Raw genomic sequence first — 133,003 nt, forward strand, 5'->3', positions numbered from 1 at the left:
TTCAAGGATGTCTCTACAAAAGAGAGACAACCAATAATGAGTTTGTCCTACATCGAAAGTGGAATATAAAACATTCAAGGATGCCTCTATAAAAGAGAGACAACCAAGAATGAGTTTCATAAATTCGCAAGCCCATCAAATATATATAGGTTAATACGAATTTGTTGTTTTCATTTATTTGTAAAAATTGTTTTTAAAAATAAAAAACAATTTTTATAAGTAAAAAATATTTTTTAAAAAAATAATTTGAATTTTTTATTATTAAAGAAAAGTTCTTTATTCAATTTTTTAAAAAAATAGTATAAAAATTGAAGAAGCAATTTTACTTGCATGTCACAAAATTAAGTGATAATATTTAAGGTCAAATTATATTTAGAAAATTTGTCAAAAATATATTGTAAATATATTTATAAAAAAATATGAGTATATGATAAATTTATTAAAAATATATACACTTTAAGGTATTGAGGGTATTTTCGTCCAAAAAACTTGAAAATAGTAAAAAGTACCTCAAATGATACTAACTCAAAGTTCACGGACCTGAAATGATATTTTCAAAGTTCACGGACCTAAAATGATACTTTGGCAAGTTCGTGGACCAAAAAAGATATTCCCTCTATATAATAAAGTGGAGAGAGAGTAAAGTAAAAGAGATAATTCGAACTAGAAAACTCTCATCTAATTACATTCGCAAATAATATCTTATTACGCTTTTCAATAATGAATCTATCTATGTAGTTGTTCAAAGTGTGTGCTAAGCATATTACACACCATCCTAGGAAAGTAAAACATGAACTGCTTATCTTTTTGATCGGTTGATGCTTAAACAAATTAATTTCAATCAATTATCCATTAGGGCTTCCTTGAATAAATACATAATACATTCAACAATTACTTTGCATACAAAATTGCACCTTCATAATTCTTATACTCATCCATCAATATAATTATTCGTAAAAAAATTATTATATGCATTTATATTTAACATTGATGGGGTACGAACTAAACCCTAATGGCAAGCCCAATAACAGTGACGGCCCATCAGCCCAGAGCCCAAGAAAGAGTATCTGTTCGGCACCAAAGAGTTCGGCACGACCAAAGAGTTCGGACTCAGCCTACAGCTCGGTAAAAGCCGACCAGTCAAGCTCTCCTCTCAGATCGGCAAGAGCTGATCGGTAAAGTCCAGCAGTTCGGTCTCAGCATTCGACCGAACTAGGAGTTAGTGGACTCATGAAAGGCCTCCACGACCTCCGCTATACCCACGATCTATTTAGTGGTACGAAGCAGTTATTGAGCAGTTATTGCTCACCCACGATCTTGTTAGTGGGGCTGCAAACCACGACCTTAGTTCAATGTATAAATAGAACTTAGATCAGATAGAAAAGGGTTAAGCTCTCTAGAGATAAAATACCATATAGCAAGTCTGTGTTGTAAGCTGTAATCCCAGATCAAGCAATACAATCTTGCCCTCCCTTCTTCCCGTGGACGTAGATTTACTTCAGTAAATCGAACCACGTAAATTCTTTGTGTCGTAGTTTTCATTCTCTACCAGCATTTACTAACATCAGAAATTCGCGGATCCATCACTGGCGCCGTCTGTGGGAACCAGAGAACAAAATTTGTGATAAAGCGAATTTTTGATCCATTTTTTCCACTCAAAAAATGCATACCAGATCGCAGAGTACCCGTATTCCTGCCCGTGAGAACCAGGAGGAAGCCAATCCAGCCCACAGGTCTGGAAAGCAGCCTAGGGATAAATCCACCACTAGTTCTCATGGCGAAGGAACAAGCCGCTCCAAAAATCGTCCCACTGAGTCTTCCCAGCAGCCCGATTTGAATGAGGCTGTCAAGCAGTTTTTGGAGGCGAAGCAGGAGGAATTCTTAACCTTCCTGCGAAGAAGCCAAAAGCAGCCGGAGACGAAAACGACGGATTCTCCTTCCCCCTCCGCACAAGAAAGTCACTACCGCAGTAGTGTCGCATCTCCCAGGAGAAAGAATCCCCGTCCCCCACATGTTCCAGCTCCTCCTCGGTACCGGAATCACAGGAGAACTCAATCTCCTCCATACCGACGAGATATCGGATTCGCCGTGTACGGAGCACTGAAGACTCCGTTCTCGGACGACATCACCCGAACTCCCCTACCACAGAACTACCGAACTCCGTCGATGACTTACGACGGGCTCGTGGACCCTCACGATTTCTTGGGGCGCTATCAATATAACATGGCGAACCAGGGTCTCAACGAGGTCCACATGTGCAAGCTGTTTCCCGAGCTGCTCATCGGGAACGCGAGAAGGTGGTTCGATAGCCTCCCCCAGGGCAGCATCAGATCTTACCGAGATCTAATGGATGCCTTCCACAGGAGGTTCTTTCAGAAAGTGGAAGCCCGAATCACTTCGGCTCAGCTGCTTTCCATTCGTCAAGGTCGCGACGAAAAAATCAGCGACTTTATGACAAGATTCCACAAGGAATGCCTGCAAGTAGACGATCTCAACGATCTGCTTGTCATCTCGGCATTCCAAAATGGAATCCTGCCCGGAGCTCTCTACAGGAAGCTCGTTGAGTGCGGTCCGCAGACAGCTCAGGAAATGTGGGACATTGCGGACCAGTACTCCCGGGCCGATGAGGCAGACCGTCGCAAACGGTCGTTAGACAGCTCATCGTCCCGAGGAGACAGAAGGAAGCCCGATCATAGCGATCAGGGGCATCCTCGCCGGACTCCATTTGAAAGAATTCAAAGGGCTCCGGTGCAAGACAGATTGGGACCTCGTCTCAATCCCGAGAAGTCGCCCGCTCAGTTCGTACCGCTGAACAAGCCGAGAGCGGAAATTTTCGAACTGCACTCTGACCTATTCGAAAAGCCAAAGCGGATGACGAAATCAGCCGCGCGCCGACCACAGGATAGCTACTGCTCCTACCATCAAGACCACGGTCACGACACTGAGGAGTGCAGAAACTTGGCTGCAGGTATCGATGTTCTTGTGAAGGCAGGGACATTGAAAAAATACCGAAGCAAGCAGCCAAAGAAGAATAAAAAGCAGAGTGGTGCGAACTGCGCTCCTCAGGATCCGAAAAGGCAGCCGGATCCCGAAGATGACGACGAGCCGCAATATGATGGAGTAATCCAGACTATTGACGCTCTCCCTGCCGGGAAGACCAAGTCGTCCCTAAAGTCAGAACGCAGAGGCTCCAATCGAGAGGAGCCAACGCATAAAAGGCTGAAGCAGGACGAAGTGATTACGTTCTCGGCTGCTGATCCCGTCCCGGCCATCTCTCCTCACCAAGACGCCATTGTCATCCAAGCCGGAGTGGCAAACAAACTGATCCACAGGGTGTTTGTGGATACAGGAGCGTCGGTTAGCATTCTTTTTAAAGAGTGCTTCGACAAACTAGAAGTGGACCCAGCTCGGCTCAGTCCGGCTCCGCTTCCCCTGAAGAGCTTCACCCAGGAGGACACCCGCCCTGAAGGTATTATCAGCCTTCCGATCACGGTGGGGAAAGCGCCTACTAGCTCCAGTACGATGATTGAGTTTTTCGTGGTGAAAGCTCGGTCCCCGTACAACGTCATCCTGGGAAGAGACTGGCTCAACACAGTTCGGGCCGTTTGCTCCACCTATCACCTCACCATCAAGATCCCTACTAAAGGAGGGATAGCGGTCATCCGAGGTGACCAAAAGAGAGCAAAGGAATGTCTGCAAATTGCGCTTAGAAGTGCCGAGCAGTCAGATCGGCACCACCAAGCATAGCAATCACAGCAGCCGGAGTCAGAGGCGATGACCGAAGTCATACCGGAGCCGAACTCGATGACAGTTCAGCTGTACGAAGACGATCCATCCAGAACGGTTAAGATCGGCTTCGCGGGAACGCCCCTACTTCGGGAAAAAACCATCCAGCTCCTCAAGGAGTATAAAGACGTCTTTGCATGGTCTCCGTTGGACATGACCGGAGTGCCCCCCGAGGTAATCACTCATCGGTTAAATATTGATCCTTCAGTCCGGCCGATAAAACAGAAGCAAAGACTCTTTGCGGCAGAACGAAGTCAAGTCATCCATGACGAAGTCCGTCAATTATTGAAGGCGGATGTGTTATTCGAAGTGAAGTATCCTTCGTGGGTGGCCAATCCTGTCATGATCAAGAAAAAGGAAGGAGGATGGCGGATGTGCATAGATTTCACCGATCTAAATAAGCACTGTCCCAAAGATTGCTATCCCCTTCCGAACATAGATAAAAAAGTAGAAGCTTTGATAGGCTTTGAAATTTTTTGTTTTCTTGATCTGTACAAAGGATACCATCAAGTTTTAATGGATGAGATTGACGCTTCAAAAACGGCCTTCATTACTGATTTCGGCATTTTCGCTTATAAAAAGATGCCATTCGGTTTAAAGAATGCCGGAGCCACTTATCAAAGGATGGTAGACAAGCTTTTTCGGCACCTGATTGGAAAGGAGGTCGAAGTGTATGTTGACGATATAGTCGTCAAAAGCAAAAGCACCTCGGAGTACGAGCACAACCTCAAGTCCACTCTCGACGTGCTCAAGAAAGCCAACCTCAAACTTAATCCCCAAAAGTGTACCTTTTTGGTAGATTCGGGAAAGTTTCTGGGTTGTTGGGTTTCAAAGGACGGACTCAAGGCAAACCCCTCAAAAGTTCAAGTCGTTCAGAACATGGCAATGCCGAAGTCCATACATGACGTGCAAAGGCTAACCGGATGTCTAGCCGCACTGAATCGATTCCTTTCCCAAGCAGCCGAAAAGCAACTGCCGTTCTTCAAGGTGTTGAAAAAGGCACCAAAGTTCGAGTGGGGAGCCGAGCAGAAAAAGGCCTTTGACGAACTCAAAAGTTATCTAGCCGAGCTTCCTATTCTCTCTGCTCCAACCGAAGCCGAAGTAATATTCTTATACTTAGCGGCATCGGATCAAACCATCAGCGCGGTGCTTGTACGAGAAGAAGGCCTAAAGCAGCTTCCCATCTACTTTACAAGCCGAGCATTAAGAGGTCCAGAAACAAGGTATCAACCTCTGGAAAAAATTGCTCTGGCATTAGTAAATGCAGCAAGGAGACTGCGGCCATACTTCTATGCTCACAAGGTATGCGTCTTAACTGATCTGCCACTTCGGCAAGTGTTGACCAAACCAGAAGCATCAGGCAGAATCGCCAAGTGGGCTATAGAGTTGGGAGAGCACACAATTGAATATCTACCTCGGAAAGCCATCAAGGGACAAGCCTTGGCAGATTTTCTTGCAGAAGCAAAGTTCGATCAAGCAATTCCTGTTATTGCCGAACAGAAGAATTCTGCCAATGCCGAACTAGCACAGCCCTTGGAATCCGAAGTAGAGCCGCCGGACTGCTGGAGCGGATTCGTAGATGGAGCTTCAAACAAGATGGGAAGTGGAGCTGGTATTTTACTTGTCGCTCCCGACGGACACGAGGTAACCTACTCACTTCGGTTCCTATTCCCCACTACTAATAATGAAGCCGAGTACGAAGCCCTCCTGGCCGGACTCCAGTTAGCGCAAAGTCTGCTCGTCAAATCTCTCAAAGTCCATTGTGATTCACAAGTCATAGTAAATCACATGTTGGGTACAAGTGAAGCTCGTGACGAGAGAATGAAGAAGTATTTGGACAAAGCACAAAGCATCAGCCGAAGTTTCTCCTATTTTCGGATAATCCGCATTCCCAGAGCGGAAAATAGCCGAGCAGATACCTTAAGTAAGTTGGCCTCAGATCCGAGCTCAAAGGCGGAAGAATTAATGCATCGAAGCATTGATGAAGCCGAGGTACATTCAGTATCTAGCTCGCCGAACTGGATGACGCCGATCTTGCAGTATCTGGATCAAGGACAATTGCCCGAGGATAAGAGAGAAGCTCGGAAGATCACGTGCCGAGCACTTCGGTACGAACTTCATGAAGGAGTCCTCTTTAGAAAGTCTTACCTCCAGCCGTTATTGCGGTGCGTAGGACCAGAAGAGACGGACTACATCCTCAGAGAAGTTCATGAAGGATCGTGCGGTAGCCACATCGGAGCCAGAGCTTTAGCTAAAAAAGTTCTGAGATGGGGATATTATTGGCCAACCATGGTACAAGAGGCAGTGCAGCTCGTCAAGAAGTGTACGAAGTGCCAAATTCATGCAAATGTCCCAAGGATGCCGCAGACCGATCTATACACTATGCAAAGCCCTTGGCCTTTCATGCAATGGGGCATAGACATAGTGGGACCACTTCCTCAAGCTCCTCGGCAAATGAAATTCCTTATCGTTGCCGTGGACTACTTCACGAAGTGGGTGGAGGCTGAACCATTAGCTACGATAACGAGCTCAAAGGCATTGGACTTCGTCTGGAAGAACATAGTGTGCCGATTTGGCATACCCCACATCCTCATCTCGGATAATGGGACTCAGTTCACCGACAAGACGTTCAAGAATTGGTGCCAAGAGCTGAACATTCAACAGCGGTTCACTTCGGTCTCCCATCCCCAAGCAAACGGACAAACGGAAGTAACGAACCGGATTCTGGTGAAAGGGTTAAAGGCTCGGTTAGAACAAGCCAAAGGACAATGGGTAGAAAATCTCCCTCAAGTCCTATGGTCCTACCGAACTACGCCCAAAACCTCCAACGGTGAAACTCCGTATAGTCTGGTGTACGGCACTGAAGCCGTAATTCCGGTGGAGATCGGCGTACCCAGTCCCCGAACTCTAAATTTCTCCTCAGAAGTGAATGACGACGGACTGAGAGCAGAACTAGATCTCACCGAAGAAAGAAGAGAATTGGCGTGCATAAAAGCAGCCAAGTATAAGGAGCAAGTAGCCCGGTATTATAACCAAAGGGTGAAAAAGCTTCAATTTCAAGTGGGAGATCTCGTCTTGAGAAACAACGAAGTAAGCCGAGCAGAAAAGCTGGGCAAACTCGAGCCCACATGGGAGGGTCCGTATCGGGTGTCAGAAGTCCTCGGCAAAGGGTCTTATAAATTGACTCACATGTCAGGAGAACAAGTACCCCGAACATGGCACGTCTCCAACCTCAAGAAGTTCCACTTGTAAGAGACAAGGTCCGGTCAGTCTGTCTTGTGTCTAGTTCGGTCATAGGGGTACATGTTTTTATTTGTTTGTTTTTTACTTGTACCTTTTACTTGTCGTTTTATAAAAGGTTTAAAGTTTTTTTCTTTCATCTTTTTCATTTTTTCTCTATTTGTTTTGTCTCTATGTGCTTGTCGTCTCTTACAAATGGTACCAAGGTATATCGTTCTTTAAAGACTGATCCCCTTTTTAGATCGATTATTAAAGACTATTGTGAGTCCAAGCTTCCAAGGAGGATACAAGACCACAATTCAGCTTAACAAGCAGTCCGTCTGAAACGAACTGCAATAAGCCAACGATTGTGAGTCCAAGCTTCCAAGGAGGATACAAGACCGCAATTCAGCTTAACAAGCACTTCGTCTGAAACGAACTGCAATAAGCCAACGATTGTGAGTCCAAGCTTCTCAGGAAGATACAAGACCACAATTCGGCTGAAGAAATAAGCACTTCGTCTGAAACGAACTGCAATAAGGGAAAGTCCGATCCACGCGATAAACCTCGCCGAATTAGGACGACCAAGTTCGGTCAAAGAAGTTTACCTCATAAGACCGGGGACGACCATGTCTAGTCAAAGAGGTTTACTGCATAAGACCACTTCGGTTAACTGGGAAAGTCCGATCCACGCGATAAAACTCGCCGAATTAGGACAAGGGAAAGTTCGATCCCGGCGACAAAAATCGCCAAATTAGAACACAAACCAAGTCCGGTCAAAGATGTTTATTTCATCAGACCAAAGACGAGTCCGGTCAAAGATGTTTATTTCATCAGACCAAAGACGAGTCCGGTCAAAGATGTTTATTTCATCAGACCAAAGACGAGTTCGGTCAAAGATGTTTATTTCATCAGACCAAAGACGAGTCCGGTCAAAGATGTTTATTTCATCAGACCAAAGACCAAGTCCGGTCAAAGAAGTTTACTTCATAAGACCAAGGACAAGTACGATGAAATTTTTTCGCTAAGCTGTAAATACAGTGTTAGAAGCGAAAACAAAATTTCATTTTTCAAATCTTGTTCGGCATACAACTCCGCTACCCTACAAAATGGCGTTACGCTATTACAAAGGACTATTCTACTGTCCAGGGTTGCTGAAGTTAAGCCACCTATCTGCAAAATCCTCTGGAAGCCGAGTTCGGTTGTTCCGAGCAGATGAAGAATAAGTAGGTCGACGAGATGCTATCCTCGACCCAACGCCTCTTCCCCGAGCCCGAGAAGTCCTAACACCTCGGCGATGAAGAGTCTCTGCAATAAGCATCTGCTGATCTTGCTCGCTCATAGTCACAACTCCTCGGCGAATTTCAGTCCGTCCCTGTCTTGACGATTCCGGTTGCTCCTGAGCCCGTTCTCGTCTTGACGTTTCCGGCTGTTCCGGAGTTCGTTGTTGACTGGGAGTAGGATTTTGAACAAGGGAACCAGAGGTTTGATCTGGAGTGCGAGCATCTGTTGGCACGATATGCCGAAGGAATCTTTCTATGGAGGGGCGCCGAGAAAGAACAATGTTGTACCGAGAAGCCTAGCGCCGCAATGATTTCACAACTTGTTGGCAAGCCGAGCTCTCCAGCGCATTGTTCCTCCGGAGTACATGATATTCCTCCCACAGTTCGTCAACTCGACTCTGAACATCTGATATGGTCACTCCCCCGCGCACACGGATGTAATCCTCGTACGCAGTCCTCTCAGCAATGGTCGTATTCAGCTCGGCCTCCAGATCCTTCTTATCGGACTCTAAGTCCTTATTATCGGCCTCCAGCTTCACTAAACGAGCCAGAAGCTCGTCATTCTTCGTCTGATCGGCTATAGCTCTTTTCTCAGCTTCGTCTAAAGCCGAAGAGTACAGCCGTTTCCAGTGAAGTATCTCCATCTCCTTGAGTACAAAGCAGCTATATTAGTTCGGCAGCTGTACCGAGCAGATAGTAAAATACAACAGGAATAAAGGCGAGTACGAAAAGCTATACGAAGACAAGTGTAGAGAATTTTTCATTCACAAGGAAAATTTTTTACACTAGGAGGGCTTCAAGGCCATTTTACAAGGAAGAAACTAGACTAAGAGAAGGGAGACGAAATCATACTCCACCAGCTTCGTCTCCGGCTCCTTGGTCTGGTTCAGCTTCTTTCTCCTGAGCTACCTCAGCCTCGGCCTCGCATCCTGCCGGCCTCGCCTCCGCCTCCTGATCGGCTTCCTTCTCCGGATGCCCGGCCCGCTCGACTTCGGCCTCCAGCTCCAGCGGCTCGGCCTCACCCTCTCCGTTGTAAGTCGAAGCGGGTGAAACGGGTCCCACGGAGGCAAAGATAGCCTCCAGGTTCTCGTCCCGATCAGCTCGACAACTCCGGACTCGGTCTGCAGAAAGCAGGACCGAGGATGAAGCGAGCTCCTCAAGGAGCGGCAGATTCTGAAGCCGAGCTGCTATCTCTCGGCTGTACAGAGGCAGCACGACGTCGGCCCCCTGCTCGCCCTTATCGGCAATTAGCCTTACCAGACTACCGACAAAGGCCGAGAACTGGCTGCTCAAAAAGAGTTTCTCCGTGTAAACACGGAGAGCCTCCCCTTGGGCAACCACGGCAGCAGCATCCCTCCGTTTCGTCTGCTCCCGCTGGATGACGAGCTGGTTTTTGGCAAACTGAGCTTCATCCTGGGCCGAAATCCTAGCAGCTCTGGCCTTCTCAAAGTTAGCCTCAGCCTGTTCGGCCCGATGACAAGCAGCCGCCAACTTCCTCTGCATCTCAGCATAGTCATTGGACGCTTTGGAGAGTTCGACGGCGACAAGCTTGGAGAGCATATCGTTCCTCTGAAAATGAATAAAGAAAAAAGTCAACAAAGGGGCCACAAAAAATACAAGAAAAAAGCAAGGCCAGAAAATCAAGAAGAGAATTCACCTCGGCGAAGTCCGTGGGCCATAAAAACGGCTCACAGATATGTTCCGAAGGAGGCGCCAAGACCACGTCTTTCTCTGGCGCTCTCGGGGGCTTCTGGGCCTTCCCCTTCCCCTTTGCCGAAGTCGACTCCGGCTTCTTCGGATCCGAAGAGGTTTTTTGCCTTTTCGGAGTCCTCTCGGCATCAGACGCCGAGCTGGTGGTTTTCGGCCTCTCCGGCTCCTTGGACTCCGAAGATTTGCGGCTAGCCTTATTCAGCATGTACACTGCCAAAAAGCAAGAAAGCAAAGTCAGATTTTCTTCGTTAAAGCAGTAGAGCATAAAGATAAAGAGAAATCCTCACCCTCGGCCTCTTCGTCCGAAGACGAGATGTCGAACACGACGTCGCCCTTGACGAGCTCAGACTCCGTGTATTGTTTCCTAACTATGGGAATCTTGTTGAGCTCGCCATCGAGCTCGTCCAACGGTTCAGGCCGAGGATGACGGATAACGGACTCCGGCCCTCTCCAGGGAAAACTAGGAGCCGCGGTCCTATTATAGTAGAAGAAGCGATTTTGCCACTTCGGCCACTTCGTTTTACAAAAGGCCCTAAAGGGCTGTAAGGGGATCAAGTAAAACCAAGACCCCTTCCTCTTAAATTGAAAGAATTTAAGGATCGCCTTCAAAGACAAATCCCTTCCTAACCTACGGAGTTCGGCAGCGAAGGCCGACAAGTGCCTCCAAGAGTTCGGAGTCACCTGGCCTAAAGGAAGCTGAAAAAAATCTAGTAAATCTATAAAGGCAGAAGGGAGGGGGAAACGAAGCCCGCATTCTAAGCAGGCCTCGTACACGGTGGCGTAACCCTCCGGCGGGGAGTCAGCTCTATGATCACCGTCAGGTACCACCGCCCTCCCCCCAGGAAAAAAGTATTTTTCGGGTAGGGATATCACAGTATCCTTACTCAAAATACTATGGAAATACTCTACGGTCTTCTCCCCGGACTCTTTCCGGCTAGAAGACCCCTTGCCCCCTTTCCTACCGCTACCCGACTCCGAAGAGGAAATAGAAGCCATTTTTCTTACTTTTTGAAGGTGAAGAAAGTCTGAAGAAGCTCTTGAAAGCGGAAGAAAATTTCTCGAGAAAGAGAGAGTATAGAAGACGCAACAGCAAAAGTGTTCAAATGAGGAAGAAAGAGCATATTTATCAGATTCGGGAAAGATTTCGAAATCGTTGCGCCGTTTCGAATCCCACCTTTTCAGGATTCAACGGCCGGATTTTACTGTCGCATTTAATGCAGGCACGCGCAAGGCACGTCCCCTGACGTCAGCCTCCCCCTTACCATTATCCAGAATGCCGAAGTGACTCACCTCGCCGAAGTGATTCACTTCGCTTTTCGGGGGGGGTAGTGATGGATCCGCGAATTTCTGATGTTAGTAAATGCTGGTAGAGAATGAAAACTACGACACAAAGAATTTACGTGGTTCGATTTACTGAAGTAAATCTACGTCCACGGGAAGAAGGGAGGGCAAGATTGTATTGCTTGATCTGGGATTACAGCTTACAACACAGACTTGCTATATGGTATTTTATCTCTAGAGAGCTTAACCCTTTTCTATCTGATCTAAGTTCTATTTATACATTGAACTAAGGTCGTGGTTTGCAGCCCCACTAACAAGATCGTGGGTGAGCAATAACTGCTCAATAACTGCTTCGTACCACTAAATAGATCGTGGGTATAGCGGAGGTCGTGGAGGCCTTTCATGAGTCCACTAACTCCTAGTTCGGTCGAATGCTGAGACCGAACTGCTGGACTTTACCGATCAGCTCTTGCCGATCTGAGAGGAGAGCTTGACTGGTCGGCTTTTACCGAGCTGTAGGCTGAGTCCGAACTCTTTGGTCGTGCCGAACTCTTTGGTGCCGAACAGATACTCTTTCTTGGGCTCTGGGCTGATGGGCCGTCACTGTTATTGGGCTTGCCATTAGGGTTTAGTTCGTACCCCATCAAACATCGTTTCTATAATCCATATATTTATTTATTATATATTGCTATAATCAATATATGCATATAAGGTAATGGCATACGCTAATTACTTACATTAATTTATAGATTAAATTATATCAAAATTCTCTACCAAAACACATTAAAAATCTCCAAACACGGAAAACCCTAAAAGTGTCGTCTTTGTCACCAATTCCTCTTTCCTCGTTCCGGCCACCATGGAAACTGTATGCAACAGGTTGCGCAAAGCCCACTTGCAAGGGTGCAGAGTGACTTCACCAATACCGTTGTACATGTATATTAAAGGTCCGATGCAGGGTGGGTATAATTAATTCATAAAAATATTAATTAAATTATAAATTAATACAAAAGAAATCTTTATTATATAGTGTTATTATAATTTATACATATATGGCATATTGGCGATGATGTGATGTGATGTGATCGATTGTTAACTAATTAGCAATATAAAATTAAGACCAATTTTTAACCATTAGATTATGAAATATAGTGGCTGGTATAATGCAAAGTGAATTATATTTTAAATTTAAATAATTATTAAATAAAATTAAAGGGTATTAATGTCAATTCTCTCTTATAAAAATTAATCTAAAATTTTAAATTTACGTAAATATCTCGATTTAAATTATTTTTTTGCAAAAAATATATCAAATTAAAGGTAATTTTATAAGGATTCTAACGAGATTTCAATTGCATATGTTCCGATGACGTTCAAATGATGAAATTTGATGATTTTTATTTAAGCTTTCGTATATAAAAACATTTCAATATAATGCATGTAAAATATCAATAAAATTGGGTTGATATTTTCTATTACTTGTGTTGAGATTCTCATGTCATTATGTTAATATAAAAAAACACGAAAATTATGATATGATAATAGAATGACGATCTTATCTTTTGTTGATATTTTGTATATTATTTGTTGAAATTCGTAAGATTTAATTTTATCCACTTATTTTAAAATCTAAGGGCGTAGATATTAGATTATAATACTATAAACCATATGAGAAGATTCTATTGCCAATGATTAATTTATAGATTCAAGAAATTATATTCCAAAACCCACTAAACTCAATTAATAGAAATTCCCATATTTAAAACTCTTTACAAACGCTAAACCCTAACCGGCCGTCAATCCCTTTCTCTTCATTCCGGCGACCATGGAAATCGTCGAATCGGCACCGGATTTCTCTGAGGATTTCTCCTCCTCCGTACTCTCCCAGTTTGGCAACTCCACCATCGAGCACCACCTCCGCGTCTGCGCGACCATCGGCGCCATGTCGCAGGAGCTCCGGGAGAAGCGCCTCCCCCTCACCCCAATCACTTACTTCGGCGCCACCTGCTCCTCCCTGGACCGCCTCGCGTCGAGCATCGACTCCTCCGGCTCCATTCTCGACGCCCTGCTCACAATTCTGTCTCTCGTCGTCGTCCGATTGCCGCCAGCTGTTTTGAAATCGAAGCATAGTTATCTCTCCGAGCTGCTGATTAAGATTCTCGGAGTGAAATCCGTGGGAGTTGAGGGCGTCGTTCCTGGATTAAAATTCGTCGCGCGATTGGTAATTGTCAGCGAGAAGGAGTCGTGGGAAGACGTGGCGGAGCTTTACGGTGTTTTGATTGGTTTCATGACTGATGATCGCTTCAAGGTCCGGGAGAGTTCTATGTTTTATTGAATGTGTGATTAATTTATTTGTTTTGGTGGTTTGAGTTTTGATATTCTTAATTTGATTACCAGTTATTTACCTTGGTTCCTTCCTTTGTGTAGTGTATGGCACCCTTTTTTGAAGTTAAACTTCAAAATTTGATCTTTTAAAACTTGCCATTTTTCCCTTTATGTCATTTAAATTCCTACTAGCTTTTAGGAGGAAGCATGTAACCTATTTCTCACAATCATAAAATATTGTCTTGCCGGATTTTCTGTATTGATGTGGTATAGAAACATAGTGGTAAAGTATGATGTTAGTTATTTTCTGATTTGGGATGACAAATTGATTATTTATAATTGAAGTTGATATATTTGTTTGGGTGTTTTAAGAATCTGAGTTGCATCTGTCACCTCTTATGTGTAATTTCTTCACCAACATTCTTTCAATTGACTTCTTGGGGCAATGATCGGATGATAAATGCAGGTACGGAGACGGTCACATTTATGTCTACGTGATGTCTTGAAGTATTTCCAGTCAGCACCCACACTTTCTCCGTTGCTAGCATTTGCAAGTGAAGCCATAACTAATGTCTTTGTGAGGTTTCTTCTGCTTGCCGGAGGATCAAATGAAAATGTTTCAGAAGTTTCCGGAACAGCACGGAATGTTCTCAGAATTCTGGATGCTCTAAAAATTTGTCTTCCCTATATGTCATCAAAATCCACAGCAAACATACTGGAGCGCTTCAAGTCTCTCTTGACACTCAAACAGCGTGTTGTCACTACACCTATAACAGATGGTTTAAAAGCCCTCTGTCTCCATCCGGGTTCAGAAATATCTGCTGAAACACTGCTTGATCTGTTATGCTTTCTAGCAAGCTCAGGCTCTCCAGAGGACTCATCTGCTGATACCATGACGTTAACGATTCGCTTGCTAGACATTGGGATGAAAAGAGTTTACTCGCTGAACAGGCAAATATGTGTCATTAAGCTTCCTCTTGTTTTCAATGCACTAAAAGGTTAAACTTTTCCTTGTTCTATTCTCACTCAGTGCCTTACCCTTTTTTTGTTCCTATCTGTGTAAATATTGTCTTGTTTACAAAATTTTCAATATGCTGAAACTTCTATTTGGTACCTTTTGCTCAGATTTTTTGACTTCTGGACATGAGGAGTCTTTGGTAGCCGCTGTGACAACATTGAAGAGCTTAATACATTCATGTATAGATGAGAACATGATCAAACAGGGTGTTGAACAGATTACTGCCAGTGCCAATTCAGTCATCAGGAAATCTGGCCCAACTTTAATAGAAAAAATATGTGCAACAATTGAGAGCCTGCTCGATTATCATTATGAAGCTGTCTGGGATATGTCGTTTCAGATTGTTTCTACCATGTTTGAAAAATTAGGTAGTTACACTTGGGTCATCCTGTTTTAACCACATTAATAGTCTGAACAATTCACATGGACTTTGTTTATGCTGATTTCACAATTATTATGTGGTATACTCTCCTTTTGTGGATCCTTGGGGCGTATAGAGTTGCTACACCCCATGACGCATTAACCACTCAAATCCACCATATGAAATTGAAGTTATCTGTTTTTTTCCTTCTGAAATTTGCCCCTGTAATTTGATTGAAAGAGGATTGGCCTTGCAGGTAAGAATTCTGTTTACTTTATGGAGGGAACACTCAAGAGTTTAGCTGATATGCAAAAATTGCCCGATGGAGACTTTGGTTTCAAGAAAGAGGTAATATAACTCAACAATCTAACCAGAATTTCCTAATCATGTTGGCAGTGTTTGTGATACACTCTTCTACGGGCAGATTTCTGATTGTTCTTTGTATTGTTCAGTCTGTTAGTCACGTTTTGAATCTACATTCCTACATACGCGATTTATTTTCTCCCTTGTATGTGTTTAGTAATGTCTATTGAGGTTCCGCTTGTATTAGTTTATTTATGCTGAAGTTGTTCAACGTAGTCATAGCTCTTTATTTGGCACTGGTTTGCAGTCTTGAATTTCATATAAGATTACCCCTTTTCTTGTTAATAAATTGCGAGTTACCAAATTGATTTTTGCAGTTGCATGAGTGTGTGGGAACTGCTCTTGGCGCTATGGGACCCGAGAACTTTTTGAGTCTTCTGCCTCTTAATTTGGGTGTTCCAGATCTATCTGAGAGCAATCTATGGCTGTTTCCAATCCTGAAACAGTATATTGTTGGTGCTCGTTTGAATTTCTTTACCGATTCAATCTTACCCATGGCTACAGAGATGAAGCGGAAGTCAGCAATGGTATAAACACCTTCCAGATTACTTTATTTGATGTTTTTTTAACTGAAAATGTGTGGAAATAATAAATAACTTGAAAAGTTGTTTTTAGCTCTACATTAGTTGATGAGATAATCTTTGTTTTGTACTAATAGCATAAATCATTTATCTTAAGAGATTGAGGTTGGAATTACCTGTATCCAATTTTGTAACTATGGATATATGTAACGTGTTGTTTCTTTATTGTTTAGTTGAATTTTTATTGTGAGTGCTGAACAAACTGTTGATATTTTTACCCAGCTTGAAAAGGAAGGAAAACTACAGTCAGCTAGGAGTGTGGATGGAATTGTGTACTCCTTGTGGTCACTGCTACCATCCTTTTGCAACTATCCCGTTGACACTGCTGCAAGTTTCAAGAGTCTAGAGAGAGCGTTATGCACAGCTCTCCAAGAAGAACATGAACTTCGTGGTATAATATGCTCCAGCTTGCAAAATCTTATTCAGCAGAATAAGAGAATTCTGGAAGGGAAGGGGAATACGATTGATAGTGAAATAAGTCGTGCAGAACAGCAGGCTGCTGCCTTGTATACTGAAAATATTGCTTCATCTAACTTGAATACATTGAAATCCTCGGATCTGTTGCGTGTTCTTGCTGGAGTCTATTTCAAATGCTCTAAGGATACTGCAGGCATTTTGCAGGTAATTATAGTATTGCTTAACATTTTCCTTTCCATTTTCATGTGTAATTTTTTGCTCTTATAAATATAATGACCCTCTGCATGTTAAATGGTAGTAATAATCGTTGTGGGAATGTTTCACTTTATGATCTTGGAACTCTCTTTCTGCTCATGCCATTCGACCAGAATTGACGTTCCACATAGTGCTTGTGGTATAACAATATTATAGAAGCACCATATATGGTTGTGTCTCCCTCAATGTCCTGAATGATATTCTGTGTTGCATTAGTATTTCGCTTCATCTTAGTTACTTCTTTATAAAATATTGCCTGCACGGTAGTTTTTATGTCTCAACCAATGTTACTTCTACGTATTCAAATCTCAATTGAGTCTCACATATCTGCTCCATATGGAATTTTGTTAGATTAAAGGAAAACACATGTTAGGAAAGATAGCTTCAGTGAAGTAGTTTCTATTTTCTCATTTTTTAAATAAGCGACTAAATCAAAGACTGTGAACCAAAAAATAACATGCTCTCAGTTTGTCGTAGTTGGTTTCTCAGTTTGTGTATTCTTGCAGACTACGATCCGTGAACTTGCTTCAATTTTGGATAAGGAGGTGGTGTCATCATTTTTCAAACAATCCATGAAGAAGCTTGTGAAGGTTACCTTGGAAGCCAACAAATCAAAGAATGAAAAGAATTCCAGTCTCATGCAGATAGATGATTCTGGAAACGATGGCTCACTGTCTGCTGTCAGGTGAGTTGCTTGTGTGTATCTGATGTTTTAACTATATTCATCATGAGTTCTGGATGCTTCCCTGCTTGAGATTAATGTTACATGTTACATGTACAGGGTACAGTTGTTTGATGTTGCTGTTTCCCTTTTACCCGGATTAGGTCCCAAGGAAATTGATATTCTATTTGAGCAAATGAAATATGCATTGAAGGTTCACCTTGTTCTTGTTTTTATTATGTGATGGGAGATAATTCATTCTTTAGATCTAATAGAATACTCAACCAAATACATTTTGTTGGCAGGATGCTGATAGTTTGATCCAAAAGAAGGCCTATAGAGTACTATCTTTGATATTGCAGGTACTTGGTTTTCTAAGTTAATAATATTAGGCTATTCGTACTTTTCTATTATTATTGTTATTATTATTATTATTCTACTTAATGTTATAAAATTTATACTAGTATTTCTAATTTAATTGATCAACGTGTTTTTGTACAGTACTCTGATGACTTTATTTCAAGAAAACTAGAAGAAGTGCTCTCTTTGATGGTTGAAGTGCTTCCCTCTTGCCATTTTGCTGCAAAACGTCACAGACTTGACTGCTTATATTTTGTGATTGTTCACATTTCTAAGGTAATTACAAAATTTATTATATTCCAGCTGCAGTGGCCAACCTAGTACATTATGTAATGGAATATTTCATTTTGTTTTTTTCTTGCTTGCGTATCTCTTCAGGAAAGATATGAGCAGAGGAGGCGTGACATTACTGCTTCTTTCCTTACTGAAATTATACTGGCCCTAAAGGAGGTATGGTGTGTCATTTATCCATTTGACTGTATGTTAGTATTATTCTACAGTCCATACCGACTTTCTGATGTTTGATGCTGCAGTTGATCGTTGTACTTTTGTTGTGAGGTCTCTGTCTGACTAGTTAATATCTTGCTAGACTAACAAGAAAACAAGAAATAGAGCATATGATGTTCTTGTCCAAATTGGTCATGCATGTGAAGATGAGGAGAAATGTGGCAAGGAGACCCTGCAACAATTTTTTGCCATGGTACAGTGCTATTGAATTCAGGAATTTTTCTTATCCAATTCAATCCTATAATTATTACGTTTTCCCTATGCATAGGTTGCTGGAGGTTTGGCAGGGGAGACCCCTCATATGATCAGTGCTGCAATGACTGGCTTAGCCCGTTTGGCTTATGAGTTCTCTGACCTTGTTTCTGCTGCTTATAATGTTCTTCCATCCACATTCCTTCTCCTGCAAAGAAAGAACAAAGAAATCACTAAGGTAAAAACCTCACTTCTTGGAGATGGTACTTCGACATTTTGTCACTACTTGATATCGTTTGACTGAGTCGTTTGTTATAATTTTTGCAGGCTAATTTGGGTTTGCTGAAGGTATTAGTTGCCAAATCACAAGCTGAAGCTCTGCAGGGTCACCTACGCGGCATGGTGGAAGGCATGCTTAACTGGAAAGATAGCAGCAAAAACCATTTCAAAGCTAAAGTGAGTTTCTTGACTGTAATGGTTATGGTGGTAATTTAGGGTTTAGGTGAGAACTTATGTGAAGATTTGAATTATTTCTGTAGGTTAAACAGCTGCTTGAAATGCTTGTGAAGAAATGTGGTATGGATGCTGTCAAGCAAGTCATGCCCGACGAGCATATGAAGTTGCTAACTAATATCAGAAAGGTATTTATCGCTTTTTTCATATGCTAATACACACTTTTTACCTGTCATGTTATTCGTACGCAGCTCAATGAACGGAAAGAGAAGAAACAGACCGACAAATCTTCAGAAGATAGGTCTGTAGTATCGAGGGCAACTACAACCAGGATGAGCCGATGGAATCATACAAAAATCTTTTCTGATTTCGACGATGAAGATACAAGAATGAGTGGTGGTGACTTTAAAAACGAAAAGAGTGTTTCTGGTCAGCAGAGCAAGTACTCCGTAGGGCAGCAATCCAGAGCTACTCTGCTAAGGTCAGATGGTCGATATTTCTTTCAACTGCTTCATAAGTATAATGCAATTATTGTTTTTCGTCTAACTGTAAAATATAACATGACCAGATCGAAGAAAGCACGCAAAGCTGCAAAGCAATTGGAAGAAGACTCGTTCGATCAATTAGACGACGAGCCCCTTGACATGCTGGATGGTCAGAAGATGAGGACCGCACTTCGATCATCAGCGCCAGCAAAGGCAAAGTTTGATTCAGACGATGAACCATCCATAGATGATGAAGGCCGCATGATTATTCATGAGGAAGGCAAGTATAGTAAGTCGGACAGGAAACATAAACGAGAGGCGTCCTCGGATGGTGACGGGGCAGATGGAAGGAGCCGCGCTGGAAGCCACGTATCTGGAAACACGCAGAAAACACAGAAGCGGATGAAGACATCGTCAGAGTCCGGGTGGGCATACACAGGCAAGGAGTATGCAAGTAAGAAGGCTGGTGGTGATGTGAAGAGGAAGGACAAGCTCGAGCCTTACGCGTATTGGCCACTTGACCGGAAAATGGTGAGTAGGAGGCCGGAGCATCGGGCATCTGCCAGAAGTGGTATGGCGAGGGTGGTGAAGCTAACGAAGAAGATGGAAGGGAAAAGCGTATTGCACGCCCTTTCGATTAAGGGAGCAGTGTTGAAGAAGAAGAAGAAAGGTGGTAAGTAGACATGAATGTTATTTTGTAATAACAGATGAGAAATTCACAGTTTTGTAGTATATTGAAAGAGATACATACTTGTAGTGTGCCTTTTTTTTTGGCTCCTTGTACTGAAATTTGTTGTCTTTTTTGAGGTTTACTATTTTTCCTCAAATATTATATTTTTAATTGAAAATTTTTTTATTTGAATCATATCATTGGAAAGAGTGGCCATTGGCCAAGAGTTTTTAATTTGTTTAAGCGGTCAAATTAAAAGTCTTATTATGTTATTAGTTTCTTGGTTATTTGTCAGATAGTGTTATTTTCTGCGTGCTATTTGCAAAGAATGATGAAAATTGGAATTTTTATTTCCAATTAACCCAAAATAGTTGTAACTGACGATTAGTGTATCTTTTCTTCTTGTTAATCATCTCAATTTGTATTAAATTAAAAATGTGCCTTTTATAAATACTACTAAATATTTCAAGATGTAGTCGGTTATCACGCTAGTCTCACACACTAGAGGTCGAACCCGGGCTCAGACATTTATAATTTTTATAACATGTTCATAAACTACTCATTCTATATTGAACTTTATTGAATTTTTTATGCTTCATAACGTGAATCTACATATTATACGATCACATGATGACGTGAATGAGAGGGGGGTTCTACATTGAACTAATGATAATAACTACTCATTTGACTGATTTTTTTTACGTTTGTATCACGTGAATCTACATATCTTCTACGATCACACGATAGCATGAAATAATTTCATCGTATTAACGTAAAGAATCCCATCAAAAAATAATTTCTTATTGTTATTGGAAACATTTTAATAACAATAATTATTATACATTACTAGGCACGTTGTCAATGCTTTTTTTTTTGTTTATTCTTAAAATTACTCGTGTAGAAGTACAACCACTAATTGTGTTGTACCCACCCACAATAATTTATGTGACATAAAGATGAAGATGAAACTACTTAAGTGGCTGTTGTATAAAAGAAATAAAGTGGATGTGTAAATAGATATTAGTAAAGTGTACATTCAGCACTAATGTGATAGAATATGCTCACATTACAATTCAAAATTTATTCCCACTTTATTTCTTCCACACTACCTATCATTTTAGTTCCAACTCACACAAACCAACAATCACAAAATATCAGTTAACTGCAATCACATAAATACTGGCATCAAATTCTAATCAAAACTTAATCATACAAGACTGAAATCTCTGTTTGAGTAGGTCACTGGAAGTAGCTAAATTTGATCAAAATCAAGGGTTAGTAGTTACAGAAGAGATTGTTTTCTGTATCCGGTCAATGCAAAAGATTAACACAGCTTCAATTTGGAGGATCACTAACACTTCTTTCCTTCGTTCGATCATCGTTCAGTACTTATGTAGATAGAACCCATCTACACAAAGAAAACAAATACATCAGATGAGTTTAGAGATTCCTAAACCTATAGAGATCCATACAAGATTAGAATTCCCCGGTTTTGGTAGAAATGGGGTAAGGAGGTGGGGCTGTAGTTTGAACTTTTCGGGTGTCTAGTTATTATTGACAGAAGCTATTCAGAAAAGTTTTCAAGAATTGAAGTGAAAACAATTAAATTCCATACCTCCACCTCCATCATGGTTCGATTTAGAATTAAGCGCCACAAAATCTACTTGAATGGAGCGAACAGAATTGAGGAATTGTGGCCACCAAACCCGAAAGAATTAGACAGAGCAACCTTAACATCAAGTCTTTCTTTTGTTGGTCCAACAAGTACATTTGTGTCCTGGATAAAGAACAGGTAATCAATATAGACGTATAGCTTTAAAAAACAGTAATGGGGCATGAAATGTCTTAATTAGAAACATTATTTGGTCATCTATAAAAGCTAAGCAGATTCATGTCGCCAATAAAGGGCCTGAAATAAAAATATCAAATAATTCTACAAGTGCACTTGTCACTACAGAAATATGCTGAAAATAATTGTAGATGGACTCGAAGTCCAATCATGCATACTATCAACTTATATCTTGAGCATTTAATGTGAATGCTATATATGTCCACATGCTCCTCATCTATGAAATTATAGCTAGCAACAAAAGGTTTCAGCCACAATTCAGCATGTTATATAATGACTACCAAACACATTTATTTGAATCACTCTCAGAGATTAACAAAATCAGAACATGAAAGAAAATTCCTCTATTTGTGAAGATTAAGAGGAAACAACATACCACACTGTCATCTGGATTTTCAAGATTGACATTTGGATGAACCCAGCCAGTTCTTATTGCCTACAAGAAGACAGCATGTACTTAAGAAAGGACGAACTATGCATACCCTTATTCAAACCAAATTACAAAATAATACTAATAGAGTGCACATCCACAGAATGAAGAATCACAAAGCATGAACTTTTAAGAATTGAAAAAACTAACATAATAACAGGGAGTCAGGGACAGGAACTATTATTATGAATCAATTCACTAAAAGAATAAAGTGTAGTAAGGAAAGACTTGTTAATATAAACGTGATTAGAGATAATCAACAAATGAGAACCAACGACTCTAAACTCAAAAGACAAGAAACTGACCAGCCAAGTATGAAAGCCTAAAACTTAAGCATTCCATTATTTTAAAATTCAAAATTATCCTTCATAAAAAAAAGAGTAAATACATCCCCCCCCCCCCCCATGTGCGCATGCCCCTACCCTAATTGGCCCATTACGATAATTATTTTCTGAATGTGCAAACTAATGATATCTACAATACACCTGCACAGTTGCAACAGCCTCCACAGCACCAGCTGCACCAAGTAGATGCCCTATCATAGATTTCGTAGAGTTCACCTTCAACTGAAAAATATCCAAATTAGGAACAAACTGCAGAGGAAACCTTCGGCACTAAAAATATAGTATGAAATGAGAGGAAAAGTGTAGAGTAAACCTCGGGGTTCTGCCCAAAGCAATGTAGAAGAGCTTGATATTCCTTCAGATCACCAGCTGGAGTAGAGGTTGCATGTGCATTTATATAATTGACATCTTCCTTAGAAACTCCTGACTGGGCCAGAGCCTTCTCTATGCAGAGAATTATACCAGTTCCTTTTTTGCATATGATCAAAAGGGACAATTATCAAGGGAATTTAAAATGAATTTTGCAAGAAAGCAACCAAGGGGTTACTGCTCATAATGTTGAAAATGCTAATGCAAACACATGGAAACCTCACAGATCTACCAAAACCCAATTTTATAGAGCATTGAGCAGAACTATTTTTGGCCATAAAACAGATCATAGCTAAACTCATAGTTCACTGGTTATTGTTCCCAAAGTGGTCGGAGTTGAATTAAACCGAGTGCTTAGCCTTTTATATGTCCTATACTTAAAGGGTTCAGTTTAGATTCTTTTGTTTCTTAGATTATAAGTACTTTCTTTCTTTCTTGGAGCATTGGAATCCAGAGGTTTAGAGGACACTAAAGAAATGGAATATAAAATAAAAATAAAAAAACAAAAAATAACACTATTGACAATTTTTCCTACCTTTTGAGATGGCAAATCAACAAAGAATTCCTGTTTTCCCAGAAACTAGATTTTGTTAAGTTTCATAAATTTTACTAGAATGAAGCTAAAAGTCATAAAAGATAACTAGGTTATGTAAGCCGGAAGCAAGATCAGATCAAAGTGCGCCATTCTTGCAGCAAAGAGACTAGCATCATACATACATGTTAATTTAGGTACAAGAAAGATGGATGCACCTTCTGGATGAGGTTCTGTCATGTGATAAGCATCACAAGTGAAGCTTCCACCAAGAAACTCAGCATAGATAGTCGCCCCTCTTTGCTGATGATTCGTAAATAATTTGAAAGATTACAATTTAAGAATAAACCAGGGAAGTCATCAGCATATAAACATAAACTTTGTACTAATTGGATTTTCTTGACACCTTAGCATGCTCAAGTTCTTCAAGAAGTAATACTCCAGCCCCTTCTCCCATAACAAATCCATCACGGCCCTGTTAAAGACCAGAATTAAGTAGCATGGGAAGTGATAGTTGATGTGTGCTATAAATGAATTATGTTACGAACATGTAACTTAAAAACTGGGCTATTTTCATCTTCGCATCAAAGTCCTCATTTGATGGTGTTATTTTATCTATAGCTCTTTCAACTGTCAAGATTATAAATCTAAAATGCCCAGAAATATGAAACTAGAACCAGGATCATAAATAATGAACATAGCACTATCACATATATGTGACAAAAATGCCAATATTTAGATATTGTAAGTACCCACAAGTAAGAATACAATGTTAAGTGGATAATATAGCCGGTTCATTAATAATTATATGAGGTTATGTATAATTCAAGGAATATTTTGACACGTTCACAAGCATACTGTGTTGCCAACTTGCCATCTACTTTTACCTATTAAGCATAGATTTTACACTAGACATTTTAGACAGTTCTTTCATAACAGTGATAACACTGGATCTTGAAAAGATAATAGTAGTATGATTTCAAGCAGGATTAGACTCCTAACAAATAATGATAGCGGTAGGAACATGCAGCATATGGACATTTTCAGTCAGTCAAACATGAAATATGTGGGGGCATCTAAACTTCCTCCAAACATCCAATAAAATTCCTCCAATTAAGGTCGAAAACAATGAAGAGCCTTACATTATCCCAGGGGCGTGAGGCTTTGGCGGGATCAGTGTTCCTCTGTGACAGTGCTCTGCATGCGACAAAGCCTCCCAATCCTGCACCAGAGTCTATGATCAGAAAATGAAGGGAAGACCGTACGAAACCTAAGTAATAAATAAACTAGTACCAATTGGGATGATTGCAGCATCTGATCCCCCACAGAGCATCACATCCTGTAAATTCTCAGCAATAATCAGCATGCAAGATGATGAACAAGATGGAGGTGCATATTTTGATATTTGTTAGTTGATTCTTCTAAGATCATGGAACAAAATGGAAGTAAAATTTGAAACACTAGGTTAACTCTGAAGCTTCAAAGAAGAATGCAACACTTACAGCTTCACCCCTGATGATGTGGTTTGCCGCATTTAATATACAAAAGTTGCTTGTTGCACAAGCAGTAGATATTGAGTAGTTAGGACCCATCCACCCTAGATCCATGGCAAGCATGGCAGAACCCATGTTTGTAGTAGCAAATGGTACACAAAATGGATTCATCTTTCTATATGAGACCCGTAGAGCTTCAATGGCATCATGAAAGACCTGGTCAAAAAAACAAAAAAAAGAGGATTTATATTTATATCCACATAATTTGATGAGAAAGCAGAAAGTACAGACTGACAATTAGAAACTGCTAATCCACTTGTGAACTTCTACAGTTTATAAAGAGTCTGAACTCAAGTAAGAGACTCACTATTATGCAAAGAATCTGATGGCTGAAATGTATAACAATGTAACGTCATAGAGAAAGTGCTAATGATGTCTATCCACCAAGGTTTAGTCATGGTAACATAAGCGAATGGGATAAGTAGCCGAAATGACATACAGTCACATATACTCTACTTCCCCTCAACCCTCTTCTACTAATTCTTATGCAAAGAATAAATTTTCCATACCTTCATGCCACCCATAGCCGAACCAATCAGCACACCACATTTTGCTTTGTTTAACTCATCCATGACATCTTCCGTAATTCCTCCATCAGCCAAAGCCTTCTTGCCTGCTGTCAGCATGTAAAGCATGAACCTATCCATTCGCTTGGAAAGTTTGGGAGCAACCAAGCCATCAGTTGAGAATGACTTTATCTCCCCAGCAATTCTCTAAAATTTAAATTGAGTCAAAATCACTTTAAGTCAGAAACTGAGTACGATAACCTTAAAAAATGATAAGAAAACAACAAGCATAACATACTGTTGGAAACTGGGAACAATCAAAAGCCTCAATCACACTAATGCCACTGGCTCCTTCAAGCAGGTTATAGTAGAAGATGTCTGGATCATGACCAAGTGGTGTCTCCACACCCATACCAGTCACAACCACCCTTCTTTGCTTGGTTGGAGGTTTCGTCTTGGGTGCATCTTCCATGATAGGATGTATAGCTATGGCCATTGCTTCTCCTAAAATTCAATCGGGTAGTTAGAGAAAGCAGCAAAGCACTTTTATGGTCTAGTCCAAATTTCCATTAATCAAAAATCGCAGTAACTGGAAGCAGTCAATAAGGTCATAACAAAATTACCCATTCAAACAAGAAAGACTATGGCCTGAAAAGTATCAGATGGGGTGAGAAAGAAATTAGGAAAAATCAACCATTTAGGGTGTAAATGTCAAATCTACCCAAAACCCAAGCTCATCTACCATCTGTAAACTAATAACCCGTGTATAAACTATTATCCCATTTATGTCTCTGATACGGATGGGCCATACACTAACCATAGAAATGAAATTCAAAGGCACTAACTTGGCCAGATTTTATGTACCAGAATTTTCGGTTTAAGTCCAGGGAAGCTGTTGAATTGCTTCATCCATTAACAAAACAGCAAGCAATCATCAAATAGCAGCTCAAAGAACAAACTAGTGAACATGTATTAAGCCAAATTATTGAGGCTGAGTGAATGAATCTCAATCTAAATTGCATTTGAAGCGTAGTGGTGCATCGAAAATTGACCCAAAACAAGAACATTCAATCAAAATCGGAGTCACAACATAACATATAGACTAAGCACTAGCAATCAGTTTCCCCAGCAAATAAACAATGGCAGAAAATAAGCAGGAAAAAGAGAAAATCACCAGAGCGAACGGCGGAACGGTGCGATTTCCGGCGTGTGCGGTGGGTGGGAGAATCATCCTTGGATCCGAAACCGAAGAAAAATTCGGAAGCAGAGGAGGATTCGCAGAAGCGATCGCAGGGCTCGAAGGCCAAGCAGGAGGTCATTAGATTGCGAATGCCGGAGCTGACGACAGCCTTCCTGCGGCGGAGCACCGCCCACTTGCTGAGGCGCGAGGGGTAAGACGAGAGCATGGAAACAGAGGAGGAGTCGTTTCCACAAGCAACTGACATGCATGCGGCCATCAACCAGGAGCAGACCGCCGATGAAGCCGCCATCCCGCTCCAATTGCGTGGATGGAATGGTGAAGAGTGAGTGAGTGTGAAAATTGGCGCTTCGGAGAAATCTATAGAGCTGAGGTATTAATAATAATAATAATCGCAGAAGAAAAAGAAAGGTCTGTGATTAGCAGAGGCGAAGGCGACTACTGTGGGAGTGGGAGTGGGGCGACCACCAAAATCAGGGTGGTGAAAATCACGAAGAAGAGGGCTCTCTGATTCAATCTCACACACACACACACACACAGAGAAGACAGAATATTTATGTTGCAGAACACAAGTTTTCAATTAATATTCATATATTATAATATTATATTCAAGCGAGAAATATCTGTGTTTTACGTCCAAACAAAATTTTGCAACCAGCTGGACTGTTTTTTTCGCTATTTTATTTTCTTACTATTGCTATTTTTTATTTAAAATTTCACTTTTAACTCATTCTGATTTAATATATTTGATCGACAAAGGAAGGGTAAATTATTTTTGTGGCTACACAACAATATTTTTAATTTTAATACTCCATCCGTCTCCTAATAATTATCCACTTTGGTCCAGCACAGATTTTAAAATTAATAATAAAATTTTAATGAAATGAGTGACCTATTTACTATATATGATAAAAAAAAGTGAAAGTAGACAAATAATTAAAAACAGAAGAAAATGATAAAAATGGACAATTAATGAGGAATGGAGAGTCTTTGCTAAGGTAACCAAAACCATGGAGTATTCTTTTTTTGAGCTGTCCATTTTTAATCATGGATAATTAAACATTATTTTATAAATATGTAAATTATTTATATAGGTAAATCTTACTATATTACATTATTTATTTCTTAAAATTAAAAACTTTAAAAATGACATAAATTTTAATGCAAAATAAGTAAAATAAGAAAAATAAAAAATAAGTGAGTTAGTAAAGTAGCCCATTGTTTCTTAAAAGACTAAAGTCTATTTTTGGTCCCCTACATTTAGTCTAAAAAACTTTTTGGTCCTTTACATTAAGTCCGTGACCTTTTGGTCCCAAACAATATGTTTTGGTCTAAACTTAACTTTTTCCGTTAAAATTAACGGTCAAATGTATTTAACCAAATTAATGACTTAATTATAATATAATTAACTTAACTAACTTATTTAATTTAATATTAAAATTTATAAAATATTTTTTTACTTAAAATAATAATTGATTATTATTAAACGAAAATTTACTTAAATAAAAAATTGACTTAATTATAATCTAATTAACTCAATCAATTATTATCCTAAATTAAAATATAAAAACTACCTCTTACTTAATGAAAAAAACATTTACGGGACTTCACCCAAAAATAACATGGAATATTGATTGATATTTGGGGATGGATCGAAAAAAAGTATGGTCGCGTAAATGTTAATTTTGTACCGAAAATATCATAAAATATTGTTTACTTTTTGAGGATGGGTCGAAAAGAAGTATGGTCCCGTAAATGCTAATTTTATTTTATATAAAGTCCCGTAAATGTTAGTATTTTCATAAAACAAGAGATAGTTTTTATATTTTAATATAGAATAATAATTAATTAAGTTAATTTGGTTACTTAGAAATAAATAAGTCAATTTTTATTTTAAAATTTTTTTTTATTTTAATTCATTTTTATTTTTTAAGTAAAAATTATTTTAATATTAAATTAATTAGGTTGATTAGATTATAATTAAGTCATTAATTTGGTCAAACATGTTTGACAGTTAGTTTTAATGGAAAAGGGTTAGGTTTGGACCAAAACATATTGTTTGGGATCAAAAGGTCACAAACTTAATGTAGAGGATCGAAAAGTTTTTTAGGGTAAATGTAAGGGACCAAAAATGGACTGTAGTCTTCTTAAAATTAAAAACTTTAAAAATGACACAAGTTTTAATGTAAAATAAGAAAAATAAAAAAAATAAAAAAAATAAGTGGAGTTAGTAGAGTAGATTGTGGTCTGTGACTGTCTATTCCATCTTAACATATTAAATCGTCTAATTTTTTTTACCAAAAAAAAATATTTTCTCATAGAAAACTCTTTATTTTCTTACTCCCCTGGGGACTGCATACACGTGTTAATATCTGAAGCACTATATTATCCTTTTTCTTTCAAGTTGAGTGTCTCTATATATTCAGAATGTGAACTTAAAAAATGTAAAAATGTAAATAGTCAATTGCAAACTTTTTATGTGAGATTGAGGTTGAAGTTTATAAACCATGAACATAAAAATTGATCAACGGCTTTTAAAATCTGTTGTCAAAAATGTCATTTTATGCTATGAATTTCATCATTAATCTGATAATAGGCTTTGAAAAATCTCAATTAGTTTTGGATTTCAAAATTGAATCTGAATTGTAATTAACCCAAAATCTAGGTACTAATTTGCAGTTATTCTTGTAATTAAAACATTCCACGTGTGAGCGTATAAAAGTACAAATAGTTTCTTGAAAAATTAATTTCATGGAAGACTTTTTTTCTTTTTAGCATTAATTTTCTTGAAAAGTAGGAGTATATTTATTAAGCTAAACAGCTTGAAAGGACATAGCTAGCCCTCACTTAACTTATTTCAAACATAAACTATATTGATTGGATGAATATTATAATATCAAAATGCTTATGAATTTTTTAAGAGGAAAATAGGACAATTTCATACTACTTTCATCTAGAATATACACCCTCACTCTTTTAATCCATCATACTAGAATATATACTTTATAATTTTAGAAACTATTTTCTCTCTAATGAGGTGTAGCTCATTCTCCACTAACAATACTTAAATTACTTTTTCTCTCTACTTCTCTCTTACTTTACTAATTGTATATTTATACTTGTGCCCAACTAATTGTGCATACTAATACTCTTATGAGACGTGGGGGTTTGGGGGAGGGTATAATAGAAAAAAAGAATAATAATATAGGGCAAATAGCATAATAAAACCACGAAATTTGATCAAGTTATAGTCTATCCTATAACTTTAAAAATGACCGATTAAATCCTAACCTTGAAGATTTTTTGAATTGTTCCATAGATTTGAATTTGGAGGAAAATTGAGCGTGACATGGACGCCTAGAACATGATTTTAGCCCTATCAAATCACAACTTTATCAATCAGGCTTAGTAAAAAAAATTTGTAAAAGACATAAATCTAGAGTGGAATGACGTCATCTAATAATTTATACCACATCATATGTTCTCGGCGTCCATGTCACGCTCAACTTTCCGCAAATTCAAATCCATGGAATAATTTAGAAAATCTTCAATGTTATAATTTAATCAACCATTTTTTAAATTTATGGGATAGACCATAATTTGACTAAATTTTATGATTTTTTTTTCTTTTTGCCATATATTATATTAATTGCAAAAATTTTAATGGTTAATTAATTAATCCGTTTATTTAACGTAGGTTTGGCAAAATTATGCATGATTTACCTTGAGTGATATGTTAAATTTATAAAGTATAGAATTGATTATTTGAAATGTAATATGATCAAATAAAATATAATTAATTAATCCATCAAAATAAATAATAAAGTAAGTCGATTTTTTTTTCAGTCTATCATGTAATGTTATATTAAACGCCATAAATTTTGGGTGACAATGATACATGACCTATTTTTAGTAGAGTTGCAACACTATTACTAACAAATTAATTAATAATTATAACCATGACAAATTCGTATTTAGCAAAAGTGTGTGAATATAGGCATTAAGCTAGAGATAGGTTAAAGTCTAAACCTCATTAATACCTTTGAAAATTGCAATAAATCAAAATTAATTACACGTTAACTAAGAGCTAGAGTTGTCGAAGTTCAAGCTCCTATATATATTTGAAATGTTTACGCGCTTTACAATTATATTCAATAAAAGCTAAAGTATAAAATAACTAAAGAAAAAATATAGTACGAAAATTAGATCTAATATGAGTGCACGTATGGCAAACGGTGTGATACTATAATACTGCATTTTTTAGGAAAATAAAATACAATAATCTATTATTCCCTTTGCCATGACTACTTTAAAACATGCTTATTTTATAATATCAACCAGTTGTACTATCAAAAATTTCATTATTCCCCTATTAAATTTGCTATACAAATACGGAGTAGTGTATTAATTACAGTAACCCTATATATGTTGAGTTCGTGTAGCTATGCCCCTGTGCACGTGCACAATTTAACATGATTTGCCTAAATACATGCCTACCACGTAAAAATGATAATAAAATGGATTTATTTATTTTAGATAAAGGTAAAAATAATTTGTTTATTTTTTGAAATTAAAGGTTATATCTCATAATATAAGTGGGGCAACATTTAAACCCCTAGCTGCTAATTAATATTTAATAGTAGTAGTGTAGTACTTCTTTAATCTCATAAAAACTTGCAGAAATCTTGATTCTTGCATGCGAGTTTAATAATTCTAATAGTGTTCGTATAATTAATAGAAACGTTCGATTTTAGCATTGGTTTTATTGTAAGTGGAGAAAAAAATCCAACATTATAGCCTTATAGGTATTGTGTGACGTGTGTTATAAAAACATGATTGTAAATAAAAGTATTATCGGAACAATTTGTGGTGGTATAACATGCAACGGAAATAGAGAAATCTAAATATGCATAGTATTTTTAGGATGGGTGGAAAAAAGGTGTGTATGTTTCTATGTGATAGTGTATACCTACATCACGAAATTGATAGGAATAACTATACATTCGTCATAATTGTATTACACTAGTGATTAATCTATCATAATTATGAATTAATAAGTCATAACTGAAAGTTAATGAACTTTAATTGAAATAAGAAATAAAGTAATTGTTGGGGTTTGCAGTGGAATAATAAATAAATCATAGTTCTTATCTATTTAACATATTATCTACACTAAATCTACTCACACAATTAACATCTATTCACACAATTAACACACGAAGCATACATGTAATTTGAATTAAACATGCTTATAGATTAAATGAAACCCTAAGCATGCATACTACGGAGAGAATTAATGCCTTATGATTCTAAAAAGAATCGAAAATTGCTGGCTCCTTTTTCACGTGTAAATATTCAATACTAGACCATGGATATCACATATCTTTTGAATTTAATCCAGGCCAAAATAGAATGTTATTACCCGCAGCGCAACTACAACAACATTGACTGTCAATCCCAATCCAAAATTATAAGTAATCCCACACTTGAGATATAAATGTTCATTAATTAATTGAAGTCTGTTATTGACTTAATAAATTAATAAATTAATGCAGTATCTTATTTACTCCAAAGGTGAACTTAACAAGAAATTCTTATTTATTATTTGTGGAATAAAATTCCAACTAGATAGGTTCTGAATAATTAAATTTTATTTTAAGCACATATTGAGGAAATTATCAAACCAGGCTCACTGGAGCGCGATTCAACATAATAGCAATTCTAACACCGCTAGACCCTAATCACCATAACCCAAAATATCAGGATTCTTGGATTACGAAAAAACCTCACCTTTTGATAAATCAAAGTAATACATAATCAATATCATTTGCTCAATGCTAAATATATTGATTAAGAAAGGTTTAATTAACGAGACCTTACGTTTTTCAGTACATAGCATAAAAGACATGTTTCACTATTAGATCATTTCATTGCTATAACACACAAGTGTAGTTTGATTTCGTTAAGGTTTGGAAATATACGGACTGACGATTCAACATTTTACAATAGGTAGTCGCCTATCTAGGTTGTGAAATACTGCTTTTATTTAAAGATATGGATGTAGAATACTTTTATCTTGATTGTGGTCGAAAATATTGATTACTTCCACTAATTAGTTTTATTTGGTAACTATACAAATTTATTTTTAATATTTGGTGTTTATGACTTTATTATATTATTTATTCAATTTATATATACTTCATCGGCCTCATTTGATATATTTATATTTTTGAATGACGTGAGATTTTATAAAGAGTTGTTATGTGAAGTAAAAGAGAAAATTTTAATTAAATATTTTAATAAGAAAAGAGAAGAAAATGGTTAAACATAAAAAGTTGATATTTTACGATAAACTTAGAAAAGGGTTTAGTATAAAAAGTTAATATTTTAGTGAGATAGATGAAGTATTTATTTGTTCATTGTTAAAACGTTGCAATCAATGTCTGCGGTTATTAGGCCACTGCAACGCATCTCGTGGGTGGCTCGTATCTCGTCCCGCCGAGACGAGACGACGGAGAGACGCGTTGCAGCGCCCCGTCTCATCCCGGTTTCGCCGAGAAGCCCGTCTCACCAAGACACCTCGCGGGCTGTCTCGCCATGCGCTTGCGCGACGTGGCGCGCTCCGGCACCATGCGTGACGCCCACTCGCTGGCCCGCGAGTGAGCTTTGTCATGCTGCCGCAATAAATCATTTTTTTAAAATTTGAATTTAATTTTAAAATATAAAAAATCGAAAACGGTAATATTACCATTTTTCGATTGTTTTCCTTTATTTTTTATTTTTTTACTCTATAAATACTCATATTTCATCCCCATTTCACACACAAATACACACCAAATCCTCCAAATCATCTCCATTTCCTCTCCAATTTTCATCTAACCTCTCATCACAAAATGTCCGGCGATGGAAATTCTGGCTGTGGCGGCTCCGGCGGGTTTGACATCAACGCGTTTGGCGACTGGGGGGGCATGTACAACGTGTTGGGTGGTTCCGGTTCCGGTTCGTCTACGCCGGGCACCCAGGGCTCGTCGACGCCGGGGGGGTACCAACGAGCCCATTTTGATGTGGATGCATACACTCGTCCCTCCGCCCCGAGGTATTCGCAGGGATTATTCCAAATTCGGGAGGATTATCCGGATGAACTCCATTCGGAAGGAGGACGAGGCGGTGGAAGCTCCAGGGCATTCGACGTCGTGGAGGAAGAGGCGGAGGCGGCCGAGGAGGATGAGGATGTAGGCCGGCATCCGTACAGCCGCAAGGACACGATGGCGGTGTACAACGCCTGGATCAGCGTCTCGTACGATCCCATTATCGGGAATCAACAATCTCGGAAGTGCTTCTGGGAAAAGGTCACTGAGGCCTACAACGAGATCAAGCCAAGAGGCTCCCGCCGCCGCACATTGAAGATGCTCCGCGCTCACTTTGACCGAGTCGACAGGGAGGTCAAAAAATACTGCGGCATCTACAAGAACGAAGCGGCTCATTACCAAAGCGGAGCCACGGGAGCCGACATTATGAGATCGGCTTTGCGAGTCTACTTTAACGACACCGGTAAAGAATTCAGACATGTCGATGTCTGGGAGGCCGTCAAAGACGAGGAAAGGTGGGCCGGTGGTGTGCGGTCCAGCTCGGGCTCGACCTCGAAGCTCACGAAGCACACGGCGGGTGGCCAATACTCGTCTAGTGGGGGCGGTTCGGGCAGCGCCGCACAAGAGGCTGCCTCGCAGGAGGTTGAGGGCATGACAGACGATGTCGGGGGGTCCTCCCGTGTGCGCCGTCGGCCGCAAGGGACCAAGGCGGCGAATGCGGCTAGAGGGAGGAAGGGCCGAGGCGAATCAAGCCAGGCGGGCTTGGGCTCGAACACCCTATTGTCCATGTACTTGACCGCCACGATGGCGGACACTTCCCGCATGACGCCTCCACAATACCAAGCTCATCTTGCCGAAATTGAGTATATGACAAGACAAATTGGTATTCCGCCTCCAGGTAGCTTGAGTGCACCGCCACCGCCTTCGGGAGATTATTCGCCGACGGAGTAGTTTTTTTAATTTCTATAAAATTGTATTTTAAATTATGTTTTTTTAATTTATTTTGCCACGAATTTAATTATGTATTTTTTTAGGATTTTAAGTTGTATTTTTATTTTATTTAATGAAGTGTGTTTTTTATTATATGAATTTGTTGGAAAAAAGTAAAAAATGAAATTGAATGAATAGTCAGTTAAGAGATGGTTAAGAGACGAATAAGAGATGGAGGGTTGCAGGTTTTGTCTCTTAGTTAAGAGATTGAGTTAAAAGTACAGTGGGGTCCATGAATCGTTAAGGGATGAGACGGTTAAGAGACGGATAAGAGATAGCATTGCGGATGACCCTTGTTTATTGCTTAAATTCTGACCCTCAAATTAACATAACTCAAATCAATCAAATCATTTGAGAAACATTTTTATAGAGGAAACCATACCATATAAAAAAGGAAAAAAAGCTATAAGAGCATAGTATCTCCTAAAAAATACTAGATGATCTTTTTTAAATGGCAAGTAATTTTATATAGTTTTATTTTGTGTGTTAAGGGGTGAGACTAAAGTAAGAAAGATGAAATAAAGTAAAAATAAATGTGTTTTCATTTTAAGTAATGTGTCATCTTGATTGGGACAAATCAAAGTTGGTCATCTTTAGTGGAACAGAGGGAGTACTAGAATATAGTAAATGCAAATAAATATACTCCATTCTTTCTTTTTGGCATGCGATTTCAAAAAAATCAATATTTATTGAATTTAGTTGAGAGAATAAAGTGCTCCCTCCGTCCCAAGAAAGATGACCCTTTCTTGGGACGGCACGAGATTTTATGCATGTTAATTTTAAAGTGTTTGAAAAAGGAGAGAGAAAGTTGTTGGATGTTAAAAGTAGGAGAGATGAATAAAGTAAGAGAGATAAGAGGTTGTTGATGTTTAAAAGTAGGAGAGATGTAAAAAAGTAAGAAAGATAAATATGTGTTGGGTGTTTAAAAGTAGGAGAGATGAATAAAGTAAGAAACAGAAAATATAATTGAATATTTTAAATATTTCCTAAATAAGAAAGGGGTCATCTTGATTGGGACGGATATAAAAGAAAAGTGAGTCATCTTCAGTGGGACAAAAAGAGTAGTAAATAGGAGATAAAGTAGGAGAAATAAAAAGAGGGTAAAGTAAGAGAAGATTATATGTTTTATTTTAGCTAAAAATAAAAATCAATCATTTTAATAGGACAAGTGGACAACCAAAAAAGATTGATTCAAAAAGAAAAATCAATCACTTGGGTTGGGTGAACCCGACGAAGTATTTATAGTAATATATCTATCAAATAAATCACAATTAATTAATGCATTAAAATAAACAATAGATCAACTTAATTTTTTTTTTATCAATCTATCCTATCACACAAATTGAACACCATAAATTATGGGAGACAATGATACATGACCTCATTAATAGCCTTGAAAATAGCAACAAATATTAATTATACGTTAACTATGAGCTAGAGTTATCGATCTTCAAGGCCCTCCTTACTTAAAATGATTAAATGGCTGAAACTATAATTTAACTTGCTGTCTAATAGACATGTCCCCCCCCCCCCAAAAAAAAAGTGCGATAAATTAATGAAAGAAAAAAAAATTAAAATAAGATTATACTTAGATGATAGATATGCAAGTAACCCTATTGTGTAGTGTTTAATTTTTGACTAACCAATACATCCACCGGAAATAGTGAATAAAGCATTTTACATACCTTCACCTTCATATCATTAGCAATTTGGATTTGAGTTAGTATACTATCCACTTCTTTTTTTTACCTATAAACTTCCAATTTATCTAAATTTTTTATTCCCTCCATCCCATATTTATGAAAAGAAGGTAGTAGTATAAATTATTATATAAAAGCCTTTATTATAGTTTGAATCCTTTAAAATGTTAAATACTATATTTTAGACAAGGGATTCAAAAAATTTGTCAACTGTACTCCACCTATGCTCTGATTTGGCTGGAATTGCCCATCGAAGGAAATTAGAAAAACTTAAAGTTTATATAATTAGATTCAAAATATAAAGTTAAAAAAAATTCAAAATTCATGTATTTAGATTCAAAATATAGAGTTTGGGGAAAAAATCAGAAAATGTTGAAAATTTGCGTGTTTACGGACTAATAACTCATTCAAATATTATAAGAAACATCCATTCGCGATTGCATTAAAAATTGAAAATATTTGATTATATGATAAATTAAAATAGTATTCATGTAGGCTCCAAACCTAGCCTTTTATAGATAGATTGAAAAATTTTTAAAAATACTACACGATTTTATTATTTTATAGTTTAAAACAACATTTATGTAATTTTGTTCCAAAACTAGTCATTATTGTTTTGGAATTCAGATATAATTCATTCATAATTGCATTAAAAATTGAAAAAATTTACATAATTATAATATTTTATGAATTATAATAATTTATTCGAAAACTAGCTTTTTATATATATGAAGAATAAATATAGTGAAGATTTTAAAAATCATATCAATGAAAAATATCCTAAAATATAGAAGAGTCAAATTAGTAATGGTGTAAAAAATTAATTATAGAAGGTTAAAAATTGAGAGGTATACAATTACGTATATTTATGTTTTCTCAAAATTTTAATACTATATCATATAGTGGATATTAGTTGCAGTTATATTTGAAGATATGATTATAGTAAAGAGACACGATATCCCTCGTCTTTCTCGTACGAAAAAACAGATTTTGTGAATCTAGGGTTTTTGATCTGTGTTGATTCCGGAATTTGTTGGTTGTATAATTAAATGGAAAAAAGGATATTGACGGCTGGGCCGGAGAGAAAGAGAGCACGAGCGGCGCCGGAGAATGCTGAGGCGGAGGAACCAACACTGGAATCGGACATTCTTTCAAGAGTAAGAAAAGCCCTATCATTTTGATCATTCGTTTCTTAGGTTTTCAGGGTGTTATTATGATTTTTTTTTTTTAAAGATACTCCCTCCGTCCCATTAGAAATGAAACACTTGCTTTTCACCCTATGAAGTAAGAGAGATAAAAAAAAGTAATTGAAGTATTGTTAATGGAGAATGAGCGAAAAGATATTCTAAATTTAGAAAATTCATATTCTTGTTGGATAGAAAAAATGCATATTTTCTGTGAGACAGAGAGAGTTAGTTATTGTATATTGGAGTTAACATGTAGATATAGGTTGTGATTGGTTGCATGAATCTCAATTCTTATCTAGCATCTATCTTTGTTATTAGAGCTTTCAAGCTACTCTTCAACTTCATATGGAGATTCTTTAAGCACTCAAACGTCTCCGATGAAATGCCTCAATTCTGTTGAAGATGATACGAATTCTCTACTTAAATGCATCAATTATGATGATCAAGATGATATGAATTCTCTACTTAAATTGCCATCCCCGGTGAAATGCATCAATTCTGATGAAGATGATATGGATTGTATGTTTAAAACGCCATCCCCGGTGAAATGCACCGATCCTACTACACCTTCGTCTCATCCTATTCGAATATTGCCAAGAAAACTTGTTATAGTACCGAGCAAACGAAAGCCTCTTCCAGTCATTGTACAATCTGTAAGCATAACTGGTCCTGTGAAATTTAAATCTTAGATTTTCCCTTTTTCTTGCTGACTGTTTGTTTGCACAGCAGATTCAAGATTGGCATCCATGGAGATGATGCGCAGGAAACTGCTTGCAGGCCTACAAAACAGGACTTGATTCACAACCTATATATTGCTGATACAAGTAAGTTGCTACTAAAAAACTCAAGGCTAAACATATTTATTACTACTACTGCAACAGACAACAGACAACAGACGAGGTCGAGGTCGAGGAGCAGCTCAAATTGCTGCAAGGACTTGCTTCAGAGTGGATTTATGAGAAGCTTGAGTCGAGTGGGGATTCACTCATAGGGTACATGACTCTCCCAATCTCATAATAGATTGTTGATTTTTGAGTTTTGTCTCAACCTATTCTTTCTCTTGCAGTCTCAACAGGATCTTGAGCCCAGAAGCCATGCATAGGAGGCTGTCCGAGGCGATATGAAACTATGCAGATCTTTGTTGTATTCCACCCTCGTTTCATCTTATCATGCTTAATACAGACTACTTTTCAATATGCATAAATTTATTCAACTTATTTGAGTATTTTTATAGGAGCAAAATATAGCACAACATGATCATATATTATGTATGTTAATGTTGAAATTTGGATATCAATAACATGGCTCAAATTATTGGATGAAATTTTTGTACCAAGTTTGAATAGTTTTTGCTGACAGCAATATGTTATAGTATTTTTCACTTGGAGAGTGGTAGTATTATATTGGCGTTTTTGGTATTGCTGATGTGAATTCTATTTTTAATTGCGACAATGCTTGTCTATGAAATTCTATTTTTGTCTATGAACTTATATATTTGATAATAAATCTATATATGCTTAGTGATTAATTACTAGTACTATTTATTTCGTCTATGATTAGCTCTAGTAACTTGATAAGTGTCTTTTTTTTTCCTGCCGCTTCTTGAATAATAAATATGGCTTAAAGTGATAGTAGTTGCTTAATTTTGTGCCATAAATATATAAGACTTGGTACCAGATCATTTCATTGATTAATTTTATGAGTACTAGCCTAACACATCTACTATGCACAACTCTTTAATTTATTTTAAGTTTATAAAAAACTAAACAATATTTACCGAGCAACAAAAATCACCGAGAATTTTGCGAGCATTTGACGAGCAACATTGGAAGTCAAACATCTAACATGTTTGAACTTTTTAGACTTAAAATACCTTCCATTATTTTAGATTTTTTTTAAACTTTTTAGACTTAAAATACCTTTCATTAAATTTAATTGCAAAACCCAAACCCAAACCCAAACCCAAACCCAAACCCAAACCCGTAGGGGAACCGAGCTTGCAAGCCCAAGTTGTGTGAATTGTGAAAATCCAAACCCCTCTCAAACCTAACTAGGGATGTCAATGCAGCCCGCAATTCGTGGGCTGGCCTGAATAACCCGCCAAATTTATAGGGTTATGGTTGAAAATTTCTAGCTCGATAAAATTACAACTTGATTAGCCCGCACCCGATTAACCAGCAACCCGTTAGGGTCAGACTCGAAAACCCGATAAAATTTCTATTGTTTTATTTGTTTGACTACTAATTGGACAATTTCATTGATTATTTTTATAATATAGATAACTAAAAAAATAACATTCAATTTTATACTAAATATATACATTATATATTAAAATTTTATTAATATAATAGTAAATAAATAAATTAGAAACTTCTAATTCATTAATAAATATTTAAATTTGTAAAACATGTTTTAAAACATGCTTTAAAATATTTAATTTTATGTTTTATTTTACACAAATCTCAAATATTAGTATTTGACCATGTTTGTGTTTGAGTTTAAGTATATGTCTCAAATTTATCATAATTAAATATTTATATTTTATAATATAACTAATTTTCGTCATTATTTATTGGATTAATCGCATGTTAATTTTATCGGTAGCAACCCGATTAACCCGTTGGGCTAGCCCGAAACCCGAGCGTTTAGGGTTAAGGTTGAACTTTCCTAACCCGAAAAATCTGAACCCAATTAGCCCGCACCCGATTGACCCGCAACCCGAATAGGGTTGGCCCGAAACCCGGTGGGCGGGCCCGATTGACATCCCTAAACTAACACAACTCGATCAAAGGAAATCCCCAATTATGGCGTAGAAAATTGATTACAGTTCAAAAAATGGAGCTCGATGCCAAGATTACTGGTAAAAAAGCTCAATCAGAAAGCACGAATTCGTCGGAGGTGTTTGCTTCCTGTTCATTCTCCAATCTCGGCCTCCACCCCGCGCTATGCGACCAGCTCAAAGGTAGAATTCACGTTTCTGCAATTTTTTTTAACTTAACAAATTGCTTAAAACATGTGAATTCTTATGCGCCTGTGCTTTTAATGGTTATTAGAGAGGCTGGGTTTCGATGCGCCGACGCTGGTTCAGGCTCAGGCGATTCCCGTCGTGCTATCCGGCCGACATGTGTAGGTTTTTGAGTTTTTTTTTTCCTTTCTAAATTTGGAAGTTTTTTGATTGATTGGTGTTTATTTGTTGTTAATCAGGCTTGTGAATGCTGCTACCGGCACTGGCAAAACAGTGGCATATCTAGCTCCTATAATTCATATGTTGCAGAGTTATGATGAAAGAATTGAGCGTGCTGATGGCACCTTTGGTATGATTTTATTTTTGTTCAATTTGTGGGAGTTCTAATTCTATTTTAAAGGACTATGTTGTTTTAGGCTTTTAAAGTTTTTAACTTGCCGAAATTAGTACTATAATTTAATCAGTTAAGTGTTAAGCTCTTACTTCCTGGGGTTTGAGCTCTGTGTCTTTGTTTTTTGTGTTTTGCTTGACCTTGTATGGGTGCATGTCAGTCGTGTAGATTCGTTTAGTTCTTATGTCTATTTATAAAAAAGTTGTTCTGACAAATAGCATCTTCAATATCAGCATTGGTCCTTGTACCAACGCGTGAATTATGCATGCAGGTGTATGAGATTTTGCAGAAGTTGCTACACCGTTTTCATTGGATTGTTCCTGGATATATCATGGGTGGGGAAAATCGGGGAAAGGAGAAAGCTAGGTTAAGGAAAGGTATAAACTTCTATATTGTTGCGTTGTTATGTTTGGGAATGTTTTACTTCTATATTGATGCGACTTTGTGCCGATGATTTTCAATCTGATTGGCATTCCGTTGCATATTTGTTGTCAACATAGTAAGTATTTCCTGCATCTGATTCAAGATAAAGATTTCTGCATCAACATGGGCTTTGTTTAAGGCTGAACTCTGTATGTTTTAAAGCACAAAGCTATGCTAAACATTCTGCTTCCCTGATTGATGTTCCTGGAAATCCTTCATATAACTATGAAATCATTTTGTTAGTGTTTATCTGGAGTACTCATGTCCTGTTAAACTTGTCAAGATTATGCAACTATTCCTTACTGCTTTTTTGATTGAGTTGTTTCCAGGTGTAACTATCCTTGTTGCAACCGCTGGACGTCTCTTGGACCACTTGAAGAATACTTCATCTTTTGTGCACAAAAACCTTCGCTGGATAATATTTGATGAAGCTGATAGGTATTGCAGACTCGTCTTGTATTCGCACACTTGCTTTGTATAATTCTTAAATATCTAATGTGCTTTTTACCTGGCAGGATTCTAGAATTAGGGTATGGCAAAGACATTGAAGAGATACTTGGTTGTCTGGGAACAGGGAACCTTAAATCTGGCAGCAAGGATATCTCAGCTGTGAATTCTGGAGTTCAGAAGCAGAATTTGCTTTTATCGGCTACACTGAATGATAAAGTAAATCATCTTGCAAATGTTAGTCTAGAAAATCCAGTGATGATTGGTCTAGATGACAATATGTCAGGAAGTAGAACTCGTAATTTTTCTTTTGAATCAAATGGAGTTGATATAGTAAAAGAATCCAGAAAAACCTTAGATACTTCAAATGAGGAATACAAGCTTCCGACTCAGTTAGTACAGAAGTACATTAAAGGTATGGATGAAATTCTTGGATTCTTGATCAACAACCTTACCATCTACCATCCTTAGATTCTCATAGTCTATCTCTTTACAGTGCCATGTGGTTCTCGGCTTGTGGTGCTCCTTTCTGTATTAAAGCATCTATTTGAGACTGGAGCTTCGCAAAAGGTAAGTCTACCCTCAAGTGTTAAAAATCTTCCAGACGAGTTTAATATGCACTAAACCTTAGCCACATCCTTAAATTGTGCTTTCTGTTTGTAGGTTGTGTTGTTTTTTTCAACTTGTGATGCTGTAGATTTCCATTATTCTCTTCTTGGCGAATTCAAATGGACCGCTTTACAAACAAAGACAGAAGTTAGTCAGAAATTTTTGGGGTGCAAAATGTTGAGGCTGCATGGCAACATGAATCAGGAGGATCGTAAAAAAACATTCCAGTCATTCAAAACAGATAAATCAGCTCTTCTGTTTTCTACAGATGTTTCTGCTAGAGGCCTGGATTTCCCCAAAGTCAGATGCATTATCCAATATGATTCTCCAGGCGAGGCAACTGAGTATGTTCACAGGTAAACCGTTTCTTTCTTCTGCTGTAATTCCGGTTAAGATTTATGCCTACATGCTTCACACATTGACTCGAACTATATATAATAATGATCTTTTGATTGATACTTCCTCCATCACCGTAATGAGCTTACTTGTCTATGCTGTTTTGCCACCGAAATACAGGGTTGGGAGAACTGCCAGGTTGGGTGAGAAAGGAGATTCTTTACTTTTCCTACAACCAACTGAATTAGATTATTTGAAAGATCTCGAAAAACACGGGGTGGTGCTGACAGAGTATCCCCTCCTAAAATTACTGAGTAGCTTTCCTGTGTACAATATGAAGCAGCCAGCCAGCAGGTTTGTTTCAATAGAGATGCACCCGTTGTTGATTGCTTTGCAGAGAGCCTTAGAGTCCTTCGTTGCGACGGAGGTATGATTTTAGTCCTTTTATCTCAAGGTTCAGAGATCTTTTCTCTCATTTGCATGCACAGTGATTGAGCTGATACTAACATGGCTTTCTTGTTATCAGCCGAAGATAAGCAAATTAGCCAAGGATGCATTTTCGTCATGGGTTCGGGCATACACAGCCCATCGTGGTGAGCTGAAGCAGATCTTTATGGTTAAGAAACTTCATCTGGGGCATGTGGCAAAAAGTTTTGCTTTGAAAGATCAGCCTTCGTTGGTCAACAGATCAATCCAGAAGCAGCTGAAGAAAAGGAAGAGGAATGATCAACGGAACGATAAACAGAAAGTGAAATCAAAGAAGAGGGCTATCGTTAAATCTTGACCTCTGGATTCTGGGGTGGGGCATGGTCAACGGAATGACATAACCTTGCTCTTTTTTTTGCTCGGGCAGTGACGGTGCTAGCTCCAGCGGGTGCTTGGCCGGTGCTGGACCACAGCGAAGCGCGGTGGGGTTGGGCGGAGAGGAGCAAAAGTGGAGCTTTTGGGAGTTTCATCCATTTTGTATCGATGGAGAAAAAAAAGAAACAAAGATAACAACTTTAATTTTCTTATTTTAGATTAATTAATTTTGTAAGATTAATTAATTTTGTAGCCAATGATAATGAAAAGTGGCGTGGTTTTTTGTGTAATTGAAGGGGAAATATCTTTCTTACATATATCTTTTCTAGCTTCTTACTTAACATTATTTTCAATTTGAATTTGTATTTTGCTAGCCCAAATATTGTTAAGAAAAATCTACATAGCAACAAATGCACCACGCCTAAAATTAAAATGTGGCCAAGTTATAAGAGCATCCATAGTGGGTCGGATGTCTCGGCGGACATTTCGACGGACTTCTCAAAACCGCCACGTCATAAGGACATCCCACTGCATAATGACGGACATTCCAATAACATCCCGAAGGACATCAACAATAATAAAAATTCACAAATTCACCAAAATTAAACAATTTACGGAATTAAAATTTCGACACGAATACGGACAGAGAAAGTGCAATAATAATTTCATTAAATAAAAAAAATAAAAAAAGTACATTTCAACAAAAAAAATACTAAACAAATTACATTGTAAATATCAACGACGACCCCTCCGCGTCCATAGCTCTGCAATTATATCGTTCTGGAGTCGAATATGAGCTTGTCGTTGGTGCATGTCGGCAAATGCACGGACTCGATCGGCCTCTTCATGGGGTATCCCCATACGTACATTGGTGGTGGCCACTTTGTGGCTTGGACCGGCTGTATCAACATCATCATTGGCTCAATCAGTCAGTGCTGGACCTTCATTTTCGACAGTCATGTTGTGCATGATAATACATGCGTACATGATATCAGCGATACTGTCAATATACCACAGCCGTGATGGACCCTTCACTGCCGCCCATCGAGCCTGGAGCACAACAAATGTCTGCTCCACATCCTTGCGCGCTGCCTGCTGACGACCCGCAAAATAGATCTTCTTTTCGTCTGTTGCGCATCTGATCGTCTTCACAAAGACGGGCCACATAGGGTATATCTCATCCGCCAAATAATAGTCCATATTGTGCTGGTTGCTGTTGGCGACGAAACTGGTGGCCAGACCAACGCCCATGCACTGCTCAATGAAAGGGGCGACAACTGGTTGACGTTGATGTCGTTGTTCGACCTGGCTACTCCAAAATCCACAGTTGGTAGTCAGCTACCGCTTCAAGGATCATCGTGGAATTCTTGCCCTTGAAACCGGTAGTGTACACCCCTTTCCAGGTGGCAGGGCAGTTCTTCCACTCCAAATGCATACGATCTATGCTGCCCAACATTCCCAGAAACCCGTGCTGAGTCCCGTGCATATCCATCAGAGCCTGGCAATCTTCGGGGGTAGGCTTCCGAAGATACCTATCCCCGAATATCTCCCTAACTTCCTCACAAAAATACTGCAGACATTCGCGGGCAGTCGTCTCGCCGATGTGGAGGTGCCCATCGAACATGTCGACCGCACCTCCGTATGCCAGCTGCCTGATTGCGGCAGTAGACTTCTGTATGGGCGTGTGGCCGGGTTTACCAACCGCATCCTCCCTCATCTTGAAATGCTCGTATCGACGCTTTAAAGCACCCACGATACCCAGAAATAGCGGACGATGCATCCTAAAACGTCGCCGGAACATGTTCTCCCCAAACCGCGGCTACGGAGTGAAGTAGTCCTCATACAACTGATAGTGTGCAGCGATGTGGTCCCGGGGTACTATAGCTCGACGATGGGTGGGTCCAGGTACCGCCGGCTGCTGCTGCTGCTGCAAGGCCGCTTGTATCAAGCGATTTATCTCCATGGAAGTAACGGCCCACAACTCTTCTTTAATTCGCCGACGTACGTCATCAGCACCCCCACCACTACCACCCGCACCACTACCACTACCACTAGCAATTTTGGATATACTAAAAGAAATGTAGAGAGAGAGACTCGTTAAAACAAGTGGTGCGAATGAAATGAAGTTCAACAAGATTAAAAATTGGGACGTCCGTCGGTAACCCGCAATGGCGGACGTCACGATGGACGCCCCGACGGACGTCGTCGAAAATCTGCGGAACTCCGATCTCCGCAAGCGACGTCCGCATCCGCCGGTCACTCGCCTAATGGCGGACGTTCGGCACGGCGGTCCGACGTCCGCCGGGACGCCCGCCAATGTGGATGCTTTAAGATCCCTTATTTGGCTATTCAAAGAGCAATTGTTCACTGTGAATGGCCAATAAGGGGAGATCTTGTATGGATTGGAGATACTTTAATATAGTTACTTCTCTTTTAATTAATCAGCAGCATTCGAATAATTATTAATTTATCCATTTAAACGTTACTAAATTTAATTGGATTATTAGCTCAGTTAATAGACAATTTATAGGCCATCAGTACTTGGGGTGTGTAGCCTCGAGCCTCAAAACATGCATGGCCATAAAGTTTTGGTACGTGTTTATTGCCTACCGATAGAATTGATAATGTTTGATTAAAACCGATAGAATTGTTAATGTTTGATTAAAAGTTTCATATTCGAGTCTAATGTGTTAAGACCTTTAATATTTGTTCATTCATCAATCAAAAGAGTGTCTGTTAGCCTTATTTATGTTTGATGCCAAAGGTCTCAGATTTGAGTGCACTGTGACACAACCTCTAGTCAACCATACATTAAGATCAAATCCGATACTAATTTTATAAATTCATTCCACTCACATTTTATAAAATTAATAAAAAATATATAAAATAAGACTAATATTCCATTAATTTTTTTCTCATATTTCTATATTCTACTAAATTTTAATCATGATTGCGCGATTGAGGGATTAGGTCCGTTGTTCTTGGTTTGTGAACTTTGTTATAAGAGCACCCGCAACGCGTGCCGCCGGCGTTCCGCGTGCCGTTCCGCCGGAACGGTTTCGCCGCGGAACGCGTTGCGGCGCTGCATTCCGCTCCCGTCCCGTTCCCATTCCGTGCCGGGTGCCGTCGGCACGTAACGCGGCACGGAACAAGCCGCCACGCGCCTGGGCGACGTGGCCGATCCCCGTGCGTGCGTGCTTCCCACTCGCCGGCCCGCGAGTGGGACACGTCAGCAATGACGCAATAATTATTTTTTTTATATAAAAATCGAATTTTTAAAAAAAAAAAAAAATTTTAAACGGTAACATTACCGTTTTTTTTAACTTTTTCTTAATTTTTTTAATTTTTATTTTTATTTTCTTATTCTATAAATACACCTAATTCATTCATTTTATACACAACTACACATCTATTCTTCCTACATCAACATCAATTTCTCTCCAATTTTCATATTCTATCTCTTCAAAAAATGTCCGGCGACGGCAATTACGGTGGTGGCGGCGCCGGAGGGTGGGATCTCAACGCGTTCGGCGATTGGGAGACCATGTACAACACACTTGGTGGTTCTGGGTCATCGACGCCGGGCACGCAGGGGTCAGCGACGCCGGGTGGGTACCAACCACCCACTTTCGATGTGGATGCCTACGCTCGAGGCTCCCGCTCGCAGCTTTCCCAGGGTTTGTCCCAGATTCGGGAGGATATCCCCGTTGAACCCACAATGGCGGACACTTCCCGCTTCTCGTACGCCCAATACACGGCCTGGTGGAACGGAATTGTGCATATGGCAGGACTACTTGGTCTTCCCCCTCCCCCTAAACCTCGACCGCCTCCGGAGGATGATTCGCCGGCGGAGTAGTTTTTTTATTTTCCCACGTTTAATTGTGTGTTTTTTATTGTGTGTTTTTTATTTTTTTAGGATTTGAATTGTGTGTTTTTTTTAATTTTTTTAAGTTTAAGTTGTAATTTTTTTTAATATTGTGTGTTTTTTAATAAAGTATGTTTGTTTTTTAATAAAGTATGTTTGTTTTTTAATAAAGTGTGTTTATTTAATTTAATTTAGTTGGAAATAAAAATAAAAATTGAAATAGAATGAATAGTAATTTAAGGAACGGTTAAGGAACGGTTAAGGAACGGAGGGTTGCAGGTTCCGTTCCTTAGTTAAGGAATGGAGTAAAAAAGTACAGTGGGGCCCTCAAATAGTGGTTTAAGGAACGGTATAGGAACGGTATAGGAACAGCGTTGTGGATGGCCTAATAAATGATTTGAATTTGGGTTTGATAATATTTGGTTTGTGAAGTTATGACATATACAATTGAATAGGGCGGGGAACTTTCCAATTTCTCCCATTAATTGGGAAAATGAAATGAGTTGATGCATAAATATAAATTAAATTGTCAGCCTGTCAATTGCAATCATGAGAACATATATCTTCATTTGGTGAGAATTATAGGTTTATAGCATTAAACTCAAAGGTCCATACTCTATCAATTAATGCAATAAATCCACCAAGCCAAACATTCGGTTGATCAATGACAGAAATAGCATCTACGCATTGATCTCTTCTACCAAATTATCTAGCAATTAATTTGATGAAAAGAATAGGTCTTATAGAGTTTGTCAAAGCTGAAATTCCTCAAACAAAAACATTGCAAAGATATGTTACATGCAATTAGGGCTGACAATTTTCGACACGACACGATAATGTGACACGAATCCACACGAAATTATTGGGTTGAGTCAAGTCTTATTGGATCCGTGTCCTTATCGGGTTGACCCATTAAGAACCCGACAATTTCGGGTTGGGTTTGGGTCGGATGCGGGTCGGATACGGGTAACCCATTAAGAAATAATATTATTATTTTTATTATTATTTAAAAAAAATATATATTACTTTAATTTTTTGATTTCTTATAAATTAGGTTTAAATAGTATAAAACGAATTTTAATTGTGTAAAATATGTTAAAAATTAAGGTTTAATCGTGTAATATTAGGTTGTAATCGTGTAAAATCAGGTTCGGGTTGTTATCGTGTCGTGTCAACCCATATTATATCGTGTCGATAACAGGTTCGTGTCGGGTGTGGATCGTGTTCGGATTTGAAGGTAGCAGGTCGGGTTCGTATTCGGATTTACAAATTCCTTAACAGGTCGGGTTCAGGTTATGCCTTATTGGGTTGGGTCATTATCAGGTTGACCCGATAACGACCCAATCCGCACGATTTGCCAGCTCTACATGCAATCGACATCTAATTACCCTAAAATAGAAATCAAATGTTAATTTTATTGTTTAGCAATTAATTCCCAACTATACCAGCCCATAATTTTTGAAGCCCATTAATCATCAAAATATGAAATGTCATTCCTTCAAATGAAGCATTACAAATTTACAATCCAACAATCTTGCCTATAAAATGATTTCGTAAAATGCCAAAATGAAATCAAAAGGAGAGTAACATAGTCCTAATTCCTAATTCTCATATTTAATACAACGCGTTGAAAGGGGCTCACTTAATAGTATCGAGGCATAACATTAGCTCAGTTGGTGCAAAGATCGGATACAGTGGTAGTAGATCTAGCCCCTGCAAAGATCGGATACAGTGGTAGTAGATCTAGGTGGGGCGGGGATCGATTGACTATATCGTTGGACCACGAAGGACGGAAAACTCTATTACATTCGGCCTTTGAGTTATAATCGACTAGAGATGCTACCAATTTCAGTTGTAGAACCCACAGTTACGTTTCCAAAGAAAGCGATAACGACAATATATTTGACAGTTTCAGTTCAAGATCAACAATTTTTCGCAGATTTTCACCATTTTCCTACTTTTCACTGTTGTTTTCCTTTACAAAAATATTGGAATTGGAACCTGATTAATAGAAGTGATAATTAGGTTCCGGTAAAACCCATCAAGGCTGACTACTATTCGAAATAAGAATCGTTAGTTAGTTTCAAATCAAATTGGCGGTTCCAATTTAACCATACATCCCTACCACAAACCTACTGTTCTATTTTACACTTTGCAAAATGGAGTTCACTTTCTTTTTTTTTCCTTTCTATTGTCTAGTACTAGAAACAACTGTTGCATCGCTTGTACTTGGCACCGACAACAGCTATCTTTACCACATCCAACCTCGCCGAGTTCCATTTTGTGAATCCGCAGTGACATAAATTGGTCTCACAAAGGGGCCATATGGGAAACTTATGAAAAAGACATAAACTTAAATATTATGAACGTTAATAATTCAAAATCCAAAACACATGGATATCCATAAATAGATAGTGAGGCCATGATTCGTCCACGTCAAGTCAGTATAGCAAAGCCCCGGCCTTGGGTTCAAACATGGGCCCCAAAGCGGATAAGAAAGTGGGCCTACTATCCATTAATACGAAGGCCCATAAGCTCGTGTTTTGGCCCACGTTACGTCCTCCCTCACTAACCTTATCTCTCTCTATTTCTTTCCCTAACTCCTAAAATTCACAATTTTTTATTTAAATGAATATATAATGATGCTTTAGTATTCAATTAGGTCCTTCGGTGAAACCTTCCATGTTATATACAAGTCACTATGTTTAATAATAATTTAAATCCTCGTTAAAATTGTTTTGGGTTCGTTTACTTTATTTTTCCTATTTTTCTATTGACTTGAACATTTTATCTTTTAAAGTTGCATGTTATCTTTGGCTCCGAACATTTTCTCTGTAAAAAAAAGGGAAAATTGGTATATATATCTATAAGATGAAAAAGAGCAAGAATATTTGGGTAGGTAAATAAATACGTAGGCTGTCGGTGCTAATAAATGTAAAATGTGTTGTAAGACATTAAAATGGTGCATGCAACATTTGTTCTTTTGAAAATTGTACTACAATAATATCTACTTTTATAATACCAACTTATATATATTGCACATATTTAGTATTCGACACAAGGGATATGATCCAATGTCGAGAGTTCATGTATCATATGTAGTTTAACAAATAAGGCTCGACCATCATGGGTATGTATTAGTAGTTTGTTTTGTACTATTAATTTTCATTTTGGGTGCATCACAAATTCAACTCTACTTTGAACATGCTATATTAATGTAGGATATAAAAAATGCACTAGTAAAAAATTTCACGAGTTAATAATACAGAAGTAGTCTCACATATTAATAACGGTAAAAAATAATAAAATAAACGTTCTATCTGAGAATAAGTAGTATAGACACAAAAATAAAAGAAAATGAGCAAGTCACATCAAGACGTTATCAGTCAAACTTTATCCAATAAAGAGAGTAGTAGTTTCACAACAGCTCTAAACATAATAAGAAGTTCTTAAAATAAATACTAGTATAAAATAATTTGAACTTTTTTTTTACTAAAAAACATAAAATTCAAGCTTGACTTCAATGAAATTTTACTAAAATTTTTATTGAGCCGAAATTCGAATAGTTAAGCTCACGTGAGTAGATATGCAAATTCATGTAGTCAAAATTAGAGCTGAAATACAAATAGCATGATTAGAAAAAACCGCATGCACTCGATTCCTCTCATTTCTAAAGTGCAATCATTATATTAGCTAGATTTTTACTCTCATATTTTCTGAGATGGGATGCGACTTTTCTCATAGTCAACCATGTGTGTGTGTTTTTCTAAATAGTAGTAACAGTTTTAATTATATATATAATACTACATTTTCAACTAAAATTCTTCAAAATTATGGTAATTTAACTAGTATTTTTTGTATATAAATATCTGAGTCCATATCATGTACATGCACCATATATATAATTATATGTTATTCAAGTCATATACGCTGATAGAGATATAAATACAAGAGAAAAAGATAGACCGGACCACACTAAGAAGACACTAATATCTAAGAAATAATGATCTCATAAAAAAATCATTATCGTAAATAAAACCGTTGTCTATTAGTGCCAAAAAAAAAAGGTTGAGAAAAAACATATTTATGGAATATTGTAAATTTAAAGGGTCCGAGGTCCGAATTATACTCGGTATATAGAATCGGTTCAGAGTATAATCAACAACAAAAATACAATGAAATTAAAATATGGAGTAACATTATATTTCTAATTAAATTTTTTGGGTTTGAGCTATATCCCTGAAAATAAAGACAATTTTAGTTATAACATACCTTTAATTATGGTATAGAGAAAATCTTGATTCCACCACCTCACTTTCTAACAAATGCATTTTCCTGTGTAAAATCAAATCAAGTGAATATTTTACACATTATTGAGTACAATAAAAATTATTTAAAAACCTAAATAAGATCAAACCAAACGAATCTTATATCTCTTGTGTTAACAACTTTAACTTTAATAAAAACCCACTAATGAAAGATGTAAATAATGATTCTTTAGAACCCACGCTTGTGCTTAACGGTGTAATCAAGCTAGTGATTGCCTATTCTTTCCAGCCAATTAGCCTAATAAATAAAACACAAAATCTGAATTAATATCTTCCAACAATTTTTTTGAAGGAAAAAATGTGCTCTAAAGTCCGAAGCTAACAATCAGAATCCACCAACAACTATGACAATACAAGTAATGGAAAAACTAGTAATACAACAACAACAAAAAAAACTAAAAGAACAACAAATGACCTAGAAATAATAAAATTCAATTAGCAAACAACATCACATAGAAGAGTCAGGCGTGCCGGATGCATCGAACATGCAACACACAAGACACAACAAATCCGAAGGACGCCCGCACAGCAACAATACAAACTCTTCAAACCGAGATTTGATGATCACAAATAGCAAAAAAGAGAACCTACTAACGAAAACAAAAATTAAAAAAAATTCTAACTGAGCATCGTCTACCCAAACATAATATGATGGACTAGAAGATTTAGGCACTGCACCCACACAAAAAAGGTCTTAGCCAACTAGGAAATTTAAATCCAAGAGTTGAATGAAATTATGGACATATATGTATCAATTATACATTACCAAACAAACAAAATTAAATCAAATTTATGAAAAAACCAAGAAATTGGTGAAGGGCCATATCCTATTAATCTATATACTCTAGTATATATTAGAACTATATAGGTTATATCTATAGAAGATCAAGTTGAGAAGGTGGGACAGAGTGGGAAGATGATTGATTAAACCCCACCTTATAGTGGTGCAATAAAAATGAAAGTGACCCACAAAACCATCATACAAATCCCCCCTTTTTATAATTTATTTTACTAAAAAAATCTGTTTTTCTCTTGGTGGAAATCACACTGGACTAGGAAGCCTTCAACTTCCCCAGCAGCTAAGAGATATTGTTGAATCACCTGGATGTTGACTCCTTCATTCAATACCTCACACACACATATACACACATTGTACAAAACCATAGAAGAATTTTTTTTGTTTTGGATTATATAGTTAATGCATGGTATTCTCTTAATGACCTAGTAATTCGGCCCGAAATATATCCTCATGTTCATTACAATTTATGATAATATTATTATGAGATATTGATGTGATAATATCTTCCTATTTTAATCCATGTTTTCCATTTTACATAACATGAAATAAAAATTGTGATGACCACTAAAATGTGATAAAAATATGTCCATCTTTTCTATTTCATTCCTATGATAAATTTGAAATTAAATAGAACACATCCTTACATGACTAATGACTAGTTATTGTTTGAATTAATTACCTATTATTTATGTAGAATATATTCTAACTTTGCAAAGTACATATAGAAAAAAGAATAAAAAGCCTTTAAATGTAGGGCCACTAGGTTTTATATCAAATGTGGAGAGTGAAATAGAGAATGTAAAGACTTTTAATCCTTAAACCCACGTCATCATGTCCTCCAATAAAGAACTTAATTATTTAAGGAGTTAACAGGGAAATAATCACATGATTAAGTTGTTAATAATCAATAAAATTCAAAGACGTCAAGTGATTTTTATTCTTTTGGCTGGATTTTTTAATCTTCTTCTTTATTCTAATGCACTTTAATGATCTTATTCATGAGCATGTGCACACCTAATCCGACATCATTTGAGTGGCATGACAAATTGCCCCCACCACCAATATTTTTTTTTTATTTTATTGTCTGATTTGGAGTCATTCTTTCTCAATTTTGAAAAAGCATAATCTCTTTTTATGTAGATTTATATTACGATAAGTATGGAATCTATACGAAATATTATCATCAAATGTCATTCATATCTTTCCATAGTCACTACTTGTCTCTCTATTTTTCATATATTCGACAAAATTTATATCAATTTATCTACTAATACATCGACATGTCAACTCGATAATACGATAATCTTGTATCAATCCATATATAATGATCAAAGAGATTTTTCTTCTTGAAATTTTTATGTGAATGTGTATCAAGCGTACCACCGCATTAGCAAAAGACATAAGACCTACTATTACTATTAACTTGCCATTAAACTAACAGAGGGAGAAGCTAAACATTTCACGTTGGGAGAGCAAGAGCTAGAAGATATTTCACGATTTCTTCAACTATGTTTACTTTGAAATTAAAAGAACACTCAACTTAGAAAATTATAATAAATTGATGAAACTCATATTTTTATCGTAGTTTTTTTGCATTTATCATAAACGCAACATTTGGTTTGGCTTACTGGCTAGTTTTGTGTTTTTTTATATTCCTTTGTTGTTTTTTGTTTTTCCTATTTTTATTCTTTAGGGCTTTTGATATCATATGTTTTTACGTCTTGGATTCAGTATGTAGTTTGTAATTTTGTGGCAGAGCTTTGTCGATTGTCTCGTTGAACTTTTGCTCACAATCTTTGATAATTTAAGCATATTATATCACTTAAAAGACAAAAATAGAGAAATGAATTAATTTGGCATATGATTAAAGTTCCATCGGGGAACAATTAATTCCCACTTCTCAAATTTAACTAATTTCAATTTTTTTAATAATGACTCTATTAATTAACATAACTAAATAATCATCATAGCTAGGAGTATATAGTAAATTACAAAGTTTTACATCAAAAATTAATTTATTTGGATACAAAATCTGTATTTATGAAAAATGGAATGATGTCAGTATTATGCACATGTCGTCGTACGTTAAAAAATAAAAACTTCATGGTATATAATCAAGAATGTAATAATAAGGGTTGGCGTGGGCAGAATGTACATATATTTTGTATATTAAGATGAGAGCACTAGTCATTTATTGTGTCCTTGAGTTGAACTTTATTGTGCTTGAATCTTTGCTTTATGTCAAATATGATGTTGTTAGAATGAAAAGGAAGACCACTGGCTTTAGAGCATCTGCAGTGATTGAAGGACGGCGTCCGTCCGTGCCAGCGGTGCGGCACCGCATGCTCGCCGTTGGCGCGGCGCTGCTCGATGCATCGAGCACGTCCGTGCCAGCGAGCAGCTGACGTGGCGTGTTCTGATTGGCCAACGGCATTTCCATTGGAAATTCTTTTTTAAAAAAAAAATAATAAATAATCCCAAAAAAAAATCAGATTCCAAAAAATATGGCCATTTTAAAAAGTTTTTCTGGAATTTTTTTTATTTTTTTTAAAATTTTTTAATCCCAAAATCATTTATAAATACAAACATTCATCATCCATTTTTCACATCAAATTATCTCTCATTCATATTTTTTCATACAACTTATCTACATCTTCCTCTCTCACTCAAACCCTCTCAAATGGATTTCACTAATCTCATTGCGGAAGCGGAGCGCGAAGAACAAGAATACTATGAACAATATTGTGCCGCCTATGAAGCCTATGTCACCGCGAATACCCCCGCCCCTCCTCCTCGACCAACTAGATCAACTCGCCGCTACATCCATCGTGACCGGGAGGGAGCCAATGAAAGGCTCGTTGCCGACTATTTTTCCGACCCGCCGTGGTTTCCGGAAGATTACTTTCGGCACCGTTTTTGCATGTCAAAACGCTTGTTTATGAGTATTGTCAACACATTATCCGCCCGTATTGAATACTTTCAAAAAAGTACAGACGCAACCGGTCGGCAAAGTCTCTCGGCGTTGCAGAAGTGTACGTGTGTCATCCGACAACTTGCTACTGGGCAAACGGCTGACCTCTTCGACGAGTATTTGTATGTCGGTGAGTCAACTGGAATCCTTTGCCTTAAAATTTTTTGCGACGGCGTTCGTTCAGCTTTCGGTGAGGAATTCCTTCGGACACCCACCACCGATGACTGTCAACGGTTGCTTCGTCTTCACGAAACAGTCCATGGTTTTCCCGGTATGCTTGGCAGCATTGACTGCATGCATTGGAGGTGGAAGAATTGCCCGATTGCTTGGAGGGGGCAACACTTAAGCAGCCACAAAGGCGGCCGCCCAACACTTATCCTTGAAGCGGTCGCCGACTACCACCTATGGATTTGACATGCATATTTTGGTATTGACGGATCCAACAACGACTTGAACATGCTCTATTCTTCACCACTCTTCAATGATGTTTTGAATGGTGTAGCACTGGCGATCGACTTCACCGTCAACGGAAATGCATACCACATGGGTTACTATCTCGCCGATGGTATCTACCTAAGGTACTCGACTTTCATGAAAACGCTCAGCAACCCGCAAGACCCGAGACGGATTCTTTTCGCGTAGCGTCAAGAGTTCGCTCGGAAAGACGTCGAAAGAGCTTTTGGGGTCCTTCAAGCCCGATTCAACATTGTGAAGGCCCCGTCTCGGTTGTGGTACGTGAAAAATATCGCCGACATCATGTACACTTGTATTATCTTGCACAACATGATTATAGCCGACGAAGGACCGATGACGGCTAGCTTTTACGACGAGGATGAGGCCGGAAGCTCAACCGCGAGGTTTCCCCCACGCCTAGGTGTGCATACGACGGTGGGTGAGAGGATCGAAACAAGGAACACAATGCGCGGTACTCGAGCCCACATTGAGCTACAAGAAGACCTAATCAAACAAGTTGTTCAAGTACCTCAACATTTGGCAGGAGACGCGGTCGCATCTGAAGTGTAGAGGAGGCGTAACATCCTCTTCTAGCGGCTCCGCCAAACGGTCAAGGTCAGTATCCCTATCCGACGCCGGCTCTGAAGACGTGGTTAGCCAACTCGCCGGAGCTAACTTGGGTAGCCCCGACGCCGGCCCGAGCGGTTCCCAACGCCGACCGCGGGGAAGAAAGAAGGCGGCGGCCAACAGTCGTCGCTCCGCGACTCCATCCGGCGATGCTCCCGAACCCGCTCCCGTTCCCGTGCCCTATGCGCCACCTCCACCCCCACCAACTCGTTGTGGGGGATTTTGGCCCAACTCAATATGTCCGATAGGTCAACTATGACCCCCGCGCAACTTTGATCGCACGATGCCATGATATTGGGCCTCCAAAAACAATTGAGGGTAGTGCAGCCGGATGAATAGTCTTCCACGGGGATATTTTTAGCTTTAATTATGTAATTTTTAATTTTTAGGATTTTAATTATATAATTTTTATTTTTTAGGATTTTAATTATGTCTTTTTTATTTTATTTGTAATTTGTAATATTATTTCGGTTTTTTAATGAATGTTAATATTATGGAAATGTTTTTATTTAAATTGAATAATAGAATGGTGGGACCCTTGTGCTCGTCATTGCGAAAGAGCACAGCTGTGGGTATTGTGCTCTTGCCTAAGAGTAGGCAGAAAAAGTGGGATCGGGCCCACAACCGTGCTCGTTGGCAAGACCACGGTTGTGGTTGTTCTTAAGCTTTTCAATATCAATTAGTACTGTAAATTAGAAAAAAAAAATGTTTATACACAAGCTAGCTTATTTATATTTTTATAAATTTAATATGTCATGTAGTAGTATTTATTAGTTCTGGTCCTAATTTCGATTACTTTTATGATGTCTTGTGATTGTTATTTGGAAGTTTTTTCATTCTTCTTAGAGGTATTGCGATACTACTCTCATCTACAGTGGATGTGGATGAGGATGAGTTTGCATCAGAATATGTGTTAATATGTGTTGCTTATTTGATTGCATTTGTCTACAACTTTTCTTTGATATTGATTTGGATCAAACCTTATTTTTATTGATGTTTATATTCTGAATTGTTTATGTATTAGTACTAATCTATTATTCATCATTTTTTAAACTTGAACATTTTATAACTCATTAAAAGAATATAATCTATATATTTCTTTGCCAAATAGGGTTGCACAATCCTAATGAAAAGATTGCTGAAAATCACTACCAATAATTGCAAACATTTTTTATGGACAAAAGAAGTTAGCCGAAAGAAAAAAAAATTTGACTTTAAACCTGAAGATGCGATCTTTTGGAGATCCAAAATATATTTAAAGAAGAAATTAAGTAATTAACAAATACTCCTTAATTCGTTTATTGTGATGAGTAAATGTGACAGATCAATTGTTTTAGCACTCAATGATTTGCAAATTAAGTCCTACTGACTATAGGTGCAGCAGGTGCTATAAATGATTTGACCTTGTCTCATATTCTAATAGTTGCAATAAGATAGTAATTAATAATATAATGTTTTGCTACTCTATATAGTTAGTATATTACATGATATTCAATTGGCACTATATTATCTAAGAGTAATTTTGTCAAAAAAATCAAGATTTATAAGTAAAGACTAACTCTCAAATTAAGTAAATCCATCCAATCGAACAATATATATAAAACTAAATTATATTACAATTTATCCAACCGAACACCTTTGGCTGATGAATTGTATGACAAAAAACATACCATAGAGCTAATTATACGTATGAATGATAATATAAAACTTAGGCAGACGTTCGTGCAGACAGCCAAAACAAATCATTCTCAATAGAGATTAGTTCAACAAAATCTAAACATGAGTAGTATTAATCAAATTATAAAAATGATTTTTATAGAGATCTTAGTGAAGATGTTAGAATCATTACACACTATGGTGAGAGGGAGACAATGTCCGGAGACCGTACAAAAGATGAGTTGGATGGCAGGCTGTTGGTGTTCGTGGTTGGGAGTAGATGATCTCTACCATTTTTTTTCATTTGTAAATTGTAGTAGTATGAAAATAAACATTTACAATGATTATATGAATTGGAAAAACGCTTAAGCTAAAGAATAAAATGATAAAAAATATATAATCAACAAACACACAATTAATCGTTATATTGAAAACCACTACGAAAAAAAAGCAATGGACGAGTACAAGAGAATATAAGCAAATAAGCAGTACACATTCTGACATCATTCGTCAACCTCGTCCCCTAATTCATTAGAGAAGAGTGGTTTCACAACAACTCTAAACCAAATGAGAAGAGCTAAACAAAAATTATTTATTCGATATATCAAAAGACTCAAAATCGCTTAAGTAATGAAGTAAAAGTTTCGAACCTAGCAAAACAACCCCCAACATTTTATAGAGAGCAAAGTCTAAGCCAATACAAGTTCAAAAAGATAAGAGAAACATTTGGGTTTAGGGTTTCAAATCTAAACATTTGAAATTTCTTACAAGACTTCGAGACAAGAAAAAAAAAGATAGCTAGCGACAACAAGTAAATCAGAATAGGCTCACTAGTTAGGAACCTAAACAGAAATTGCGAACGACAATGTCACTTAGGACAACTCGCAACTAACCCACTAATTCCATAGTGTATATATTTCTGTCGTGTCGAAAATTGTCTAATCATAAAAGGAGTAGGGGAGAAAGTAAACAAATAAACTCAATTTATTAGTTAGAGTGGAGCGGATAAAGTTTTTTATTGTTGACATGGTGAGGAAAATCAGCAATAAAAAATTAAATTTAACAACTCAGTTCCTTCATTGCATATTAAAAGTTAATGCACTTTTAAATGGATCAAATGTACCTTTGATTTTTGCATTTGTCAACATGCCTTGCCATGATCGTTTCCGGTTGGAGGCATGTGGCTGTGTAAACTTTTTTTTTCTTCTCATTATTTTAAATATGTACATATAACTATAAATTTTCTTCATATAATTTATTTGATCTACTCCAATCAGGAGCGGAGGCATAAATGAATATGAATAAGGGCTAAATTTTTAAAATTTTATTTAAAAATAAATTTCAGCTAATTTAAATTATTATTAGGGGCTTTTATACACTAATATATACAAAATATGAATAAATTTTAAAATTTTATAATAGAAAAAAAATGGATTCATTAGGGGCTAAAGCCCCTCACTCGTTACATGTAGGTCCGCCCATGACTCCAATAGTATCAATATTCGAAACGAACCGAACGCAGCCACTTCCTCGAACTGCCCCCCACAAGGGCTAAAATTGGAAGTGATTGACTCTTTGATTCTACTTTTGGAAACTTTTATTGTTTATATAATTTTATTTTAACAAAAAATATTTTTGATATGTATATTTCAATTATCCTAAAATACTTAATTATTGGCATTGATTAAAAAAATATTTATATGATATATTAAATATATTTGTGTATTTTAATAATATTTTAATAATTACATTAAATTAATTAACCACGTTAAATCCAATTTTTATTAAATATTGAAAAAATATACCTTGCTTGAAATCTTGAATAACATCAAGCTCAATTTGTGGTCTAGCTAAATACATACAATTTTTCATAAAATGCAATAATATCACTAAATATAGCAGCTCTAAATCACAAGAGAACTAATTTTTTCTTAAGGTTGATAGGAAACAATAAGGCAATTTTATGAGTAAAATAAATATGAATTCACGTACCAAAAACAGAATGCGTGTCACAATTTTATCGACACCATCAAATGGCAAAATACTACTATCGTTAGTATTTTTTTTTTTGGCCTTTTTCTTATGCATTAAATAAGTTGGGAAAAGGAAACTTGTACTAGACAATTAATTAAGTACTATACACTATAATCAAATTAGACATAGCTGGTCACAATTCACAAATATGTACGATAAGTATACCTTTACACACATCAACATCAATCACGCACCTAAAACCAGGGGCGGAGGGAGGGTGGGCCGGGGGGCCCATGGTCCCCCACTAATTCTTAAAAAACTTAGGGGTATTTTAGTAATTTCACAATAATTATAATTTATAATAAATATAATATTAGAGATAGGTTTCAGCAAAATATATATGAATCGTGCCTCTTAATTTAGCGTATTCATTCTGTCGTTCCAATCCAAGTCTGAATTTAGCGTATTCATTCTGTCGTTCCAAGTCTGAAATCTGGTAAACTAAAACTAGGTATATTCAAAACTCAAATATAATTCAATTAATTTTTCTACATAGGTTGTTTTTTTGTTTGGCTGCAATAATAATTCAAAGGGGGAGAAAGAAGATAACTTATGTAATTCAATGGCTACGGACTACGGTGGTTCTGTAGTTGGAATTTTATAACTCCATTTCTTTATTTGATGTGTGTGTTAATAGTTTTGCATACAGAAAATATCAAATATTTTGAACTTAATCAGTGTTGACTATTTTTGTAGGTATATGGATCGTTATTTCAAGAAACTTTCTTCCGTTGATTCTTCATCAGTTGAACCTTCACTTCTTCAACCTCAAGAATTATCGAATGAAGATAAAAGTAAGGTTGATTTAGAGATCTTCCAAGTGATCCAGGAGAACGACCTGATATAATGAGTTATCCACCAAATTTAATAGAACAAGTTCGCAGAGCTTACTTACTTAAAGGTCCGTGTCAACCACGTAATCATGATTTTCGTCCTACAGTGGATGGAAATCGAAAACGTAAATTTGTCTCACATTGGTTTGATGAATTTAAGGATTGGTTGGAATATAGTGTTGCAAAGGAAGCAGCTTTTTGTTTATATTGCTATCTTTTTTCAAGACTCCACGGAAATGGACAAGATGCTTTTGTATCAGGGGGATTTACGGTCTGGCGCAAGAAAGAAAGATTAAGAGATCATGTTGGAAACCATAAAAGTGCTCATAACAGGTGCAGATTAGCATGTGAGGATTTGATGAATCAAGCCCAACACATTGAGGACTTTATTTTCGATGTGCGCATAGATGAAAAGTTTTCACAAATATCAGGAATCAGTGGTCTTGCTCAAAAGATGGTTTCTACAAGGAAACATGAAGTTTTTCCAATGGTTTATTCATTAGTTAAGTTGTCATTGATCTTACCAGTTGCCACTGCATCAGTAGAAAGAGCCTTTTCAGCAATGAAGATCATCAAGACTTCTCTACGTAATAGCATGGGAGACCAACTATTGAATGATTGTTTAGTTCCTTACATCGAAAATGATGTGTTTGTTAAAGTTACCAATGAAACTATTATTCAGCGGTTTCAGAAGATGAAGAATAGAAGACAAATGTTATGATGTGATTGCATTTGACTTTTACATTTTGAACCTTATAATTTAATTTATGTAATTTTTTTTGAAGTTTAATTTTGGACCCCCCATTATGAAATCTCTGGCTCCGCCACTTCCTAAAACTATACAATAAGAAGTGTTTTTTTTATACGAGGGAAATGCTCAAGCCGAGGGCACAACGAGCAAAACAGTATAACAAACAAACGAACAAAACAAAAAAAGACAACAAAAAACAATGCAAAACCCCCCCACATACATGCCACCGAATAAAAAAACCATAAGCTAAGCAAAGAAACACTACAAGTCAGCAGCAACCCAACCACGAGACATGCCTCAACAAAAAGCCACACCACCAGCTCAACCAAGAACACGACACCCACAACAGAAAAGTAGGCACCAGAGGAAAAGAAAGAAAGAAAGAAAAAGCAATAAAACCACAAAAGAGCACACCTCAAATGCCTTCTCGTGTTTTCTTTTTAATTTAGTCTATGCTTGCTAATGAATATAGAGAGAATATTTCTCAAAAGCTTAGCATAGATTCATCCCTATATCATTTCATGACATGTAAGATAATTTTAAAATTTTAATGATATTTTTTTAGATTATAGGGGAGTTAATAGATTTGTCCTACCACATTTTCAACTCTCCTAGACTTTTTAACCTACAACTAGGCAGCAAAGATTACTAAATAAATGGGATATTTGAACTAGAATTATGATGTAATCTTGTCTTTCAATCTCCAAATCAAACGGGAAGAATATCGAATAACATATTTGTTCTCTCGACAAAACAACGCAATTGCATTTTGCTATTAACTTATTGTCTAATACAGCCAACTTTTTTTTCATGTATTTTATTCAATAAGTATGTAAAATTGGTAAATTGGTATGTCAATAAGTATAGAAGGATAAATTGAAATGTAGTGTGGCACTATTGCAACGTTTCTAATATACGTACTACATAACATTATCTAAATGGTTTATGAACATCGCTTACATTTAATCCAAGAATTAGTAGTATTTATCTTGTGTGAGTTTGATTTTAACACTTTAAAAATTATAATTAATATCACTAGTTTATAATTTATACAGTATAAAATTAAAATTTAATTTGCTATCAACATGCACAGTCCCTTTTCACCGGGATAAATGGTGAAAATTTTGGAAGACATAAGAGAATGGCAAGACCTAAAGACCATAAAGGGAAGAAGGGGAGTGAATTTGGATCCTCAGTTGTGTATAATTTTTTTACAGAACACTTTTAGATGGGGTCGAGATCAGCGAATGTGTCCTCACGGGTATGTTCTTCTCTTCATGAGGTTGTGCGAGACTAGGGTGTTTTCTTTGTTATTGACTTTTTTTTGTTTCTGCTGCCACTTGGATGTTTGTTTCTGTTCCTCATCTCCTTTTGTGCTTTTGGTTTGTCGGGTTCCCCCGGTCTCAGAATATAATGGGAGATTGTGAAGTGTTTTGACTTTGACTCATGCGCGTGTGGTTGTTTTGCTGCATGGCTATGTTTGTTGTTATGTTGAACTTTTGCTCGCTCCCCCTCCCTACCCTTTGTTAATTTGAGCATTTTACTTCGACCTCATAAAAAAATCAACAAGAACTGTATAGTATAAATAGCACTGAATATAATTTGAGTACTTATAATTACAATTTATTTGTGAGGTAGTACTAGTTCGAAATTAATATAAGTAAGAAATAAATAGCCGACAAAAGCTGAAGAAGCTAAGGCCGTGGAGCGTGCGGCCCTGCTCTTAGTTCCTCTGTACCTATGCATGCATGCTTATGTCAGACCTCTATTTAAAGAATTCACCCCTTTTTTACTCCTACATTTCTTTTTATTTAACATAAATCCCTTGCTTCAATTTATAATTTGATACAAATTGAAAAGTTTAATGTTAATGGCATCATCAATTCAAAGATGTGGTTAAATTGGTTTGGTCCCAATGGTTTAAATACTGTATCATTTATATGTGAGTAGTGTAAACTAGTAGGAGTGTTCATAGGAGTATTAGTTTAGCTAAGTAAATTATTGTACTACATTGAGTTCGTAATTCTAAAATAATTGGAAGTAGATATTTGCATATTTATAATGATTTGAGCTATATTTCAAAAGTACTAATTAATATACCTATTGTTGATTTCCGTGTAGATAGTAGTAGTAAACTATAATGAATGTACAAATTACAATAACTTTTACTCGGATATAAGTTAATTAAGGATAATCTAAAATTTTTTATGAGAATACTTGCCAAAAGAAGTAAAGAAATGTGCCCCAAGATATCTAAGGTCTAGACTCTAGAGGTACGAGAGTACATTACAGTAATTTATACACATAATTAACAGGAGGGGGCACATTATTGGCTGGGAGTACATCGATTATAAATGAAACATTTTTCTTTTTGGATTATCCCACTAAAAATAAAATATTTCCAAAAACGGAAATAATACATTCTCTATTTTTCCTCATCTCTTCATTAACTCAAAAAACAAAACTGCATAGAATCTCGTGCAGAAAATCAAATATTTCATATTTAATGAGACAGAGTAGTATTCATGATCACATTGTGTATTTTTTTAGTTCATCATTTGATAAAAATCTCAAATTATATTATTTAAAATGTGATTTTCCAAAATTAAAATAAATACTTATATTATATAAGTAAAATAAAATATCATATAATTACCCATCCATTGCCGAAACGTACACAAGATCATGTTGAAGCTGGCTATGAAGTCTCGCTTCGCAAAATAGAAAGCCAACTTTGAAAAGAAAATTATTTGATCAATTGACGGACGCTGGCTGATGTGCCTCACATACGTATAGTTCACAAGCAGCCGAATTCGCGTTACATGGCCCCGATGCTCCACGGGACCGCATTCATAATTTTGTGATGGCATTGTCCAAAGTAATCGTAGTAGTGTTGATGTGAATCAATAAGATTAGTATTTTCTTTGTGACAAGGATTATATATATACTCTATCACTTAATTAATCTTCTCGAATGTATATTCAGAAATCCGTAACTGCAAGATATTAGGGCATCTGCATCGGCGTCTCGATGAGGGCTCTATCTCATCCTAGAGAGACGAGGCGGCATCGAGATGCCGATGCAGGTTTTCTGTCTCATCCCGTAGCCCGGGGGGAGGGGTGGGATGCGGGCTGTCTCGCCACGCGCGTTGGCCACGTGGCGAGCAGCGAGTGGTGCGTGACGCCCACTCGTCGGCCTGCGAGGGGGAGTCGATTTTTTGACCGTTTTTTATTATTAATTTTTTTAAAAATCGGAAAAATTTTAAAAAATAAAAATTTTTGACCTTTTTTTGCCCGTTTTTTTACCGTTTTTTTCAGTTTTTTTTTTCTTTTTTTCCCTCATTCATCTATAAATAACCCAATTCCCCCACCATTTTTTCCACACACAAACACTACATTCTCACAAACACTACATTTTTTTAGATGTTAATTATGTATTTTTTTATTTTTTAGGATTTTAAATTATAATTTTCTTTTATTTAATTAAGTGTGTTTTTATTAATTGAATTTGTTGGAAATAAAAATAAAAAAATGAAATTGAATGAATAGCTAAGGGATGAGATGGTTAAGAGATGGAGGGATGCAAGTGTTGTCTCTTAGTTAAGAGATGAAGTAAAAAGTACAGTGGAACCCATAAATAGTGAATGAATGATACGATTAAGAGACGGTATTAAGACACGGATGTGGATGGCCTCATTATTCCTTACCCTATATATGCTCTAGGCTCCCTTTTGTGACAACTTTTATGAAATCAGACATGACTTTCTACGTAAATATATGTAGTTATGTTCTAAAATAATATACGTTCAAAAGGAATTCTCATCTTTCAACGTCAATCATATAAAATTAGATGCTATTTTTAATGTATAAGAATGGTTGTTGTCATTGATCCTTGAACACAGCGAATTAATTTGAATTTGACAATTCATTACATATGTCCTAATCGTAGATGTGTAATTAATTTGAAGCTTTGTGAATGGAGTATAAATTAATCAAGCCACTTTTATTTCCTTTTCTTTTACTTAATTTTACTTAATTTCCGCTTCAAAGCTCGATGATGCAGCAACCGGAGCACAAAAGGCACGTAGAAGACCTCCATCAGATCCACGAACCAATTCTCCCTCCCCCGCCTCCAGTGTCGATGTAGAGAAGGCACCGTCAGTGTTCAGCTTCACCCAAGGTACATCAGGGGGATGCCATAAGACCATGAGCGACCGCAGAACACGCTGTCTGGGGGAGAAAGGCATGAAATCAACCGACGGCGCGCATCCCCTCCAATGAGTCGGGGCAAGCTTGCCGGTCAGAACAAGCACATGCTGGTGATGAGTGACCTGCCAAATAACATGTGAGTGACGAAAAGGACGGCCACCATGTTTGCAGCCGTCCAAAGAAACCAAGCAATCAAACAAGGAACCAGCAGTCGGCGGTTTCTGCATGGGAGTATTTCGATGCCTGGTTTCCTTCCTCGCACACACCGATTCACACGAGCACCGATATTGCACTTAGACTAGGTCACTGGCGGAGGTCTTCTTTCCAGAGGGCTCCCGTCATGCATATTAGGGGATCATAATACTTCACAATGGTCTATTTGCTACTTTCTTACTATGATCAAGTTTGGCAATGAATTAATCCTCAATTCAAATTCAGTCGATTTGGAGATCAATTGTGTTTGCTGATTTTGTAGATGTATTTTTTACATTTCTCTTTCCCATTTCTACATGGACATTAATAGTAACATTCTATTTTAAGTAAGAATTGTGTACGTCAGGTCTCATTAGATTCAAAATCAATAATTTGCTATACGATTCAATAAATAAATAATTACAACTCATTGATTGGAAAATATATAATACTCCTATTAAATGGATCGAACGATTAAGCTTGGGCTCATTGGTGATGTAAATCAATAAGTGATAAGGGAAAATGTGTGGTTCTTCGAATATAATTTGGAACTTATACAATATGAAAAGGGTACTATTGTTATAATATTCCCTTACTAATTTATTTACAATCTTTTGATGAAATTCGAATTCATTTCTATCACCCACTCACAAAAAATATATATTAACCCAAAACATAGATGAAGTGAATGTGAATATAAATATTACTAATAATTAAATACATATTCTGGAATCGGTTTGTAATTATTGCTAGAGCAGTTTTAAAATAAATGCACATGCTTGAATATTCTTTAATCGTGCTTCAACTGAAATAGTTCATTACAGTATTAAATAATAACTGGCAGAATATTTTTAAATTTTATTTTTGTTCTTTTGTAGTATTATTTGGTGGTGAAGGCAAGACGGTGGTACCAATTAAATAAATCTATGGGTAATTATCATCCAAATTTAAATATTAGAAATTCAAGTATCGAAATCAGGGTAGATGCTCTTTACGAAGAGACCAGTAAAAACAAGATTCTGAATTATTGTTATTAATATTCTTAATTGTTGTAGTAATTTATTTAGTATAGTACACAAGTAATTCTGACACTTTTAGAATTAAATTAAATGGTTCATATATATGAACCAAGATTCTGAAACTCTCTAAATGTAATGATTTCCATTGCAATTAATGAAAATTACAAATGAATTTATGAACTTGAACAAGCCCCCTCTTAGTTATTTATTTATTCATTGAATTGATATGAAGAATACGGTATAAAAAAAGAGAAAAATGTAAGCTTGTTTCTTTATTTAACAAACTTTCACAAATATGGGTTTTCATAAAAGAACAAAAGAAAAAGTTCTCCAACAAGATAAATAAACACCCTTCTTAGCAAAAAAGGATATTTCTTAATATTAAATCAGAAGAAGGACAAAATAAGAAAAATGTACAAAATTAAAATTATATAGCCTCTTTTAGCAAGTGGCATCATATCTTAATTGATAGTATTAATGAATTCTGATTCAATAATTTTCTTTTGGCGAAAGGGTATGTCTTTTAACTTTTGAGTTAATTACCTTATTTGTTTTTAGTGTTATTTGTATAATATTAATAATGTTATTTTTTAGATCATGCTGCACTTAAGAGTAATGAAATCCACTATCTATTGGTTGAAAGTGAAATAGTTTATTAAAAGAGATGCGCTTTGTTATCTTAATAAGAACACTTTTACAATTTACCTTTAAACAAAGCTTTATTATTTGTGTGATTTTTAAACTAAAATTGGTTATTTTTGTATTTCTTGAGGTTGCATTCGAAGTGAAGTATATGATGGATAGATTAGAAGTCCATAATCCATCATTTTTAAATCATAACAACTCACCCCATCAACATTGCTTGATAGTAATTTTATTTCACCAATTCCGTTTTAAACTATCTTTTGGAGTGATTTTAATGGCATTAAAGTTGAGTAATTTGCCCTCTAAAATACTAAGAGCATCCACAACCGTGCTCTTGCCAGCGGCACGGTTGTGGGCCCGGCCCCACTTTTTCTGCCTGCTCTCTGGTAAGAGCACAACACCCACAACTGTGCTCTTCCGCAAGGAAGAGCACAATTCAATTTAAAATTCAATTAAACAATAACATTTCCATAATATTAAAATTCATTAAAAAACCACAATAAATAATACAAATTACAAATAAAATAAAAAAGACATAATTAAAATCCTAAAAATTAAAAATTACATAATTAAACTCCTAAAAATTAAAAATTACATAATTAAAATCCTAAAAATTGAGATTGAGAGAGTTGTTTAGTATAGTGTCATTTTTTGTGTTTGAAATGAGAGTATTTATAGATGAAAGTATGAATTTTGGGGTAAAAATGATGGAAAAAAAATTAAAAGTGTGAAAAAATGGATATATTTTATTAGGAAGTGGGACAGTATTTTTTTAATTAATTTTGAAATTTTCAGATTTTTTCGATTTTTTTAAAAAAATAATAAAAAATGATAAATCAACGGGCCAATCAGAGCATGCCACGTCGACGCCTTGTGCTCTTGCCGCTGACACGACCGTGCTCTTAGCTAAGAGCACGTCCGTGCCAGTGGCAAGAGCGCAGCGGCGGCGGAGCGCGTCCTTGCCAGCGGCAAGGACGGACGAGCAGCATTCCACCACCGTTGGGGATGCTCTAAGTGAACAATTTGAAATGGCTCTGATCATCTCCCCTGACGAAATATTCCAAAGCAACCACACCTTAATTATTTCTATAATCACAATTCTCACGCCATAATACACATATCAAAATTAACTTGTGAGATCACACAACACCAATTATTGAACACAATAATTCAATCTCCATACAAGTATAGTAATAATTTATTAAATTATCCTCTTAAATCCAAGTTGTGGCCGTGCAATATTATCATCTCTCATGATTATAATAGTACTAAATTAAATAAAGTTCTAGCATGTTCATTCCATAATTAATTCACCCAAGCGCAAAAAAAACTCATATTCGTTACATTATCAATTTTGTATCATCATTTTATTCCGCAATCAATTTAGATGCTATATGTAATTTTTTTCGAGTTACACCCCCAAAACCCCCAAACGCCATGTAATCAATTTTGGAGTATTGATTACATGAAAGTAAAGGTTGAAACTGAAAAATGATTAACAAGATCAATAAACAGATAAAGAAAACACACATACTTCCTGAAAAGAATCATACAAACACGAACCAAAAGGTCCAAAATCACAAAAACAAGCAAGGCCGGAGAATAAAATTTGATGAACAACAACCAACGACAAAAAACATGTCGCATTTACAGTAGTTTTGCATTACAACCTTAGTCCTATATTCATCGTCATACCACCTTCAAATCTTTATCAGATTATACATTTGTTCACTACAAAGATAGACTACGAATACCCCTTTAAAATCAACATCAGATACACACCATTTTCAAGTAAAAACGCTTCAAAAGATGAAACAATATTGACCATTTACCCAAGAATATAAAGTGATCCCAAAGCACCTCCAACGAGATTACTTAACAGCCAGGTTGGAACAAAGAGTGTATTAGCCACATAATCGTAATTAACGACTAAATAAACCCAAAAAATTGAAGATTAGTGTTTACGTATACAGAAAAATGTCATCAAAGAGAGAAACACGCAATGTAGTTTCCCACTTTCTTTAATTCTTCTTCTCTTGGTTTAATGTCGGCCTGCCCCTATCTCTCTCTCTCTCTCTCTCTACCGAATATACAATCACAATTCACACAGATTTACAGCATCAATTTTATATTTATACTAAAATAAAATACGACGACAGAATGATAAATTCAACTCACCCTCTTCTATAAAGAAGCCTGCCTTTTATTGGCTGCGGGTTTTCCGGCGACTCCCTAGATTCCTTCCTCCCTCCCTCCCTCTCTCACCGCCTTGATCCCGCCTGCTCCGCCGCCGCCCCACCCACGTGGCCGACACCTTTCCATTTTCAGTAAGTCTCTCTCCAGTCTGCACGGAAGCCTGATGGGCCAGCTCGGCTGCTCCCTCCTTTCAAGATTGGATTTTTGGAGCTTAAGCCCCTTCTGGGACCAAAATGGTGTGTTTTCTTGAAAGCACAGAGGAGTAAAAATGGTGTCTTTCTTGAATGTGGGAGGTGGACAGGTGGAGGTGGAATGGGATTTTGGGATTGTGTTGAATCTGGGTGATTTTTGAGTATGCATTGAGTTTGGGTGTTGTTTGGAAGGAATTTTTATTTTTGGGTGGAAGGAAGAAAGTATTCTTTTTGAGTGGATATAATAAAAGTGAGGTTTGGTTTGGTTTGGTTTATGAAGGAGGAAAGGGGGTTGAATTTGCAGAGTGTGTAGTTCAATTTCTGCTGCAATGAAGATTCCTTCTAATGGATTTTTGGCAAATACAGCTGAAGGTTGGTTTGTTCATTTCATTTCCATAGCCTTTTCTTGTTTTGTTTGTTTTGGGGTTTTTTCCCATCTTTTATATAGTGAAAAATCTGTTGATCCCATCTTTTCTTTTAGGATGATTTTTGTGTTTAATGTATTTTCAATTTTGCACATATTTTTACTCTAGTTTCTTTCAAAAAGGGTGAAGAAGACTGGATTTTTGAAGTGAATTCTTTGTTTTTAAGCTGAGTTAAAACAGTAACACTTTGTGAAGTTTCAAAGGAAGAACTTTGGCTTCTGGCTTTTCAGTTGCTGTGGAACCTTTTTTGTTGCTTTTTTCTTCAAATTTTGGATCTGTCTTCATGTTTGATTCTTGATTTCGTGTATTTGTCTCTTTACGCCAAAGGTTTGAAGCCTATTTTGACATCTTTATAGAACCAGAGTTGTTATTTTTTCAATCTGGAGTTATGCTCTTTGATTTAGTGTAAGTATACACAAATATATGATCAATGAGTCTCTTTTGAGAGCTGATTAAGAAGGTTGTTTGAAGATTGAATAAGTTTCTTCGATTGATTTGTAGAATGAAATCATGTTTAAACAGTGCTATGTTCTTGCCAATTCAGGCGAAAAAAAGGTGACAAACTCCGAGCTATGGCATGCTTGTGCTGGGCCATTGGTTTCATTGCCGCCTGTGGGGAGCCTCGTCGTCTATTTTCCTCAAGGTCACAGTGAACAAGTACGTTTCTCATTCTCCCCGTTGCTTAAGCCTCTCATAAGATTGCTTTCAGTTTCGGATGAATGATTATTTTCTTTCCACAGGTGGCAGCATCGATGCAGAAAGAGGCTGATGGCATCCCAAGCTATCCGAATCTTCCTTCAAAGTTGATCTGTATGCTCCACAATGTCACCTTACATGTATGGAAACCGCTTATGGCATTTACATAGCATTTATCGAGTGAAAGTTCATTGTGATTAACTTTTAGCTGGGATAGGCCATGGTAGATTGCATTCTTGTTTTGTCGAAGCATAGAACTTTGTTGTCTGAGGGTAGGGTCTTTTGTGACCCTTCTGCAATGCGTCTCTTCCCTTTTTGTTGTTCAACGGCTCTTCACTTCCGCCTTTTTTGTTGGTTGTTTGTTTGTATATGTGATGATATGATTGATTTATCAGGCTGATGCTGAAACAGATGAGGTCTACGCGCAGATGACTCTTCTGCCCGTCACTAAGGTCTGTTGCTTTGACATTGTTCGAAAGCTTTGCAAATTGGTCCTCTTTTGATAGGTTACTGATGAGAAACGACGCTTAACTCTTTTGTTCTGCAGTATGACCAGGAAGCCTTGCTCGTGTCTGATATTGGCCTTAAGCACAATAGGCAACCTACTGAGTTTTTCTGTAAAACTCTCACTGCAAGCGACACGAGCACCCACGGTGGCTTTTCAGTCCCTCGTCGTGCAGCTGAGAAGATCTTCCCACCTCTGGTATCTCTCATTACCATTGATGCAGCGATAAATCTGTTTGATTTGAATCTTACACGAGATTCGTTCCTGCAGGATTTCTCGATGCAACCTCCCGCTCAGGAGCTAACGGCTAAAGACTTGCATGACCAGACATGGACATTCAGACATATTTATAGAGGTATAGTCCGTTTAAGATTCCAAGTCATTGTCTCGTGTTTATAGATTTGTTCACAAAGATGTTTCGTTGGTTGATTTCAGGCCAGCCGAAAAGGCACCTACTGACAACAGGTTGGAGTGTGTTTGTGAGTTCTAAAAGACTCGTAACTGGTGATGCTGTCCTTTTCATAAGGTACCGAAACATAAGATCAACGTGTAATGCATTGTTATATTCCTTCCCGTAGCTCACCACACTCGACTATTCAGGGATGAAAAGTCACAGCTTCTCCTTGGCATACGAAGAGCAAATAGGCAGCAGCCGGCTCTATCCTCGTCTGTTATCTCAAGCGACAGCATGCATATCGGAATTCTTGCTGCTGCAGCTCACGCTGCTGCGAACAACAGCCCTTTCACCATATTCTACAATCCAAGGTAGTGTTTCGTGTCCTTAGACTACTAATCAAACGCATAAATGTAGAACGAACGTCATTATTTAGTGTATATGGTGGTAACAGGGCTAGCACTTCGGAGTTTGTGATTCCGCTTGCCAAGTATAACAAAGCAATGTACACACAAGTGTCGTTGGGGATGCGATTCAGGATGATGTTTGAGACCGAGGAATCCGGAGTGAGGAGGTACATGGGCACGGTGACCGGTATGAGTGATTTGGATCCTGTTCGATGGAAGAACTCACAATGGCGTAATCTACAGGTAATACTGCTAAAGTCGGAGAAGTTGAATGTAGTTGCAGAAACGAAATGTTTTAACGTATCCCTGTTGTTTAGGTCGGATGGGACGAATCAACGGCTGGGGAACGTCCTAGCAGAGTCTCGATTTGGGATATTGAGCCTGTTGTGACTCCGTTTTACATATGCCCTCCTCCATTTTATCGACCAAAGCTAGCCAGACATCCCGGCTTTCCAGGTAAAGAAATGGTTCGACGTTTAAACTTCAATAGGAAAAGCTTGCGTTATACTGTCGTGTCTCGTACGACAGCACACACGCTTACTAACACGTGTGTGCAAATGCGTTAATTTTGCAGATGTTCTTGCGTTTATTTCTCATTCTGATTCGTGCTATCTACAGATGATTCTGATGTAGAGAATATGTTCAAACGAGGGATGCCGTGGCTGGCAGATGATTTCGGGTTGAAGGATGCTTCGAGCTCGATATTTCCCGGCCTGAGCCTCGTGCAGTGGATGAACATGCAGCAGAACAATCAGCTGTCGGCTAATCAGCCGGGGTTGTATCCAAACATGGTGACGTCCGGTGCTCTGCAGGGGAACCTTGGCAGTGATGATCCGTCGAAACTGTTGAACTTCCGATCCCCCGGTGTAGCTGCACAGAATCTTCAAATGAGCAAAGGAAATCATCAGCATCAGCAAGCTAACCAGATGCTGCAGTCGAACGCACCATGGTCTCAGCAGCAGATGTTGCAGTCTCCGACACCTGCTCAACAGCCGCAGCAGCCGCAGCAGCCGCTTCCGATGCAGCAAATGCAATCCCAGATGCTTCAGCCGACACAACAGCAGCAGTTACTGCAGCAGACACAACAGCATCAGCAGTCGCAGTCGATGCTGATGCCTCCTGCAATGAGCAGCATGTCGTCCGAGCAGCAGGCTGCAAGCCGGAATTTGCAGCAGACAGCAGCATACTCTCAACTCCAGCACCAGCACCAGCACCAGCAGCAGCATGATGTCTCGTCTAGCAGAACAACATTTCCCGTGACGTCTCTAACTCAAGACTTGCCTTTCCAGCCACATGTCGAACAGCCTTCAACGCTACTGCAGAGATCCCAAGAGCAGCAGCAGATGCAGTTTCAACAAGGAACGTTGCACGGGATTCAGCAGAACTTATCCCAACGGCCTGTAATGCAACAGACGCCGACGCAGCAGAATCTTTCCGACCAACAGTTGCAGATGCAGTTTCTCCAGAAACTGCAGCAGCAGCAGCAGCAACAACAACAGCAAATGTCCGGTGCATTAAATCCGATGATGGAGCCGCAGATGCCTCAGAAACAGCAAGTTCAGCAAAGCCAACAAACACAACATCTCTCTGCACCTATGCAACAACAATCGAACGGGAACTGCTTTTCGGCATCCACACTCCTGCAGTCCCCGCAGTTTCAGACAAACCAGTTTCATATCCAGCAAAAGACTCCTCCCATAGCCAGACAACAGTCCAGCCATACTGACGGCGATGCTCCATCGTGCTCAACGTCGCCTTCCAAGATCAACACACTCGGCCTGCAACCAAGCTTCGCGAAGAGCCAAACAGGACAACCTGGGATGCTAGATAACACAATTGTTCATCCTTCTAACTTGGCGCAGGAGAGTCATAACAAACTAGACCCTCGGATAAAGCACGAATCAGCCAACTCCAAAGCTCCGGAGCAGCAGCCCAAGTTCAAGATAAACGCTGCTGATCACATGGATGCCACCTCGTCCGCCACCTCATATTGCCTAGATGCCGGTGCTCTCCAGCAGAGTTTCCCACTGACGGGATTGGATGGCGATGTCAAGTCACATGCTAGAAACGGGCTGCCCTTCGCGGCTGCCATGGATGGTTTGGCGCCCGATGCTTTGCTGTCTCGGGGTTTTGACTCTGATAAGGACATCCAGAACTTACTCTCTAATTACAGTGGCACACCGAGGGATATTGAGACGGATTTGTCATCTGGAATCAATTCCCAGTCGTTCGGAGTGCCTAATATGTCCTTCAAACCTGGCTCTTCAAACGATGCTGCTCTAAACGAGACGGGGGTTATGAACGGTGGGTTGTGGCCCAACCAGGCTCAACGTATGCGAACATATACAAAGGTTGATCTCTTTTCTGTTAATTTGTGTCGTTTTGTTACCCTTCACCACTGATTCTCTAATGTTTGATGAAAAAATGAAGGTTCAAAAACGTGGCTCGGTGGGGAGAACCATAGATGTCAATCGATACAAAGGGTATGATGAGCTAAGGAATGATCTTGCTCGGATGTTTGGCATTGAGGGTCTTCTGGAGGACCCTCAACGCACTGAGTGGAAGCTCGTCTACGTAGACCATGAAAATGACATACTATTAGTTGGAGATGATCCTTGGGAGTACGTGCTACAGACAGCTACTCCATTTTTCCTTTTCTGTTTCCGACATCAAAGGACGTTCCATAACAACCATTAACCATGGTTCTCGGGTTTCTTGCAGGGAATTCGTGAGCTGTGTTCAGAGCATAAAGATACTGTCAGCTGCAGAGGTGCAGCAGATGAGCTTGGATGGAGATCTAGCTCAGTTGCCCGTGGCAAACCAAGCTTGTAGCGGGACAGATAGTGGCAACGTATGGAGGGCGCACTACGACGATAACTCAGCCACCTCGTTCAACCGGTAAATGTAATGCTTGTAGTAGGTGTCACCAATTGACTTCATCTTCACTGCGACTAAGTGAAAGTTGTAAATGATGAGAAGGGGTGATGATGATTGGTGTAAATTTGAGGTGTTTAGTGTTAGGGTAGAGGAAAGATTTGAGACATATAGGTTGGTGAATTGATTGTGTTGTTTGTGGAAGATAAAACTTCTTCCCATTAACGTTGTACAGCTTCATCATGGCTGAGTTTATTACTCACATAATTAGAATACCACTGTTTAATACACTCATCGAGTAATTTATTTTCAGAGGATAGATTGTTCAAACTGAACACAATTAAATTCCTAAATATGTTTAGTTTTTTTTCGGATTTGAATTATTAAAGTCTCCATTTTTGGTTCAATTTGATTATCTAACTTACACAAGACATAATAGATCAATTAAAATAAACTTGATCAAAATACTTTTATTACGTCACAAAATATTAAAGCAGTAATCAAATTAGACCTACACCACAACAATGTCTTCATCTTCCTCATTCTCACTTTCTCAAGACAGCTTAATGTGCGAAAACTATGACTCAATACACCTATGAAAGGACAGCCATCACGTCCGACGCCCTCAAAGCTATGTAGTCCGACCCATCACTTCCCTTGAAGTCGTTTCCTGCATACTTGGAGTATAAAACTGTGTTTCCAGAGGCAACTGACAAAGGTTTTCTGTTGCCTTCCTCATCGAAGAGACCAGGCCCGACTGCAACAACCTGCGATTAAGATACTCATAGATTGAGGATACACATCTTTCACATCTTACACATCCCAGTAGTGCTTAAATGAAGCAACTTACTGTTCCAATGCTAGGCTTCTCCTTGCTGGCATCTGTTAGGTACAAACCACCAGCAGTTTTCTCCTCTGCCTCAGCCAACTGAAGAGAATAATTGTTTTCATTACTAGAGTTTTAAGGTAATCACAGTTGCACCCACAACCCATCATAAATTTCAGTTCAACTAGGTTGCAGTTCTATATCGCCACACACTTGGGAGGAATATAATGACTAATGCCAGACCTACCTTAATGAGGACTCTGTCATTAAGGGGTTTCAAATCTTTGATGTCATCAGTTTCAAGAATGCCAACAATGTCATCCTCCTTCAAAATGAGATGGTTAGCCCCGTTGAATTCGACCTCAGTTCCTGCATATTTTGAGTACACCACTTGTGTTCCACTCTGCAGAGGTAGCGCACCAATTGAGTAAGCCGTGAAATCATCCTCACTATAAACATAAACACCACCAATGAGACTTAGGTCATACCTCCAGACTGATCTCCACCTTATTCTTTCCAATAGTCCGGCCCTCTCCAACAGCAACAACCTCACCCCCCTGGGGCCTTGATTGTGCTGTTGTAGGAAGCAAGATACCACCTGTAGTCTTCTCCTCAGCTGTTTTGATCTTCACCAAAACTCTATCGCCCAATGGCTTGAGAGTTGTGTACTGCATTTCCATGTAAATGGCGTCAGCTTATGGCACTATTAATCTTCTAAACACTCGACACAACCTATCACATTCAGATCCCTCAAGTATAACTAGACTTTGGGATGAAGAATAAAGATCTTCTAAACTTTGATTGCTCAATAAGCTTTCAGAGGATTTATCAGCGATGATACATGCTAATTACTACCATAAAAACTGAAGTAATTGCACCCATAGTAAAAGCAAAAAAGAAAAACAATAGCAAAAAATCAGAACAACAGCCGACAAACAACAAATGAATCAGCAGAAGAAGAAAAATTTCTTAGTATATCATCTGGTGCATCGCAGATTTTATACATACATGGCAAATAGTAGAGGTATGATTTAAAATCGGAAATTTAACATAATGAAATCAATAGGGTGAAATTAAGCAATTAACAAAATGAATAAGCTTCACTTTACAATCGCAAATCGAAAACAATATCAAGACCAGTGTTGACTTCAAACAGCAGAGAAACTGAGAAACACACATCAATTAGGTAATATCGAATAGGAAATTAAACCTTAGGGGCAACAGCGGTAGCCGCCTTGACAACAAGGCCGCGAGACGACCTGAGCGATGTCTGCTTCAGAGGTGAAAACGATGCAATGTTGACCGACTGCGTAGCTCTCAGACCTTCGAAGGAGGCAAATCGATTTGCTGCGGAAATTGAGGAAGCGGCGGAAGTCAACTGAGCAGCTGCCATTTCTTCAGCTATTGAACTGAAAATCGAAATTTACACATATCAGCCAATCAATCAATCAATAGCTAGGAAATCAGCAGTAGATTGCTATTAAAAGAGATTACCACCTCAAAGAAATGAGAAGGGGAGTGGAGATAAGCTAAGTGGGAAGAAAGAGTGAGTAGGAAATGATAAAATGGTGGGAATGGCTAAGAAAGGGGATAACAAAACCCTAGAAAGTTCACAGGGGCTTTTCTGCAAATAATTGGAGGGTTCTAGAATATTTTGGAGTTGTTGGTAGGTGCTATTTATCGGGCCTCTGTATATTCGGGCTTTAGTTTGCGGGCTTTTCAATTTGGGCTACAATGGGCTTATTGAAGAAGATGGTAGTACTAGCACGTTTGGTTCAATTTGAGTTTGTATATTTATTTGAAACAATTATAAAAATATTTTTCCCGGTTTCATTGTCATTTTTTCAGTTTAAAAAAAATGTGTCTGGTCCTGTAAATTTATTTATATCCTTCTAACTTGGAGTTAACTTTTTTTCTTTGTCCGTAAGTTATTGCCAGTGATGGTTGATGCATCATCCCATCTTCCGATACCGACAATAACCATTTTAACCGTTTGATCCTAGGAATTCTTTTTTTGCTAATAAATTTATGTGGGACTTATATGCCTTGAACTTTCTTGTTTGTCATCTTTTCTTTGAGTATATACTTACATCTAATTAATTACCTATAAAAGCAACACGTGTCTGTATATATTTGTAAATAATCGAGTTCAAGTTGGGTTTAAAATATTATTGCCCGAGGCTTACCTAATTAACCTAAGACATATGGACAATGGAAAGAATTTTGACATGGTCTATAACTTAAAAAAGATAACAGTCCACATTCTCTAATAAATTAAATAATGCATGTTGGAATAATATAAAAAACACTTAACTTAGATTCCCATGCAATACAAAATTCAAAAGCTCATAAAGCACACAAGATATGCTATTAATATAGTTTTGGATGTAAGAGGAGAAAGTACAACGAAAGCTCATTTAGAATACTAAGTCGCAATCAAATATATAATCTTAGAAGCTTTAAAAAATTAGGGGATGGCTGCAAAAACATTGTGCTTCATAAGAAATGGATATATTTATTGAATGAAAACAAAAGTGTTGAATAGAATAAAAAAGTAGCATTGAGAATGTGTTCGGTGGTCTAATAGTGTGATCTAGTTCAAATTTCAAATATCATACAAATATTTCAAGTTGGTGATATAAAATAGAATTAAAATACGGAAATATACATAAATGATGTCAAGACAACATTTTATAAACAAGTATAGTATTTAAATAGATAGTACAAATTAATGTTGGTTTCTGGGATTACAAGATAACAAAACCGGGCGTAATACAACCCAAAAGAAAGAAAAGGAGAAACTGAACTAAAGAAATTACAATAGAAATCGAAACAACTAAACCAGTATGAAAGCCGAGTCGAGGAGGCCTCTTCCCGCAAGACGAGATACGCCCCGGTAGTGCTCTTCGGTTTGGCGTGTCGTCCCCAAAGGTAAAACGGCTACGTCTCTATTGATGCAGCACCGCAATCAGCAGAGCTCCGGCGAACTGGATGGAGGAGAGGGCAGAGCTTCGACAGAAAAACTATGCAGGGAGAGGGAGAGAGCTTATGATGCAGAATGTTTTTTTTTGAATTGTGTAGTGATGCATGGAATGGCTGGCCTATTTATAGGCTCAGTCCACTGCAGGGGGTCAACAGCCATGATGGCTGTCATCATGGCAATTCGTAACCGACGTCGGTTACAGGCGTGTGGCAGGAGTGTGCCATCCGTGTGTGGAGCGTGTGGATTTCGCACGTGGCAGCCGTGACTGTGCTTCGCTTGACGACGTGTCAAGCCACTTGGATTGCTGACTCGGCGGTGGTCCAAAAAGAATAGTTTGGGCCAAGCACCAAGCCCAAAGACCACCCAAAGACCAAGATCCAAGTCCAAGTCCAAGTCCAAGATCGAGATCAGGCCCGCGGCCCGCGAGCGCGAGCACGGGCACGGGCACGGGCTCGGGCGGGCGGCGGCGGCGGCGCGCGCGTGTGCGCGCGTGTGGGCTCTTTCACCCATCTTGGTCCACTATAATTATTAAGTAACATAAAGTCACTTAATTTATACACATTAAAGATGTGTTAATCCTCCAATGTGGGATAATTAACACTAGTTAATTATTCCCTAAGCTCCATCTCCAAGCTTTAATTAAAAGCTAATTATGCCCAATTTTAATCCACTATTTCTCACTCACCGGAAATCGGATTTGAGAAAGTGAATATACTACATTTAGGTACGTAAAATGTAGATCGACGCTATGTCATTTAATTTCACAAAATTAAATGTCTCGTCACATTTATTATTTGGTCAAAATCCATTGACCGGGCATATTTAATCCATGATTTTTACAATTAATTTATTTAACTTTATTTCATCTTTAATCCATTTTCATGGCTTAATCTCTTAGTGATTCTTTCATCAAATTTATATTCATTATATACTTGAACTTGATTGTATTATGACTTGCTGACTTGCAAGAATAGTCGTTGCCTTTAAGAATGTGAGAAATAACAAAATACGATTGCTGAGACCCAAATCCATGACGGATCCGAGGCTTAGCAAGCATTTATAAATCATTTCATGGTTTTCTTTTAATTTCACATGTATTTTTACGTTTTAATATACTATTCTAAATACAAAATACTGATAATTTGAGGAATTTTGAATTATTTATAAAATCTTATATTTTTTCAATCGTAAATTACATATATTATCCATGGATGATTTTACAAATACATGAGCCAATCCGGAACAAGTCTAGTAAGGGGATCTTAATGAGAGCATCCGCATCGCTGGCTCGATGTTGTCTCGTCCCGTATCCTTCCGCCGAGAGGAGGGTGGCAAGCTGGCTCGCCACGCGCGTTGGCCACGTGGCGAGCTCCCGTGCGGCCGTGACGCCCACTCGCCGGCCCACGAGTGGGCGTCGTTTATATCCGTTGAAAAAATGTTTTTTTAAAATTCTGAAAAAAATCAAAAAAAAAAATTCCCCCAAAAAATACTAGCCGTTTATAGCCTATTTTTCTAATATTTTAATTTTTTTCCGACTCCCTCCGCCCCATGTTACTTGCACTGTTGTTTTTCGGCTCGTCACAAACTCCTTACACTATTTATAGTTTAAGTTAGAATTAATGCATTTAATTAATATGTTAGTTTAATTTAAGAGCTCATTTATTAACTGATTTCTCATTACACTTAAAATTCTTATTTAATTACACAAAAAATCAATCTCAAATTTACGGCCTAAAATGAAAAGTGCGAGTAACATGGGACGGATGGAGTATTTTAATTGGTTCGACCCTGAAACCCCGGGAGGCTCTACCGCAAGTAGTCCGCCTCGCAGTGAAGTGCATCCTTCTTTGCAAGAGCGAATGTGTGTTCGGTCAAGGACACGTGATTGTATCGCCCACGCCCAACTCTAGGAAGATCTAATGAAGCACATTTGGGCAAAACTTGGCAATCGTTATACGATCACCGCATCACTTTCCATGATTATGCGGATTTCAATAAATTGTAATATTAGGATTTCAATTATGTATTTTTCGTATGTTTGGATGTTGTAATTTTCATGATTTTTAATGATTTTATGAATTATTAGTATTAATTTAATATTTCGATGAAATATTAATTGAATTTGTTGGCAATAAAAATGAAAAATGAAATTGAATGAATAATTAAGGGATGAGATGGTTAAGAGATGGAGGGTTGCAGGTGTTGTCTCTTAGTTAAGAGACGGGGTAAAAGTGCAGTGTGCCCATGAATAGTTAAGGGATGAGACGATATTGAGACATGAATGTGGATGACCTGAAGCCCTTATCAATAAAAAATCATTTTTTAAATAAAAATATTAAATTGTGAATTTTTGTGCAAAGTGAGTGTATTAAAATTTTAGTCCTATTGTCCAAATTTATGGGAATACAGCTGTCGTCGAGAATTTTTTTGCATTCGCTAAATGGAAACTATTGGAATAAAATTGTACACCCTTTTTGTTGTTTTCTATAGTTTAGTCATTTTTCCATTTTGAGGAATTCCTTCATAGTTTAATCATTTTCTTATATAGTAATTTTTTTTTCTCTTTTACTTTACTGTCTCTTACTTTATTCTCTCTACTTTATTCATTTTCTATTTTATTCTCTCTACTTTTTTCCCGCTCTTACTTTTTTATCTATTTATTTAACACATACAACATCCCTTTCTTAAACTCCGTGCCGAAAAATTTTGCCTCAACTATGAAGAAACGGAGGGAGTAAGTACCATTTTCTTAGAAACGAATGGTTGACTAATTTAGGAGTGTTTTTCTAGAATCCTTTTTTATACAGGAGTATTTAATATGTTCACAAAACACTCCATGAGTTTGACTAGATTGATAACGAGTTTTATTAGTTTAAGGGACGAAATATTTGACGATTAAGATCTAATTAGTTACCAACAAATATAATATTTCTACCAAACTCTCTCTTTCTCTCTCTCTCCCTCATGTTTAAGACTGAAGAGAGAGATTGCCGCAGTCAGTTGCTGAACTTACATTCTCAAACGGGTCAAAATAAAAATTCTACAACGCGTATTTACTAAATCTGGTTGTACTCTTTTGAAAAGAATAATGTACATTTTTATGTTTATTTTGATGATTTGAATGTTGATAGATTGTATGGTGTGTTCAATAGTTAGAAAAAGGACAACCAGGTAATGCGCAGCCACGTAGGATTGGTCGCTTTCCGTGCTGACGTGTTCCTTTTTTTAAAAAATTGAACTCTATCTTAATTAAATTATTTCTAAATTCTAAATGATGCCCTGATTATTACTCCTAGTATAATACTGATCCTGTCAAACTTTTAGAGGCTTGTTGCAAATTTACTTCCAAGAAATTTCATTGTATTTTTATAGGGGAAAGTACGTATTAAAGCAAATTAATATTGTATACATATACGTAATTTATGAAACTAATAATGCCAATAGGAGTAATAATTATTAAGATATCAGAATAAAACTAAATGTATAAAATACTAATTTTAACATGGGCTAAATAAGAGCCATGGGATAGTGTAACTAGAAACTGGTGAAGTTAACGAGTGAGAAATGAGAATAAAAGTGTTCAGAGAAAGATGGCTTAAGTGAGTAATTGAGATTTGAATTTTGTTGAAAACATTCAAAACGACCGCGTTGAAAACGACCCGATCTCTGTTATCTAGTCCACGTTTATTCTCTATTTACACTTTTACAGTCAAATATTTAAGTGTCATTTTCTAATATTTTTAACAGGTTGGGAATATTTGATTGAGTTCATTGTATTTGTCTCATTATGTACAGCAAATAAAACATTTTAAGAGTGAAAGTGTTGTGAACTTGTGATCGTACATTATGGGTCTTTGATTCATTTGTTGTTATTTCGTATCAATATATCATCCACTTATTATTTGTGCAATCTAGAACATTATATATAGCCTTTTGAATAATTTGTCATGTATTCTCTCCGTTTCAAGAAAGATTCCTTGGGCATACCAGATTTTATGTAGTTTTATTTTATTTGTTAAGTTGAGAGAGTAAGTAAGAAAGGGAGAATAAAGTAGAGATAAAGATATTTTGAATTTTAGTAATGGGTCATTTTAATTGGATCAAACCAAAAAAGAAAATGAGTCATCTTTAGTAGGACAGAAGGAGTAATTAATTATTGTTAGCGTATAATAATATTCCTATAAAAGATTTAAGGTAGAAGTTAGAGTGATAACACTCTAATGTGTCATACCATGGTCGAAACATCACATCCATGTTCACTACTACATGCGTAGTTTTTATTTTTATCAAAAATAAAAAAATTTATTATTGTGTTGTGTGAAAAGAGTAATATAGATATTGTTTTATCAGATTCTCCTCTATACATGCCCAATTTTCTCCTCCGCTTCATTCACACCTTAAATACACAGTTTTCTTCAAATTCTTTGAATTTTCTCTTATTTTTCATCCAAATTCTATCATTATCCTCATTTATTCTATATTTTTCTCGAATTAGATCACATCAGATTGCAACAAACAATTTGAACGGTGGATTAAGGCACACAACTACACTCTACACCAGGGGCGGAGGGAGGGTGGGGCCAGGGGGCCCATGGTCCCCCCACTAATTCTTAAAAAACTTAGGGGTATTTTAGTAATTTCACAATAATTATAATTTATAATAAATATAATATTAGAGATAGGTTTCAGCAAAATATATATGAATCGTGCCTCTTAATTTAGCGCATTCATTCTGCCGTTCCAATCCAAGTCTGTATTTAGCGTATTCATTCTGCCGTTCCAAGTCTGAAATCTGGTAAACTAGAACTAGGTATATTCAAAACTCAAATATAATTCAATTAATTTTTCTACATAGGTTGTTTTTTTGTTTGGCTACAATAATAATTCAAAGGGGGAGAAAGAAGATAGCTTATGTAATTCAATGGCTACGGACTATGGTGGTTCTGTAGTTGGAATTTTATAACTCCAATTTTTTATTTGATGTGTGTGTTAATAGTTTTGCATACAGAAAATATCAAATATTTTGAACTTAATCAGTGTTGACTATTTTTGTAGGTATATGGATCGTTATTTCAAGAAACTTTCTTCCATTGATTCTTCATAGTTGAACCTTCACTTCTTCAACCTCAAGAATTATCGAATGAAGATAAAAGTAAGGTTGATTTAGAGAATCTTCCAAGTGATCCAGGAGAACGACCTGATATAATGAGTTATCCACCAAATTTAATAGAACAAGTTCGCAGAGCTTACTTACTTAAAGGTCAGTGTCAACCATGTAATCATGATTTTCGTCCTACAGTAGATGGAAATCGAAAACGTAAATTTGTCTCACATTGGTTTGATGAATTTAAGGATTGGTTGGAATATAGTGTTACAAAGGAAGCAGCTTTTTGTTTATATTGCTATCTTTTTTCAAGACTCCACGGAAATGGACAAGATGCTTTTGTATCAGGGGGATTTACGGTCTGGCGCAAGAAAGAAAGATTAAGAGATCATGTTGGAAACCATAAAAGTGCTCGTAACAGGTGCAGATTAGCATGTGAGGATTTGATGAATCAAGCCCAACACATTGAGGTCTCTTTGGCAAAACAGTCAACACAGTCTAAGCTTGACTACCGCCTGCGATTGCTTAGTTCCTTACATCGAAAAGGATGTGTTTGTTAAAGTTACCAATGAAACTATTATGCAGCGGTTTCAGAAGATTAAGAATAGAAGACAAATGTTATGATGTGATTGCATTTGACTTTTACATTTTGAACCTTATAATTTAATTTATGTAATTTTTTTTTGAAGTTTAATTTTGGACCCCCATTATGAAATCTCTGGCTCCGCCACTGCTCTACACTTATCTAAAATGCGTGCTCAAGGATCACACTACTCATCTCTATAAATAATTTTAGATAATTATTTATTTGAAAACATTTCAAAATTGGGGGACGAGAACAAAAGAAATTCTTCTTCATTTGCCATATAAGGATACTACGTAAGGTTGGATTTCAATTATAAAAATTCAAATAATTGACATTTAATGTTACGTATTAAGATTATAAATTACAATGTATTTGTATTATGCACTAATATTTGGACACGATAACTTTGCTAGTGCACTACCTATATTCAAAACATTGCTATTTTGCTACAAAGAAACATAGGAAAGGAACCTTATTATAGAGTTGCCGTTTTTTCCTTATGCTTCCGTATTAGTACTACCCTATTTTGTAGAGCTATATCAAATTCAAACACATATAAATTTGCTCTTGACGAATCATGTTTTTAAGTTGTACATATTTCTACTAACGTGCCATTTTTTGGTTCGTTCAATAATATCAAAAATATTTTTAAATTACAAAATTTACAGTTAAACACTGCCGCGGTTATAATTTGCCGTGGTTTTTCCGATAACATGTAGTAATAATTGTTAGTGTAATATTGAAATACTAATTGAATAAGTATCAATTCAAAACTTAATTAATACTATCGTTAAATTTAGTTGGACCTTATGTGACTTACTCCGTATTTAGTTGAGCCTACTGCAATTACTACCCTATAAATTAAATTACAGACTATGCTATCTAAATATCTTCACTACCAATATATGCTTTTGTGTTGTTTCGAAATCTCTATGCCTGCAGTTGGCCCCTGTCTCAACTCTTAAGACATAAAGTTCTATGTATTTCTTATTTTCCTATGACTTTAGATATAAAGCTCTATATATTTAGGACTATATACCAATATTTATTTATTTCTAGCGTATTGCGCTTCGTATTTTTTTAAAATCAAAATATATACACTGTTGTTGTATATTCTTCACTTATACTAATTTACTATGTTATTAGAGCATCCACAAGGGCGCGCCCTATGGCGCGCTACGTCAACAGTTTTATCCTCTTACCTGCAATGGGGCTCCCTAAGGCGCGCCCTATGCATTTTATTTTATTTGAATATTTAAATAACAAAAAATTGGGAAAAAACTTCATTTCATATATAAAAATTAATACATTACAATACGAATTAAAAAAATACGCAAACTCAACGACGGCGGTTACGGGCACACACTTCTTCAATCATGTCGTTCATGAGTTGCGCATTGTCTTGTTGGTTGCCCATACATTACAATACGAATTAAAAAAAATACGCAAACTCAAAAACGCGTGGCATCGTCCGCGACCATCGTCCACCGATCCCGCAATGGGGCGCCCGATGGCGCGGACGATAGGCCATCGTTCGCGCTTCAACCGCGGACGATGCATCGGGCGTGGACGTAGGGCGCGGACGATGGCGGACACCCACAATGGGGCGGACGATGGCTCCCGCAGACGATGGCAAGCATCGGGCGTCCCATTGTGGATGCTCTTACATGTATTGGAATGGATTAAACCCATGGACGATTATAATTCGAAAAAAAAATTCCATTCCCACAATAATAGTAAGTTCTAGTTCAAATACATTTCTTAGTAGGGGGCTACTCCCACCCCCACCCCTCTCAATTTCACACACACGTGCGCGAACATAAATATGTACTGTACAAATTTATTTGCATTAATATTTTAAACAATTAGTTTCTAACTAGAAAATGTAGTTTGAAATGTTGTTAAAATAATACTATTGGAAATTATGAAGGTGGATTTTAAAAAAAAATAACAAAGTGTAAGATTAACTTTTTGAGCACATACCGGCGTGCTCTATTGTCAAAACACTGTGTTGCAGGCCGTTTTATAATCAGAGCCTACCACGTGAAATTGTTTTATTTTAGTAAAAGCGTGGATATTACTTATAAGTATGAGAATACTATAAATATGTGAACATGTGAACAGTGTATAATACTGTATATGTTCAATTTTTTTTTAATGCTTAGCACTGTGGTTGCCCAGATATTGCATTATGATTTATGAAAAAACAAAAAGCTATTTCTCACTTGCTTTTATTGAACTCCAAAAATAAGAACAATAAAGAAAAGAATGACAACAACATATAAATACTAACCACAAAAATTGTGCAAGTTGAGTTCGGAATATATCTGCAATCCAATCCAGTTATATCTAACTATTACTATTACAAATTTATTTATATCATTTTAAGTGTGGAACCTTCTTTAATCTTGTACCTGCATGCATTATTCATAAATTTGAGATGTAAATATCGAAGTATATACTCTCTCGATCTCACAATATGAGTCACACTTGGTATGAACACGAGCTTGAAGAAAGTTAAAGAATATTGGGTTGGAAAAGTTAATGGAATATGAGGCCCAATTTTTTTATATTAGTTTTATAATAAAATGTGAATAAAGTAAGTTAGTGAAATGTGAGACCTACCTGCCATTTATAATAAAGGTGAAATATGATTTTTATTGTAAAACGTACTACAATGATGAAATGTGACTTTTATTATAGGACGGAGGGAGCAACGAATAAGGACTACTACCATTGTACAAAAAGTAAAAATATTGGCTTCACTATATTTGGGTCCACCCAAAGATACTTCTCATTTGAATTAATTAGTAGAACCAGTCTCTATTCTCTAACATGGACAAGACAAAGATTCTGTATAATATGTGTTAACAAATACACATACAAAAATATCATGTAAAGAAATACTAATCCTACTTAAGTTGTATATATGAATAATTCAAGATGTGGAGTATAAATAATTATCTTTAGCCCATAGCTCGCCAGTGCTCGTGTAGACAAGACTTCCTTTTCAATATTCGTATTCTAGATTACATCATTTCGCTTTTGTAATTATATGGCAAAAATCACGATAGATCAATTAACCACAAAGATAATGAAAATAAGTTGACTTAGTATATGATTCTTAATTTTAATTTTTACCATTTTAATAATCTTAATTTTAATGTCTTTAGAGCATCCGCAATGGGGCGGACGATGACGCGCCCGATGCAAAGATAATAAAAATAAGTTGACTTAGTATATGATTCTTAATTTTAATGTCTTTAGAGCATCCGCAATGGGTGGACGATAGGCCGCCTGATGCCTCGAGCGCGCCATCGTCCGCCCACTGTGGGTGCGCGGACGATGCCCGATGCATCGTCCACGCCCTATAGATCGTCAGCGGACGATAGAGCATCGTCCGCGCCATCGTCCGCCCACTATGGGCGACGCGGACGATGCAACGCGTTTTTATTTTTTATTTTATTTTTTAATTCCGAAAAATTTATTTATATAATTACTCCATACCCCACCTTCATTTGTAACCTTTCCATTCACTTTTCCACACTCAAATTACACTATAAAATGGATTCTGTGAATACCCAAGTTCAAATAGTCCGATGTTTGGGGGTGGTGCACGTTGGCCGGGTACAGACCCTGACGAATATCGGTCGTTCGACTCCAACACACAGTACGATCCCGAATTCAGTACGGATTCGTACGGTCTGTCTGACATGGAGCTGTCTCCAACTCACCCCGCCGCCCTTACCCGCCGCGCCGCGCCCTCCGCCGTCGCCGCCCCTGCCAGAAAGAAGCGGAACCGGCACCGGGCGCACAAGGTGCCACCTCCAGAAACGAATGAAGAGTACGCCCCCGGGAGGACGAACTACCAACTGGCAGTGGCGGATCCAGAATTTTTGGTTTGGGGGTACGATAAATAATTACTATCTTCGAGCTTCAGATTCGGTTAATATCTTCTTTTAACTTGTCATTGTTTTTTTTAAAGTATCATTATCTTTTATTTGGATGACCTCAACTGTCAAAAATGAAAATTCTTATATTTATATATTAGAGATAATTTATTTAAGCTTTTGCAAAGTGCGTTATTTTTAATGACAAAACATCTTTTGGCTTATTTAAGAAAATTTTCAATAATTTAAAAATGTATTAGAAATACAAAAAATATAAATATAAAATTTATTACAAGAAGATTAAAATACTTTACAAAATATTTGAAAAATGATTAAAATAATCCAAATATATTAAAAAGGACAATAAATACACAATAAAAACTAAATGCATTACAAAAAAAATGTTTAAAAATACAAAAAATTAAAAGGAATTAAGCTTGAGAATAGTGAAAAGATAAGGAAATTAAATATATTAGTAGAAAATTAAAAAATGTTACATAAGAAAAATTAAAGGCATTAAATATTCTAATGCATTAGTAATAATAAAAGGTAAAAAAAACTATTATATCATAGAGGACAATAAATACACAATAAAAACTAAATGCAGTACAAAAAAATGTTTAGAAGTACAAAAAAATGTTTAGAAATACAAAAAATTAAAATGAATTAAGCTTGAGAATAGTGAAAAGATAAGGAAATTAAATATATTAGTAGAAAAATAAAAAATGTTACATAAGAAAAATTAAAGGCATTAAATATTCTAATGCATTAGTAATATAAAAGGTAAAAAAACTATTCTATCATAGAGGAGAACATAAAATTATGAAATGCACTAGAAGAGACTCGAACCTGGGTGCAGCAGGAGATATCCTGGGAATTTTACCACTTGGCCATCCACTCCAATTACATTTAGCCGAATCTTATATAGTATTATTAGAAATATTTGGGGGTACAGCTGTACCCCTTTGTTCCCATGTAAATACGCTAGTGCCAACTGGATGAAACCCTCGTCTTGGCGAGGTGTTGGGTGGATATTTCGGAAGACCCGATATTCGCGAACAACCAAAAGCAGGTTGCGTACTGGGAGCGCATCGCCGAGCGCTACAATGAGGCGAAGCCGCCGAGCGCATACAAGCGCCATAGGGAGCAGCTCTGCAAGCACTGGGATCAGGTGAAGAAGCAAGTCAACAAGTTCTCAGCGGAGTACGAGAAGTGCTCGAGTGAGCAGAGAAGCGGCGAGAGCTTGAGCGATGTGCGCGATAGAGCGTTGTTGTCGTACCAGTCAATGTACGGCGACTTCAAGCATTTCAACATCTGGGCGCTCTTGAAGGACAGACAGAAGTTCCAGGGCGGGATTCTGCCATCGCCTGCGCCAAAGAGGACGAGGACCACCGAAGCCGGTGCTTACACAAGCAGCGAAAGCGGCGCATATCCGGTGGACCTCAACCGGGCGATGTACGAGGAGGAGGAGAGTTCCGGCACACCAGTGTCTTCCCGACGTCCCATTGGCGTCAAGGCTGCGAAGAACAAGGGGATGCGAATGCGACATCCTCCTCGCAAGTCGCGACCGCCCCCCATCGCCGATCCCAACCCCGACGGCATTTGCCTACGCGGAGTTGGCAGCGACCGACAACCAGAGGACGTTGTTGGACACGCACAACGCCCTCATGCAATGTCAGGACCCGGCCAAAGCCGAATACCTCCAGGGGATGATCGATGAGCTGCAGCGCAAGTTGGGACTTTTGTAGAGTAGTCAATTTTTTTTCATTTCTAACTCGTGTAAAACTTTTTTTTAATCAATGTAGGATTTGTCGTTTTTAATTAATCATGGTATTTTTTAATTATTTTGCATTGACATATTTGAAAATATTTAAATTAATTAACAAAACAATAGTGAAATTTATAGGGCGGCCTTTAGGGCGCCCCACTGCAGGTGGAATGGTAGAAGGATAAAATGCTGACGTGACGATGCATAAGGCGGGCTTTAGGTCGTCCTTTAGCCGAGTGCAATTGCTCTAATGAGTAATGATATGAATATAGTGAGTAGTGAAATGATAGTATAGTGAGTAGTGAGTAGTGAGTAGTGAGTGGATATGATGGGTTCCATAATCTCATATCGTGCTTCTTCCTCGATGCCTCTCATTTTATATACCACGTGGAACTCGAATTTCCCATGTGCACAATTCTCACTCTAGTCTAACCCACCGCGTAAACAAAAAAACTCTCTCCTCATTATTTTTATCGCGCCTATGACCCACGTGTCCACTGTTGACCTCACTCACTCGCCATTCCCGCGTATATAAACTCCCCCAAAGCCGCCATTTCCCCTAAACTCAATCCATTCATTTCTCCCAAACCAAACCAAACCAAACCAAAACAAAACAAAACAAAATCAAATTAAATCCCCAATCCTAAACCCTAATTAACTGACATGGTGAAATCACCTGAGAAAAACCACCACCCTTCCACCTCCGCCGGATTAGAGGTTGTTCGAGAAGATTCCTCTTCCTCTTCCTCCTCCTCCTGCAAATACAAAGGCGTGCGGAAGCGCAAGTGGGGGAAATACGTCTCCGAGATCAGGCTCCCCAACTGCCGGGAGCGGATCTGGCTCGGATCCTACGACACGGCCGAGAAGGCGGCGCGTGCCTTCGACGCCGCTCTCTACTGTCTCCGCGGCGCCTCCGCCAAGTTCAATTTCCCTGACAATCCCCCCGAGATCGACAACGGCCGCTCCATGACACCCGCCGAGATCCAGGTCGCCGCCGCCCGATTCGCCCACGCCGGAACATCCGCCGCCGCGGAGAGCTCCGGTCGTGTCGACGATCTCGATTCGCAGTCGGATTCTCTCTCCTCGCCGTCCCCATCGGTGTCGGATGGAGCGGCGCGGCCTGACCGCGAAATTACTGATATACCCCTGGATAATGACTTCCTGGACCAGTTTTTGACCCTTGGCACGGGTAATAACATTTCGGATTTCGGGCTATTTCCGGGATTTGACGATTTTTCGGGCGATTTCATGGCGACAACTTCGCAAAATGTGGATTATTATTGGCCGGAAAATGATAACACTGAGGAATTATCTTCGCAGCTTTGGAATTTTTGAGACATTATAATTATGACCAAAAATAATAATAATTTGGGTGTATTTTTTTTGGGGGTTTGGATATTCTGGGAATTTTAGGTGCTGGAATTTCTATCCCCATTTTCCAAATCAGGAAAGGATTATATTATTTTATTTCGTGAATATTTCGATTTATTTGGATATAGTGAAATGGTACAGTTTTGTGAGACCATCAATTTCAGTATAACTATGTACCTTTTTTTAACATGTAGAGTAAAGTATACTTTTTTTTATATCATGGAATTCAATATTGTATTTTATCAAATAATCTCCTTGTTTGTATGGTCACTTTATTCATTTATTTTTGTTTACTTTCTTGAATAAAAGAGTATCTAAAAATGACAACAAAAGTTTGGAGAGAAATACCTTTCACAAAAAAAAACTCACGAGGGAAGAACTAATATTAATTATATTTATGCAAATAGGAAGAATGAAAACCACGTATAACGGGTGCATGCACCCAAACTTTTTTTGGGTACTATTAATATGAATCTGGCAGATCCTAGTGGGGTCGGCCCATCGCATCGAATCCGGAAAACTCTATTAAATTCAGCATTTCCTCTATAGGAGTTGGGGTGGTGTTTCGTTCTTCGTCTGCTATTCATTGTCATCATTTTCCGTCACAACACATCTACGTACCTTCTGGCTTCAACAACAACCTTTTTTACTATGTCGGACCTCAAGAGTTTTGATTTGGTTGGGCTATATGATGCATGCATCCATAACTTTTCATGGTACTGATTATACTACTCATATTTTCATTGTCAAGATTAACACTGAAATATTATAAATTCGATACTAACATTATGAATTTGTTGGTGTCTAATAGGAGTATATACTTATGCTATCGATATAAAAAAATGCTATATTTCAATTGTAGAAAATGATCTTGCATGGATTATAAATCTTATACATATACTTAGTGAGGAATGCATAAAATTTTATTATATGAAATAAATTATTGACAAATTTCATAAATAGAAAAAATAAAAGAATTTGATTTGCATGGGAGGGCCAAAACGCCTACATGACGATGAATATTATTTTACGTAAAGAATGTGATTAATTAGTACTATTAATTCGACCACACTTTCATCTCCTCCAAATACACACGCAATATTATTTTTTATTTTCATAAAAAAAGCCACACATATACTATATTAATATATGTTAATTGTAGATCAATGTTTATCATATAAAAATAGTAAAATGCATCACAATTTGTGTGGAACATATCTCAATTTTTCAAGAACATGCATGCATGAACACTCAAGGACAAATGCATGTGAAAAGAAATTGCCCTTAATCTATTTGAAAAGGAAATGCCCATCCACTCTCAAATGTACACTTTTTCATGTTTTAAATATTCATGATTGGAACCGATCAATTAATTTCATAGTAAGTGTGTTTGTGTGTGTGTGTGTGTGTGTGCGTGTTTGAGAGAGATAATATGTCTATGTCTATATGTGTAGCGGACCACAGTCTAAGCCTGTTTGAATATCGAAGGAAAATTGAGTGGCAATACAATTTAGTAGTGTTGGGACTAGTATTTTTCTTCGATCGAATAATTCAAGAAGGCCCCCACTAATATTACTACATGAACTATTTGGTAGTAGTACTTTATAATGTGTGATTAGTTAGGTTCAATAATTTAAATTTTTAAGGGATTTGTGTTTATTTGGCATAAAATATATACTTAGGGTGTCACACTCTTTTTTAAAAGAAAAACCTACACCTCACTCTTTAGGGAAAATAGTCTCATTTTTTAATGTTTTCGGAAGAACCTTTTCCCTATTAAAATGATAACAGAAGCTCTCATTAATCCTATTTTTAATTAGTATCAAAAATATATAATTATACTAACATTTTCTTTTTCTTCTTCTGTCGAACCCTTCTTTTGCTGCAAAGTTTATTTTGTTCTTTTGCAAATTTTTTTAGCAATTTTGTCTTTAATAACGTCGACTTAGTAAGGATAATATAACTCGATAAATTCATGAGTAGAAAAAAAAATGAAAAAGGATGAAACATGTATTTAATTTTTAGATCAGTCCGATTTAAAAATGTTTTCTGTATTATCCTAAACATTATTTTTTTCAAATAAAGATGAACCATTTCATTAATCAAACATGAAGAGAAGTAAAGTGTGGCAAATGGGCAGAAAATTACAGTGGCTAGATAAAGCAAGCTTCACTAATTGACACTTAAATGTGGAGTATAAACTACATACTAAAGATGTTTGTACATGGTAGATTGTTCATAAATAAAATCTCTGAATTTGGAATGCAATAAAATAATTAAGTTTTTTTATTAATAATTCAGAATATCCGTGGAGAAGTCCCACCCATATAGTATATACTCCCTCCGTCCCCGAATAAGAGTCGCTAATTTCCTTTTTGGGCCGTCCCCCATTAAGAGTCACTCTTCATTTTTACCATAAATGGTAGTAGGTCCCACATTCCACTAACTCACTCCACTCACATTTTATTATAAAATCAATATAAAAAAGTGAGTCCACATTCCACTAACTTTTTCAACCAACTCTTCTTTACATTTCTTAAAACTCGTGCCCGGTCAAACAATGACTCCTTTTAGGGGACGGAGGGAGTACATTATAACTTCCGAATTAAATATTACTAAAATTTAGGGGAAACTTTAATATTAAAAATATTGAGTCAAGATAATGATATTTGCTTTTCACACCCTTGAATTCACTTACGTTGGAATTCATCTTCTCTGACAGAGCTAACCATCAGTATTTGTTGAAGAATATAATTATTTCTATCCGCACAAAAAAAAGTAAAATACTAATATCTATCTACATTGAATGAAGCAGGCCCATGAATCCAGTATCCGAAATCTGGGAGATGGCCCAATTCTCACTCACCTCGTTCACAAAGCCCGTTTTACGAGATTGAGCGCCAGGTGCAGGAAATGTTGGAGCAGGGGATTATTCGGAGGAGCCAAAGCCCGTTCTCTTCGCCGGTGCTACTGATTCGTAAGAAGGACGACACTTTTCGTTTCTGCATCGACTACCGCGCCTTGAATTTGGCGACGGTGCCCGATCATTTCCCATTCCCACGACGGACGAGTTATTTGATGAGTTGGGTAAGGCGGTGTTCTTCACTAAGTTGGATCTGCACTCAGGCTATCACCAGATTAGGATGCATTAGGCAGACATTTTTAAGACGGCGTTCAGAACACATGATGGGCATTTCGAGTTCTTGGTCATGTCGTTTGGACTGACGAATGCTCCATCCACGTTTCTCTATTGTTGCTCTATGTTGCTGTCCCATTCTTCATGAGCTTTTGTTGTTCTAAACTTGGTTTGGTCTAAGTTTTGGGTTGTGTTTTGAGACTTCATTTTTCGCTTTGCTAATGCAATTATGATATTCTTTGTTGTGGATTTTTTGGGATATCCTTTGACAGCTCACCTCATGTTCCAATATTTGATTTTGTGCGTAAAAAAATGCTTATTAGTGGTAAATTAATGTGTGACAAGTGTTACGATTTATTTACGCAATTTTGTAATCCCCAAATTGCGTATAGTAGACAATGACCTAAATTCTAAATCACATGGCCATTAAACCACGTATTAGGTGTCCACTTCTCATTTATTCCAACCTTACTCTTTTCTTTAATTGCAAAAATGATTATTTAGGTTGCGTGTGATGTATGGAACCTATATAAAAAAACAGAAACATACTCTATATGAAACAATAGAAAAAAAATAAGATGAAAAAAGAGCTAAGGAAATCGATAGTTAACAGATTTCAGTTGCAGTTGAGGTCTTTTTTTGCCCGCGACTACTTAGATTTCAAATCTTTATTCTCCACAAGTTTGGGAATACGAGTTTCAATTCTTTTCGTTATGAATTATAAAAAATGTTAAAAAAATTGGATAGAAAAAAAGTTAATAGAATATAAATCTCACTTATATATATTAGTTTGAAATGATGTGTGTGGATTGAGTTAGTAGAATGTGAAGCATCTTTACCAACTGAGACTTGTATTCGCGAACAGAGAGAGTAATTATTTGGTGCAGCTATTGAATGAGTTAGTGGAATGTGGAGCCTATTTACCATTTATAGTAATTATGAACCGGTACTCCTATTTACGGACAAACCGAAATAGAAAAACATGACTCTTATGCATGGAGGGAGTAATTATTTGGTGTAGCTCAGGTAAAAAAAATTCTGGATCCACCGATCATTACATTCAAACTGAAAAAAACAATGGAAAAAGAAATGAAGTAACTCCAAGCGTTCTCTTATGTTGGTTTTCCATAAACTATCAAATCATGTAGAGTGAATTATTATATGTTCGATACGATGATTTCATATGTTAAAGATCAAATTCGGGTCAATACAATGATCTCATTTGTTAAAGATCAAATTCGAGTACGGTCTGTTAAAAATACACTCAATCATAAAGCAGAATTGACCAAGTACATTCAAACATGAACGAAGTTTGTATACCATACGAACTTGTTAGCGAGACGATCATTATTGACATAACACAATAGCAATACAATAACTAAACAAGTGATTCAAAAGTGTTGCGAATCAAATATGACTCAACCGGTGGATGAAAGAATTAAAACAAAAGAGTTAAAAAGGATAATTATAATATTATTTTAATTTAACCCGAGCCCACTCTGAAATTAGCGTGTGTTGGTCACTGTTGAATAGTATAAGATTCGACACAAATTCATTAAATTCGTGCATATTCATTTTGTACGTAAATTCAGAATCCATCACTGACTATATTCGCAGTGAAACAAGAGAAGCACACGTGTAAAGTTTGGCACAGACAAAAACCTCATCACCGTTACAGGTGTCACGACCACCGTGATCCCTCCATCAAACCACCCCCTCTCGCTTTCACCATGTTGCCCACCTCCCCTTTTAAGTAATTCTTCCCCAATCTCTAAATCATCATTTTTAATTTCATCAAAGAAAACAAAAATATGGTACGGCCTCAGGCGAAGAGGGAGCGGAGCGGCGACGGCGGCGGGCGCTACAAGGGCGTCCGCATGCGCAAGTGGGGGAAGTGGGTCGCGGAGGTTCGCCAGCCGAACAGCCGCGACCGCATATGGCTCGGCTCCTACGCCACCGCCGAGGAGGCCGCCAGGGCCTACGACGCCGCTGCCTTCTGCCTCCGCGGCCCCTCCGCCGCCCTCAACTTCCCCCACAACCCGCCCGATATTCTGGCGGCGGAGGAGCTCTCGCCGTCGCAGATTCAGGTGGCGGCGTCGAGGCATGCGCGGAGGCCGTCAGCAGCCTCCGCAGAGATGGAGGCGAAGGAGCCGGTGGTGGAGAATCTATTCTTCGGGGATGCCGCGGAGTTGGGAGGTGGTGGTTCGGCTTTTGGGGACGGGTTCTTGGCGGCGGAGGGGGAGAGAGGCGGCGGCAGTGGTGGGAGTGGTGGGAGTGTGTTTTTTGATACGGCGAGGATGTGGAGCTTTTAGTAGCTTTAATTTGATTTGTAGGATAGATTTTTGGTGTAGAGTTTTTGTTGAGGAAATTATCACACGGCCAGCTTTGGCTCTAGTCCATGTCTCTATGTTCAAACTTCTTTTCCTTTATTTTTTTAAATATAATTTAATGAAAATGGAAGTTAGATCTGAAACAAATCCTTTACTAATCAATGATATGGTTCACTTTAAGAATGAAGTCAACTATCCAAATTATACTCCTACAATTGATGAAATTAACGAACGAATATTGTTTATCTAAAAAAATACTACTCCGTACTATCTTGGTGCTTTGCAATTTTGTACATATAAAATGAGAGTGGTGACGAGACGTTTGGAATATTTAATCGGAGATGGATGGGATGGGATGGGATGGGATGGGATGGGATGGGATGAGATGATATAATCTTTTGAGCAAATAGTGGAAAAAGTGTTGAATTCGGAGAAAAATGGATTATTGTAAATTGATAGTAGAAAAAAAGGAGCGAAAAAAAAGGGAGGAAAAAAATTGTTAGGAGAGTAGGATATTTAAATCGAGAAAAACATATGAAAGTAAAGGCCTAAATTAAAAAGAACATGTTAAAATAAATGGAACAGTACTTAATAAGTTAAACCTCAAATGAATGCTTTTAAGAATTATATTCCCGATTAAATAATAAAGTGAACTATTTTTTCAATCAAACATGGGAACTTTTGATTGAACTCAAAGAATCTTGTCTTAACGAAGGAGTAATATACTCCACTTTTGAAAGCCGACTTTATATTATAAAGTTGAATGACATGAGGCGTCGAGCTTTACTTAAACAGAATAGATGGATATGCAAAAAAGATAAAAACAGAAATTGTTTGAGAGAAGAAAGCTAAAAAGCAGCTACGAAATTGCAAGAAACATGAAAGAATAAACATCAAGTGCAGCAAAAATATATATACTGAGAAAAAAACTAAGAGCAGACAGCTTCCACCACAAGCCTCTTCCAAATCCCCTCCTCACAATCCGTCGCTCCAAACACTCCCTCCGAAGCCTCAACTCTACACGTCTCTTTCCCAACACATTCCTACAAAACAATTTTCACAAATTATTATAATTAAAATATTTACAATGATGTTATGTGTAAATGAAATTCACCTGTAGAGTGGAGAGGGCATCATTTTGAGATGCGCATGATCCCTTCCGGAAGCTTCCACAACTTCCCCTCACATCCCCAAAACCGGCGAACCGGACCGCGGACACGGTTCGACCGGGGCACGAAAGCTCCATGGTCCGGTTCTCGTACGCGGTCCCGCAAACGCTCCCAACAACCTCCCGCCTAAACCCGACCCGAGTCGGGTTCCCGCCAAACTCCTCAAACAGCACAATCTCATTATCCCCGGCCTCGTTCAAAAAAGAACGAGGCACGTGGTAAAATCTCTGCGACGGCTCCTCGCACCCGGTCACGCACTTCTCGGACGAGTACTTCCCGCGGTAGTCGCAGGCCTTCTCGTCCGAGCAGTTCCCGGCCAGGTAGCTCGGCCAGTAGCGGCCGAGGCTGTGGCCGTTCACCCACGCCTCGCCCTTTCCTAGCCCGAGCAAGTCGACAACGATTGGCTCCTCTCCCAATGGAGCCTTGAAGGCTGCTTTGTACCATGTCATGCTCCTGTTGATGGGAAGGTCGTTTGATCTCGATATTGTAGAGGTCGGATTGAAGAGTTTCTTGTTGAAGCCTTGGAGCCCGGTCGTGTACGACCATTTGTGGCCCGATAGGTCCTTCGTGATGGTCTCGTCGTCGCGGGTTGTGATGATTTCAACCGGGCCGGGTAGACCGGCCTTCGCCGTGTCGAAATGGGGACCGTAGTTCTGAGAAGCGGTTAATTCGTTGTATTTAGATTCAAACTTAAAAGTTCTTAGGAAAAAATTAGAAAATTTATGTATGTTAATTACCTTGAGTCCAACTGTAGCACTTAGTAATGAAATTTGGTTTCTCCCCTTTTTGAGCTTCACTTTTGTCTCATAAAAAGTTCCAGTACTAGTGTCGTAGTCACCCCATTTAGAACCTATGTATAATCATCTCTTGTGTTATTAATCATTGTAGTATAATTATTGGATGAATGAAAATAGGATTATATTTAAATAAGCATACCAACATATTTCCCATTGATGTAAACATGCAACACATTGCCTGTCCCATTCACTCTAAGGCTCATATTGTGGCTATACACAATGTCATTCTTCAAATCAACACTGCATTAATTTTGCAAAATATGTCACTATATATATCAAAATATATTGAAAAGTTGCTAAATAAATATACTAACCTTGTCATGTACCACAAATAATCACTAACATCATTCATAACCTTTTGGTCCAAAAGATGTTTAGTAGAAACATGGCCTTTACCAAATTGCATGGTTTTAAGTAATTCTTCACCTCTCCAACTCCATTGAAGCTGCTTCTCACCATCATCATCACTCTTTTTCACCAACACTGATGTTTGACTGTTCACCTATATTTGGAGGTCACAAATTCAAATTTAATTTCATATTTTTTTTTATCGGTGATCAGAAAGTGCTCGGTTATTCTATTTTACGTACCTTAGCCGTGTTGTATGCTTCCTTCTTGCAATCCGGGAGTATACTAACAGACCATGCTGGAATTTGGTACTCAACTCCTTCATACTTCAGTGTATGATCTGATGTGGAATTTTGGTTGCTGAAAAAACAACTTGAGTTTCCCTTGTAGGAATAAATGGTTGCCTGTAAAAAAAACATGATAAAATTAAGTTAATTTTAATATTAATTAATTCATTTATAGAATATTTTAGTGTTGAGAAAAAAAATAAAATGTACTTACATTTACAGAGTTACCATATTGGATGGTTGAAATGTTGCCATAAGTGAGAATTTTCTCAATAGAATGCAAGACATCATGAAGCTCTTTCAAGTGACCATATTTTGGCTGGCTCAGACTCCCTGCAATAAAATAAAAACAATTTTCAAAAATGGCAAATATTATTTAATTTTTTTAGTAAAATAAATATACTCCATTCAATTACCATATTCATTGAGTGGGGCATCATAATCGTATGAGGTTGTGATGTACGGACCACCAGCAGTCCTTCCAAAATTGGTTCCACCATGGTACTAAAAATTAAAATATTAAATAATTGTGAGATAATTATAAATATATAAATTACAATAATTGAAATCATTTCGAAAGAATTAATAATTAAAATCACTAACCATGTAATAGTTATTCAAAGTTCCACCAGTTTGGAAAAAGAGAGCTACACCAAATGCAACATCCTCGGCAGGTCTGTGTGGGTCTTTGTTACCCCAAGCTTTAAACCTATAATATTCAAAACAAATAATCAGCATTTAAAAAATAAATTAAAAAATGTTTTTTAATTTACTTATTGAAACATACCATCCAAGCCAATTTTCTGTCCACATTTTCGGGCTATTTGCGTCATTTGGCACGAAATCGTGACAGTAGAAGCCGTTGCAAGTGTTTATCTACATAATATCAATGAAATAAATGGTTAATTTATAGTATAGTAGTTTATTTTAGTAATATAATTTGAACATTTTTGAAATAGAAATAATTAGAATTTACCATAGGTTGTGGAGCATCATTTTGTTGGCACATAATCCATGGAACCCCAATATTAAGAGACTCGGCCATAGTAGCGCACCAATTGATATAAGCCTTGCCGGCGTCTCCATACGACTGCATAATATTTCCGTATTCGTTCTCGATCTACACGGGCACATCCGTATTTAATGACATAATCCGAATTGGGTAAAGTAGCATACAAAAAATACCCAGAACACAACGAGTAATTAAATAGCAATACAAAAACAATTCAGTACCTGAGCAAGAATAATTGGGCCTCCTTGAGATGCAAATAGCTTCTCTTCCTTCACCATATCCACTATCAAAGTGGTAAAGTTTTGCATCTCATTCTGCAAAATTTGAACATTAATTAATTTAAATTTAATTATTTGAAATAATTTATGTCAACAAATAGTTAAAATAATTACCATAAATACTTCATTTGCCGTCCGGAGCTCAATACCAGGCATGTTATGCAGCCAAACCGGAAAACCTCTATTAAACGAAAAATGACATTAATCGAGAACAGTGCTCACGGATTATACGCACGTAAATGTATAAATATACATACCCGTAGTTCCATTCGGCGCAAACATATGGTCCAATCCGAAGGATAACATATAAACCCTCATCTTGCACGGTTTTAATAAACTTAATAAAATCCAAATTTCCACTAAAATCATATTGCCTTCTAATGGGCTCATGTGCATTCCAAAATATATATGTCTCGATAGCATCTAATCCACCTTCTTTGGCTTTCTTGATCAAATCAGGCCACATCTAATCATCATTAATAACAAACAATTAAACACTAATTAATTAACACATACATAAAAAAAATGGATTGAAAATGTGCATATATATACTTGAGTGGTGCTTCTTGGATAGTGAATTGAGCCGGAGAGGATGATTCTCCGTTCGCCATCGATCTTGAGGGCCCTTCCGTCGTGAGAGATGTCGACGGCAGAGGCGGGTGCATTCAATCCTAGAATCGCCGCCGAAATGAAAAGGGAAATGAACCGAATATTTGAAGAAATCGTCATTTTTGTGAGTGATGATTGTGAATGAAAATGCAACCATTTATATAGGAAGTGATAGTAGATATGGTTTGACTTGACCTTAAATGAGATTCCATATGTTCAAAAGCGAAAGTATCTCTGAATTTTGAAAGTTTGCTAGTTTTTAGAGAGAATTTAATGTATATTTTTTCATTTAATCTAAATTATTTGGATTGGGATGGTAAAAATGATTAATTGTTTAGATTTGGATTTGGATTTAGATTCGGATATATTGGATGATTAGATAATGACTAGGATGACCGATTTGTATTAATTATTATTATTATCATTAGTTATATGCTTTATGGATTCTATGAAATTGGACTTATTATTCATTACGAAAAGCAATGGGCAATGAATATAGATCATTCAGTTAGAAATCAATTAATTAATCGAAAGACTCGTTATAAATGTTTAAAAATTGTATATTTAATTAGAGTTTTAAAGTATTTATTTTTCAAATTTGTTATTCATGAATATGAATTAAAATATAATGAATATTTGCCCATTTAGGTTTTTGAAGTTAAGTATTGGAGTTTTTGGAAAAAGGAAAATATTAAGTTTCCATTGGACATATATACATCTATCTATAATCTATCCATCTATAATCTATAACTATAGAAATTGCGAGTTTTGGCCTTAATTTTAATAATTTATAAATTTTGGGCATGAATTTGAATATCTATAAATTCTAATATTTAATACTATTTAATACTCCATGCATCTGATAATATGTGCACTTTCCATTTTGCATTCCAATTTTGAAAACTTAGTTTATTATTTTATCTTTGAATGATGATGGCTTCCATATTTTGAACATTATAAATTGTATATTAATAATTTCATATCGATGGTGTTGTCATTAAATTTTACTATGTCTTTTTTAAACATGAATGTTCTTTTAATATCCAAAAACGTTTTAATCAATATATGAGCTTTTGTTGTATTAATATAATTTTAAATATTATAATAATTTTAGTTGTGATTAATTTTACTGTATTCATATATCTATTTAATAAAAAAAATATTAGGAGTATTAAATATACAAATGGTAACTTGCGGAAGTATATGAGATTGAGAAAACCATGTTAAACTTACTTAATCGATAATTTTTATTTTTTTTTCAAAAAAATGATCAATAAAGATTCCCTATTTATTCTCATGATGACTTGAATTCCTAACCTATTGGATTGAGAAAAAACCTTTTATCAATTGAGTAGTGTTTCATCGTCTTCTTATTTAAGTATTTTTATTGTACGAGATGTGTTTCAATAAACAATAAGCTTGATTTTTGTAATTAAAATTTGAAGATAATAGAGATATTTAGAAATAAATAGAATATATAAGAAAAGAGTAGAGAATTCTAGAAGAGAAAAAAGCAGGATGAAAACTTTAGAACAAATACATATGTAGTCTATTTATATGCCTATTGTAAATATTTTGTAGATATTAAGTTTCTGAATTTTAGTTTTTTTAGTTTTCAAATTCAAGTGATTGATAAAGTGATATATTAAATTAGTTTTTATAAAATTAATTAAATTGTGCATCAGGGTAGATACTCTTTATTTTAAAACCAAACATTTTTAAGTGGTATATTTAGCCTATATGCAGGGCGATTTAGTTGGAAGTGACATCGTCATTTTTTAGTGCGTTTTGTGAGTGATGATTGTGAATGAAAATGTATCCATTTATATAGGTAGTGATAGTGGAAAGTGTGGAGTTGATAAGATTTGACTTCGTATTAAATATGATGGTTTGAGATTCCATATATTGAAAATCGAAAGTATCTCGAAATTTTGAAGGTTGGTTTGTTTTTGAAGGGAAATTCATGTATATGTGATTACATAATGACTAAGATGACGGTTTGTATTAATTATTACTCCAAAAATAATCATTAGTTATATGCTTTATTGGTTCTATGGGATTGAACGTACTATTCACTACAAAAACCAATGAATACATATGATTCAATTAGAAATCAATTAATTAATCAAAAGAGTGGTTATAAATGTGTGTTTAATTAGAGTTTAAAGTATTTTGTATTTCAATTTTTTTCATGAAAATGAATTAAAACAAAATGAATATTTGCATATTTAGGTTTTTCAAATTAAGTATTGGAATTTTTCAAAAAAGGGAAATATTAAATTTTCCATTGGACATATATATATTATTTTTAAACCAAACTGAATGCATCATAAATATCAAATATTTTCAATGGTATCTTTTAACTATATTCAGGGCGATTTAGTTGGAAAAATAATGGAGTATAATAACGAAACCGATTTAAATAACACTGATCCGATTAGATTTAAATGTATGTATTTAACATAGGTGTGCCTATATTCACTCGAAAATTCTACAAATTAATATTAGAATTCGTGTTTTTTTTAATATAAGTGGCCAAATTTATCTGAACTCTATCTTATTTAATTTAGTATTAGATAATTATTCGACTGATAAAAGGTAACGGGTCAAGATCCGAAAATCATATAGAAATTCAAATAACTAATTAAATTATGTGAACTAGGTTACCACTCAAATTTTGTTTGTACGAACAACAATACATATTGGTTTTCCAGTTTTTTTCAATTTTGGGTTTTAGATTTTTTTAATGATATTATTGTTGGTTAGAGCCTTAGAGGTACTTTTTATATCATAAATAGGATTTAATTTATATTGGTTTTAAGTTAATTGTTAATTTGAATTTACCTTTTCATTGTAAAAATTAATGGACTCAAGGGAAGAAGGACTGATTATCTCACATCGCCGCTACAAAATACATTGGCACTTTATAATAAGCAGCATAACATTAAACTAACATCCCTTTGAAGACATCCGATAAAATTGGAACGATACAGAGAAGATTAGCATGGCACATGCGCAAGAATGACACACATAAATCGAGAAATGATCCAAAAATATTTTGTACATTTTTGGTGTGTTAATTATTTTCGGTATAGATTTAATAGTTTTCATTATTGACATAGCTATATATATTGCCTACAAATCAGAATTCTTTCATCTTTGTTTCATCTTTGTTTTTTTTACAATTCTTTCATCTTTGTTTGCTACATAAACAATTGAGCATCTGCATACTTTGCATTTATGTTATGCCATGCTTCCATAGATGAAATTATTCATCAGGGGCGAAGCTACATGAAGGGGATAAGGGGCAAATGCCCCTTCTCAACATTTTTTTTAATCATTTTGTTCTATAAATTTTCCTATTTTTTCAATTTTCTCTATAAATGTCCCACCACAAATTCTTAAAATTTCTTTATATAAATATTTTTCCCCTTCTGAATCGATATTCATTAAGTTTTGAAGGAAGAACTGTATGTAATTTCCTCTATGGTTCTCATAGTCCTGTTCTTCTCTTTTTATATCCTTTTTTCAGTTCTTCTTTTAAGAATATTTTTCCCCTCCTTCCGTTTCTCCATAGTTAAGTCATTTTTCCATTTTTGAAAGTTTCCTCATAGTTGAGTCATTTAAAAGTTATGACATAGTATTATAATAGTTATATAGTTTGATTAAATAAAAAATTGAAAATGAATAATGGTATGTAAGAGGCAAAAGATAACATGATAGGAGGCCTATCTTCTATTGCTCAATTGTCCAACATCGGCTATGCAAAACATACATTGGCCTTTATTGCATCATAATATCGATACATGTCCCTTCCGTGGACATCCAATAAAATTGGAACGATACAGAGAAATTAGCATGGTTCTTGTGCAAAGATGACACGCATATATCGAGAAATAGTCTAATTTTTTTTCTTTCCAAAATATGTATTATGTATAATAAAATGTTATATATGCATATTTTGCCAACAAGTCATAAACTTTCTTTTTGCAGTTCTTTCATTTTTCTAAATTAGATAAAAGTACTATTGATCATCTGGATCTTTGCCTTCAATTTTATTTCATGCATCATTGAAAAAGTTATGTTCAATAAGTTTTGAATATAGAACTGTAAATTCATACTTATCTACAAATAAAACGTATTTTATTTTCTTATTTGTTATTGTCTTGCATGCACGAATAGATTTTAAAAGGTAGCAAACTATGAGAATAGCTTCTACATAAAATAAAGAGATTTTAAAATATGTTTGTGTAATATGGCATAATATTAGGATATTAAAATCAAATAATGGTTATGTAAGGGAAAGGAAAATCTGGGAGGAGGCTCAACTATCCAGTGTGTCTCTTGCACAAGAATGACACGCATAAATTGAGAAATTGTCCATTTTTTTATTTTATCAATTCCGGGGTTGGGATTTAAATATGTTTTTATACTTAGTAAACAATAATACAATATTCAAGTGTTGAACATTACAACTTTTTATTCCAAGTAATAATTTAATTTAATACGACGATATTATGAATTGATGAATATGTATTCCCTAAAGTCTTATTTTTAGTTATAGATTTGCCAATTCTTTAAAATTTTCGGTTTTTAGAATTTGTTTTGTGATATAGTTGTTGGTTATAATTATTTAAATCATAAATGGGATCTAATATTAGTTTTTATATACTGTTAATTTTTGGAATTATCATTTTACTGCATACTTTATACAAATTCATATTTGTATTTTATTAATACATGGTACAATTGCCAAGATTGAATGGGCTGGATTTGGGATATTGGGCTAACCTGGTGATAGATCCACACCCTTATTAATTGAAAAAATGAATAATGGTTATGTAAGTGAAAAGAGAATATGGGAGGAGGCTCAACTATCCCACATCGCCCAAACAAAGCAATATGCTGACATTTTATCGGGGACATCCGATAAAATTGGAATGATACAGAGAAGATTAGCATAGCCCCTGCGCAAGGATGCCACGCATAAATCGAGAAATGGTCCAAATATTTTTTGATCTCTTAGGGTTGTAAAATATCTTATTCCATAATTTTATGCAAAGTCTTGGATATGATATGAATGCATTTCAATTATTAAGTTTCCAATCTTATTAATTTATACTACTATATTTCATTGATCAGATTATACAGTATATTTAGTCCTAGGAATTGGTCAGACAATGAGTTAATCAACCAGTAAGCTATCTGGTTTGGTCACCAGTCTATTTTTAAAATAAAATAAAATAAAATAATATTAATTTGATTTAGTCTTATCTAAGTACAAATTTGTGTATATTCTGTGGGATTTGTATTTTAATATATTACCATGAATTAATGAAGTTGACGTTAAACACATACCATCAACAAATAGTGACACAATATCTCACCAAATAAACTATGGAGTAATATAAAATACAAGAATCGACTATCAAAGTTGATGGCTGGTTTGACAATAAATTTGAGTAATATTAATATTTTAAAATTACGTCACTTGATTCAATTTTTTATATTTTATGTAACATTTAAATTAATAAATGCAAAGCTGATTGCCATTGATGAATTTTCAAATGGGATTATGTTGATGATTCGGAATATTGGAAATAACGGAATCATCATTGTAAAAAATAGACAGTATTGTGCAAACTCAGTGGGTTTTATAATAAAATCAGTATTTAAAAGAATAAGATGGTAGAATAAATTTCAAAATAGCCATTTATATATATCAACATCTATCAAAGTCAACAATTAACGAATTAGCTCGATTTATTTTTATCACTTCATATGATACATTTAAATGATATTGCAAAGATATTTAATCATGCAAATCACAATAGTAAACCGAGTTGCCAAGATTTCAGGTAAAAGGAATTCAATTTGAATCGATTTATATATGGTGTTCGATTTGGAATTGATTTTTACAATGTTAGTCCAAATAGACGGATAATTTAATAGAGATATTGCTGGAAATTTATAACTTGAAAAAAATTTCAGTTCGATCTTGATTCGTAATTTCAGTATTTCAAAAATTAATGCTTATCGTCTTGATTCGTACTTCTCTTTTCTCAATTGATCGAATATCATGGTGAAAAATGAAAATGTGTAAAAGAAATACGACTATGATGATAGAGTAACAATTAACAAATCATTTTACTACGTATGTATTCCATTAATTTCAGTGCATTCACTGCATAATTTATTGGGTAGGTACCAATAATTTAGGTGACATTATTTCAGATGGAAAATTTAGTGGAACGAGGTCGTTTAAAACTATTATCCTAAATAAATTTAAAGTCGTAATTTTATACGACCATATTCGAATGTGCTTTTACTCCGCAACTAATCAACTTAGATGAAACTTAAAGATATAATTACAAAACTGAGATAGCATCATTGTTGTGCTTTTCAACAAAAAAAAAGGATCTTAAACTTAAAAATATATTGATTGTGTTACCCACCTACGTTGTCAATTTTGTCATTGGACGATTGACAATTAGGTAAATAGGTTACGAGTTGCCACGATTAGGGATTGTGTTAATACTGCGTATTTACTGAAATTATCATATCATATATTTTATCAAATGACTCAATATTTGGTAGGTACTAAAGATCAGTATGTATCATAATATCAGCATATTTGGCTAGCTATCATGATATACTGAAAATTACATTTACATTGCATTTTTCAGTATATACTCATTATCGATATTTGTAGTATAAAAAATGCATAATGTTATCAAATTGGAATCACGATCCAAATATTTTAGAATTTTCTATATTTTAAAATCAGTATGTATCATAATATCCAGCATATTTGGCTCGCTATCATGATATACTGAAAATTACATTTACATTGCATTTTTCAGTATATACTCATTATCGATATTTGTAGTATAAAAAATGCATGTTGAATATTTGGTGGACTCTCATTTGGGCTGGTTTTAGTCTCTGGCCCATGCATTGCTGATTTGGGCCTGGCCCAAGACTCATGACTTCCACTCCAGATGCAGCCACGTGTTCTCCCACCCGGATCATGGCTCTCAGCCGTCGGATTGTAGGGTGTGCTTGTTATGTGTGTGAGTCTCTTGATTCTCTATCTTATTCAATACTCTACACTCTCTCTCTCTTCGGATATCTCTCTCTCTCTCTCTCAGAGTTCTTCGACTCTTCTTCTTCTTCCCTTCTTCTCCGACGGTTCTCTGGTGATTCTGTGTGATCTTGCACGGTTGAAAGTGCTTCAGATCTTGCTACAGTAATAGAGGAAGCAACTATTTCGGTTGCTAGTGTTGGGTGGGAACTAGGGTTTCTGTTTGGAGTGTTTCTGTGCGAGGTTGTTCTCGAACGGTGTAGATCTGAGGTTTAGGAGTCTGTTAGGCTTAGAATCTGGAGTGTGAGGTCAATCACCGGCAGATTCAGCTGTGCTCCTTTGGATCTGTGTTCTGGAGAATAGGCTTGTATCATCGGCGGGTGGCTGAGCCGTTGATTGTTGTTTTCTTTGTGATTTCTTTCGGTATTCTGCCTTTATTGTACCAGATCCGTTTGGATCTATTATCTTGTGATACTAACAAGGTTTTGTTGAGTGTGCATGGTTATTGATGCTTGTCTTGAATTGATTAAGCACAAGGACTTAGTCTGTAATAGCTATTGTGTATCTTGACTGTAATAGCTAGATCTTTTGTACATATCAGTCGCTTGGTTGATGGTTTGACTGAGCCATCTTGTAACAAGACTAAAGAGGTCTCGGTAAATAGTGAATCCGAAATTCGTCTGATCCCTACAATGCATAATGTTATCATATTGGAATCACGATCCAAATATTTTAAAATTTTCTATATTTTTCGATTCGACAAGTGTGATATTTCAATATATATTTCTTCATTCTTATGGGCATAGAACCCGAGAAGGCGAGCAATATAATTACAATTCATATTTGATATGTATATGAGTATTGGTGCAAAATATTGATAATGTTTCTTTCAGTAGAATTATGAGATGTTTTATTTTTTGCTAAAAAAAAATGACTCAACTTGGTTTATACCTAGACGAAAGGAGTAATCGATTATAGGAAAAACATCTTACCACGGAAGGGCAGATCCGTCATTCCACAGGGAAACAGCTCAATACTGTGAGTGAGTGGCAATTCAGCGGCACCATCCAAAACAACATCATTCGCGGGCCCCACAAGACAACAACAGGCCCACCACATGCGGGCCTTAACTCCATAAAAGCCCAAACCTAAAGGAAATAAATAGATAGAGGCAGCGGGACCCACCAGGTTGGACTTAGCAGATAAAGCAATGCCGCGTGTCCACCGGCGGCGACGTCACGTCGCCGGAATCTCAAGCTGAGTCAGAATACGGCGAGGTGGGCCCCCCACTCTTGATTGGGACCCAATCAATCGGACAGAGACGTATCTTAAAATATTGTCCACTGACAAGTGACATCTTGGAAAAACAATAAACTTTGGAATCCGATTTAATAATAAAAGAATAAAGTGGTTCAATAATTCAGCCTTAGTGATTGTGTTCCAAGGGAAAATATTCAATAATGTAAAAAATCAATCATGCAATTACGATTTTATTTTATTAATTCATTTACTATTTTAATAGATACACCTTTTATTTCTCTGTTCTGACATTGACATGCAAAGCTATGAAGAATATTGAATACTAAGAATTTTTTCACTTATAGTATTTCGTAAATATTTTTAAAAATATCAACAACATTAAAAAAACATTCTATTTATAATATCCATGGATTTTACCTACTCTTCTTTGTTTTGAAAAATTATTTGTATTTCTGATTTTCAATTAATACTTTTACAAATAAAAAAAAAATACTAGTAACTTTTACTATAAAATTGAAAATTACACGATTGGGATAAATAAAAATAATAATGTTATTAAAGTAGAACAAAATATTATAAGCGAGATAGTGTGGTTCAACGGCTCATTTTACTTTGATTTTTTGAGTTATCAGTAAAAATAGTAAAATGAGATGGCATGGGAAATTTGATTGAGCAACAAAGTGGCGTGTCAATTATATGCAGCATCGTTTCAATGTGTTAATATACTAAGTTATCTCAGATTTAATTACGTATCTTTTTATTAAATTATTAGTAATGAAGTTAAGTTTCTTTTCCATTCTTTTTTCAGTATTCAAAACATAATAACGGAATTTTATCAAATTTGATACTTTTTTTCGATAGTATATACTCAACCGAATTTCATCAACAGAGTAAAATACATATTGCTAGAAAAATTATAAATTTGTACTTATCAAATTTTGGATATTCTATAAAAAGGGAAATTGCAATAAATTTTGGTCAGATTGTGAGTTGTCCGGAAATTTTATAAATCGATAGTAACGAGTAATGACCATGATTTTTAAATTTAATCTGGATAATATTTTATCTTATGTTGGAATAAGTAATCTAAATATTTTATCTATAAAAAGTTAAGAAAACCTCTTAAGACTCATAATTTTTATAATCTATTTTTAAAATTATGAAATTCAATGATTTCTTCGCCAATTTACTTTTTTATAAACCTCTGGTCTTTTACGATATTTTTATCAATTTTAATCTTATTAAACAAGCTTCGCAATATCACTATATAACTCCGCATTTCAAACCAAACCATGGTCTTAGCTTGGCTTTCTCAAACTACTCCACCAATCAAAGGAAGCTCCATTAAAAGGGAGAGAGCTCAAATACCAAACCTCCAAATCTCTCCCTCCGTCAAATTAATCACATCAATTCATCGAAATAGTTATCATTATAGTGATCATGTTAGGGAAGACATCGAAGCCGGTGATCGAGATTCTCACCGGCTCCTTCTCTTCCGGCGCCGGAAGCCCTAGGACTCAGATTCAGTCGCCGAGGGGGCTGAAGAGCCTAGATCTCGGCGCCGTGGGGTTGGGCATCGTCGCGGCGCTCGAGAAATCCGGCGGCAGTAGAGATGGAATTCCGGCGCTGTTCAGCCGGAATTTCACGCGATCGAGTCCGATTCCGGTGAATTCGCCGATTAATTGCTGCAGGAGGCGAGAGGCGGAGGAGGATAGCTCGGAGGAGTACACGATAGTGACGTGTCACGGCGGGAACAAGTCGTACACGAAGGTGTACTCGGCGGAAGGAGGTAGGAAGGGCGACGGAAGATCTCCTTTCAGAATACAGAGCGGTAAGATGAGCAATCGCGCCGCCGTATTCCATATATCTCCGGCGAGAGGAGCGGAGGCTGGAGGTGCTCCGACTCCGGATTTTCTGAATTCGTGCGATTTGTGCAGGAAGAAACTCCACGGCAAGGACATATACATGTACAGGTAATTCATAATTGAAAATTTTCCGATCATCGCTCGTGAAAATTGATTGAATTTGTTTTTTTAAGATGTGAATTAGGTTTTTTTTTTCCTGATTGAGTTTGTGAATTGGAAATTGCAGAGGTGAGAAAGCGTTTTGTAGCGCGGATTGCCGGTATACGCAGATGGTGATGGATGAGCGGAAGGAAAAGTGTAGCGCGGAAGCGGCGGCGGCGGAAGTCGTAGGCTCGCCGTATGCAAACGGGCAGATGTTCACCGCCGGAATTTTGGCTGTGTAGATTTCCGATGACATGAATAAGTATTGGTAGAGTACATATATATGTATGTATCATATACATATACATAAACACTGCGGAATTGTAACACTTTCGTTCATGTATATGAGAAACAGCTCATCAAATTAATGGAGCTGCCTTTTTGCCATCTTTTGTTCATATATCTTCAAATTTTGCTTTATACTACTATCAAATTCAAATTAGGATTCACAAAATTGTTAGCATCATGAAAACATATAAAATATCAATATGGTGATGTTCATATCTGAGCAAAAATTAAATAGAAGATGGCAAACAAAGCAATACCATGTGATATGTATGACCAATAAGCACTAGCTAGAGTGCCCCGGTTTTGAACCGGCATCAACGGTTCCGGTTTCATTGAAAGCTGAAACGAGCCAGTTTTGACCGTTCCGATTTCATTGAAAGTTGGGACTGGACCAATTTAGGACCAAAATTGACGATTCCAATTTCATCGAAAGTTGATGGAATTCTACTTTGGGAGCATTCTACCATTGAGCTTCTCGGTCGAGGAAGCTCGTTGTCAAAAATCCAAGTTTGTGGCCTCATGCGTCGCTCACTTTAATGAACCAACGTGCTAACTGCACCATTAGGTCAGTTCCAGTTCAATCCATTTAGTGCAACCATGGGTTCGAAATCAATACTATTGGTTCGATGAGGAACGGATGGATAGTTCCGATTTAACCATGCATATGCACCACTGGCTTCATATGCACCACACAATATCCCCAATAGAGAATATATGGAAAACATGAAATTTAATTTAATAAAAAAAATCTAATGGAATATTGGAGATGACACCAGAATATTATTAATGGGTTACAAAATATTCCTTGTTGAAAAGTATTACTAATACTCCCTGTAATAGTTGCAAACTATTCCTTATTCTTAAATATGTATCTATACAAATCATCCTTTGTAAAGGGTTTCATTTTCAGTTTCAGCAAGGATCGGGGCTGCACAAGGATATGGGAGACTCTTATGTGAGCATCATCCGTGAGCACCATGCTCGTTTAATGACGTTTAGTGTTGTTAATATAAATATATTTAGAAGCTAGACAGTTAGTCATAGTTTAGGTCTTAGTATCTTCCGAAATTTCTTACTTAGAATTTTTTTAGCTTTTGGTTTCTTTATGTTACATTTTTTTCTACTTTTTTTTTTTGTATTTTACTTATGTTAAATTTCCTTTTTTCTACTATTATTATTCACCAAGTTATATTACTATTTTCACTGTTTAGTGAGTCCAAGTGGAAAAGGAATGGGGTTGTTCGTTTATACAGTATGTTACTATATTTTTTATTTTAAATCATTTTATGTAAACTAATATCAATCACATCTTACATACATTATGAAGTTAATAATTATATGTAGTGGTTTGGTAGAACTCATTTTCTTTTTTTGTATTGTTCTTTATTTCACTGTCTTTAGGACACAAGAAGAGTGTATGTGGCCCACCTCGATAAAATTGACACATTGTTTTTATTTTCTAGTATTTGATTTAGGTGGTATTTGAAGACTTTTTCCTCTTTCAACAATTAATGCCAAGTATTTAAATATTTATTCCCTTCCTAAAAATAATTAATACCAACGACTAAAATATGTTACTCATAAATTGGTGACTATGATTTGAAGCTTTTTTCCACCCATTCATTTTCTTATTATAACTTATAAATTCATTGTTTGGACAAATTGTTTTCTGATACCATGCTTGTAACACTCACTCGTTCCCTAAGGTTAAATGAAACATTTGGTCTATACTAAAAATTTTGCAATAAAACTTGTGCAGTCAAATATTCAGATTATTGGTAATGGACGAAGATAGTAATATGTAAAAAATTAGGAATCCTCTCAACAGGCACAGAAGCTAGAGACAAACAGAAAGTTAACTAAGTAGTAACAAAAATCAAACCAAATAAAAGACTAAAAATTGAATATTTTCTATTGTTGGAAAAAGAAAAACCAAGAAAACATAAAAATGAAAAAAAAAGTACTAATACATAGGGATAGGGAAAAATATTTTTCCAAGAATCTCTGTTTAAGTTGGAAACAGTGTTTTTATGAATCTATCCCACCGGAAACAGTAGATGACAAAAGCCATCAATGGTTAAAAATTATGATTTCCTAATCCGAAATCTAACATACAATCTACCTTGCATTTTTGTTTGGAAAGACGGAGACGAGAGAGCACAGGAATAAAAAAGATGGAGACTTGAAGCCATGCCTTGCTGCGTGTTAACGCTGGTAGTAGAGGGGTTGCTGGGCCGGAGCCATGTTCATGTACCCACCATCGTACATCTGTTGGGTAGCAGCAGCGAGACGGTGGGCCTGGGGATTCATAGCAGCGCCTAGCTTACTCATAGCAAGCTGTTGTTCGTAGGCCTCCAGGTCAGCAGCTGCGAAACCGGGCATGTGTGCTGCCGCGGCTGGTGGAGGAAGTGGGGTTGAGCTTGTTCCGGGAGGGGTCGGCTTGCTGCCCCACGAGCACTGGAGATGAACACGTATCCGTTAGCAAAACAACACATACAGCAGTAGACATGTAATGGCATAATGTCTAAACACACACAAAGCAGCAGCAGGCATTAGTGTAGTGAACTAGTTATGCCCGGTTTTAACCGGGAAGGCAGTTAAACTGAAACTATGCTATCAGTTCATCTGGGCCTGCTACGGTTCAGGAAGAAAAAACTGAATTCCCTTATTCTATGTTTGATACTGTTTTGACAGACTGAACAGCAATGGTAGACAAGTTTCATATTTAGTGTTATTTTTCGAGCATTTGTCACCGAGAGGGCATGGGCATGCGTCAATCTTAGGTTGCTAGTAGACGGCACGAGCACAAAAACTCGATAATCATCCCTTCTAAAGTACAATCTTGTAAACTAATTGAAACAAAAGAGCGCATACCTTAAGTGGCTTGCCGAAAAGAATGCGAGCATTTCCCATCTGGATAGCACGGGAAGCTTCAGCGTGGCTGCTGTACCTTATGAACCCAAAACCTTTGTCTCTCTGAATGCGGACATCTTCAATCACTCCAGCTCCCATTGCGTGAAAATGGCGATGGAGATCAACCGATGTGACCTGCAGATGTTGAGTGTCAACAATATGAAGAAAACAAATAACCCCACCAACCCACTTAGACGAGATCAACTATGAAAGGGGTTGATTGGATCGTCGAAAAAACCAAGAATCCTTTATGCAATTTTGAAGGTTTAGAGAGAGTTTGATAATAAAAAAGTTCTTTTTGAGCAAAACTATGAATATTTAGCCAATTTATTTGTAAACTGAATGCCAACATGGGATGTATCATGGGGTCGAGTTTTGACTAGCATTAACTTACTTCAGGAGAAAGGTTTCCCACATAAACAGTTGTATACTGTGGATTATTCTCTGGAGCATCTTCGTTCCGTTTATCTTGGCCATCATCTGCACAAGTTATGAGCAACTTAGAACATGTCCGACAAATATATTACAGAAACTGACTCGAATCTGAAAATGCAATCAATGTAAAACCGATGATTGCCATTTTCTAGCATGTGTCATCCGTTCAATGTTGGTAGTACTTCTTAAGATGAGGTACAAATTTAAACCCATAAATTATATAACATTTGAATTCAGTAGTCATAATTTATTTAGAAAATTAACATCAATATATAAGTTAATGGTGTATATGTTGAAGGAGCTAACCAGACGTTCCATTTGTTAGTTCCACAACATTTTTGGACTCGGGCTTCTGCTGCTCATCGCCTTGGCCAGCACCTTTTGCCGCCCAATTGCAGCGAATTTGTCTGCTTCCAAGCCACTTCCCTGGAAATATATTAAGACGAAGACACATCAAGAACAGCTCAACACTTGAAGCCATATTGCAACCTTGAGCAACAAAAAACAACTGCAAGACTTCTATGTTATGCGTACAAACTTGTACTATCATTCATCAAGATGCCTACAAACTTCTACAGCTTATAGACGCCTAATTAAAAGTCATTTCTTCAGAACCAATGTAAAGAAAAAACAGATGGAGTGAAACCAAAGAGGCTCTAAAGTTCACTGGATTTGCACCCACGTAACTAAATTTAGTCAAACACTGTTCAAGACTTATATTGTTGTGCATCATAATATCATTTATATGGTGCAAACTATAACTTCGTAGACCCTTGACTCTTAAAATATGCTGAAAAAAAAAGAAAAGGAAAAATGTTGACGAACATAGTAGGAAAAGAGAGCCTAATTACTGGTTCACGGGCATACACGGCAATAAAAGAACATAGAATAAAAAATGACATGAGAATAGAATTCTCACCATTCAATTCATTTATTGAGCATTGAGCATCCTGGAAATTACATGAAGGTCTATGATCAACTTACATATTCATGAATTATAAGGAGAAAAGAGAAGGACGAATGAAAACATTTATGGACCTGCTGACTGCGAAAAGAAACAAAACCAAAACCCCTCGATCGGCCAGTCTTTTGGTCCCACATCACCCTTGCGTCTCTGCATCAACATAAAGGTTGGTGACATTCAGACATAACCAGAGAGCAAGGGTAACTCCAAGAAAAAAATGGAATAGAACTGGACGGCTTACGAGCAAGTAGGATATGCAGAGAAACATGCAAATAAGGTAGCATCAGTAACCTCCGGGCTAAGATCGCCAACAAAAATGTTGAAGTGATCTGCAAAGGAAGTTCACACACATCATATAACATCTTAGCTAAACCCACAAATTGATGATGAAAGAGGACCAGAAGTCAATAACAAATAACATACTTGATGTGTCCTCTCGCTGAGCAGTAGCATAAGCCCAGTTGACTTTTATCGGCTGTCCAAACCTGCGTGAAAAGTATTAGACAAACCAAAAGAAACTAATCGAATATCAACAAACAATCAGAGCTTTACTTACAAATGCCTGCCATTAAGAGTCACGATGGCGAGTGCAGCTGATCGACGATCAAAGTAATCCACAAAACCATAGGATGACTGCATCACAGTTGAAAAAAATAAATTCTCTCTATAGGGTAAAAAATCCTGACGCACTAACTGATGCGGGTTCTTTTTCTGCGTTATTTACGAAGAATTTGAATCGAAGAAGAATGAAGAATTAAATGAGAAGAGTAAAAGAACTGAAGAAGGAATAATTAATTTTTTCTTGAGAAGATAAGAGCTGGAAAGTTCATTATATTTGGAGGAATGTGGGAGTTATTATTTTTGGCGATTAATTATACTTGAGTTATTTTAGGAAGAAAAATAAGATTTGACAAAATTTGAAGGCTAGGGAATAGGGTTTTGAAAAGTTATACTTATATCACCCCAGGCTAAACCACGTGCGCCCCAAGCCCCCGGGCGCGCTTTTGATAACATTGCTTGCAATACAGCTTTTATTTTCAAAGGGTTGCTTAAATTGCATATCAACAACATTGATATACGTTATATAAATCAAAGAGCTTAAGCAACACTCAGAGCCACAAGAAAAAAGCAAGCTCTTATTCTAGCATTTAATTAAATGTTGGGTCCATACACTAGCAAAGAGATGTTAGCAAGTGACAACTGAAGCTCACCTTTTCTTTCCGAATGAGCTTGCAGCCTTCAAGAGGACCTGTACCTGAGAAAACTTCCTGAAGAAGAGGTTCGGTAACTTGAGGGTGGATGTTTCCAACATACCTGCATTACATATACACATGGCCATTAGAAATGAAAATCCAATATTACCCATAAAACATTTTATATTCATATAATTGTTACTACAATAAGATGATGATTAAAAGGCAAATATCCATACAAAAAGAGAAGATTTGGGAAATGTAACCATCTGCCTCTTGAGGGTGTATTACATAAGGAAATGATTTTATGTACAGAACATTAAACGTAAATTTGAAATCGTGAAATGGAATTAATAGCAACAATAAACCGTAGTAAATACTCACACAGTGCGGCATGTACTTGAGTCAAATCCAGGAGGCAAATTCCCACTCAAGATTGGTTCTATCTGCATATAGATGAAACAACAGTAATAAATCAAGTTAAACATAAAGAAAATGCCTTTGTTAAAACGTTAATCAAATCCAAAGGTTCTGTTTAGTGGAGGCTTAGCTCCTTCCCTCGTCAAATTACTTTTCCCTCACACAAAGGCATATGTTAAACCGCAAGAACACAATATCCAGCTCAATTTTGAACAAAAAAATTACAAATAATACACATAAACACGTTACTATTAGTTGTCCAGCTCCCGCAATCATCAAATATGAAAAGATAATCATAAATGTCGGGCAAAAATAGCAAGAACGCCTATATAATCAATGACACTCCAATTAGCACACAAGTAGTACTAACAAACAACACATAAGATTAGAAACCACTTCATCAAAATCAAATGTCAGTAGACAAAATCTTCTAACAGCAAGCTTATTCAATGTCCACTGCTACATGCTCAGCCAATCAAATATAGACATAACACATTTCATTACTGTATCGTTTCATTTCGACACCAAACCCAAAGCTCCCAACATCATTGAACTCAATAAATGACAACTTAGTCAAAAACAACTTATCAGTAATTAGAGAGCTAACAACTTCAACACACAGTCGAAGGCAAAAAAAAATCGAAAAGCCCTGAACATGATTATTATAAAATCATACATAAAACACAAACTTTTAAATAAAATCAAAGCAAGGAACGCGGATTAGGAAAAATTCCAATCCGAATAAGAGAAAATCGACAAAAAGTGTTCCAAATAATTGGCAAAAAAAATTCAATTTCCATGGATGAAGTAAAAAAGAAACCTGAGGAGGAGGAGGGGCGAGAAGAGCGGGATGGTAAAGGGAGTGCTGCATCAGCGCTAGCTGCTGCTGTTGCTGCTTCATCCTTTGCTGCTGCTGCTGCTCCATCCCTTCTTCTCTTCTGCCGTACAAACAACAGCAGAATATTTTATGGGTATATATATACGGGAGAAGGAAGGGAAAGAAAAATGGGGATTGAAAATTGTGACCAGAATAGGAATGAAGAAAATGCAGAATTTTAAAATTGAGAGAAATCGAAGGAAAAGAACGGAAAATACAACCCTTGCTGATGATAGACTACAATATTATCCTGTGCTACGCTCACACCGTGCAACTCCCTTTGCTAGCCAATCACCGACCTTCACTAGATTAGTGATTTGACTTTAATATATTATCCAATTAGTATTTCTTAATTTCTTTGTTGTATATATCTTCTTTTTTTGCTTCCTTGTGATAAAAACGATGCTTCAAATATTTTTTTACAAACTTATTAGGCTATCCACAATGGCGTCTAGCCGAGCGCCGGCGCTAGGCGGTCGCTAGGCGAACCATTGCAGCTTCCGAAAATCGTCGAGCGGTTTTTCGGAATTAAAAATCGCCTAGCGCTAGGCGGTCGACGGGCGCTGGGCGATCCGCTCGGCGCCATTGCAGCGTCGGGATCGCCCAGCGCATCGCCCATCGGTTTTTTTGTTTTTTTTTTAAATTTTCGAGACACTATATATACGCGATTTGCACTTCATTTTCATTCGCACCACTTGTATTAACGAGTACTCTCTCTATCTTAATTTTTATACAAGATCAACACCGAGAAGATGAGTAACGCGGGTGATGGTAGTGGAGGTAGTGGGGGGGACGCTGAAGAGTACGAACGTCGAATGGCCGAAGCGTTTGAGGCATATACCAACCGCGGGATAGACCAATGGATGCAAAGAGCCTTGCAGCCGGCGGTACCTCGACCTCGGCCAGTTGTCCATCGCCGACAAGCGATTGATCGTGATCACATAGCTGCACATCAGCGCCTATACGAAGACTACTTCGCAGAGGAGCCGCGATTCTACGCCAACATTTTCAGGCGACGTTTTAGGATGAGCAGAGCCATGTTTATGCGTATTGTTTAACGCCTTGGAGCAACGATATCTGTATTTCCGCTTCAGGCACGATGCTGCTGGCAAACCCGGCCACACACCAATTCAAAAGTGCACTGCGGCAATCCGGCAGTTGGCTTACGGAGGCGCGGCAGACATGTGGGACGAGTACCTCCACATCGGTGAGACGACTTCCCTGGAATGTTTGAAGTATTTCTGTCAAGCCGTGATTGAAGTATTCGGTGATCAGTATCTCCGAAAGTCTACCCGCGAAGATTGCCGGGATCTGCTGAGGATGCATGGGGAGCAGCATGGGTTCCCGGGAATGTTAGGCAGCATAGATTGTATGCATTGGGAGTGGAGGAACTGTCCCGCTGCCTGGAAGGGGTTCTACACGACCGGCTACAAGGGAAATAATCCCACGATGATCCTCGAGGCCGTAGCTGATTACCGGCTGTGGATTTGGCATGCGTATTTTGGGATAGCCGGTTCGAACAACGACCTAAACGTCCTCAACTCGTCCCCCTATTCAACGAGCAGTGCCAGGGCGTCGGTCCGGCCATCAGTTTTGTCGCCAACGGCAACAGGCATGATATGGGCTACTACTTGGCGGATGGGATATACCCTAGGTGGCCCATCTTTGTGAAGACGATCCGATGCCCAGGAGATGAGAAGAAGGCCTACTTTGCGGCACGGCAGGAGTCCGCGCGCAAGGACGTGGAGCGCGCATTTGGTGTGCTCCAGGCTCGATGGGCAGCGGTTAGGGGTCCAACGCGTTTGTGGCACGTCGACTGCATTGCTGATACAATGTACGCCTGTATTATCATGCACAACATGATTGTCGAAGATAAAGGTGTACAACTGACGGATTGGGCCAACGACGATAATGAAGCCGGTCCAAGCCACGGCGTGGCCGTCCCCAACGCACGGAGTGGGGTACCTCACGATGAAGCCGGCCTCCTCCAAGCACATGCCGACATGCGCCAAACGGAAGCTCATATTCGACTCCAAAAGGATTTAATTGAAGAGTTATGGGCGCGGAGGACTGCTCGGAGTTAGTTTTTTTTATTTATGTAATTTTGTAAAATGTATTTTTTTTAATGTAATTTTTATTATTAATGTACTTTTTTAAAATTTTAGTACTTTTTTAAATTTATTGTATTTTTTAATTTATTGTACTTTTTTAAAAATTAAAATAGTATTATTAATGTTTCCCGTATATGTCTCGTAAATTAAATTCCGTATATTGTGTTATTAGTGATGTGGCTATTGATGTGGCTGGGCTATTTATGATATGGCTAGGCTATGGTTGGGCTATTTCTGATGTGGCAGGAGGGTTTTTAGTATTGATGAGTGGCAGGAGGAGTTTGTGGCTGGGCTATCACCACTGTGGATACCCTTAGATAAGAAGCTACTCGGGATCAAGCATTTACTTTCCGAATTACGTAGCAACATCTTGGTAGTTTAGGGTTTAGGTAGAATATGCTAGAGGACTTACTAGCTTAGGTAGATATTTAATGCATTTTTTAATCAAATAAGTCAACTTCAGTAAATGGTTTTTCGCGCCAGGTTCAGTTACGAGAGTATTTCCTACACCGTCTTGTTACTATCGAAATGGAAATTGTTTTATTATTTACAGGCACTCATGTGAGCACGCGGTTACATTGAGTGTGGATCATAAAGCTGAGATTTGACTCATGATCTAATGATTCTAATCTAAGCATTAAAAATAAAGTTGAAGGAGTATTAAAAGGATAAAACCTTTTCTTCCATTACACAGTCAAATTGATTACAACGGTAGTTGCGCCGATGGAGACAGTGAGCAATGGAGAAGGCGACAATAAAGGAGAGGGAATGATACAACGGCGGTGCGTGAGGGGAGTCGGGGACGTGGTGGTGGGTGTATAAGGGGGGAGAGGCGGCATCGGTATGGGAGGTGGGGGGTAGGATAGAGAAAATGCACGGGAGAGAGGAAGCAACACGCACGTGTGCTCCGCGTATATATAAATGTCTCTTTATTTTTCATGAATTAATCACTTTTTCACTTTCACTAACTTTGAGGGCATTTATTTTTCCCTTGGTGGAGTCTTAGGTAGGGCTGGGGAAAAATACCAAAATGCCGAAATACCGGCCTTATCGTACCGAAAAAATACCGAAAATATCGAATTTTCGGTATACCGTGATTTTCGGTACGGTATGATACCTTACCGAAATATTTCGGTAAGGTAAAGGTATGAATTTTTATATACCGCGGTATACCGCGTCATACCGAAATTCGGTATATACCGTAATTTAAGGTATATACCGTAAAATATGAATATAATAATAAATAAAGTATTTTATATATTTTTAAATTATAAAATTTATTATGAAATATAATATAATATGAATAAAATATACTAGTATTTAATACCCGTATATTATTTAAATTACTATAAATATAAATAGTATTCTAAAAACTCAAATATCCAATTTTCATTGATATTGAAAGTAAGGTATACCGCAAAAGTATGGTATACCGAACTTTGGTATGGCATACCAAAAATGAGGTATGATATCGGTATGAAAATTCTCCATACTGAAAATAAGGTATACCAAAGTTCGGCATACCGAAAATTTTGGTAAGATAAAGGTATGATTTTTTCGCATACCGAATTTACGGTAAGGTATACGGTATGGTGGTTTCGGTAAGGTATACCGTACCTACCCACCCCTAGTCTTAGGAGCATCCACAACTCAGCCTTACGTCACGCCACAGCTCCCTGCCATGTCATTATTCTCCACTTTTTCTGCGCAAGCCATTACACTTCCACAAATGAGCGCCCCTTCCCACGCTCCTCTCCTCCCCGTGCCATAAACATTAATTTACACTTTCATTTTAAATGTATATAATAATACTATTAATAATAATAATATAATTGCTAATTTTCAATCTAATTATGGAAAATAATTGATTATGAAATCCTAATAATTTTCTATCACTAATTATGGAAAAGAATTAATTATTTTCAATCACTAATTGTAGAAAAAAGAATTAATTATTTTCAGTCATTAATTATGGAAAAAAGAATTAATAATGAAATTCTACTAATTCTCATTAAATTTTCTTTCTTCTTATTCCCCCTCCCCTTCCTTCCTTAAAAAAGGAAAAAAAATAAAGAAAAAAGTAAAGTAGGTGATAAAATAAAGTAATAGTAATTAGATATTTTGTTTTTTTATAAAAAAAAAGTAAATGATTCAACTAAATTGAAACATTTTAAAATAAAATACGACTCAATTTAGTTGAGACGGGAGAATATTCAGTTTCGGCCCATTTCAAAACTAATCAATCTTAAACAACCCATGACCATACACTTTTATGTGGACTACAAACATTTATCTCTACACAAGAGTTCTTGTTGAACTTAGTAGGCTAATTGGTGCAGAATAGCCCATGTAATATGGGCCTGTTTGAGCTTAATGGGCTTCAGTTGTTGGAGTTAAAAGCAAACAAAATGGATTATTTATACTCAAAACTCACAGCTTCTTTTTTTTCTAAAGAAAATTAATTTATTGCACTTACATGGTTTTCGATTTCCAAGATTAAATAGCATCAAGATGTAATCTATGATAAGCCATGACTCAATCTTAGACTAATATAATTCAAAGTATGTTTGGTTTGAAATACTATATAGTGCCAATATAATGTATATTTACTAAAATACCCTTATAATACTTCTCCCAAATGTTAGGTCCAATATTTTATGTTGCTGAACGAATTTGCTCCAAAAGAAATGAATATATGTCAAATTCCATTTTCAAACAAAAATCTAGCAAAAACATTATTATTTTTATGCTTCAATATCTAAACTTCAAATACATATTTCTATGATTCTATTAAATCCGTAATCATTCTTATGCTTCAATAATAGAAGTCTTATTATAACTGTCATTTTTTCTCTTTTAATCAGACGTCATTCCATGAATGCATAATATATTGTATAATAAAAATATAAAATACACTTTTTAATCAAATACAGTATTATAAGAAAATTATGACCATACCAATTTTAAAACTATTATAGGAAATAGGTTTAATAATCACATTGCACAAAATATTGAAAATTAAATAAAAAATTACAAATAGATAACTACATTACACGAGCTATTGCAAAATTAAATAGAAACACCAAACACAAAATGGAAATTAGAAAAAAAAACAAATGAAAATGAATATAAATATAATCATTATCCCTCTCTCTTCCCAAATCTAGATTATAGATATAATTATCATCCTCTCTCTCTTCCCAAATTGATCGTCCTTTTATCTCTCTCTATAGATATATGTATATAAGGCCATTAGCAATGGGGTGGCCTAAGGCGCGTCATAGGGCGCGCCACGTCATCAGTTTTATCCTCCCACTCCCCACCTGCAATGGGGCGCTCTAAGGCGCGCCCTATATGTTATACTATTGTTTTGTTAATTAATTTAAATATTTTCAAATATGTAATACAAACTAAATTAAAAAACACAACGATTAACTAAAAACCGGCGAAGTTTGCATTCATTAAACAAAAGTTACACGATTCAAGTTGGCTAATATACGCAATTCCCAACTTCCGGCCCAGCTCATCGATCAACCCCCGGAGATATTCGGCTTCGGCGGGGTCCGTACACTTCTTGATAGGCCATCGTCCGCGACGTAGGGCGCGGACGTAGGACGCGGACGATGGCGGGCACCCACAATGTGGGCATCGTCCGCGCCCGAGGACGATGGACGCCATCGGGCGCCCCATTGCGGGTGCCCTAAGGCCATCCACAACGATGTCACTATACCGTCCCTTAAATTACTATTTGCGGGTCCCATTGTACTTTTTTACTCCATCCCTTAACTAAGGGACGGAACCTGCAACCTTCCGTCCCTTAAATTACTATTCATTCAATTTCTTTTTTATTTTTTTAACAAATTCAATTAATAAAAAACACACTTCATTAAAAAGAAAATAATATTACAGCATAAAATAAAAATACAACTTAAAATTCAAAAAAATAAAAAACACACATAATTAAAATTCTAAAAAAATAAAAATGACATAATTTAAAATACAATTTTATAGAAAATAAAAAAAACTACTCCGCCGGCGAATCATCCCCCGGAGGAGGCGGTGGAGGTGCACCGAAGCCTTGAGAAAGCGGCATGCCAAGTTGTGCTGCCATAAACATAATTCCGTTAAGCAAGGCTTGGTATTGGGTGGGCGTAAAGCGGGAAGTGTCCGCCATTGTGTCGGTCATGTACATGGACATAAGAGAGTTCGAGGGTTCCCCCAAGCTCGCCTGGCTTGATTCGGCTCGGCCCCTTCTCCCTCTAGCCGTCTTCGCCGCATTTCTCCCATGCGGCCGACGGCGCCCACGGGAGGACCCATCGGCATCGTCTGTCGGGGTCTCCTCCTCCTGCGAGGCAAACTCTTGTGGCCCGCTGCCCGAACCGCCCTCACCAGACGAGTATTGGCCATTCGCCGTATGCTTCGTGCGCTTCGCGGTCAAGCCCGAGCTGGGCCGCCTACCGCCAGCCCACCTTTCCTCGTCTCTGGCGACCTCCCAAATATCGGCATATTTGAATTGTTAGCCGGTGTCTTCGAAGTAGACCCGCAATGCCGACCTCAGAATGTCGGCTCCCGTGGCTCCGCTTTGGTACTGAGCCGCTTCATGCTTGTAGATGGCGCATAATCGTTTGACCTCTCTGTCGAATCGGTCAAAGTGAGCATGTAGCATTTTATATGTGCGACGGCGGGTCTTTTTCGGCTTAATCTCCTGGCAAGCCTCGGTGACCTTTTCCCAGAAGCACTTTCGGGGTTGTTGATTCCTGACGATGGGATCGTACGAGACGCTGATCCAGGCGTTGTACACAGCCAGCGTTTATTTGGGGTCGTACGGATGCCGGCCTAGATCCTCCTCCTCCTCTTCCTCCTCCGCCTCCGCCCTGGAACTTCCCTCGCCTCGTCCTCCTTTCGGAGTGGGTTGAACTGGATAATGCTCCCGAATCTGGGAGAGTCCCTGCGAATACCGCGGGGCGGAGGGACAAGTGTATTCATCCACATCAAAATTGGGTGGTTGGTATCCCCCGGCGTCGACGAACCCTGGGTGTCCGGCGTCGACGAACCGTAACCACCCAATGTGTTGTACATGTTCCCACCCACGGTTTTCGGCCAGAAACCATGGACTGAACCGCTGGTTTTGGTCCGAACCGAATGTACAGGCGGTAAACAGGCCGAATTTGAAATTTCAAAAAAAAATTCTTCCAATTTTACTCCTATAAATACCCCACTTCCCCCCTCATTTTTACTCACCCCATTCTTGTGTTAACAAGGATTTTATTCTCAATCTCCCTTTCTCTATTCACTCCCCATTCTATCTAATTGTTCAATTTGTTTACTAAGTTACTACTTACTACTCTCATTTATCACTATGTCTTTTTCTCGTGGTGGACCGGGACGTGGTGATCGGGGCAAAGGAATTGCCCAAGATCAAAGTAGTCGTCCCTCAAAATCAAGGCGACCTAGTCGTCGAGAAGTTATGGAAGAGGTTTCCTGAGTGGCTGGTGAACGCCTGCTAGTAAGTTCTAAAAAATAAAATTATTTTTACAATTCATAATTTCATAAGATTAAGTTTTAAATTTTTTTGTGTTCCTAATTAAACTTCAACTTATATTATATTTATAGATAGAAGAAGATCATAGAATGGCCATACTACTCGCTGAAATGCATCAAGGTGGGGGCGGGGGCGGTTGTTCCCAACAAAATGACGAGTACGACGTGTCTATATCGTCGGACTCGGACAACAATAATGATAGATCTCATTCTCGTATTCCGTCTAGCACCGACGGAAATGAGGAGATGTCTCCTCCCCCTCCACCCACTAACACTACAAAAGCTTTGAAATCTGATATTTTTGTTAAACACTACAAGAAGGTCCCGGTGGTGATTCAAAGTTCTCATGATCCGCACTTTCAAGAAGAGACATCGGCGTTTCATGCGTATTGTAACTATTATGATAAAGTCTACAAATTTGCGAGTGGTGGGGGATATGGCACCCTCCGTCGTCATTTGGCGACAAAGCATCCGGTAGAATGTGGCACTACCTCAACCCAAACCCAACTAAACTTCCAACCTGGTGGCTCAGGTTCGTCAGGTATGCCTCTTTTTAAATATGATCAAAAAAGATTTTCTGATGTTATGATTAGATGGGCTGCAATGAAGCATTTTCCTTTTAATGTTTATGATGACAAAAAATTTGAGGTTACTATGCAAAGTGGTTTAAACGTAGCCATAAAAAGAATAGGTCGAATGACCGTTCCACAATCTACAATTAGACAATGTTTAGAGAAAAATGTTGAATTATCACGTTATTTAGTTAACTTGGGCCATAAAGTGAATATTTGCTAAGATGTATGGACTGATTGTTTTAACCGGCATTCATACATGGACATTACGGTTCACTTTGTGGAGAATAGTTGGACTTTGAACAAGTGTTTAATTGGTTTTAGAGAATTTGAGACACCGCACACTGCACTTGAAATTGCTTCTTTAATTATTCAAGTTTTGAATGAGTTTCAATTATGCAATAAGATATTTTCTATTGGTTTTGATAATTCAACTGCCAACACCGCAAGTATTAGGCCATCCACAATGCTGTTCCTACACCGTTCCTAAACCGTTCCTTAAACTACTATTTGAGGGCCCCACTGTACTATTTTACTTCATTCCTTAACTAAGGAACGGAACCTGCAACCCTCCATTCCTTAACCGTTCCTTAAATTACTATTCATTCAATTTCATTTTTGATTTTTATATCCAACTCAATTCAATTAAAACAAACACGATTTATTAAATAACAAACACACTTTATTAAAAAACACACAACATTAAAAAAAAATTACAACTAAAACTTAAAAAAATAAAAACCACACAATTAAAATCCTAAAAAAATAAAAAACACACAATAAAAAACACACAATTAAACGTGGGAAAATTAAAAAACTACTCCGCCGGCGAATCATCCTCCGGAGGCAGTCGAGGTTTAGGGGAAGTCGGAAGGTCAAGTTGTGCTGCCATAGCAACAATTCCGTTCCACCAGGCCGTGAATTGGGCGTACGAGAAGCGGGAAGTGTCCGCCATTATGGCGGTGATGTACGCCACCATAAGTGTGTCCGAGCGTCCCCGCGAGCCCGATCCCGAGGCCGGCTGGCTTGATTCGCCTCGGCCCTTCCTCGCTCTAGCCGCCTTCGCCGCCTTCGTCCCTTGCGGCCGACGGCGCCCACGGCTGGATCCGCCATATTCGTCGGGCGTTGGATACCCCGTACTCTCAAACACCTGCGGTTCACCCTGGCTGGCCTCACCGGTGTCATCAGACGAGTAGTTGCCGGTCGCCGTGTGCTTCGTGCGCTTTGAGGTTGAGCCAGAGCTGGAGCGGACACCGCCGGCCCACCTTTCCTCGTCCTTGACGAGCTGCCAAATATCAACATATTTGTATTGGTTACCGGTGTCCTGGTGGAAGGCGCGCAAAGCCGCCCTCAGAATGTCGGTGCCAGAAGCTCCGCTTTGGTATTGCACCGCTTCTTGCGAGTAGATGCCGTAGAATTTTTTTACCTGTACGTCGACTCGGCGAAAGTGAGCACGGAGCATTGTATATTTGCGCTTTCGGGCCCCTTTCGGCTTAGTCTGGTGGTAGACATCACGGACCTTTTCCCAGAAGCACTTGGCGGCTTGTTGATTTCCGACGATGGGATCGTACGAGACGGTGAGCCAGGCGTTGTACACCGCCTTTGTTTCTTCGTTGCTGTACGGATGCCGGCCCAGATCCTCCGGTTCATCCTCTTGTTCCTCCTCCTCGGCCGCCTCAGACGCAGCCCTGGAGCTTCCACCGCCTCGGCCTCCTCCCTGGGTGGGTGCAACGGGGATATCCTCCCGAATCTGGGACAATCCCTGCGAAGGCCGCGAGGCAGAGGGTCGAGCGTATGCATCCACATCGAAAGTGGGTGGTTGGTACCCACCCGGCGTCGCCGACCCCTGGGTGCCCGGCGTCGACGAATTGGAACCACCAAGTGTGTTGTACATGGTCTCCCAATCGCCGAACGCGTTGAGATCCCACCCACCGGAGCCGCCACCGCCGTAGTTGCCGTCGCCGGACATTTTGTGAAGAGATTGAATATGAAAATTGGATAGGAAATGAAGTTGATTTAGGAAGAATAGATGTGTAGTTGTGTGTGAAATGAGGATGAAGTAGTATGAGTATTTATAGAATAAGAAAATAAAAATAAAAATTAAAAAAAAATGAAAAATGTTAAAAAAACGGTAATATTACCGTTAAAAAAAAAATTTTAAAATCGATTTTTTAAAAAAAAATGAATTATTGCGTCAGCAAGTGACGACGCCCACTCGCGGACCGGCGAGTGGGCGTCACGCACGACGCGGGGAGAAGCCACGTCGCCGAAGCGCGTGGCGGCGCGGACCGTGCCGCGGGTCTTGCCGTCGGCACCCGGCACGGTTTGGGAACGGTTTGGCATCGGAACGGAGGCTGCAACGCGTGCCGCCGCGGTTTCGTTCCGGCAGAACGGCCCGCGGAACGCCGACGGCCCGCGTTGCGGATGCCCTTAGTGATTTGATTGCGGCTTGTGCTCCGGTTATTGGAGGTAAGTATTTTCATTAAAGATGCATATGTCATATTTTAAATTTATGTGTACAAGATGCGCTTGAATTATGGCAAAAAGCATGTTAGTCCTATTAGAACTGCAGTTAGATTAATCCACCAAAAGCCAGCTATTGGCAAAGCTTGGAAGAAATATTGTCATCTAAAGAATGTAAGATATACGAATTTTACCATGGATGTGTCTCATAGATGGAATTCGACATATGATTGTCTGAATTCTACTTTGACGCATAAAGATTCTTTATGTGATTTTTATAGAACCTATCTCGTTCATGATTTATATCTTTCGCATAGTTGTTGGGAACATAGTGTGGCTTTATTTAAATTGTTTAAATATTTCAAAATTGCTACTGTTGAATTGTCGGGTGTTTATTATTGCGCTGCTGTTCGTGTTTTAGAGCATTGCATGTATATATCACTTGGTTTTAAAACTGCAATGAAAAATGCTTCCTCTTCACTTGAATTGATGTGTGTTTTATATTATATGATTGAAAAATGACTTAAGTATTTCAGTGAGATTCCAACGGTGTTTTTGATTGCAAAGGTCTTGGATCCAAAATGGAAATCCCAATTAGCCGACCTATACAACTACAGCACCAGCGGAAGGTCATCAGGTATGGTAAGTGAATTAGATTTATATTTCGATTCACTCTTTTCCTTTGGTGATGAAGGTCCTACTCCTCCCTCCCAAATCGACGTCCTTAATTGGTGGAGAACTCATGAGAAAGATTTTTCCATACTTGAGTCAATGGCCAAGGAGATTTTTTCTGTTCCGGCTTCCACTGTCACCGCCGAGTCCGCTTTTAGTGTTGGCGCGCTTGTGTTAGATGAATCAAGAAGTAAGCTCTCCGCGAAAAATATGGAAGCCGCGATGTTACTTGATGATTGGGTCAAAGCTGGCGTTAGAGAGCAAGAAAATGATTGGGATGATCGTCAGGAGGGATCACAAGATGAATTCACCGGGGATGAATCGTAGGCCAACCGTCAACCGCCGGCGGCCAAGCCAAATAGGTAAATAAGGTAAGAGGACTACGTGGGCTTTGATTCCCTAATGCAAATGAGTATTGGGGGTACGTATGCACCTCAAATTAAATTTTAAATTTAAGTTGAGCTCAAGTCTTTTTTCCTTTATTTCTTTTTTTCCATTGGTTCCTACTTTAAAAACATGCAAATACAATTAATTGTATTTATATATTTTCTAGTCAATGAAGTAGATTTCTCTATAAGGCTAAATCCAGGAAACTTTTGACAATTCTACTATAATTGTTGATTGTTAGACTAAACTCAACATTTAAAGTTGAATAGTTAAAGGTTTCCTCAATTTAGTTATGTAGAAAGATCTCCTTCGCCGATTAAGAGTATATATACTTATAAGTTTTTTTATAAGAACTTCTAAGTCTTTTTTTTTAATTTGTAATTAGCTTCGTTGTTGACTAATAGTCTCGTTTGTATTTAAATTTTTGTTTAAGACTTCACGACCTCAAGATTTTTGTGATTTGTAATTTTTGTAACGTGTAATCTCAATAAAATTGCAACTTTCATCGTGATTTTTTGAATTTTATTTACGCACATTTCATACATAAACATATACAAAAAATGCAAAAAAAAAATTTGGACGAACCGCCGAACCGGAACCGAAGGGTCCCGGCGGTTCCGGTTCCGGTTTATGGGAAATGTGAACCGTGAACCGCCTGTTCATGAACTTGTGCAAGCCTACCATGTGAATAACTAGTAGACCAAATGGAAAAAGAACAAGTCAACAACTTACAAGGCCAATGGTGGGGGACGGCTAAGCGCGTGGGACACACCAAAACCAAACAAGTTGTCGCTTGTACAGATTAATTAAGAAGATAACTATACAACATGTGAGATTGAATAATAATTAATTCAGAAGCAAAGTCTAATTGTTTTACACATTGGATTTAATTTATTCTCAAAATGAAGACATCTCAGCGTGAAAACCGCGTAATTTCCTATAACCTTATTTAATCATGGTGCAACTGTACAGTGGTGGGAAAACAATTGCATAAATATCATATTTGGTGGACTTTGTGCTTACATTTCTACTTTACTAAAATTCAAATCGATGTGGATATCACTATCAATACACTTGAACACTATTTCAAAACAATGTGTGTGTGAATATGGTCTCAAAATAATGTTGATTTATAACTAAAATGACAAGAATGTCACATGTTACAATAAAGAATATTGTCTCCATACCCGACATAAGCCTTTCGGAGCTGTTTATATATTGTGCTTTCTTTTTAAAATATCTTAAAGAAGATTTACCAAAAATAATTTCATGATAATAAAATAAATAGTTGCTCAGGAAATATATATTGGAGATATTTGCAATTGTCCATTAATTTTTTTTTATAATCTTCATGATTAACAAAACGTGCCGGACACTTTATTATACCTAGAAAATTAAATCGTGCTAACTACTCCATTCACTGAATTATTTCTCTTTAGGGAACTCCATTCAATGAATTGGTAAAATAATAATCGGATTATAAATTGCAATGTGCAATCAGTGATATTAAACAAATTATGAAATTTAAAACTCAACTGTACAAAGTTGACCTGTTCTAAATTCAAATTAACTCCTCCAAGAGGCAGCAAATAAATAAACATACCCCATA

At 37.3% G+C, this 133,003-nt stretch overlaps 10 protein-coding genes, 1 long non-coding RNA gene and 3 other non-coding genes across 16 annotated transcripts; 10 read left to right on the top strand and 4 right to left on the bottom strand.

Moving 5' to 3' along the window:
• The first annotated feature begins 13,012 nt into the window (after positions 1–13,012).
• Positions 13,013–20,122, top strand: LOC121799981 (RRP12-like protein). The gene is made up of 17 exons (XM_042199520.1): positions 13,013–13,587; positions 14,071–14,602; positions 14,730–14,990; positions 15,240–15,331; positions 15,664–15,873; positions 16,150–16,548; positions 17,106–17,284; positions 17,381–17,474; positions 17,566–17,622; positions 17,762–17,896; positions 17,999–18,070; positions 18,210–18,320; positions 18,396–18,557; positions 18,647–18,775; positions 18,859–18,960; positions 19,024–19,253; positions 19,341–20,122. Exons 1-17 carry the CDS (start codon positions 13,105–13,107, stop codon positions 19,936–19,938), a joined length of 3,846 nt encoding a protein of 1,281 aa, XP_042055454.1. The 5' UTR covers positions 13,013–13,104; the 3' UTR covers positions 19,939–20,122.
• A 957-nt stretch (positions 20,123–21,079) lies between these two features.
• LOC121799982 (3-oxoacyl-[acyl-carrier-protein] synthase II, chloroplastic-like) lies at positions 21,080–27,261 on the bottom strand. The gene is made up of 13 exons (XM_042199521.1): positions 26,685–27,261; positions 25,809–26,014; positions 25,514–25,717; positions 24,954–25,160; positions 24,745–24,790; positions 24,594–24,673; positions 23,858–23,926; positions 23,670–23,754; positions 22,864–23,018; positions 22,692–22,772; positions 22,153–22,212; positions 21,543–21,704; positions 21,080–21,335 (listed from the first exon to the last, which is right to left on the bottom strand). Exons 1-12 carry the CDS (start codon positions 26,998–27,000, stop codon positions 21,588–21,590), a joined length of 1,626 nt encoding a protein of 541 aa, XP_042055455.1. The 5' UTR covers positions 27,001–27,261; the 3' UTR covers positions 21,080–21,335; positions 21,543–21,587.
• Positions 27,262–37,448: 10,187 nt separating this feature from the next.
• Positions 37,449–38,956, top strand: LOC121800374. Of its 2 annotated transcripts, none has more exons than XR_006050489.1 (4): positions 37,449–37,643; positions 37,992–38,326; positions 38,400–38,665; positions 38,740–38,956. It is a non-coding gene; the product is annotated as an uncharacterized LOC121800374 (long non-coding RNA). The 2 variants fall into 2 exon arrangements; XR_006050488.1 differs by having other exon boundaries at positions 38,403–38,665.
• A 1,534-nt stretch (positions 38,957–40,490) lies between these two features.
• Positions 40,491–43,962, top strand: LOC121801308 (DEAD-box ATP-dependent RNA helicase 17-like). Of its 2 annotated transcripts, XM_042200776.1 has the most exons (10): positions 40,491–40,635; positions 40,727–40,799; positions 40,878–40,987; positions 41,263–41,406; positions 41,782–41,890; positions 41,968–42,314; positions 42,396–42,469; positions 42,563–42,864; positions 43,025–43,271; positions 43,371–43,962. In XM_042200776.1, exons 1-10 carry the CDS (start codon positions 40,509–40,511, stop codon positions 43,626–43,628), a joined length of 1,791 nt encoding a protein of 596 aa, XP_042056710.1. In that variant the 5' UTR covers positions 40,491–40,508; the 3' UTR covers positions 43,629–43,962. The 2 variants fall into 2 exon arrangements, with proteins under 2 accessions (XP_042056710.1, XP_042056711.1); XM_042200777.1 differs by lacking the exons at positions 40,491–40,635; positions 40,727–40,799 and having other exon boundaries at positions 41,301–41,406.
• Positions 43,963–70,038: 26,076 nt separating this feature from the next.
• Positions 70,039–76,004, top strand: LOC121799983 (auxin response factor 19-like). The gene is made up of 13 exons (XM_042199522.1): positions 70,039–70,785; positions 71,383–71,495; positions 71,579–71,674; positions 71,930–71,986; positions 72,082–72,237; positions 72,310–72,394; positions 72,475–72,565; positions 72,640–72,804; positions 72,888–73,083; positions 73,158–73,296; positions 73,459–75,191; positions 75,271–75,461; positions 75,562–76,004. Exons 1-13 carry the CDS (start codon positions 70,743–70,745, stop codon positions 75,740–75,742), a joined length of 3,246 nt encoding a protein of 1,081 aa, XP_042055456.1. The 5' UTR covers positions 70,039–70,742; the 3' UTR covers positions 75,743–76,004.
• A 154-nt stretch (positions 76,005–76,158) lies between these two features.
• On the bottom strand, positions 76,159–78,172 carry LOC121799984 (20 kDa chaperonin, chloroplastic-like). Its single transcript, XM_042199523.1, has 6 exons — positions 78,038–78,172; positions 77,751–77,949; positions 77,029–77,208; positions 76,788–76,943; positions 76,565–76,642; positions 76,159–76,481 (listed from the first exon to the last, which is right to left on the bottom strand). Exons 2-6 carry the CDS (start codon positions 77,931–77,933, stop codon positions 76,308–76,310), a joined length of 771 nt encoding a protein of 256 aa, XP_042055457.1. The 5' UTR covers positions 77,934–77,949; positions 78,038–78,172; the 3' UTR covers positions 76,159–76,307.
• A 13,254-nt stretch (positions 78,173–91,426) lies between these two features.
• LOC121797860 (ethylene-responsive transcription factor ERF017-like) lies at positions 91,427–92,489 on the top strand. The gene has a single exon (XM_042196617.1). It carries the CDS (start codon positions 91,535–91,537, stop codon positions 92,204–92,206), a length of 672 nt encoding a protein of 223 aa, XP_042052551.1. The 5' UTR covers positions 91,427–91,534; the 3' UTR covers positions 92,207–92,489.
• A 4,693-nt stretch (positions 92,490–97,182) lies between these two features.
• Positions 97,183–97,849, top strand: LOC121800349 (ethylene-responsive transcription factor ERF016-like). The gene has a single exon (XM_042199922.1). The coding sequence runs from the start codon at positions 97,190–97,192 to the stop codon at positions 97,688–97,690; it is 501 nt and encodes a 166-aa protein (XP_042055856.1). The 5' UTR covers positions 97,183–97,189; the 3' UTR covers positions 97,691–97,849.
• Positions 97,850–98,455: 606 nt separating this feature from the next.
• On the bottom strand, positions 98,456–102,328 carry LOC121801130 (beta-galactosidase 15-like). Its single transcript, XM_042200583.1, has 15 exons — positions 102,152–102,328; positions 101,857–102,065; positions 101,714–101,780; positions 101,543–101,635; positions 101,286–101,429; positions 101,097–101,185; positions 100,913–101,018; positions 100,726–100,813; positions 100,524–100,642; positions 100,265–100,426; positions 99,989–100,176; positions 99,814–99,914; positions 99,615–99,727; positions 98,823–99,530; positions 98,456–98,751 (listed from the first exon to the last, which is right to left on the bottom strand). Exons 1-15 carry the CDS (start codon positions 102,326–102,328, stop codon positions 98,638–98,640), a joined length of 2,478 nt encoding a protein of 825 aa, XP_042056517.1. The 3' UTR covers positions 98,456–98,637.
• A 2,834-nt stretch (positions 102,329–105,162) lies between these two features.
• Positions 105,163–105,265, top strand: LOC121801707. Its single transcript, XR_006050644.1, has one exon. It is a non-coding gene; the product is annotated as a U6 spliceosomal RNA (small nuclear RNA).
• Positions 105,266–106,016: 751 nt separating this feature from the next.
• On the top strand, positions 106,017–106,119 carry LOC121801706. Its single transcript, XR_006050643.1, has one exon. It is a non-coding gene; the product is annotated as a U6 spliceosomal RNA (small nuclear RNA).
• A 999-nt stretch (positions 106,120–107,118) lies between these two features.
• LOC121801705 lies at positions 107,119–107,221 on the top strand. Its single transcript, XR_006050642.1, has one exon. It is a non-coding gene; the product is annotated as a U6 spliceosomal RNA (small nuclear RNA).
• Positions 107,222–111,831: 4,610 nt separating this feature from the next.
• LOC121797648 (FCS-Like Zinc finger 13-like) lies at positions 111,832–112,945 on the top strand. The gene is made up of 2 exons (XM_042196285.1): positions 111,832–112,525; positions 112,644–112,945. The coding sequence occupies exons 1-2, from the start codon at positions 111,993–111,995 to the stop codon at positions 112,798–112,800; spliced, it is 690 nt and encodes a 229-aa protein (XP_042052219.1). The 5' UTR covers positions 111,832–111,992; the 3' UTR covers positions 112,801–112,945.
• A 1,787-nt stretch (positions 112,946–114,732) lies between these two features.
• On the bottom strand, positions 114,733–119,857 carry LOC121801310 (oligouridylate-binding protein 1-like). Its single transcript, XM_042200778.1, has 12 exons — positions 119,592–119,857; positions 118,736–118,797; positions 118,370–118,472; positions 117,715–117,791; positions 117,582–117,643; positions 117,400–117,487; positions 117,233–117,308; positions 117,114–117,144; positions 116,501–116,620; positions 116,154–116,239; positions 115,721–115,894; positions 114,733–115,303 (listed from the first exon to the last, which is right to left on the bottom strand). Exons 1-12 carry the CDS (start codon positions 119,694–119,696, stop codon positions 115,052–115,054), a joined length of 1,236 nt encoding a protein of 411 aa, XP_042056712.1. The 5' UTR covers positions 119,697–119,857; the 3' UTR covers positions 114,733–115,051.
• Positions 119,858–133,003: the final 13,146 nt, after the last annotated feature.

The sequence above is a fragment of the Salvia splendens genome, chromosome 4 (assembly GCF_004379255.2).
Source record: "Salvia splendens isolate huo1 chromosome 4, SspV2, whole genome shotgun sequence".
Taxonomy (NCBI): Eukaryota; Viridiplantae; Streptophyta; class Magnoliopsida; order Lamiales; family Lamiaceae; genus Salvia; species Salvia splendens.

Bases quoted from the DNA above. Each gene is read 5' to 3' on its own strand.
- LOC121799981 (XM_042199520.1), top strand. From the start codon at position 13,105: ATGGAAATCGTCGAATCGGCACCGGATTTCTCTGAGGATTTCTCCTCC. The intron at 15,332-15,663 runs GTAATATAACTC...TGATTTTTGCAG, and splicing joins ACTTTGGTTTCAAGAAAGAG to TTGCATGAGTGTGTGGGAAC. The intron at 18,071-18,209 runs GTATGGTGTGTC...ATATCTTGCTAG, and splicing joins TTATACTGGCCCTAAAGGAG to ACTAACAAGAAAACAAGAAA.
- LOC121799982 (XM_042199521.1), bottom strand. From the start codon at position 27,000: ATGGCGGCTTCATCGGCGGTCTGCTCCTGGTTGATGGCCGCATGCATG. The intron at 23,019-23,669 runs GTGCATCCATCT...TATGCAAAAAAG, and splicing joins GACAGAACCTCATCCAGAAG to GAACTGGTATAATTCTCTGC. The intron at 22,213-22,691 runs GTGTATTGTAGA...GTCTTCTTGTAG, and splicing joins AGGCTGTTGCAACTGTGCAG to GCAATAAGAACTGGCTGGGT.
- LOC121801308 (XM_042200776.1), top strand. From the start codon at position 40,509: ATGGAGCTCGATGCCAAGATTACTGGTAAAAAAGCTCAATCAGAAAGC. The intron at 42,315-42,395 runs GTATGGATGAAA...ATCTCTTTACAG, and splicing joins AGTACAGAAGTACATTAAAG to TGCCATGTGGTTCTCGGCTT. The intron at 43,272-43,370 runs GTATGATTTTAG...TCTTGTTATCAG, and splicing joins AGTCCTTCGTTGCGACGGAG to CCGAAGATAAGCAAATTAGC.
- LOC121799983 (XM_042199522.1), top strand. From the start codon at position 70,743: ATGAAGATTCCTTCTAATGGATTTTTGGCAAATACAGCTGAAG. The intron at 73,084-73,157 runs GTAATACTGCTA...CCTGTTGTTTAG, and splicing joins CACAATGGCGTAATCTACAG to GTCGGATGGGACGAATCAAC. The intron at 75,462-75,561 runs GTACGTGCTACA...GGTTTCTTGCAG, and splicing joins GTTGGAGATGATCCTTGGGA to GGAATTCGTGAGCTGTGTTC.
- LOC121799984 (XM_042199523.1), bottom strand. From the start codon at position 77,933: ATGGCAGCTGCTCAGTTGACTTCCGCCGCTTCCTCAATTTCCGCAGCA. The intron at 77,209-77,750 runs GTTTAATTTCCT...ATGGAAATGCAG, and splicing joins CTACCGCTGTTGCCCCTAAG to TACACAACTCTCAAGCCATT. The intron at 76,482-76,564 runs GTAAGTTGCTTC...TCTTAATCGCAG, and splicing joins AGAAGCCTAGCATTGGAACA to GTTGTTGCAGTCGGGCCTGG.
- LOC121797860 (XM_042196617.1), top strand. From the start codon at position 91,535: ATGGTGAAATCACCTGAGAAAAACCACCACCCTTCCACCTCCGCCGGA.
- LOC121800349 (XM_042199922.1), top strand. From the start codon at position 97,190: ATGGTACGGCCTCAGGCGAAGAGGGAGCGGAGCGGCGACGGCGGCGGG.
- LOC121801130 (XM_042200583.1), bottom strand. From the start codon at position 102,328: ATGACGATTTCTTCAAATATTCGGTTCATTTCCCTTTTCATTTCGGCG. The intron at 101,781-101,856 runs GTATGTATATTT...TTCGTTTAATAG, and splicing joins TGCGCCGAATGGAACTACGG to AGGTTTTCCGGTTTGGCTGC. The intron at 100,427-100,523 runs GTAAGTACATTT...TTTTTTTTACAG, and splicing joins AATATGGTAACTCTGTAAAT to GCAACCATTTATTCCTACAA.
- LOC121797648 (XM_042196285.1), top strand. From the start codon at position 111,993: ATGTTAGGGAAGACATCGAAGCCGGTGATCGAGATTCTCACCGGCTCC. The intron at 112,526-112,643 runs GTAATTCATAAT...TGGAAATTGCAG, and splicing joins AAGGACATATACATGTACAG to AGGTGAGAAAGCGTTTTGTA.
- LOC121801310 (XM_042200778.1), bottom strand. From the start codon at position 119,696: ATGGAGCAGCAGCAGCAGCAAAGGATGAAGCAGCAACAGCAGCAGCTA. The intron at 117,792-118,369 runs GTGAGCTTCAGT...ACTGTGATGCAG, and splicing joins AGCTCATTCGGAAAGAAAAG to TCATCCTATGGTTTTGTGGA. The intron at 115,304-115,720 runs GTATGCGCTCTT...GTTCATCTCCAG, and splicing joins TTTTCGGCAAGCCACTTAAG to TGCTCGTGGGGCAGCAAGCC.